The sequence below is a fragment of the Micromys minutus genome, assembly GCF_963924665.1.
Source record: "Micromys minutus genome assembly, chromosome: 11".
Taxonomy (NCBI): Eukaryota; Metazoa; Chordata; class Mammalia; order Rodentia; family Muridae; genus Micromys; species Micromys minutus.
The window spans coordinates 58,891,413-59,032,509 of NC_137980.1; the positions used below are offsets into that span (position 1 = coordinate 58,891,413).

At 50.9% G+C, this 141,097-nt stretch overlaps 4 protein-coding genes and 1 long non-coding RNA gene across 19 annotated transcripts in view; 3 read left to right on the forward strand and 2 right to left on the reverse strand.

The window, feature by feature from the left end:
* The first annotated feature begins 9,140 nt into the window (after positions 1-9,140).
* Positions 9,141-24,247, forward strand: ARFGAP1 (ARF GTPase activating protein 1). 2 transcript variants are annotated; one of them, XM_080925443.1, is made up of 14 exons: positions 9,141-9,239; positions 9,503-9,708; positions 12,459-12,522; positions 12,971-13,080; positions 13,371-13,542; positions 13,946-14,046; positions 14,609-14,695; positions 15,166-15,262; positions 17,284-17,340; positions 18,778-18,810; positions 20,623-20,679; positions 21,084-21,143; positions 21,781-21,857; positions 22,825-24,247. In XM_080925443.1, the coding sequence occupies exons 3-14, from the start codon at positions 12,463-12,465 to the stop codon at positions 23,156-23,158; spliced, it is 1,245 nt and encodes a 414-aa protein (XP_080781569.1). In that variant the 5' UTR covers positions 9,141-9,239; positions 9,503-9,708; positions 12,459-12,462; the 3' UTR covers positions 23,159-24,247. The 2 variants fall into 2 exon arrangements, with proteins under 2 accessions (XP_080781569.1, XP_080781570.1); XM_080925444.1 differs by lacking the exon at positions 12,971-13,080.
* A 2,653-nt stretch (positions 24,248-26,900) lies between these two features.
* Positions 26,901-57,865, forward strand: COL20A1 (collagen type XX alpha 1 chain; the record flags this gene model as incomplete). The annotated part of the gene is made up of 38 exons (XM_080925590.1): positions 26,901-27,040; positions 28,170-28,264; positions 30,477-30,587; positions 33,125-33,268; positions 33,701-33,871; positions 34,104-34,229; positions 34,970-35,128; positions 35,616-35,735; positions 36,192-36,356; positions 37,059-37,211; positions 37,408-37,577; positions 37,979-38,108; positions 39,071-39,216; positions 39,299-39,422; positions 39,818-39,954; positions 40,467-40,596; positions 40,809-40,951; positions 41,145-41,277; positions 41,631-41,779; positions 41,901-42,030; positions 42,975-43,013; positions 44,173-44,311; positions 47,344-47,486; positions 47,774-47,883; positions 48,185-48,343; positions 48,415-48,492; positions 49,336-49,422; positions 50,213-50,266; positions 53,662-53,757; positions 53,832-53,885; positions 53,980-54,033; positions 54,453-54,506; positions 55,380-55,451; positions 56,024-56,059; positions 56,140-56,206; positions 56,281-56,448; positions 56,814-56,891; positions 57,779-57,865. The coding sequence occupies 37 exons, from the start codon at positions 26,901-26,903 to the stop codon at positions 56,885-56,887; spliced, it is 4,260 nt and encodes a 1,419-aa protein (XP_080781716.1). The 3' UTR covers positions 56,888-56,891; positions 57,779-57,865.
* Positions 57,866-63,308: 5,443 nt separating this feature from the next.
* Positions 63,309-77,813, reverse strand: CHRNA4 (cholinergic receptor nicotinic alpha 4 subunit). Its single transcript, XM_080925442.1, has 5 exons — positions 77,767-77,813; positions 74,446-74,490; positions 74,260-74,369; positions 68,545-69,919; positions 63,309-65,529 (listed from the first exon to the last, which is right to left on the reverse strand). Exons 2-5 carry the CDS (start codon positions 74,473-74,475, stop codon positions 65,404-65,406), a joined length of 1,641 nt encoding a protein of 546 aa, XP_080781568.1. The 5' UTR covers positions 74,476-74,490; positions 77,767-77,813; the 3' UTR covers positions 63,309-65,403.
* Positions 77,814-111,156: 33,343 nt separating this feature from the next.
* On the forward strand, positions 111,157-115,314 carry LOC308427321. The gene is made up of 3 exons (XR_013975249.1): positions 111,157-111,242; positions 112,696-112,888; positions 115,187-115,314. It is a non-coding gene; the product is annotated as an uncharacterized lncRNA (long non-coding RNA).
* A 962-nt stretch (positions 115,315-116,276) lies between these two features.
* KCNQ2 (potassium voltage-gated channel subfamily Q member 2) overlaps positions 116,277-141,097 on the reverse strand; it is a gene marked incomplete at both ends in the record, with an annotated part of 57,275 nt that continues 32,454 nt past the window's right edge. For 2 of the 14 annotated variants that reach the window (XM_080925437.1, XM_080925435.1), the window contains 6 exons: positions 120,959-121,681; positions 122,182-122,305; positions 126,667-126,798; positions 127,285-127,393; positions 130,356-130,579; positions 138,770-138,799. In XM_080925437.1, coding sequence (XP_080781563.1) covers positions 120,959-121,681; positions 122,182-122,305; positions 126,667-126,798; positions 127,285-127,393; positions 130,356-130,579; positions 138,770-138,799 — 1,342 coding nt within the window. Of the gene's footprint in view, positions 116,322-120,958; positions 121,694-122,181; positions 122,306-124,956; positions 125,065-126,476; positions 126,799-127,284; positions 127,415-130,355; positions 130,580-134,213; positions 134,268-138,769; positions 138,800-141,097 lie in introns of those variants that run through there. The other 12 variants (XM_080925428.1, XM_080925427.1, XM_080925425.1 and 9 more) reach the window with 12 other exon arrangements.

Consider the following 141,097-nt stretch of genomic DNA (forward strand, 5'->3'; position numbering starts at 1 on the left):
TTAAAGCGGCGATGTCAGGGCTTTCTGGCAGCATAGAGCGGCGCAGGGCTGAACAGTGGCCACAGGACAGACTTGCTCTGTCAACGAGTCTGTCCCAGAATGCTCATAAAAGAATAAGTAGCAACTGTGTCTACCCCAAATAACTCTCGGCCTGGCTTCTGTCTTTGCTCCGAATCCTCTGGTGGGACATACACCTCTGCACTGCGGATATCAAACTTTTTTCCTGTGGAGGTTCAGAGGTACCCAATGAACGAGGTCTCCAAGACTCCTCATCTTCTAGAACCCCCGACCTAGACCAGAGCTCTATGTGAACTCTTATGTCCGTATTGAGAGCGAGGACTCAGGAGCAGGAGAAATGATGGGCTCACCAGTACCTCACCTGTCTGAAAGGCCTGGATCCAGATCTGCTCGGTAACAGGACTAGGCACTCTGAAGGGGTGTCCTGTCCACAACAGTCTACAGAAAAGCCTGCTTCACAGAGGCTTGGAATGGGGTTGAGGTAGGTTGTAGAGGAGCCTCATATCCAGGCAAGAATGGACACCATGGTCAGAGGGAAGCACAGGTCCTAGTGAATAAGGATAAAAAGCCTGTGGTGGGGGGGCAGGAAGCCGCTGCTAGCAGCAGAAGGAGGTCTCCAGGAGGACAGTTCACTGTGGGAGGAGGGAGAGGGAGGCAGGAGAAGCAGTTCACACCAGGTGGTTTGGCCACAGGCTTCTGGGGAAATGGAGTCTAGGTAGCTTTGCCCTTGACTTGAGTAGCTCAGGAACAGAGAACCAAAACCAGCATCGCCCAGCTTCCTTCCTCTGTGTGACAACCTCATGCGCTGAGAACCCCTTCACCACTGGCTTCTTGGTGGAGACTAATCTGTGACTTCCTGTGGCTACTTAACTCCGGAATCACTTGCAGTATAAATTTTGTGAGTTGCCAAATTTTTCTTAACCCATTTTGGTGGACACTCGCGAACAGCACTGGCAAGGTCCAACCAGGCCAGCCCAACTAATAGACAACCAGGTCAAAGCCTTCAGCCTTGAGAAGGAAACCCACCAAGATCCCAAATCCAAGCTTGTGCAAGTGCAGGTCTCAGACCCTGTAAATAAAGCTCAGAGAGAAGTGGGGGGGGGGGGGTCTGGCTGATGAGAAGGAAGAAATCAAGCAGACAAGAGGGTGGAGCTCCCAATCACTCCCTGCCCACTCAGAGCAGGCTTGGTGGGAACTGGGGCCCAGAAAAGGGCTTAGTACTACCTACCAAGGATAGAGACTGAACAGATGTTCCTTGAATGGGGCAGAGGTAGAGAGTCGAATGGGGTGTTTAGAAGTCCTAACCATCAGAGCAAGCTGTGGAGTGGTGGCAGAACTTCTTAGGCAGGTATTCATGAAAAGTCACTCAGTAAAAAAGACCAATGGTGTATGTTATGTGGACAAGATTGCTTGGCATGTGGGGCTGAATAATTTCCTCAGGTGGGGCCCTCCTGGGAAGATGAGGATGAGCATTAGTGATGCCTTAACTTCAACAGAGAAATGACACTCTTCTAGTCATGGAGAACCTGCATCTCATACCTTCAACCAGCTGGGTGCCCAGCCTGTGTTCTTCCCAGTTTTCTTGGTAGACAGCAGACATTTTGTTTTGTTTTGGTGCCTGCAAGTCCTTGAGTCTTGACTATAGCCTGTCTGAGGTTCTTTAGAGCTCACTCTCCGAGATGAGAGGGGTGTTCCTATTTATAGGAGAGCAGACATAGCAGTGGTCTCATGACACACACCATGGATCAGGAGTGACTAGGACCCTAGGTCTTTCCTCAGCTGTTTAGTCTATCTATGGGAACTTGCCTTTCTGTATCCAGAGTCATATCAAGTTTCTGGGTCACCCCAACTTCTTGACCTGGAGCTCAGCTTGTCTGGGTACATGGAAGGGCAGGTAGAACCTAGACACCAGATATCCACGCATCTCATCCACTTCACTTGTGTGTGTGACTTTATGTTCAACCCAGGCACATGCTGTCTCATCTCCCTCCAGATCCCCTTCCACTCCCTGTGTCAAGCTCCATCTTTTCAGACCAGCATCTACAGTTTCTTTTATTGTGTCTGCCTTTCTTATAGATAGTAAACAATCTTTCTCAAGGAACACTGCCACCTATTCTAAAACTGATGATGTATTTACAGCTGTACTCCAGGTGGGTATGTCAAGTTAGATGTAATTATGACCTGGTCAAACATATAATGAGTTTATAATCGTTCATGGAATGGCTGTATCACATTAGGTGTACTTATCAACTGGCTATTATTTCATTTGGAAACTAAGCATAGTATAAGGAGATACCATTGTGTGTCAGGTTGACAAGGAGTGGTCTTTTGATGGCTATTCTTGGTTGTCAACTTGACTACATCTGGAGTGAACTAAACCCCAAGCAGCTGGGCATATCTGTTAAATTTTTTTTCTTAATCATTTGACGTGGGAAGACCCATTCTTAACCCAGATCTTTGGAGGTGAGAAGATCCATGGTTTATGTGGGCCCACACCTTCTGCCAGCAGCCTGTGTAAAGGACCCAGAAGAAAGACTCCCCACCACCCCTTGATTGTCCTCATTCTCACTGACTGCTGTGCCCAGAGATCTGGTTGCAGTCCAGTTGTTGGCATTGTCTTTATTACTAAAGCATCACCTGACTCAATGTTGGACAAGAAGGGTTCTCCATCATCTCTGATTGGTTAATGAGGAATCGACTAGCCTACAGCTGGGGAGGAGAGTTGAAGCAGGACTTTCGGTCACAGTGAGGGGTCCCAGGTGGAGAGAGGAGAAAGGAAAGTCATGATGAGAGGGTCGCCATGAAGACATAGATGGAGCAGGGACAACTAGTGCGAGATCAAGATGGCAGGTTATGAGCACGTGGCTGGGTAGTAGGTAGCATAGTGGGATGGATGAGTGTCCAGCTTAGTGCTTGGAGCTTATTAATAGATACACAATAGGTCTTCACGCCATTATTTGGGTATAAGAGAGGGGTAGAAAAGCTCTGTTCCTTTAGACAACCCCATGTCTTTACTGGCACAGAGAGTCTATTTCTTTGGGATTCTGGTTTATACCGAAGAGCAGGCTGAGGAGTCCGCCTCCTATACCGAACAACTACAGGATTCTTGAACTTTCCATCAGTATGCAGCCAGTATTGGACTAGCTACCAATCCTGTAAGCCACTCCAATTAACACACACACACATGCACACACACACACACATGCACACACACACACACACACACACACACACACACACACACACACACTTGTCCATTCTGATCCTCCAGACACTTGTTCTTAACCTGTAGGTCCAGACATTCTGCATATCAGATATTTACACTGCAATTCATAACAGTAACAAAGCTACAGTTATAAAGTAGCAACAAAATGATTTTGTGGTTGGGGCTCACCATGACATGGGGAACTGTATTAAAGGGTTGTAGCATTAGGAAGGTTGAGAACTGCCACCCTAGAGTCTGGGGAATCCTGAATAACACAGCTGGAGTAAGGTGGGCTGGCCTTGCTGGAGACCAGCTTCTTATCCAGTGTTCTTGATCCTCAGAGCCGGTAGCCTGATTCTCATTTCAGACTTGGAAACTGAGGGAGAAACTGAGAGGAGAAGGAGGAGGAGAAGTTGGCTGTGACTAAGCCTGATAAGCTGAATCCTGCAATGCACATTTGCTCTCACAGAATCTCGCACATTGCTGAGTGGTGAGCAGTAGGCCTGGGTCTCCATGGGTCCCAGGGCAGAGAGAGAGAGAGAGAGAGAGAGAGAGAGAGAGAGACAGACAGACAGACAGACAGACAGACAGACAGACAGAGAGACAGAGAGAGACAGAGAGAGAGAGAGAGAGACAGACACAGAGAGAGACAGACAGAGAGACAGACAGAGAGAGAGAGACAGAGAGAGAGAGACAGAGAGAGACAGAGAGAGAGAGACACAGAGAGACAGAGACAGACAGAGAGAGAGAGAGAGAGAGAGAGAGAGAGAGAGAGAGAGAGAGAATCTCAAACACAAGTACTGAGGCCACACCAGCCAGTGATGGCGATTCCAAGAATAAATACAGATGCTAGACCAGAGCAGGGTGAGCCAGGAGAGGCCAGTCACTTCTGATAGTTTGCTAGGGTGTCAGGCAGCGTGACCAGCTACAGAGGCGTGAAGCCTGGTACTCATCTCCCCCACATTGAAACACACTCTCCTGGAATGAAGAGAAAAACACACGCAACTTTTCGGGCCCAGGCAGCTAAGAATGTTTACAGGTTCACAAGGCACTGTGAACAATGCCAACAGCTGGATGTATCTGCAAGCTGTGCAGTGAACTCTCAGGAGTCATCCTGCTGAAGTGGCTTTTTCAGTGATGTAGCTGCATTTGAATCACCCTCGTCCTGTAGGCAACCCCTTATTTGTGCTTCTGTAAGCAATCCCGATAAACTCACTTGTTTATTAAGCTAGACTCATGGAATAGTTTATTTGGCCTATAGTTGGTGCTTTATTGGTGGTTAATATATGCTTGTCCCTGTATCTTTAGGAAAATTCAATTTCTGGTTTCTAGTAGAAGGGCCCATGCCTGGAGTCTAACAGTATGAGGGAGGAGACTCTTCTCAGTGGCTACATACCTGGGTTTCTGAGACTCTCTCAATAGGAGCCCAAGGCAATGGATCAGACCAGGATGTCTTGGGACCTCATCTTTAGCATCAGGAACTCATGGATCAAAGAGTCCAGTAAAGCAGAGGTAGGCGGGGCTGATGTTTTTCTCACAAGCTTTCAAGCATTAGTTTCATTAAACAAACTGGAAAAACTCAAAAGAGATCAAAAGCCAGCTGCAAGCCCCATTGGCTTTCTCTGCCCCCTCCTGAGGACGGCAGCTGCTCTCTGTCAGTGTATCCTATGTACGCTCCCTGCCCCCCCCCAACTCTCTGTTTCTCTGTTACTCTCTCCCATGATGGAGCCCATAACATGATTCTTAAATGTCAACAAGAAACAAATGTCTGAGACCAACTGCATGAACTGTTTATAAAGAACGGAAACTCACTCTTCACAGCTCAGAAAGCTGGAAGTCCAAGATTTAGCTTCGCCAGATTTGGCATCTGGTGTGGGCACTATGCTTCCAAGCTGGCCCTTTGTTGAAACCTTGCCTGGGGACAGGGAGGGAGGGGTGTCTTTCAACCTAGAGCCCTTTTATAGGAATGTTATCCCATTTCTCAGGTCAACGCCTTCCAATTCATCCAACTCTCTATAACCACAGCTGAAGAGCTCTTGCCCTGAAGTTTCAGGCCTGGAGGGGACCCCATCATTAAATCATAGCCGGGAGTACCCAAAAAGACGTAGAACTGATCCCTTCAGCAAACTCAGCTTCACGGTCACAGTGTAGGAGTTTCTCACTGCGGGCCGTACTTTACTTTTGCTGGACAGTCTTCCAGGCCCTGTTTTATCTCCCTGTGTGGGGTACCCCACTCTGGGAAGTCCCCACCCAGGCAGCAACCATCCTGGCCCCTCCTACTACCCAAGGGCCAGAGGTCACACCAAAGCAGCCTTCCTTATCTGGGTGGACCTGGGCCAGCTCACATTCTTCTCTCCTGATTCAGGAAGGATCCGGAGGTAGGAGGCAGAAGAAACAAAACAGGAAAGCAAAGTCTTCAGTGGGGTGGACAACGGCTAATGCCTGCTACCTAGACTCCGCTTTATTAAAAAAAAAGAAAAAAGTAAAATCTTCACTGGGAGGTAGCACAGCTCTGCTTAGCACACAGCAAAGAGAAAGGAAGTGTGACAGGAAGGGAAACTGCACTAGGTACTGGGAAGAATCTGGATTTCTAGGGGTGTAGGGAGTTTCTCGGAGAAAGAAGGGGTGATGCAGTAGGCACACTGTCAGCTGGAGCCTCAAGTGACTCAACCCTGCTCACCAGTGGAGAAGTGGGTGCTCCTACAGGCCTGCTCTCTGGAGAGACGTGCTATGTGCCATGGGCACCCAGAAGGCCCATAGTGAATACACTATAGAGGACAGAGGGTGGGCACTGGGTTTCCAACTCACCACAAGGGCTGACCGTGGCCCACAAAGGCCTTGTGTTTTCTGTACTGCCTGTTTCAGGGTGTTAGCCATACGGTTGCTCACAATTGCGGATAGTAAATAACAGGTCCAGTAGTGAGGGCTCAGGGTCACCCACCATTTTGTTTTGTTGAACTCTGAATTCTTCAGAAGGCCTCATGCCAGAGGGCTTAGCTCTGACCTTTGACTGGAAGGGCCCCCAGCTCAGGCCAAGCAAGCTGCTTCCTATGGCCTCTTGTCACCAGGAACTTCTTTATCACTGTACTCCAATTGTTACACAAGGCTAGGGTGTTGGTTACTTGAACCTGGCCAGTCTTCCTGCATCAGCTCTTTACATCCCAACCCTGGTTGGCCTCTAGTCCTTCAGAGGCAGTATTTTCCTCCACAAACCTTCAGATTGGAAGAAGGGGTTGTTTCCTATGAAACCCCAAGTGGACTGACCTGCCCCCTGGAGGCCAGTCAGGGAAGCACGCTTACTGAACGCTGGTGAGAAACCGCACAGGTCAAGGGAGCTGAGAGCTGTGGAGAATGTTTTTAGGGTGAGTTTAACACTCAAGGGCTTTCACATCTGAGCAGTGGAGCTTCCTGGAGCAGTTTGTTAGTCAGGGTTACTACTGTTGTGATCACCAGAGTGACCAAAACAACCTGGGAAAGAAAGAGTTTGTTTATCTTATGCTTCCACATCAGGAGAAAAACAGGACAGGAACCTGGAGGCAGGAGCTGATGCAGAAGCCATGGAGGAGTGCTGCTTAGTAGCCTGTTCCCAGTAGTTTGCTCAGCCTGCTTCTTACAGAACTTAGGACCACCACCCAGGGCGGTACCACCCACAATGAGCTTGGTCCTTCCACACCAGTCCCTAATTAAAACATTCTACAGGCTTGCTTGACTTGCAGTCAGATCTAGAGCAGTGGTTCTCAGTCTGTGGGTCGAGACTCCTTTGAGGGTTGCCTATCAGATATGTGCATTAGGATTCATAACAGTAGCAAAATTAGTTAAAAAGTGCATAAAGTAATTTTATGGATGGGGCGTCACCACAACATGAGGAACTGTATTAAAGGGCCACATCGTCACAAAGGTTTAGAACCACGGCTCTAGAGGGCTTTTTACAATTGAGGTTCCCTTCTTTCAGGCAACTCTAGCTTATGTCAAGTTGACATAAAGTAAGCAAACACAAGCAGAAGAGATGTCTTGATCAAGGTGAGTATAGGCTGAGGACCACAACCTACACTGGCCAAGGTACTTCTGGACCTCTAGGTCGGGTCTACTTGCTCTTACCTGCCAAGCAGCATTTCAGCCAGCCTGACCTGAAGGCCACGGGTGGGAGAAGCCCAGAGCGGCATCTGTTCTTCTGTCTGCCGCAGAACCCCGACTTGTCAGTCCCATGCCCTAGGTTGTGTCTTTGGTAGCTGTGCAATGTACACATAGCATGACCTGTTTCCCAGAGTGATCCCGAAGAGGCACCTGCTCTAAGCACAAGCCATAACTATACACAGATGAAGTGTGGTGAACCAGAGACCTTCACAAGCTCACATGTGCAAAATGTACTTCAACACACCTAGCTTCTGTAGCTGTTTCCTCCCATGCTACCCTCACCTGGAGCCACGGAGCCCTCTAGACCATGCTGGGCCACATTGAAGACCTGAACCTTGACTACTTTTCTGCCATTTAAGTTGTAGTGTCATCTGAGCATGACATGACCATCACCACTGAGAACCACGGTTGCCCTCAGCCAGAGCAAAATAAGCAAAGCAGCCCAAGGATGGCCGGGTCTGTGGTTAATGGTGGTGAGGCCATTAACATATCCTCGGAATAGAAGTGGAATCACGAGGCCCTTACCTGAGGTTCCAGCCATCATTTCCTCATGCCCTGGGCTGTACGTGGCTGTGTGTTTAAGTATATAGTAGGTGGAAGGTTGGGCCATCATATCTGGCTTAAATTTTGTTCTTTTGGTTGTTGATGCAGGATTTCTCTGTATAGCCCAGGCTGTCCTGGAACTCACTCTGTAGATCAGGCTGGCCTGGAAGTCAGAGTCAGCCTTCCCAGTGCTGTGATTAAGACATTTAGTGAGCTTCCTGTCCTCTGTATTTGGCCATCATGTTATTGTGCAGAGGGCAGATAGGAGTTCTGGAACATCCTGGTATACATAAGAGCCTTTCTCACAAAAACTGAAATGCCATGTTATGGTGCAAGGTGGGGTGTCTATAATTCCAGAACTCAGGAGGCTGAAGCGAGTTCCAGGCTAAATTTAGGCTACAGTGTGAACGTCTGTCTCAAATAACAAAATCAGGCTGTGGATAAGGATTTAAGGCTACATTTTTTTGTTTCTTTATTCATACAAAGCTCTAAACCTGTGACAGAAACTCCAACAGTGGATGGAGAAAGGGACCCACGGTCCCTGAGGTGACGGTCCCAACCGTATGAATTTGACAAAATGCCTCACAAAATGTATGTTTCGATGCCGGAAGGAGTAATTTGACCTCAATAAAACACTGCCTTTTGGCCAACTTTAAAGTCAAACGAGCCGGGCAGAGATGGCACACGTTTTTAGGTCCACTCGGAGACAGAAGCAGGCGATCTAAGAGTTCGAGGCCAGCTTGGTCACGGCGCGAGCTCCAGGACAGCCAGGGCTACAGAGAGAAACCTGGTCTTGGGGGGCGGGGCGGATCAAACAAACAAAAATGTCAAAAGGCTGATAAGGAAGGAATTAGTGGCACAGAGAGGCCCAAAGTGAACACAAAACTAAAAACGGCCGGCAAGTAACTCCGTTGATTTGCTGAGAACTGCTGGCCCAAGTCTATTTTAAAGCACGGGTTTGAGTTGAGAGAAGCCACGGGAAGCTCCTTGCTCCCGTCCGGGCTTGATCGGGACCGTGGATTTCCCAGAATCCCGGCTAGAGCGAGCGCAGCCCGGATCCTTGAGATCCGCGGGTGCCCGGATCCATCTGCGCTGCCCTGCCGCATCGCCCACGCTGAGGCACCCCTGCAAACCTGGCGCGAAGCCGAAGGCGTAGACAGACCGGAAAAGAAGCCGCGCCTCGGACTCGCGCACAGAGGCGGAAGTACCGCCTCGTGGGCCTCCCATGAGTCCTTGCAAAGCGCGACGTAGCCGGAAGCTGCTGGCGGCTGGTGGGGGGGATCTGAGCGCCTAGTCCAGCTTGGCACCTCGGCCGGACCTGACCTCCTGGGGGCAGCAGGTGAGTTCGCGGCCAGGACACCGGACACCCGAGGACCCTCGGTTCCTTACCTTTCCGGTTCTCAGATTACCCGGTTCCTGCCCCTGTTACCTTGATTCTGCGGCTCCTAGGCCCCTGGTCCCCCAATACCGCGACTGTCCGAGACCCCAGTCTTCAAGCCCTGACTGAGTCCCCGGTTCCTCCCGCTTCCCCTACCTCCCATGCCCCGGGTTCTCCAGTCCTTCGACCGGTGACGTTCTTGTTCTCCGGACCCCAAACTCCAGGATCCCAGTGTGCGGCCGTCCAGACCCCCCCGCCCCCGGCCTGTAAGCCTTGCCGCCCTTCAGCCTAGCGGTTGCGTGGATCTACGTGGTCCCTCAGCGCTCTGTTCCTGAGCACTCTTGGACGCAGACAGGTTCTGCACAGCCCGTTTGGCCGGGAAAGGGCCTCTGCCCTTCACTTCGAAAGAAGATTCTGTCCAGAGGTGCTGGTAAGCCAGGCTTTCTAGTCTTAGCTTGTTTGATCTTTCCCTTCTTGGCTTTTGAAGTGAGTCCTCTGCTGAAGGAGGAAAACCAAGACAACCCAACAACAGACCTCACAGGACCAAGCTTCTAAACTTTTTCTCCACTTGTACATGGGTATAGAAGACTAATGCTGTTTGCCCTCTTAAAGCACTCACAAGGCAGACGTAATATACTCTGTTTCGGGTTTCTTTTTCTGCTGTGTTAATGTTTATAGCATTGGAGCCCTAACTATGGTCCTGGACAAGGTGATGGATTATATCATCTGTTCTTCAGAGTGAGGAAGCATAACATAGCTACAGGTTCTTTGTGTTCTCTGGATGGTTGTCACCCATACTGTAGCCTTAGGGCTAAGCTGTGTTCCCAGGTGTCCCCTTTGACCTCAGGTGTTCATCATGTCCTAGTTTAAGAACCAGATGTTCTCTAGTGTGACATGTAGCTTAGTAAAGTTTGAAAATATCTTTATTTGCTTCATTATTTACTAGTGGGTCTGCTTAAAGGAAGAGTATTTTGTCGTTTTTTATTTCGGCTCCTAAGAATTCTTAAAGGTGGGTGAGATGGATTACCAGGAGGGGTGCTTGCCACAAAGTCTAGACTACCGGAGTTTGATCCTGGAACTCACTTGGTGGAAGGAGATAGCAAGCACCTACCTTCTAGGCTTCTAGGCATGCACTTGTGAGACCACCCAAGAAAGTTTTGCTTTGTTTTGTTTTAAAAAGAATTCCTGAGGCCTTTTTGGAGCCATATTTAGGCTGGTGAAATTGAGGAGATTCTTGTTTTCATGTTATTAAGCAACACTTAAGATAACTGATTTCTCTCCAGTATCCAAAAGTTTGCCACACAGGAAGAGTTTCTTAAATCCAAACCAAGTTAGGCATGGTGGCACCACCTTTAATCCCAGCACTTGGGAGGCAGAGACTGGCAGATCTCTGTGAGTTCAAGGCCAACCTGTTTTGCATAGTGAGTTTCAGGACATCTAAAGCTATGTGGAGAGACGCTGTCTGGAGCCAGATGACCTTGCTTCGCACATTTAGTCCAGTAGCTGAGACTTGATTTCACTCAGAGATCCAGAGTAGCCTTAGGAGATGCTGACTTCTCACCTTTGAGGACAGGCAGCCATGGTGCTTCAGACACTGGGACCAGTACGGAAACATGCCATGGATCTTACTTACGGCCATTCACATAGCAGCTAGCGAAGACTCCAGAGAGCTTTGGAACTCAGCTCTAGCGGAGTCTCCCCAAATGCTCTGAGCTGTCTGGGGGTATGCTGAGTGTATGCCCCGGGTGCTAACTTCTGCCCGAATGAGTCACGTCAGTGCCAGAGTCCTACATGCAGAAATCTGCATTTGTGTGTTCACAGTTGTAGGATGCCATTCTAACACGTGATCTATGCAGTAAAAAGAAGGTAGAATGAACTAGGATTTACTTTCAAACAGCTACAGAAAAAAATACTTAACATCAGACCGATGGGGAAGTCATGCTAAAACAGAGAGAGTTTAAGGTGTAGGAGGATTGGTGGGCTGGGAGTCAAGATCCTTTACAGAACGCCATATTTCTGCAGACTTAGGTTTAAAATGAAATACAGGATATAGGTCAGAGGTGTTTTGTTTTGACTTTTATGTGAACCTCCTATTAATGCTCTGCCTACCTCATGAGTAGAGAATGGCCACCTTCAGTCTAACAGCAAGTGAAGTAGCGAGGTGCTAACACGGAAAACCTGCAGCTTCTGTCAAACCGAGTACTAATCTGTTTGTGTGTGTGTCACCCCATGAATTAGAGGACGCAGCATGGACCCATTGGAAAGACCATACCTGACTGGTGGGCTCGAGGCCCAGGTCCTGCACCCAGTTCCCTCAGTGCTGATGTGTGCAATGCCACTGGGATTAGTTTATGTCCAGCTGTGGTTGGCACAGTCCTTTCCTTTGGGCTGTCCTGAATTATTTTACTTTTTTAGTCCTAAATTAAATGGACCACCAGGTAAAAGTCAAACATCGTTGAAACTGTCAGATATAGAGCAATGATTAGGGTCTAGGGAGATACTTCTGTGTATGCACGAAGATCTGAGTTTAAATCTTTGTACCTACATAAAAGCCAGACATGACTACACATGTCTATGACCTCAGCTTTGGGAAATGGAGATAGGAAACAACATTGCTGTCCTCAGCGGTGGCCCCGGCAAGTGATCTGCGTTTATTATATCCTTTTCTGCATTATTTCAGTTTTGCCTGCTCGATGTCCTCATAGAGACCGATTTACAGACTCTTAACACCATTGCCAGGGATACTTCCTTTCCCCTTGCTGCAGCCTGAGGACTTTCTACTTCCTACCCCAGCTTGGAGAGCTGGTTTGAGGCAGTTAAGTGCAGAGTACCCTCTTCCATCGGGGCACTGCTCTTTCAGGGGAAACAGACTGAGCAGCCAGTCTTCATTAGTTTTATAAGGCTACTCCTTTGACAGAGTATTTTATCACTTATTCTTCCTGGTGGCACATCGTGGCTGAACTTGTACTTTGTGTCATTCCTGAATATATAACTGCTTGTTGTGCCCCAAGGTGTCCCTCCTCACCGAGAAGAGCCTCTTTGGTAAATGGCTCCTGTACTGTGCAAGGCTACCACTGTCTGGCAGATCTTAGGGAAGTCAACATTACACAATGTTATTGCACGGCTAGTTCACTTTCTTGCATAGTAACCCATCGTCAGGGTTTGTTTTCCTCCTTGCAGTACCATGGCCAGCCCAAGAACCAGAAAAGTTCTTAAGGAAGTCCGGGCACAGGACGAGAATAATGTGAGTATGAGCCTTTGGGCTGATGAGTGTCTTGGTGTCGCATGCAGCTGTGTCTGTGTGTCCCTCCTTGGAGAGGCTGGTCATGGCCTAGGGGAGCAGCTAGTAGTTCCTGGTGCTCACTAGTGCGGCTTGGGGCGTGGGATTTCTGTAACACCGCTCAGGCTGTGCTGAGGATGTTTGGTCTCCTTTCTGAATATGTTTCTCATCAGAGGTTCTTGATCTTCATGCCAGTTTCTGGGCAGCTACTGCCACCACCTGTGTTGTCCGAATCCACATCCTTTGACCAACTTGAGCAGCCTTATTAAGCTTATGGGTACTCACCCTTTAGTCTGTGCACATGTGACCCGCTCCTCTTCTGCATCCTTTTGGGACATCTATTGGGTCTTTAGGGTCCTTATCCTACTCTGAGCTGCCTGGTGAGTTGCGTGTGCTTCCCACTCCTTTTCAGGTTTGCTTTGAGTGTGGTGCATTCAATCCTCAGTGGGTCAGCGTGACTTATGGCATCTGGATCTGCCTGGAATGCTCTGGGAGACACCGTGGGCTTGGGGTGCATCTCAGGTCAGTGTGCTGCCACTTGGCTCCAGCACATCCTGCATCTATCCTGTGTGTCTGCTGCCCAAGCTGCTGTCTGACAGGATATTAGGGGGATGTTCTCCACCGTTAGGTGGTCCTCACTCCACTCACTGGCCATGATTACCAGCTGTTGTCCAGCTTGCCTCTATGAAGCTGCTTCTGGCCTTTGCCTTGATACAGGAGGCACCCGTATCTAGCTCAGGATGTGATCTTGGGTTGGGAGACTAGTCGGGTCCTCTCGTGCTTGGTCATCAGATCAGACTTCTGGTTTCTAGCTTTGTGCGCTCTGTTACAATGGACAAATGGAAGGACATTGAGCTGGAGAAGATGAAAGTGGGTGGGAATGCCAAGTTCCGAGAGTTCCTGGAGGCACAGGATGACTATGAACCTAGCTGGTCACTGCAGGACAAGTATAGCAGCAGAGCTGCAGCGCTCTTCAGGGATAAGGTAAGGGCCAACCTGGCTGGCTTCACACAGATGAGCACATGGCACACCGTGCTGGTGGCCAGATGTTGTTTCATTGGCTTTGGGAGGCAGGTTTCTCTTCTCACTTTGAACATCTATGGAGGCCATGCACTGTCCAAGAACAGGCCAGGACAAGTGAACCCTGTTATCCCTGTGGCAGGCTCTGATCCAAGGAGGAGAGGAACAGTGACCATAGTGCCTTAGGATGGAGTAGCTGCAGACCCTCTGAGGGGGTCAGATGAATGAGTCCTTGTGCATTTGAAGTTGGAGCCACGGTTCATTGACACTCTCATTGACATGGGAGCCCTGGTTCATGGCTTGGTGGTATTGGCTTATAGCGTTGAGTGGGTGGTACATCTCTTCATGTCCTGTCTCATCTTGTTAGGTGGCTACTTTGGCAGAAGGTAAAGAATGGTCTCTGGAGTCATCGCCTGCACAGAACTGGACCCCACCTCAGCCCAAGACACTGCAGTTCACTGCTCACCGGTAGCTCCTCTGGCCTGCTGGTCAGACCTCAGCTTCACCCTCACGTTAGTGGTAGCTTAGGAACCCCTTAGAAACCTCAGTTCCTCCACTTGTAGAAACAGCTCTAATTGTGAGCTAGTCCCAGAAGTCGGAGAGAGAAGTAGCTGTTTACATTTCTGAAACTGTATAAACTAGAAGTAAAAATGTACCCCAAATAAGAAGTAGCATCTTGCCCTGTTGTGCAGTAGGGTCCCTTCCTCTTCCTGTAGGTGTGTCACACGACCCTGTCCGAGGACAGTGCCTGTGGGGTTGTGGGTTATGCTTTTGCCTTATGTGGTCACTTTTGTCTGCGCTGTTGGTCACACCACTGATGACAGCGCCAGTGCATTTCCCAGTTTTGAGCCTTGCCTGCCATTTCTGGCAGGACCAGGGTTTACTGTCCACTCTTAGATTGATACAGAGAGCCACTGGACTTCAGCTGGTACCTGTTTTACCCCAAATATGATATATAAAATGTCCTTTTCACAGACTGTGTGGTTAATTTGATGCTTTGAAGTTACTGACCTTTAATCTTCTACTTCAGACCCTCTGGCCAGCCACAGAATGTAACTGCCTCTGGTGACAAGGCTTTTGAAGATTGGCTGAATGATGACCTGGGTTCCTATCAGGGGTAAGGCCTCTCAAGCCATAGATAGCAGAAGGCAGTTGGGAGCATCTGTGACAGGCCTGCCTGCAGGAGTTTACTCCACTGGGTTGGGGCTTTTCTTTAGGGTAAGCTGGGCTCACTCCTGTATGTTTTCACAGCATGTGTAATCTGGGGTCCACTGTGGCAAGCCCCGAGATTGCCTAGGTTTGAGTGGAAGTTTTGAATGTGGAGGAAATTCAGTATTAAAAATGATGCATTTTCTTGCTGGACTCTACCTAGCTTGTAAATGATGCGTGATGTTTTCAGTAACCCCACTTACCCGGGGCTACAGGTCTTATTGTGGAACCTCATAACATGTGGTAGAAAGTATCTGAACAGCTCCTGTGCCCATTGTCCAGAATGCAGGGCGTCCTGTGAGAGGGAGGGGTATCTCCTAATGACCACGGTCTCACTGTTGATGAGTGGCTCTGGCTGATGTCTGTGTCTATCTTCAGTGCTCAGGAGAATCGCTACGTGGGGTTTGGGAACACAGTGCCACCTCAGAAGAGGGAAGACGACTTTCTAAACAGCGCCATGTCATCCCTTTACTCGGTAAGAAGGCCTAGAACCTGCAAAGTGCCTGCTGCTGCAGACATAGCCAAGGGGGTTGGTTGTCCAATGCCTAGATATGGGCAGTGTGGGTAGTTGGGGGCTTTTGATCTGATTAAAGACCTTTTCTTGTTTACCTTCTTTTAAAAAATGGCCCTTTGTTCATATCCCAAAGGTATTCAGCCACTTATTCTGGCCATAAAACATGCACATCCATTTTACCAAGGTAGATTTCCTCAAAGAACTAAAGGTTTTCTGTGGAGCCTGTCTTCCTCTTATATCCATGGTACATCCTGAGTCCAGCAGAAGGCTGAACCAGCCTTCTAGCCTGTGTTGGGTAGACTGACTCTGAAAGTGAGGCCCTGAGCAGAGGTTGCCCAAAGTTTTTGGCATTCTCCTGGGGTGGGGGCCACCTAGGCTTGCTTTTCCAAGAAAACTAATGTTTAAGCTACTTTTGTTTGTCTCGGTGTTGTATTGTGTCGTAATCATAAATGCAAACACCCTGGAGGACTGGCAGGGGTTGCTGTTAAGTGGGCTGAATGCTGAAAGGGAAAGGAGAAAGAGATTGTGGGACACACCATTATTAGTCCCAGCACTCGGGAGGTGGAGGCAGGGGGATCTCCTAAGTTCAAGACTGACCAGGTCTACAGAGCAAGTTCTGTGACAGCTAGCTACCCAGAGAAACTGTCTCTAAAAACAAAGACAACGACAAACCTAATAAAAGCAAGGAAAGGCTTTTTATACTGATCTTCCACATAAGTGTGTAAGTGGGATAGATGCTGTGAAGGGGAAGAATGCCAGCGGCTGCTTTGCTGCTGCACATGCGCACTGCAGTCTAGACGGACGGGCACAGATGGAACACTGACATTGCCCTTTTCTTTGTGTCATGGATGTTTATTCCGTTAGGAATGAATTTTTTTTACCTTTTTCTTTGTTTGTTTTTTGAGACATTCTTGTCTGTGGCTCTGTGAACTCATGTGTAGACCGGACTGATCTCGGATTTGCAGTTCGATGCTTCATCTTCCTTATTGGGGTTTCAAGCATGAGCCACTGTGCCTGGTTCAAGATTGTTTTAAAACTGAAGTTGAGTATTGTAGTGCGTACCTGTAGCCCTGGCTCTGGCTCTGGCTCTGGGGAAGCTGAAGTAAGTAGACAAATTGCAGTGAGCTGAAGGCAGGCTGGGTTACCTAGTGAGGACCTATCTGAAAAACCGAAGATTTGCTTAAGCTGTCCTCTTTGTCCCCGAGGAGCGTCACCGTGGTCCGACCATGGCAGACACAGTCACTCCTCTCCTGCTTTCACATGGCTTGTCTTTAGGGCAGAAAAGCAGAATTTTATTATAAAGTCTGTTGCTGTTATATAGTTCTTTTTCTTCTTCTTCTTTGTGGCAACTCATTTTATAGACCAGACTGTCCTCAAACTCAGAGATCAATCTGCCTCTGCCTCCCAAGGAGTGCTCCACGTAGGGCCCTGTAGAGTTTTATTTAAAGCCCCTCCTCATCATTTGGCATCTTATTCCCTGTCTTTTGCTAATCACCCTTTTTCAGGAAGGCCCCTGAATATAGATGTCTCCTGAAGTGTAGTGGTTCCTCTGTGCTATCCTGAGGGCCAGAGGAGCAGGCCAGCTTTGGTTTAAATGGGATGTATTTACATTGGGGGGTATTGGTGAGTAGACAACTGAACCTAGAGGAAACCCTGTAACCTCTGCCCACCATGGTCTGCTCCTTTGGAAGGAGGAAGGAAAGATGTGGGCACAAGCTCAGCCAACTCCCTTTTAGGACTGCCCAAGAGGCCTGGTAGCCATCCTGTGCTGTGGTTGTTGTTTGAGTTCTTCCTCTTGGGAAGGACTGTGTTGTATGCTGCAGCTGGCAAGGGGAATGTGGATACGTAGCACTTGGTTGCTTTTCACTGATGACAAGAACTGTGGAGGTATTGGAGGTGCCATCTGTGGAGCTGTGCTGAAGTGTGGAGACTGGCACTCACAGGGTCTAGAAAAGCCTCATCATTTCCTGCTGTTTTCTCAGGGCTGGAGCAGTTTTACCACTGGGGCAAGCAAGTTTGCATCTGCAGCAAAGGAGGGTGTAAGTAACTGTGGGATGCATGCTGTCCACTACGGGCCTACGGCTCTGGGAGAAGGGTCCTGGGGTCCTTGAGGCAGACAAGCATGGGCCTTGTCCACTGCAGGGTGCCCCAAGAACCCTTACTGTAGCAGAAGGTGTTGGGTTTTTGTGTGTGTCAGACAAACTGCTTCAGAGCTGACTTGATTTCACGTGGGTGAATAGCCTTTGCGTCTTGAAATAGTCTAGTTCCTCTCGCTCACCCTACTTTAAAGTGAGAGGAGAATTTGAGGATTCTAGTTTGTAGTGGTAAGTATTAAAAAATGCACGTCGATCTGTTCCAGGGCACCATTGCCACGCTACCTGCAGCTACTGTCTGTTCCTGGTGGTCTCTCCAACCCCAAGGCTAGCCGCCCTCTCCCGGCTGGCTCTCTGCCTTGAAATTTGCTCACATTCCCAGCAACCCGGTAAAAATCAAGACTCTAGAGGCTTGTAACTCATCAGTCAGATTTATATCAGTAAATTCCCACTCCACAAAATGTCCATACAATAAACTCAGATCCAATTGATATGATATATTCTGCCCACCTAGATAAGACAAGTTGTCCTATAATCGTCCCTTATAAGGTAGTCATATCTACCTGTGGCTATTTAAAGCCACATGGAGATGGATCATCTTCTTCCTTCTCCATCTTAACTTCTACCCTCTCGGCTTCTCTACTCCTTTCCAAAACTCTGTCTCCACTGTACTTTTTCACTGCTTGATCACAGGCCTTGCCTTAACTGTGCCTGCCCTCACCTTAATACCAACCGCATTAGTTGGGATAGACCATGCTCTATAGGGAGCATGTCTGGCTCTGGCTCTGGCACTGAACGACCTAGCAAGCACTGATAGAAACCAGGTGTGTAGACTTGGGGCCTGGGGTTGGGCTGTGTGGCCGTGGTACAAAGAGGAACAGGGGTAGAGGTAAGTTGGTCCACTGGTCCAGAGGACACAAACAGTGCCTATAGCCATCCAGACAAGCTAGAAGCCTTGTGTCTACCTTCTTTGCCCATTTACTGTGCAGCAGTTACCGGCTGCTGACAAGGTATTTTCCCTCATCTCTAGAAAGGCTGGTGCTAGGGGAGATCTGGATACCTTCCAGCTTGGGCATCTTTAGACAGGCCTACCTTTTCATAAGTTAGCTACTATGATGCTCATATATTGGACCAGTAGGGGCAGGAGTGGCTGCTGGGCTCAAATGTGTCTTAGCCTCACCAGTTTGTGGGCTTGTTACAGTATCTGTTAAGCCAGACCTCCCACAGCAACCTGGTCCCTTAGACCTGCTGTCAGGTTGGTGCTGACTTCCTGGGTGCTTGCCAGAAGTTCTGGAACTAACTCCACCTGGGCCCCATAGAGACAAAGCCTATGGTCAGGGTCAAGACATTTGACTTCAAAGTGCTGCTTTGTTTTCCTTTTAGGCTACAAAATTTGGATCTCAAGCAAGTCAAAAGGTAAAGTGGAGAAGCTTTTACTCTCTTAGTCTTGCCAGGTGGTGATGGTGCACACCTTTAATCCCAGCACTCCAGAGGCAGAGGTAGGCAGATCTCTTGAATTCAAGGCTAGTTTGGTCTACAGAGCTAGTTCCAGGACAGCCAGGACTACACAGAGAAACCCTGTCTTATAAAGCCAAAAAGAAAGGAAGAAAAAACAAAACCAAAAAGCAGACCCCAGCAACTTCAGTCATATCATGTGCAGTGTCTGGAAGCACCCTGGGCTAGGTGCTCAGGGTCTAAGGTTGTAGTCCTGAAGAAGGTCCTCTTCTGTCCTCATAGTGTGCTCACTTCAGGGCTTCCTCAGCCCTGTCTACCGTAGCCACTGATAGACATGAAGCCACAGTACCACAGCTGCCTCATATGGGAAGGGTAGTCTAGACCATGGCTCTCAGCCTTGGCTCTTCACCTGGACAGGTGTCACCACATCTTCACTTGGCAGCTTGGCTCCTGTGGCCGTCACTTACACAGTCTTCAGCTTGGCAGTTTACTTTTCTTCCAAGCTGAATATAATAGTTGCCAGGCTTTGAGCTCTGGTCTCCATGGTGAGGTCGGCAGGATTTTAGGTCCTGTGGCCTGTAGCACTCTATTCCTGTACATTTCTGCCTCCCAGGCCTCTTCAGCACTAGTCACCCACCTTGGAGAAATCTTCCTGGCTTTGCCTCAGTTTCTGAGTTCAGGTTCCTCAGGCTTATCATGGAGTCTGGGCTGTGATGAGTTGGAACAGGGAGATAATGATGCCAGGACCCAGACTGGTGGGGGTCTGCTGCAGTAATAAAAGTAGCCCAGGTTCAAGAACTACACCATGAGACCCTTTTTATTAGAAAAGAAAGAGAAAGAGAAAAGGCTAAGGTGAGGGTGTGTTCTCAGCCACTTCTGGGCATTGCTAATGCAACTCCCACACCTGCTCTTTCTCTGTAACTGCCTTCGTGCCTACTGGGTCAAGTTTTGGGGTTACAAGCAGCAGTCAGAGCCGGTAAAACCCTGTTCGTGCTGGTGCATGCTGCCCTGTGTCTGTTGAGCATGTGCGTTGCTCCTGGCTGTATCTTTCTGCTTGGGTCACCTGTGTGCTGCTCTCACATCTTCTTGGCCTGTTGGTGCTGGAAGCTCATCTTCCCCAAGATCCACAGCCCAGGTGTTTCCTGGGCAATGTCATCTGGGCCCAGTGAGCTCTGGAGAAAAAGACTGTAATTCAGTTTTTATTTCATGGCTTAAGTATCCCAAACCAAAGAGCAGCTGGAATTATGCCCTGTTGGAAAGGAGCCTTCCTATGCTGGTGAATTATCTCCCTTCAAGCCTTTTACTTGGACTTGCCTTGAGGTGAAGGTCTGGGCAAGTGACATTTCTAGGTTGGCTCAAAGCTTCTTGGCCCTTAACATGGAGGAACCAGGAGAGGCTGTACCCCTTCTGCTCTTTGTCTTCCCCAGCCTTTCCTCCATCTCTCCATCCAGCCACCCATACACACTCTTCTCCATGTAAGAATCAGTGCCTACTGCAGGAAATGGGTGAAGAGTTGTCTGCAGTTAGACCTCTGTCCATCTGTCCATCCTTCTGACTGTGGACAAGAGCCAGAGCTGCTTCCAGCATTGTGAGGGAGCTCCTTTCATATCGACTCCTCCATTCTGGTCGCTTCTGTGACGCTGCTTCCCACGCAGATCCAAATCCACCACCTCCCTTTCTGTTGAAAGCTTGTGCTGTGCTCTGCTTGCTGTGCTTACTGACCAGCAGCCGATGCTGCTGTATGCAGAGCTCACACAGCATCTCCTCCCACAGGCTTCGGAGTTGGGCCATAGCCTGAATGAGAATGTTCTCAAGCCTGCACAGGAGAAGGTATGGGTGCGTTTGTGTCCCACTGAGGCTCTTTACTTACCTGGGAAATGGGTATGTTGGGGATCAGCAAAATCTTGCCTCTAATTTTCTCTGGTCCACGTAGCCTTGGGCTCCTTTTTTTAGTCTTCCTGGTCAGTTCCCAAAGATATCCCAAGGGCACCTCTTTCCTTCTTTCTTCGGTGGACCAGGCCACAGGCCCTGGTGCTGATTATCTGCAGAAGTGCATCAGTAGTCCCCAACCTTCCTCGCAGCACGAGTGGGCAGCAGTTGGCTTCTCCAGAGGACACAGGGTCTTTTGGGTTGATGGAACTGAAACCAGATGGGCTCTTGGTAGAACTTGGGGAGCAGGTCTTTGTGCACTCTGGACTTTCAGTCTTCCTAATGATGCCCTTTAAACCGCACAGGTGAAAGAGGGAAGGATTTTTGATGATGTGTCCAGTGGGGTCTCTCAGTTGGCATCCAAGGTAGGGCTACCCTGCTGACTGCAGCACAGCCAAAGCCAGTCTCCATATTCCAGGTACGGAGCCCTCCGGGGTCATAGGCCAGCTGAGGCAGTGACCTCTGATTTCTGAGGGCTTGAGGAATATGGAGACAGCTTGGTTGATGGGGACTTGCCAGCCACTAACCTGTGTTTCTTTTCTGTCTTGCTGTCATTGGCCTGTTCCTTGGTAAGTGCCATTGTCAGCTTTTGCTGGTCCTGTGATCTCAGGCCTAGTGGGATGGGGCGGGGTCATCACATTTCACAACACAATGGCATTAGAGGATGTCTCCTGAAGACTTCTACTACATTGTAGTAAAGACATGTCCCAAGTGTCTTGTGACGTCAGGAAGACCATGCCTTTTGCTGTGTATGTGGCATTGCCCCAGCCATCACAGAAACTGCTTCTGCAGAGAAGGCAGAGAGATGCTCACAGCAAACTAAGCAGCCGTCAGCTACTGTTGCTTTAGCACTGCTGCTGTGTTACTATGTACAAGCATGCATGTCTGTATGTGACACTCCAGGTTTTGTCTTAGCAGGGCAGAATCCATTTGTGTTGGTGTTTTAGAGCCTGAGGTGCTGTGTAGAGTGGGGCCCCAACTTGGTTTCATGTCTACTTCCAGGTCCAGGGAGTTGGCAGTAAGGGTTGGCGTGATGTCACTACTTTCTTTTCTGGGAAAGCCGAAGACACTTCAGACAGGTAATCCGTGTCCTCACCCCAGGCCCTGGGTCCCGTGGGCCCCCTGAGAGAAAACTGGTGGCCTGGCCCATCACCCTCTCTACCCAGTGCTGTACACAGTTCTTTACTAGAGGCACAGTGACTGCCCTCTCACCCCCACCACCAGTGCCCCCGGATCGTGGACAGAAGGCTGCATCATCTTTCCCAGTTTTAGTGATGGATGGGAATGAGGGATCGAGAGACAGTCCCTTCCAAAGTTCCATGTCTCAGTGTTAGGAAAAGGATAAAGAGAGTGGGGGTGAGGGGGAGTGGATATGGCCCATGGAGATGTGGGGGGGCCCATGCTGGGAATCCCTCCCCCTGAGGGACCAGCCACACGACAGTATAGTACAGAATAGTTTATTCAGGTCATGGGGGAGTTAAGAGGGTAGTAGAGGCAGAGAAAGATAGAGAAGAGACGAATAGAGGAGTAGAAGAGTAAAGGCATGAGCATGTGGAGATGGGGTGGGGAGGGAAAGTGAAAAGGGGTAAGGGGAGGGAGCAAGAGAAGCAAGAGAGAGAGGAGGGAGCAAGCAGCCCCTTTTATAGTGTCAGGTAACTGGGGCGGAGCCTACCTGGCTGTTGTCAGGTAACTGAGGGGTGGGGTTTACAGAATCCCAACACTCAGCACCAGGTTGGAGCCTTGCCAAGCCAAGTCAGCTCTCTCAAAGAAAAAGGTCACTCACCTGTTAGGGTACTCTGAGTCTACAAGGGTGGCTAGGAAGCACTTGGAAAGGCAGCAACCTCTTCCTAGCCAGGAAGAAAGCATAGAGTTGTTACAGGCATTAGCCACACCTTGGTCAAATATAGGCTGAGCTTGTAAAGCAGTGAATGGGTCTTGTTCTAGAGAGCCTCTGAGACTTGAGCAGATTGGGCAGCTTGAGGGATATAGGAAGCACAAAGTATCTTTCTGTGACAACTATTGAGATTTTGTCTCTCTCTGTAATAGACCCTTAGAGGGCCACAGCTACCAGAACAGCAGCGGGGACAACTCTCAGAACAGCGCCATAGACCAGAGCTTCTGGGAGACCTTCGGAAGTACTGAGCCCCCCAAGGCCAAGTCCCCAAGCAGTGACAGCTGGACCTGTGCAGATGCCTCAACGGGGAGGAGGAGCTCGGACAGCTGGGATGTTTGGGGCTCAGGTTCTGCATCCAACAACAAGAACAGCAATAGCGATGGCTGGGAAAGCTGGGAGGGAGCCAGTGGGGAGGGCAGGGCAAAGGCCACCAAGAAAGCAGCCCCATCTGCAGTCGATGAGGGCTGGGACAACCAGAACTGGTAGGAGCCTTGCTGCACCCTGACCCGGCCCTGCCGGAGGCTGCTGTGTTTGCACTTTACCCTTATTCCTCCTTCATTTGACCTCAGTGTGAAGACAGTGGCTCAGGCAGGACTTGAGTTGGTGCTGCCTGCCTGCTGTAGGGTGGCTTTCTCTTAGACCTCAGGGGACATGTCATCCACTTGCCTCTTGGGTCCTCTGAGCAGCCTTCCTGGACTCTGGGTTCTTGGGACCCAGGCACTGTCTCTACAGCCCTAGCACAGCCTGGGACTGCAGCCCTGTGCAATGTCAGCCAAGCCAGACATCTGTTTTCGTTGAAATGTCTTTTTAAACTTGAAAGGTCTGCTAGTTCTTTCTTCTTGAAGAAAGTGCCTGGAACCTTAAAGCTGGAAACGAAATGACAAAAGCAATACTGGAGCTCACACTGCCACCAACACCCTCACCTAAGTCCACAGCCTGTGTCCTGTGCTGTGAAACTCAGTTTGTGACCCTCTGCCTTTCCTGCATCAGCCTGTCCAGTCCTCAGTTAAATGGGACAAACTCTCCACAGATGGCCACACAAAGCAAAGCAGACTGGGCTTTGGCCCTCCTTGGACACCTGATTTGAACTCGGCCAACCCTGGACAGCTCAGAAAGGAGAGTAAAGGGGCTGGGAGTGTTCTCAGCATCCCTGCCACTCCCACCTGGTACAAGGGAGCCTGAGCATGGAGGGGCTGAAGGGCCAACTGCCATTGCCAGGGTCAGGCATCTTAATGGGGAACCTCCACTCAGGCAGAGCACCTGCTAGTGTTTGCCATGTATTGTGTCTATGACAGCCAGGCCGTCTCCCAGTCCGCTCAGGCTGTTCAGAGCACACTTGGTCATCTCTTCCTCAGCATGCAGCTGTCCTTCCAGATGACCCCACTTCCCACCCTGTGGACTTTGTGGAGCACTGCAGTTGAGACCCATGTGCTATCAGTGGTTGATGTGACAGCCGTTCCCTCCCAGGATCCCATGACTGCTGTGTGCTGTGGCTGGAGAGACCAGCTGGGGTCTCTGTCTCCTTAAACCCACTCCTGTCCAACCCTCAGTTTGACCAGCAGTGCATGACGTGAAGTTCTGTGGTTTGTGTGTCTCATGTTTGCTCCTGTTTTCTGGTGTTGAGCTGTCTGGGCCCTAAGGTTCCAGGGCTTGCCCCACAATTTGGGTTCATGGTTCTCGGCAGAACCGATAGGCCTTAGGTTTGGGGAGTTCTTCCGGGTTTTGTCCTCAAGTGGACATGAAACTCCTTGGTAGTCGGGTAACAGGACATCTCACAAGACTAGGAGATACCCAGGTCTTGTGCCAGATAGAGCAACCACAGGCAGATGAGATCAGAGGTCAGAGACTTGGGGTGAGAAGCCATGGGGCTGTTGAGCACACCAAGTCAGGAGTCTGAACATGGAGGAAGGACCCTCACTGAAGCTGGCACATCCCCAGAATGAAGGAGTCCTTGATTTGGTGGACATAGGGTGATATAAGGGGCATGGGGTCTGTTGGTTCTGGTCTAGGAAGTTGCCCGCCTCAGGTCATCTGGGAGTGGCAAATGGCCCTAGCTACATACAGTTTCTTGTGGTTCTGTGTTGAGTAATACAGAGACTGCATGTTTTGAGGCTTGTTTTAACATAGTCCAGAGTCCTCTATACCACTTCTCTAATCCCTCAAAGAACAGGGTGAGTAAAGCCCAGGGCACGGTACTACGTAGGGCCTTTGGCTGCTTCTTGGAGCCTGTGTGTAAGGAATCTGCCAGACTATATTCTATAAACCCTAGAGAGCCCTTCCCTTGGGTATTGTAAGCAAACATGTGGCAGGTACTGCTTGGGCTTCAGGGGGTCCTGGTTAGACCTTAAGTTAGAAAATCTGAGCCTAGGTGACCAGCCCTGACTGTGGTTAGGCACGTAGCTAGGAAAGTGGGAAAGGAAAAGGTAGTAGTATCTTTGGCTCTCTGCTTGTGGCTTGGGTGAACAACCTTTCCTGGGCCATGTTAGTGGCCTGGGTAATGGTCTCCAGGGACCCCATGTCCTTGGAGCAAGTGGTGGCTTTGGCTGGAGATGGCTTGTGGGAAAGTATGGAGCCTCTTGTGTGTGGCCTGCAGAGGTGTCTGTCTAAGGGCCAGGAGTTGTGCTGATACTTCATGCTGCCTGGAAATGCCCTGGGAGCCCTTGGTCCTGCTTCCCCTGTACTTAGCAGTGGCAGGGTTTACTGGGAGCAGGCCCATGCCCACACTACTCCCAGCTGGCATACTCTACACTGCTTACCTTCCTGGCCACTCCAGCCTGCATGGATTAGGCAAGCTCTGTCTCCCACCAAGTGTCATAGGTGGAGTTCGTCCTCGTTTGGCTGAAATTGATCTGGGCCCCTAGTCAGCTGTTGGGAGTGTGGGTTTTAGCATCAAGGGATTCTGGGTCACCAAGGAAGAATATCAGTCTCTCGAGTCAGGTTTCGCTCCAGACTTCCTGCCCCAGACAGCCAGACCAGGGGAAACTTTGGGTCAGCCCTGCTCCTTTGAAACCATTAAGACAGTATTCTGAGTGTCTGTTCCATGTGATCACATCTGCTACTTGTATTGTTACTCCCATGTTAATAGTCCCTACTGTCAGGCTGTGGTCCAGGAGGAAGGTGAGCAGGCTCCGGGGCACTCGATTCTGGTTTAGTTTTGCAGGGGTCATGGCATGGATCTCAGAGCGTGGGGGTGGGTGTATACATGCCATTGCTTTGTACAGGAGAAGCAGGACTGATGGGCTGGTAAAAGGGCTAACAGCGTTTCTAGGCAGCATGAGGTCTATCCAAGGATCACAGTGTAGAATGGAGCTCAGAGCTGTGCATGAATGCATATAGGTATTTCAAGGTTCCTGTGAGCAACAGCCACAGATGTGTGTACCCAAAGATTACCAGGACAACCTTTATCTGATCACGGGAGACAGATCGTGTAGGGACTGTGACCCTAGATCCCACATTGTGGGTTGGAACCCATGTGTAGTCAAAAACCAAACTCAGGCTGCACTGAACCCATGGGAACCCTAGAGTGGCTAGGTCATGGACCATATTATCCCTGGCCTAATCTGCTGAGCCACCTTACCAAGAGGTACAGGGTGAGACCATGGAAATTTCTAGGTGGATCAGGAGAGCTTCACTGAGAGCAGAGCTTTCCAAACCTGTGCAGGCTGGAGTGGCTCGGGAAGGTGTGAGTAGTGTGGGTATGGGCCTGCTCCTAGTTCAAGGACAAACAAGGTCACAGACACCATCCCCAACCCTTAGTGATTCGTAGTCTAAATTGTCCTTCCCCCAAATAGGGTGGTCAGAGGCTCCCAATGCTCAGCACCCAGGACTACACACACTGGCCTTTATTCTCAAGAAGCCTCTGGGACCTCCTCTGTGGGACAGACTTACAGTCTCTGCCCCTGGTGGGATCCTCAGTACAGTGTGAAATGGGTTCTTTGTGCTGGGACCACCATCTCATTTTTATAAACAAGCCCCAAGCAGCAGCAGATGGAAGGGAGGGGGAAAGATTTAAGGGCGGGCCTAGTGGTGACATCAGGGAGGGAGCCTTCTCTAGGCTTCAGACGTGTCACAGCCAGACCAAGAAGCTTTGGAAAGTGAAGAGCACTATCCTTGGAGCAGGAGGTTAGTGACTCTTATGGTCCTGGGGCTGGGAGCATGAGGGGGCTACTAGAGAGTCTACAGGGGAAGGGTTAGGAGAAGTGCTAAGACCCCCACAACAAGGGACCAAATGCAGCCTGGAGAACTGAGCATCTTCTCCGGGTCCTGTGAGGGCTTCAGAGGACACTTGGAACTGAGGATATTCAAAAAGGGCTCGTGGGCAGCAGAGGGAAGCTTATGTTCATCAGCCGTGACCGCCCTGGCCATGAGGTAGGGAGAGGTCTGGCTTTAGAATGGCAGAGCCATTCTGTGGCACTTCATAGGCAGATGGGGCAGTGAGCCATAGCACTGACAGCTTAGTGTAAATTCCCTGGATGGATGCATACATGCACTCGAGAGCGGTGCTTCTCCATCTTCCTAATGCTGTGGCCCTTTAAAAAGTTCCTCATGTTACGGTGACCCTCAATCATCAAGTTATTTTTGCTGCTACTTCATAACTATAATTTTGCTACTATTATAAGTCATAATGTAAATATCTGTTTTCCAATAATATTTGCTAATCCCTGTGAAAGAGTCATTCCATGCCTCCCCCAACACACACAAAGGAGTCACGCCTCATAGGTTAACTGCTGTTGTAGGGTATATCGGCCTGCAGCCTTCCTACTGGTCTGGGCTCAGTTCACAGAGAGCTGGCTTCTCTACAGGGGTAACCTTGAGTGCACAGGAAATGCAGGTGCTTTGTTCACTGGGTTGGGGATCTGGGCTCCTCAGGCTCACAAGTTCCAGACTGGGTCATGCCTATGTTCCCTCCTCCAAAATACCACCCCTGGGTGGTGGACTCCACCCCATTGGCCTCTCAAGCATCCCCTAACTTCTGAGAGGATTTAAAGGTTCCCTGATACTTTTCATCCCCACTGTGCCTGCTTCTGTTCTAGTCAGAATTTGGTCTCACATGTCCCTTTTTCTCGAGGGCAAGTCACCCAGTGTGATAACCTTGAATCTATCCAGACCAATCCCAGACACCATGTAGGGCTGCTGGGACTTCCGAAGTCTTGCTACTCTGGTGATCCCCACTGTGTCTTTGTGGGGATGGGTAGATGTGCTGGCCTGGACCCTGTTTGGGGAGAACTAGCTCGCTGCAGAGGGAGCAGGAAGAACATAATGAGGTTGTGCTCCTAAGGGTCCTTTGTTCAGTGGGACACCTCAGCATGGCTTCGGTGCTGGTCTTTGATCCTCAGTTTTCATCAACATCTCCATAAGCCATAGGGCTCTGGGCATCAGACTTGTCTGTAGGGACATCCTGCTGGTCCATGGGAATTCATGAAGAACTAGCTTTCTGGTCAGGGAGGGGGCAGACGGTTCTGTAAATGGTGAAGGGCTTTGACCTCTCCTCCCACAGGCTGCTCAGTATGAGCCTCCAAGGCTCCTACCCCTGCTTCTGCCTCTGGATGTTCTTGGGCACCACCTTGGCACTGGCACTGGGGCAGGGACAAGGTAAGGAGGCAATGACCCCACTGCCTGTAGGAGGAACTCTGCTACAAGCCTTTGACTTGCCACAACAGGCATTTTCCTGTAGAGTAAATGCCAACAGGCAAGCTGGTAGGACAGAGGAGAGAGCACTCTCAGCTTTTGCCTTGACCTTGTGGTCTTTCAGCCTTGCTTAGGGAGGCTTTTTTTTTTTTTTTTTTTGGTCTGAGTTATTTTATGATTACTGGCGTACTCCAGATTTGATCCAGTATCTATGCTGTGCTTAGTTATTCTGTAAACTTCAGTGTGGTCTCAGACACCACATGCATGGTTTAATAGAGATCAATATTCCTGCCTCCTCCCTCCCAAGAAGAAGAAGCCTTCCTACACTCTTGGGTGGGTGGTGCATCTCTCTTCTCTGAACGTGTCTTAGGACACTAGTTTCCATCTGGTCCCTTCCTATTTGGCTATTCCAGGCTCCCACAGGGAACACCTTCCCTAGTATTTTCTATGACCTCCAAGAGATGTGCACAGGACTTGGGGAGGGTCTGTATTGCACACTCCTTCCGGTAGAGCTGCTGGCTCAGGTGGGTCCCTGGAAGACGTGTTTCTGTGTCCCCACTCATGGCTACATCTAGCTCCCAGGAGCAGTATGTATGTTCCTCATGACACCTGATTGGTTTGAACCTGTTTCTGAGATGACACCAATCTCTTCCTGCCACTACTACCCACGGCACTGTCGGTGGTTCTAACTCAGGTTTGCCTGGAGCCCCACAGACTTCCTTTCCCAGCATGCCCAGGGAGGTGGCTGCCCCATGGCCAAGTCCCTCAGCTCCCTTTGTTCCAACAGAGGAACCCCAAGGTGGGGCTTGTAGGCTGCGCTTTCAGTTAGAAGGAAGGCTTTGCTGTATGAACAGCTTAGAGTGATTCTGCAAGGCCCACAAATGCTGTTCCTGCAGTTCAGGTCTCAGCATGACTGGGGTGGGTGGGGCCTCAGAGACCAGCTGTGGGAGGTGCAGCTGAGGTTAGGGAGGGGAACGCGGACTGTCTCTGAGCCGGGAGTGCTAAAACCCCCTAACACCGAGAGAAAAGAAACAAAAAGCTCTTTATGGGCAAGAGTGGGGATCCATGCTCACAGCTGGCCTGTCAGAACCCCCGCCTCATCCTGACACATTCCTGCCTTTCAGTAGGTCACGGTCAGAGCAGCCAAGCCCATCCCAAAAGAGTTCATTCTGAATGGGTCATTGTGTCTGTCCCAGGCACCCTCAGTCTTTGCCTATCTCTCTGTGCCCCAGCACATGGTGGGGACACTAGAAGAGGCCTCTGTCCCCATTTTCCAAAATTAGCTGTCTGTAGCAGAGTCCGGAAGCTTCCTGGGAGGTCAGCACAGGCCCTAAGGTTCTCCCTCCTTCATAACAGGATTACCCTGTCTTTATTTCTTTTTCCTTTTGCTGTGGCAAATGCTGACAAAAGCAACTTATGGGGAAAAGGGTTATTTTAGTTCATGGGTCAGGGTGCAGCCAGTCACACTGCATCCACCATCAGAAAGCACTATTTCAGTTTCTTATAGCCCCTGCCAAGGGAATAGCCCCATCTGCAATTAAAATATGTCTCTCCACATTGTTATCGTCAGCTAACGAAATCAAGATAATCCTCCATGGACATCTCCAGAGTCTGATGTCCCAGGTGACCTTAGATCCACTAAATGACAGTGCTCGTCACCACACTGCCATTCCTAGTTTGAGAGCTGAGGCTTGGTGTGCATCCCACACATACCCACGTGTAGGCACAGGTCTGCACAGACACAGCATGTGCACATAAGCATACAGCCATCAACCATAGCTCCAGCTGAGGTCCTAAAATCTGCCCACAGGGGATACATCCACCTAGCTTTGTGTGTATGGGGGGGTGTGTTTTGTGCACAAGAGTGTGCATGCAAGGCCAAAGACAGCTGCCACGGCCCTGAGCTTTACCTCTGCACCTCTGGTCATCACAGGGCGAACACTGCCCTCCTGGGTGCTGGTGTGGTCCTCCTTTGCAATGGTGGAACTAGACTCCCTCCTCCTGCAACTACCAGTGTGGTCTCATCATGGAAGATCACAAGGATGTGGGATCCTTATGAGGCCACAGACTCTAAAGACAACTAGGGGGCTCTTAGGGAACTAAGAGCTTCTGGAGGTAGTCAGTTGGTCACTGGTAAGTCTGCCTTACACCCCAATTTCCAATCCTCTTGTTACAGTAAGTAGCCGTCTGAGGCTGGCAGTACTGCCTGAGGACCAGCTGCAGATGAAGTGGAGGGAAACAGAGGAAAGTGGCCTTGGCTACTTGGTGCAGGTGACACCTATGGCAGGTATGGAGGGCTGTCTCCCTACTAGGCTTCTCTCTTTCTTCTGTTAGGGCTGTTGGAATTGGGTCTAGGGTCTCAAGAAAATGACCACACAATCCATAGTTTGTTATTCTGGATTTTGGCAAAGCTCAAAGTCTTCCTTCTGCAGAATGGTGTGTGGGTAAGCTTAAGCAAGTAAGTGGGTACACCTAGTCAGAGGTCCCAGTGTGGTTTTGTTCCTAATGAAAAAGGTCTTGTACTTCACTCTGAGTGATCAGATCAGGTCTCAGATTTTTCTTGTCCAACTTAAAGCAACATAGTTGATGAGCCAGGTGCAACTTTTGAGAACAGGATGTAACCTTGAGCACAGACTTAGATCTTAGAAGGTGCAGAAGGTGTAGACAGGGACTCCCCATCCCACCTCATATGCCTTAAAAAAAAAAAAAAAAAAAAGCAACTTTCTTTAAAGATGGAATCTCCTTTGTCTCATTAACACTTTGATATAAAAGATATCACATTTCATTTCCATCTTCTTCAGGCCCGAGTCTTTCCACTTGAATAAGGTTGTGGGAATGAGTTCACACAGTCAGTACAATTCACTGAGCCTGCTCCAGCCAGCTGCTCCCCGCACCATCTTTAGCAGAGCTGTTTCTATCGGTTCTGAGTTCCTTTCCACAGTCACACAGAGCAGATGCAGTTGGAGAGGCCTCTGTGTTCTCCTGTACCCAGAAGGTGCCAGGAATAGCCTGGAATAGCATGCGGTGAGCATGGAGAAGGGAGAGTGCCCGAACCCCAGCCAGCCCTCCATCAGGGACAGGGCCATGATGACAAGCCAGGTGTGACAGGTTACACTTATATTTCAGTATTTCAGGGGCTGAGGCAAGAGGATCCCCTGTTCAAGGCCAACCTGAGCTACATAAATGCTGTGTTTATTTTTTCTGTTGCTTAGAGGAAGACTAATAGCTTTAGCTCCAAAAGTGAAGAAACAGTTTAGTAGGTTGAGGACTTAGCTCAGTGGTAGCATTTGTCCAGCATGTGTGGAGCCCTGGTATTGAAAGAGGAAAGGGAAAAAAAAAAAAAAACCTAAGAATTTAAGCATCCATATTATGTTACATAGAACAGAAAAAGCAAATTCAGGTGAACTAGAAGGAAAAGAATAAATTATAAAAACAAAAAGAACATAAAGCAAAGTGAATCCATAAAGCTAAAAGTTATAAAACACTAACGTAATAGAAAGGGGGACATTGACCAGAGCATTCTCTTTAGTCAGTGTGACAGTCTGTCCTTTTAAAATATTGTCTTCCCTTTCTTCTTCCTTATAATTGAGATACAGCCTCACTATGTAGCTCAGGCTAGACTTGAACTCAGTAATTCTCCTGCCTCAGCCCGTTGCATGCTTAGACTTCAGGCCTGTGCCGCCACACCCAGCTTGAGTCCACCTTCTGCTGCTAAAACAAAACAAATGAAGTTTGCTGGCCTGTGGCTCCCTGCCTGGCCACTGCAGGTCTGGATCTGCCCGCTGTGGGAAAACAGTGTTGTGTTCCTCCCGCGTGGACTCATTCTTACTCCCTGTTGTTTGAGACATGGCTGTGCAAGTACGTCCATAAGTCTAGGTGTCTCTCCTAGATCCATTACAAGGTCATTTCTGACACCACCCCACCCACCCCCAGATAGAACAGGGTTCCTTTGGAATCACATGGTTTTCACTTTGTTCTGTTCTGAGACAGGGTTTCCTTGTATATCCCTGGGCAGCCTGGAGGTTGCTTTGTTGACAAGCCTTGAACTCACAGCCTCTGCCTCTGCCTCTGCCTCCCTCTGCCTCTGCCTCTGCCTCTGCCCCTGCCCCTGCCCCTGCCCCTGCCCCTGCCTCTGCCTCTGCCTCGAGAGACGGACTGAGAGGACGGACTTCCAGGCCTGGCTGTGATTGCTTTTAGTGCTGGAATCCGTCCCTATCTTAGAAGACAGCATTCCAAAGAAGGAAAGGTGGCCGTTCTCCCGCAAACACAGGTTCTTTCAAAGAGGAGACCTCTTTCAGCTGCCAGAGATTCTTTCCCATCTGACATCCATCCTGTTCTCTTCCCTGAACTCAACAGGGATTGGTTTGGATGATTTCTTTTACTATGTACATAATCCATGTGTAATTCACATACCCATATGCACACACATTCATGTACATGTATACCCATATAGCACAAGGACACATAACTCACATATACACACACATGCATTTTGTGTATGTGCATGCAGATCATATATGTAGTGCACATACACCTACCCACATGTACATGTACACATGAATACTACCTGAGGATATATATACACATGGAGCACACATATTCATATACTCCATGTGTACATATGTATGCAAACATACACAACACACACATACAAACATCCACCCACATTCACATATGCATACTCCACATAGTACATATGAAGTGGTACATGCACAAACATGCACAGCACACATACACGTTAAAATGGATACACACCAACCTGCATGTATGCACTCACATGTACAGTAAATTTGGAAGTCTCAACAACTCTCCACCCTCACCTAGGGGACTTGGAACAGGAGCTGATACTGACCACCAAGACCCCCAAGGCCACTGTGGGTGGCCTGAGCCCTTCCAAGAGCTACACCTTGCAGATCTTCAAGCTCACTGACTCTGAGCCGGTCCTGCTGGCACAAAGGGAGTTTGTAAGTAAGTCCTCCTGCACCCAGGCAGTAAGTCCTCCTGCACCCAGGCAGTAAGTCCTCCTGCACCCAGACAGTAAGTCCTCCTGCACCCAGGCAGTAAGTCCTCCTGCACCCAGGCAGTAAGTCCTCCTGCACCCAGGCAGTAAGTCCTCCTGCACCCAGGCAGTAAGTCCTCCTGCACCCAGGCAGTAAGTGCTCCTGCACCCAGGCAGGGGTGATTTGGTTGGAAGGTCTTTGGCTGTGCCCTGAAGCAGTTTGCCTGTGAAGTACTTGGGTCTTTTTTCCCCTGTTCCTGACATTGCTGCTCATCTCCCATGAGTCTGAGAGTTCTCCTTCCAGGAAGAGCTCAAACCCCTAAGCTCCAAGTCCCTGCTCCTACACGCGGGGGGGGGGGGGGGGGGGGCTGGTGTCCTGACAGTCCCTCTTCTCTCTTCAGTTGAGGATCTGAAAAGCCAGTCTTTAGATAGAGGCAGCCGGAGGCTGGCAGGAGCCACTCTGGAGCCTACCTCCTTCCCTCTGAGGAGCCCAGACTCTGAGAAAACATCTGAGCCCAGCATTGCCTTCACCTCAAGCAGGGACCTGCCCACTCTTGGTGGGTCAGAGTGGGGTAAGAGTAAATCCTGGGGGTTAGGGGAGCCCTGTGAAGCTTCCCACGTCTCTTGTCATATGGCCAGAAGTTCTTATTTGTATTTGACCACATGTTCTAGTTTTAATTTAGGATTACCTGTTATGTTCCTGGACTCACTAATCTTACGTACAGGGGCAAGGTGGTCTTTGCTCTAGAACCCTAGCTTAGGGCATGGTGCATGGTAGCATTGTGACCCCTCCCCCTCCTCCAGGAGTGGCCAGTAAGGATCAGAGGAAACTCAAACAAGGCCTTGTAGTACAAGACTCTGCTCAGCCAACCATTGACCTGGAGAGGCAGAGCCACACCGCAGCCTCTGTGGGAAAGCAAGGGAAGCTAGGTAAGCTCTATCCTGTGGAGTCAAATGGGGTGAGATGTCCTCATCTGTCTCCCATCACATAAGGACATCCAGCAGCACAGAGCCATGGGAAGGTTTCTGTCCTCAGACTTGGGTATTACTCCCTCATGTCCAGACCCTGTGCCCTGCTCTGTTGCTATGGATAAGGTCTTCTGGTACACTGCTACCCCTCCTCCAGAGTCTTACAGGCAGGCCTGGGCCTCCCCTTTAGACTGAGGATAAGAAGCCACAGAGGAATCACATGGCTGTGTTCAATTTTTGAGGTCTGTAAGGTGCCATCTTTGTCAAATTATCAGGGGCCCCAGGTAGGAGTATTTTATCTACAAAGAACTCTAAGGAGATGGGATGTCCTGAGGCCACAGAAGTTTCTGGTTGCTACTTTCCCCATCTGATCTTCCTGTCAGTTTGCCCAGGTTGGATTGTCTGTGATGCTGACAGTCCCAGCCATACCAGGTGACCAGGGACTAAATTGTCAGGTTCAGACATAGTACTGCCAAGGGCTCTTTAGTGACCCCTAGAACTGAGGCTGTAGTCAGCCCTCTGTGAAGGAATTTAGAGGAACTGAAACCCCAAACTAAGATACATGAGGGTTTTTCTAAGCCTGGTGAGACACAAGGTCCTTGGAAATGCTGACCCCACAATATCCCAGGGAAGAGTATGTTGAGGGCTCCAGTCAGTTCTCCAATACTTGAGGTGTCCTCACTCCTTACTACCTGCTTCAGATGACCCCCAGTTCCAGTGCAAACCCCCAACACCCGCTGATATAATCTTCCTGGTGGACGGGTCCTGGAGCATTGGCCACAACCACTTCCAGCAGGTGAAAGACTTCCTGGCCAGCATCATCTCACACTTTGCAATAGGACCAGATAAAGTCCAAGTAGGTGGGTACTGTCCTTTGCCCTGCCCTTGTGTGTGTGGCCAGTGGGAGGTGGGGGGGATTGGACTTCTTGAGTCCTCACTAGCAGAAGGGTGGCCCTCAGAAAAGAATAGTGACTGCTTCAGCCTCTCGAGGTCCCTCAACCGCCAAGAGAGTTAAGAAACCTGGCTGATGGAAGCCTACTTGATCTGGGTCAAGTCATGACTCACTTCCTCTGTGAGTCAGGGCTGTTGTTATGGTCTGCAGGAATGGCTAGCTCCCAATGAGTCCCTCTGGTGATATCTCTGTGCAAGCCCTGGGCCCTGAAAACATGTCATTTTCTGGGAGTGGGACTCCCAGATGCCATACCCAGGGCAGGCAATTCTGTGGATCTGGTTTTCAAAACTGAGCCTGAGGAGACAGTAGCACAACACTCGCCCAGCATGCTTGCTGTCCTACCTCTACCCCCACGATGCAAAAACCTCAACCGAGCAACCAAAGTCCACCCCTAGGCCTGACTCAGTACAGCGGAGACCCCCAGACCGAGTGGGACCTGAACTCCTTCCACACCAAGGAGCAAGTACTAGCAGCAGTACACCACCTCCACTACAAGGGAGGAAACACGTTCACAGGTATGTCCTGGGCCTTGAGGGCCTTTAGCTATCCTAAAGCCTCTTGCTAACCCTTTTCTGACCCTTCTGTCCCCGAACATTTGTGTGAGCCCACCCCACACTTTACAGGTGAAAATCAACCACCACCACCCACCCCAACCTTTGGCAAAAGTGTGGAACTTCAGGCACCTTGTTGAGAGCAAGGGTCTGTACTGATCGTAGGTAGCTTCTCTCTCGGTCCTACTTAGCTGGACTGTCAGCCTCACAGGTGGCTTAGGCAGGGTCTTGCTGGGCTACAGGTACTCTCCCCAGGGGGAGCCATCCCTGATCCCAAGTGCCTTTAGCCTGGCAGAGCAAGACAGATGAAAAGTGAACAGAGAGTCCTGGGATCAAGTGCCAGGGCCACCTGTGGTTGAGAGGGCATCTGAGGAGAAGGTCCTAGTGACTGCCTATCACTTTGTCCCTCATATTCCCAAGGCCTTGCCCTAACCCACGTGCTGGGGCAGAACCTGAAGCCAGCAGCCGGTGTCCGTCCAGAGGCAGCCAAAGTGTTGATTCTGGTGACAGATGGCAAATCTCAGGATGATGTGCGCACAGCTGCCGGAATCCTTAAGGATCAGGACATCGATGTTTTTGTTGTGGGTAAGCCCAAGCAGTGCCTGAGCCCTGGGTTGGGATGCCCATGGCTGGGGTGGGCTCTGGGTGACAGGCATATCTACGCTTTGACTTGACCATCTCTGCTAAAACCTTGGGTACATTATAAGTGTTGACCTGCAGCTTCCACGCCCACGGGGCCTAGAGAGTGAGTCCTGCTCCACAGAGGTGCATCTGCAAAAATCTGTCCCTGCCTCCCCTGCTGTGACCATCCCTAATTCCCTGCCACTCTCCAACTCACACTGCAAGTAACCTTCAAACTGGTCCCCTGCCTGGCAGCTGCCATTGTGCCTGACAGCACTTCCCCTTCCTCATTTGCTCCTCAAGCGAGGACTGTTCCAAGTGGTCTCCAGGGCATCAACCACATTTACTGCACTGTTTGATGGGAAGGAAACTCTAAGTGTAGGGGCTTGTTCTAGGAGCTCCACTCTCCCAGGAGGCCCTCACCCCATGAGTGGGTACCTGACACCAGCATCCACATAGCCTGGCCTGCTTCCCAGAGCCCCCAGAGCTAAGCACACTGGCCTCCCTGGCCCATTCCTATGCTCCACTGAGACCCTGTGGAATCTAGGACATATGGCTTCAGTTTGTGCCCTAACCCCCGACGCTGGGAACTCGGGTAGGTCTCTCCCTCGTGGTCTTGTCTGTAAGTAGAACAAGAGTCTGAGGGTGGCTTGTTGATCCCCAAAGGTGTGAAGAATGTCGATGAGACTGAGCTGAAGCTCCTGGCATCCCAGCCGCTGGACATCACTGTCCACAACGTGCTGGACTTCCCTCAGCTGGCCACCTTAGCTCCTCTGCTCAGCCGTCTCATCTGCCAAAAAATTCAGGGCAGAGGCCCAGGTAAGGATGCAGCACCATGACAGTGGAACAGGAGGATTTCATGGCACAGAAGGGGAGTGTAGCCTAAACCAGAGGGATTCCTCCTTGTGTATGTTAGGGGTTGGGGGGTATGGGATCTTCCTGTCCCTCCTGTATATGGCCACCAGGGGGAGTATGTGGATGTGCTTGCTTGGTCCCTGATTATCTTTCCTCACAGTCAAACCAGCAGCAGGAGCTCGGGTCCTGGACCCCCTCCCCATGCCCACCAGACTGATCCTGACCCACGTCACCTCATCCAGTATCCACTTGTCTTGGACTCCGGCCTTATACTCACCCCTCAAGTATCTAATTGTATGGCAGCCTTCTAGGGGTGGTGCCCCCAAGGAGGTAAGAGGGGTCCCCTGGTTCAGCCTCTGCTAAGACCATCCTTGGGAGTTGGGGCAGCTGACAGGACTCAGCATGGTTTGGGTGGGTTCTGCTGATGAGGGTGAACACTGGAGGGCCTTCAGGTGAATGAGTCCACATGAGAGCAGAGATCCAGGGTGCTGCTGGGAGTGGGTGGGTACACAGATGCACCCCATCTTGACAGACCACGTTGAAATGTGGGGTTCCGGGCTGTGACTGCAGATACCAGATTGGTATTGAGGACACACTGATAAAGCGGATGGTTTGATAGTGTAACATGTCCCCATGGTCCTGGTGCTGCTCCATGTGGGGACCCAAGCTCCCAGGATGGTGGTATCATGTTTCCCAAGTGTACACCCTGTTGATGGAGTTGTCCTGCTCAGGTGGTGGTGGAGGGGCCTGTCTCATCCATGGAGCTTGGAAACCTGACCTCCAACACAGAATACTTGATCTCTGTGCTTCCTGTCTATGAGAGTGGGGTTGGCAAGAGCCTGCAAGGCCGGGCAACCACAGGTAAAACGGTGACTTTTGTGTAGTTCTGCCCTTTGGGGATAGTACCAGCAGGGCAGCTCTTGGTCTAAAGTGTTTCCCACTAGCCACAAGAGGCTAGGGATCAAGTCTCTCTGACCCTGGTGTCCTCTTTTGAACATGGCGGCAGCACACCAGGGCTCAATACCACTGCTGCTATGACGTCCTAAGGCTCCCATACCATCTGGTGACAGCATGTGGTCGAGGCCACTGGCTCACAGCTCCTGCTGGACCTACAATAAGTTCTGATTAACAGCTCTACCAAGACGAGGCTCATGCGCCCATGCTCACCCACTTACAGGGGACAACAGATAACCATTAGTGTATTCAGGGCTTTGCCAGTTATGGTAGCACACACCTTTCATCCCAGCATTAGAGGGGCAAGTGAGTCTGTGAGTTCAAGGCCAGCTTTGTCTACACAGTGAATTCCTGGACAACCAGGGTTAGATAGAGGAAATCATGTCTCAAAAGACAGAAACCTAAACAAACAAGCAGAAAGCAGTATAGTAAAAGATATTTGCACCAAGATCGTATTCATTCCCCAGAGGAAGCAGGACATTTCATTGACCTCCACCCAGTCCTTGCAACCTCAGCTCTGCTCTGTGCCTCTGGATCTGCCTCTTCCAGTCACTCACAGAGGCACCCTCATAAAGTATGTGAGGTTTTGAACTGTGAACCTGGATACTACATCCCTCACCTCCTCTGTAGCAAATTGCCTTAGGCCAGTGGGGTGATCTGGCTCCCCCAGAATTGTTAGCCCACTGACATTTGAGACACACGTGACCTAGAATTCTGAACTCTGATTGGCAGCTGCCTACCTGGCCTTCTGTATAACCCTCCCTACTCAAAGTCTTGCCACTGGAAAAAGGGCTCTGTTGTTCATGTATATGAGCTCTGTATGTGTCACAATTCCCCTGAGGTTCTCCCAATGATCATCCTGTCCTCAGCACCCCTGCCTCCACCTCGGCCACTGATCCTAGCTGCAGCGACACCCAGGACTCTCCACCTCACCTGGCAGCCCTCTGCTGGGGCCACTCAATACTTGGTGCGGTACTGGCTAGCTGCCTCCACTGGGGCGGAGCAAAGGAGAGAGGTGAGAAGCAGGGAGAGAGAGATGGGGTGGGGCAGATGGTGGGCTCAGTGCAGAGAGTACTGTGTTGCCATGTCCCTGCCAGGTGCCTGTCAGACAGCCTGAGGTACTGCTGGATGGTCTGGAGCCTGGCCAGGACTACGAGGTTTCAGTGCAGAGCCTTCGGGGACCAGAGGCCAGCGAGGCCCAGAGCATCCGGGCCAGGACCAGTGAGTGTCTGTTCACACGGTCCAGTGTTCTCAGTCTTCCTAATGCTGTGACCCACTGACACAATTCTCATATTGTGGTGACCCCCAACCATAAAATTATTCTTGTCACTTCTCCATAACTGTGATTTCGCTACTGTTAGGAATTGTAATGTAAATATCTGTGGTTTGGATGGTTTTAGGCAAACCCTATGAAAAGATCATTCAATTCCCAAAGGGTGTGGGACCCCCAGGTTGAGAACCTCTGACGGAGCAGTTAACCTGTTCTTTAGCTTGGTCTAGGGTGGGAGATCACAGGTAACCACAGACGACCCATATCTCCTTAGGCCTAGGGCTTCCCACCCTTTCCTCAGTCCCAAGGGTAAAGATGGCAGCTCCTGAGGCCTTGTGCCTTGCAGCTGTCCCCGGGCCCCCAAGACACCTGAGTTTCTCAGATGTGCGCTACAACTCAACCTGCGTGTCCTGGGAAGCCCAGAGGCCCATGCGCCTGGTCAAGGTCAGCTACGTCTCTAGAGATGGCAGCCACTCTGGGCAGGTAAGAGCAGGGGCCCAAAAGTGTCACGGTCTTCCTGGAGGACCCAGAATCCTAGGTAGATGCAGCATCCACACAGGCACGGGGAGCCTAGCAACCTTAGGCTCTCACCCCACATATTCTTCTTCCTTCTTGCTATTTAACCTCCTTGTGCACAGCCTTTGAGATGGTTCGAGACACAGTGTCGATGGTGTCCCAGCCCTCCAAGGGCTCTGTCTGATGGGAATTGGGGGAAGACTTGAAGCAAAGACACGAACACATACCGTGCATGTGCACACATACATGTGTAGTGATTTCATGCTGAGGCTGTGGCCACACCTGATTTAGAGGCAGAATGTTTTGTGGGATTAAAAGATGAGACAGCAGTCTCTACTCATGGGCCATGCTGGGAATGCATGGTAGACAGCAGTTTTTCCATTTTAGGAGTCACAGGCTAGTCCTGGCTGTAGGTCCTGAGCTCGGGTCCCCACTCTGAGCTCAGGTTCCAGATAGGTCTGCCCGTATCCCTCCCACAGGTTCAGGTTCCTGGGAACGTTACCTCAGCCACTCTGGGCCCACTTTCTTCCTCTACCATATACACCGTCCGAGTCACTTGTTTTTACCTCGGGGGTGGTTCCTCTGTGCTGACCGGCCATGTGACCACACGTGAGTCTGTGAAGTCAAAGCTGGGATGCAGCTGAACTGTGTCCCTATGTCCTGCTGAAGGGCCTATGTTGGGTGTCTGTTCTGTCTGTACTAGGCCAGGTAGGGACAAGTGTCTGGACAAGGGGCCAGGGACATTCTTCCATGTGGCTGGCCTTTGAAAACAACCGCTAAGGCCAGCACTCTATTTTCCATTTATACACCCTGTCTTCCAGGGAAAGCTCCTAGCCCTAGCCAGCTGTCTGTGATGGAGCTCCCGGGAGACGCAGTAAAGCTGTCATGGCAGGCCACTGCCTTGTCTGGTGTACTTGTTTATCAGATCAAGTGGATGCCCTTGGGAGAGGGAAAGGCCCATGAGGTAAGGACATGAGGGCAGGCAACCTTTCAGAGAAATTCCTGTGGCCCTAGATCCCAAGGCCAAGTGAGGCTTAGGCTCTGTGCCCACCCCAGTCCTGTATCTTGAGAATTGTCTGCCCATAGCCTATGAGTCTGTCTCTTGGAGGTGAGGTTTCCTATGACCCAGGTGGACCCCTGCACCCACCTTTCTCTAGATCTCTGTCCCAGGGACCCTTGGCACAGCCATCCTTCCTGACCTGATGAAGCATGTGGAATATGAGATCACCATCCTTGCCTACTACCGGGACGGCACTCGCAGCGATCCTGTGTCCCTTCGTTACACCCCCTGTAGGTGGTCTGTTCTCCATTCAGATGGTCTTGGGACAGGAGCAGGACAGAGGGGACCAGGCCTTCCTTGATCCACATGCCTGTGACCTCATACTCTCAAACCCCGAGACTCTGGGCTGGAGCATTGGATCTGAGCCCACAAGGGGAATAAATCTTGGGGTGGCTGAGGTCCAAGTTCCCCAGCATGGGTCACACAACCTCTATGTAAGACCTCTATGTTGAGTATTGGGAACTCAACAGGAGCACTGTGTAGAGTTGGCGGGTGAGAGTGTAAGACGCTGATTGGCCTTTTGGCCATGGGGACCTCTATTCTGGAAAGCATTGAATTCCATATTGCCTGTGCCACTGGATAGCTGCAGCAAGCAGGAGCCCCCCGGCCAGCCTGGTCTTATCCTCGGAGACCCCCAACAGCCTGCAGGTCAGCTGGACACCACCAAATGGCCATGTCCTCCATTACCGGCTCAACTACGCACTGGCCTCGGGCTCTGGACCAGAGAAATCGGTGAGTCCATATGGGTGTCAGCCAGGGAGGGTAGCAGCTTCTTTGTGGAGTGGAAGATGGACAGCCTTTAAAGGAGAAGGAAGTCTAAGAGGAGAGGCTCAGAGGCCTCCTCCCCCCACAGATCTCTGTACCAGGCACCAGCAGCCATGTTGTACTTCGTGATCTGATGTCTGCCACCAAGTACAGAGTCCTGGTCTCAGCTGTCTATGGAGCAGGGGAGAGCATGGCAGTGTCTGCCACATACCGCACAGGTTAGCGGGCACCGATGCTGCAGCCATTTCAAATACCGAGCCAAAGCCAGACTCAAGGTCCAGTTAGGTGCAAGACCTCGTCAGACTTCAGAACTGGCCAGATAGCCAGTGAGATCCCAGAGCTAGTGAGACCTCATAGCCAGTGAGGAGGCACCAGAGCCATTGTGGCCTCACAGAATGTAGAGAGGCTGTGGATAGCAAGGTGCCCAAAGCAAATAGAGCAAGCCGGATCAGAGTGACTGGGAAATGTCTAGAGACTATGGAAAGTTCTTCCCAGAAGAGACCTGCCCTTGATGCCACAGGACACAAGCAGCTAGGTCTCAGGTGGCCTGGAACCCTCCAACCCACAAGGCCAAGCTCAGCTGTGAGCAGTCACCTGGGAGCCACGGCTGCTCAGGGCATAGGACCTTCCTTCAGAGGCTGTGAAGCCAACTACCTCAGCTGCAGTGTCCCCCTCCCTCTTTAGGGTCACCCACTTACAATCCACATGCCTATGATGATCAGTCTTTCATTGCTCAGTGGATGACCACTATACCTGGAGCCAAGACTGTGACGTCATCTGCCTTGTACTGGCCACAGGGTCAGCCTGTACTCCCACCTCCAGCCCTATGCTGTTTCCAGTCATCTCCCTGACCCTACCATCTGGTGCCTGGTGTTCATTGGAGCCCATAATGAGTTTAGGCAGAGTCCCCGCTGGAGTCTTGGTTTTGGCCTGAGGTGTACAGGGTAATCAGAGGCATCCGCTTACTCAGTATGATCCCAGGATGGCAGTGAGGAATGGAGACTGCAGGGGTGGCGTGACAAAGGGAGGCAAGGAGAGCAGACGCCTACTTGGGCATAGGTCCACTTGTGCTCACCAGAGGCCTGGCATTGCCCATGAAGTGGTCCTTCTGGTGGTTGGGCTAGCTTTGATGTGACTCACCAGACCCTCCATGTCCCCTCAGCAGCCTGCCCAGCCCTGCACCCGAACAGTTCCCTCTCAGGTAGGTCCTGCCTGTTTGTGCCAGCTCTGTTCTGTTGTTTGCTTGCTCTGAGTTTCTTGACTTTTCTGAGGTTGGGGCAGGGTCATGGGGCATCCAGGATCAACTACAGGGTACTGGGTAAGGCCTGTACCTTCTCAGATGGCCCACAAGGCTGTCAGGGAATTTTTTTTTCCTGCTTCACTGTGGGGGAACTGAGGGTTTCTAAAGTTAGCGTCCTCGTGTGGAGGGTAGAGACAGAGCTATCCAGGCACAGTCAGGCCCTAGGTGACTCTTTGTTGCCAGGCACCCGGGGTGCTCATGAGTACTATGCAAGAGGGTGGAAAACAGATGCCTAGCACGAGGCACGACAGGGGATTCTGTCCAGCAAGGGGATGCCTTAAACATACAGGGTAGGTAGACAGGCCTTGTAGTATGAAGGCTATACCTCACCCACATTCAATAAGAGAGCCTGCCTCGGGCTGCCACCGCCCTGAAGCTGGCAGGGACTGGTAGACAGGGTTGCTTCCTTGAAATAGGCCTCAGAAGGGCAGACCCTCTCTACACCTAGTGGTACAGTTAAACACCAGATACTTACGTGATTCCACTCTCTTATTTGTGCCAAGTAATGCTACAAAAGGAGCTGGCATTTAGAGGGACCCATCATGACATGGATCGTGGGCTTATGAATCCAGTGGCTCATAAGCCAGCCTCAGCCTTTACCTGGGGTCTTCAGGCTACAGAGGCTTTTGTGCTGGTCCGAGGGAAATTCAGCAAGGGCTTTCTTAAAGAGAACAAACTTGGAGCTGGATTGGGGCAGAGTGTGGCAGGTATGTGTCAGAGTCTCTACTATGCCCCGTGTCTGGCTTTCCAAGCTGAAACATTTGGATGAGCAATTTTCCTGGTGTCAGAACTGAGATTGAGGAAGGGGAACGGTTTTGCCTGGGGCAGATGTCAGCCTGGCTAGAAAGGGGCTAGATTCTTCTTTGGAGGGCAAGGCAGTGCTGGGCCCATGGCCAACCTTCAGGACCCTGCTCCAGCCTCTTGCTGTTCTGGTGATCCCAACTCAAGCGCTCTTCTCAGGCCCGCTCTTCTAAAGCCTGCTGCCCATCTCCAGGTAGACTCCGCTCCTGTCCCTCCCTCTTTCCTGATTGCTCCTGGTCACCATTCCCTGTTCTACCAGGGTTTGATCTGATGGTGGCCTTTGGCCTCGTGGCAAAGGAGTACGCTTCTATTCGAGGGGTGGCCATGGAGCCCTCAGCCTTCGGTGTGGCCCCAACCTTCACTCTCTTCAAGGATGCTCAACTGGTGCGGCGGGTCAGGTGCGAGGGGCCAAGGGACATGGGGGAGAGAGAGGGGGCTGTGCAAACTTGGGTGGGAAGAGTTGGTATGGGGCATGCCACATACTGTGTGCCAGAACTGACTAGCTTCTGACAACATGTCAGCAGGCCGTAGACTGGCTTCAACTCCCTGTATTCCAGAAATTCTCATTTGACAGATTAATAAAGTCTTGTGTGTGGAATTAGGCTCCGTGCCCAGCATGACTTGAAGCCATGCATGAGTCTTTTTCCTATGTGGCCCAGAGATCTTTCACATTTCACAAAATTCTGCATGGAGGCCATGGTACTGTTCTATGTGGTTGTGTATAGACTCTGTATCCTGACTGAAAAAAATCTGTCGCCACCCCAGGTTTGTAAGAAGTGGGTGCTTTGCAAGAAGCCCCGAGAAGACCCACGAAGCTGGTAGTATCTAGTAGGCACCCATACCTTCTTGTCCCATTTTTAGCCTGAACTTCGGTGCACATGGTATGACTGAGCATCAGGGTCACGTCCCAAATCTAAAAGAACTGAGGCCTGGGCACGTAACAAAAATATAAACAAGCCTCACAGATGTAAAAGTGCTGACCTTCACACCACTACCTCATGCTCACTACTATGAGCAAGAAAGGGGATCATGAGTGGACTGAACATGGCCCACAGCAGTTTGGGGCCCAGAGGCAGGCAGCAAGCTGGGGAATCTAGCCCCGTTTGATGCCCCTCCATGAGAACAGCTAGAAACTTCAGGCAGGTGCACGCAGAAGTTTCCTGGTCAAGCAAGAGAGAAGCTTGGGGAAAGCCCCTCCTATACGCTCTTCTGAGGCCCACACAGCTTACTGTCTTCTCTATAGATGCGTAACTTAGTTAATGGTTAGATAAGGGTAAGCATAGCTGTCCCTCCCAACATTTTCATCTTATTACTTTGAAAGCAAAGTCTTTTTTCTTCCCGTCTTATGAACGGCATGGCTGACAGTCCTTGATGAGTCCACACTGCAGCTCTTTATGTCCTTCCTTCCCTGAACTTACCAGTTCAGTGACTTTTCCCCTTCAGCATCCCCGACTGTTCCTAGCCTGAGGTGCATGCAAACCTCTCTGTCCTCAGAGCCTAGCCCCATCTCTCACTCAGAATTCAGTGGTCCTATTGAATGACTTCATTTCTTGCCTCCGGCGAATGGAGCACAGTGACCACAAAGTCTGATTTCATTTCCTTTGTACCCAGGCATGGACTTGCCACATCATCTGGTACTTCTGACGTTTGCTTTCTCAAGGAGCCTCCATTCTCTTTCCCAGAGTGCTTATACCAATTTACCCTCCCAACACTGTGCAAGGCTCTCCCCACTCCACCAAGGCCTCCCTGTGCAAGGTGGCATCTCAACATGGTTTGACACTTTCTCGGTGGCAGTGATATTGAGAAGTTTTCCATCCGTGTGACCTACTTTCCTGTGGGAAATGTCCTTTGAGGCTGGCGTGGCTATTGATTGGCACATGTACCTGGTGCTTGACTTTGCCATCTAGTCCTCATGTGTCCCTGGTCCTCATGTCAAGCTTGGCATACATGACTGTCCCTCATCTTAATGACTATCTCTTGGATTCCTTCACCAGCCTCTTCTTTCCTTCCTTGTCTTTGCCACAAATGCCCCTCCTTCCCACTCTGCCACACTTTGGTGCTCTTGTGAGAGTTTCCAACTTGGGTAGGCTTAAAATGACATTTACCCCTTCCTTATAAGCTCCACAGGAACCAATGAATTTAACTGGGCTCGCTCACAGAGTGTGGGTGAGGCTACTTACAGGACCCTAAAGCAACTCAGTCAGAAGCCTTTACCCAGCGCAAATGGTGACTGCCACATAGTCACATAAATGAATTTCCCCTTCAGTTAACTTCTCCCAACCTATACACTAGACACCCAAGGCAACATGCAGTTAGGGCAGAAGTGCATACAAATGACTGTACGGGAGGGAGTGCCAAAATCTCAGGCAAGACTCCAGTGATCCCACACCCTCCAGTCACATGGGTTCTTGTTAGAAGGGGTTAGCTGATCTGATGAAGATGGCAGCTGTTTTGTTTGGAGGGCCATGTTCTACAACATGCCTCTTCATTGATGGTGGGGAGGTTCCAGCACAGAGCAGGTGATTCCATTCTTCAAGTCCAAGATCTAGTCTGGTGGCTCAACTGGACTCATGAGGCAAAGCCACCTACCTGGAGGGCCAGCAGTTTGGTGGTCTTGTTTCTGCTCCCTCGTCTCCCCCACTGTCTCTGTCTCTACTCTTACCACGAAGCTACCCACATTCTCAGTAGTGATTTGCCTTCATTGATCCTCTCCTCAAATGAGTGACTTTTCCTGTAGCTCTCTGTCTATTTGCCTTTCTGGGCTTTAGGAGAGTGCAGGGCAGGTGACCAATTTCCTCAGAGTACCCACTTAACACAAGTGGCCCCCATCATGACAGCTGCTGCAAAAGAAGATTCCGTAGTGGGATGGAGTGCTGCCCTAGGAAGGATCATGTGATCATCGTGGTCCTTGTGCCCAGAGAACTGTGGAGTTGTTCTGTGCTCGGTAGCACCTCAAACCCTAGAACTCGGGAGGCTGAGAAAGGATCACCATGACTCTAATGCTAGCTACGTAGTGAGTTCCTGTCCACAGAGTAGAGACTCACATCTGAGCTGGTACTTTTCTAGTTCTTGGCTCTTATCCAGAGAGCAGATGAAAGGCCAACAGTGAGGCCGCAGACTGATAAGAATAATTTTATTCATGACTCAAGACTCTGGATCAGCATGGCCTGGATCCCTCTCCCCTGCCTAGTCCGATACCTCAGCACATGAACTCAGTGGGAGCGGGCCTTGCACAGGGATCTCCTTGTAGTCTTAGCCTGGCTTCCAGGAGCAGAGGTTCTGTTAATCCAGGAGCCTTAGCACTTCTTGTTAAACACTGACAGTTTTGGGTAGGTGGGGGTGCTCTGCTACACTTCCATGTTCCTTATGGAGAAACAAGAGGATCTCTGCCCAGTCCCCTGAAATCTGTTCCAACCCCTTGTCTCTCCAGTGACATCTACCCAGCAACCCTGCCACCAGAACACACCATTGTCTTCCTCGTGCGCCTACTCCCTGAGACACCCCGGGAAGCCTTTGCACTGTGGCAGATGATGGCTGAAGACTTCCAGCCCATCCTCGGGGTTCTGCTGGACGGTGACTGTGGACCCCATATCACCCTTGGCAGTAGGGAGGGATGGGGGCTGCTGCTTACTTTCTTAACCTCATGGAACATGAGTCCAAGGATACCAACCCCCAGACCAAGATGTGGGTCTCCCCAGGCAGCTAGGCATGGGTGCCCACCATCCACGAGAACAGACACCCCGGGTATCGCCATGGCTTTGCACTGTGGAGAGGCCCCACTTGGCCTTGGGTAGGGCCTTTGATCTGTCACTGCTGCCCTCTTCCAACCAGTCTCATCTGCTCTGTATCCTTCCTGACAGCTGGCAGAAAGTCTCTGACTTACTTCAACCATGATTCCAGGGCAGCCCTGCAGGAGGTCACCTTTGACCTGCAGGATGCAAAGAAGATTTTCTTCGGAAGCTTCCATAAGGTCCTGGGAACAGTCTGAGCCCTGACCCTCTGGCCTATCCCTCCCTGCATGTGGTTGTCTCCTCCAAGAGTCAAACATTGATCTGTCTGTGGCCTTTGACTCTGTTCTGATTGTCTACCCTTAATTTGGGCCAGAGAGCAAACTCTTCTTTTTGGGAAGCTCCCACAGCAGCTTTCTCTGGGAAACTAAGGCCCCAGTAGGTTCTAGATTAGAGAAAGGAGTTGACCCCACACCTATGCGTTGGCCCTTTAATCTGTCTTGATGTGATCTGGGGATGGGAGACTTACTATGGTTTCTTCAGGTACATATAGCTGTAGGCCACTCTAAGGTCAGACTTTACGTGGACTGTCGGAAGGTGGCTGAGCGGCCCATTGGGGATGTTGGCAACCCACCCATAGCTGGTTTCATCACACTAGGGAGGCTAGCCAAGGGCAGAGGACCACGGAGCAGCTCAGCCACAGTGAGTCGGGGCCTTGTCTCACGGGATGGGTGGGCTCTGCCTGTGGGGCCTGACCCTCCCCTGCTTCACAGTTCCAGCTCCAGATGTTGCAAATCGTGTGTAGTGATACCTGGGCAGACAAGGACAGGTGCTGCGAGCTTCCTGCATTGGTAGGTGGCAAAAAGGCCTTAGACACTGTCTCTTGGCCCCGAGAGAGTGCCACTAAGGCTCTGTGATACAGAGGCTGGGGAAGATAGCCTGTCTAGATCCACTGTGCTGAGAGAGATGAAGGTACTTTCTGACTGAGGTATCCAGGGGTCTGAATAGAAAAGGCATTGTGGGGAAGGCCAAGAAACTTCATCTGCAGCTACTGTAGCTACCATGGACTGGAACATCCGATTTCTGTCAGTGACACATATGTGTCAGAAGTCCCTGGTCAGCCCGAGAGAGAAGCTTCTCTATAGGTCCTTCTCTATAGGTGCTTCTCTATAGGCACTTCTCTATAGGCCTTTCTTTATAGGCCTTTATCTATAGGCTCTTATCTATAGGCCCTTTTCTATGGGCCCTTCTCTATAGGTGCTTCTCTATAGGCCTTTATCTATAGGTTCTTATCTATAGGTCCTTCTCTATAGGCCTTTCTCTATGGGTTCTTCTCTATAGGCCCAAGTGGAGGCTCATTCAGGGAAGCTGTGGGACCATCCTAGGCCTTTTGTGGACTTGGGAGCTTTCCTCACTAGTCCCCTGGGAACCCATACTGAGCTTGGATATGCTAGAAGCCTAGGAGGAGAGTGAGGAAAAAAGGAGATACCATCATGCCCTGGGGTTTGTGTGGGTGTCTAGGAAGAGCACCCGAGCCTGCTGCATACACAGGACTGGGCAGCCCTCACTCTGACCTCCCCTACCTATGGTGATGACTCTAGAGGTCTTCTGGAGTCAGGTGTCCTATGAACATGCTGAGTCTTAAATGAGATCCAGTGAGTGGTTCACTAAGCAAATTATTTCTTTTCTTCCAGAGGGATGGAGAGACGTGCCCGGCCTTCCCTTCAGTCTGTGCCCACTCATCTGAGACCCCTGGGCCACCGGGGCCTCAAGGCCCTCCGGTGAGTCCGACATCTTCTCCTCTGGGGGGCACCAGCGAGTTCGGAGTGGCCTATCTATGCCCCTCACCTCAGCCTCCAGGAAACCAGACCCCCCAGCAGCCCTCTGCAGGCATGTTATACAGAGAACAGGCCTCCTTAGGTTTCCTCCATGGGTATCTGGCCCACCATCCCAGTGTAGCCAGCCCCTCTGCATAGTGGCTGAGATTTTTTTCTCTTACATGTACCCTCCATCTGTGGGCAGATGTCGGCCTTTCTCTGCCAGGAAATCAAGAGTTTCCCCAATGCTCCTGACAGAACACATCCAGCTTGTCTCTAGGACTGGACTGGAGGTGGCTGGTGAACTATCATGTGGCAGGCAGCTATGAAGAGCTACTGGAAAGGAGTTGGCCAGCACCATAAACCTTGGGCAGGTCATGGCATCCTTAGAGGATGTTCATACCTCTTCTTGCCCCCTCTCTCTGCAAGCCCAAGGCTCTTGGGCCAGTTTTGCAGCAGGGTGGCAATGCTTCCGGAGTCAGTGGTCACAGGACATGTGTCAAGATGGTGGTCCACAGGCATCATTGTATTTAGGCCCAGGGTGTGGCCTCAGATCTGCTTTACTCCACTGGATGCCCAGCCATGAAAAAGAGGGCAGTAAGGACATCTTCAGCCTTAGAGAATCAGTTTCCTCCCAGCAACACTGATCGGAGTTTACAGCTGGAGGCGCTGATGATCAGAGGGAGCTTGAATGTGACTGAGGGTTCCAGGGTTACGGTGGAGCTGGTACTCAGTCCCGTCTATATTTTTACAGGGTCTCCCTGGAAAGAATGGCACACCAGGACAGCAGGGACACCCAGGGCCCAAGGTGGGTTTTGTGGCGTACAGGAACCACGCGCCTGATCTGGCCTGCAGTGGAAGGACCCTGCACATTCAGAGCACAGAGAAGGGCTCCCTGCTGTAGAAAAGCAGGGATCTGTCATCACAGGGAAACCAGGGGTCGTTTTGTGCTCCCCTATTGCCTGCTAGCGTTTAGTGGATATTTGCTCTTCACCCACTCGCATAGGCAGGATCACCACATGGCGCAAGTGGGGAAACTGAGGCTTGGGAGGGCCAGTGGGTGTGTCCAGGCTGTCCAACTCCTCAATTCACTGTTCAATCCCTTTTGTAGACACTCACTAATTCCTCCATCCACAACACACTGGAGACCGAGTTTCAGAGTGTCTTCAGACATGATTAGCCTCTGAGTTTGTGCCATCTATGGGATCTATGGGCATGTTGGAGAGAGGGTCTGACTTTGTAGAAGTCTGTGGGTATGTCAGGGTACAAATGACTTTTTTTTTTTTTTTTGAGATGTAAAGTTAATATCTGTACTGTGGTGGCACAAAATTCCCCAAAATGACTCATTAAAGTTAATCTTGAGTAAAATGAGTCTATACGGGGTTACTCAGAGAGAAATATAGATAGCACCTTGCCCCTCCTGAATCTGGGGGACACTGCTGAGTATTAAAGCAGCCGAGATAACCACGGGTTCAGGGTGTGTGTCGCACAGACAAAATCAGGCAGACTCTGGGAAAGTCACGTTTGTGTTTGCTCCACTCTGACTTCTATCAGAGACTGTGCTGGTCTTAGCAAATACCATCTGACGGGGAAAGGACGCCATTTTCCACGGCAGTCTGACAGATAAAACAGCCGAATGCCAGTCTGCTGCGGGATGATTTGCTTCTGGCCGAGAGTGGGACTGAACTCATTACCTAGAGCAGGGTCTGGCTCCATGAGGTCTGAGGGTGTGTTGGGATGAGGGTCTCAGTCTGAGGCATGCGAAGCTGAAGGCAGTGTACTTTGGTAGCGGTGCCATTCCCACGGTGGCCTGCAAGGTGCCACCCTTGCCTGGTTCTAGATTGGCACACCACAATGCCATGCACACAGAGTACAGAATGTGCAAGCAGTGGCAGCTTCTGGTACGTTCCCTCCTGGGCCTCGGCCTTCACCTCCCTCTTAACCCTCTAGAGGGTTTGTAAAACTGCACCCCTACACCCTGTCCTACCCTAACCCTGGCACAGTGCCTCTTGGGAAGGACTGTGCGTCTCTGGGCAGAGCTGGCTGAGGTCTTTGTAATATGGGCATGCGTATAATCGTCAGCCTTCCATGAGCACAATTGAGTGCTCAGCCCCTCTAAAGACACTGCAGTGTTCCCGTCTGAACACTTTCTGAAGAGTTCCAGCACCCTCAGGGATGGGGTCCTGTGTCCTTATGTGGACATTACCAGATGTCTCCTTTGGAAGCTGAACAATGTGCACCGGCTCTCCCAGGGTGAGCCAGCTGAGCTCCGGCCCACTCCTGGATAACTGGTGGGGGAAATGGACCTAACTGTGGTTTTTCATTTTTCTTTGGTTGGCTTGTTTGGGAGAGGGTCTCACTGCGCTGCCTGTACTAGCCTGGGATTTACTATACTGTCTTGGGTACCTTTCAGAAGCTTCCAAAATTTTCTTGTCAGAAATGTGTCCTCCAGCTCCCTACTGTGGGATGTATTAGTTGGGGGTTAGCTGTGTTGCTGAAGTGACGTGTGACTCCCTTGCTATTAGTTGTGTGCCTCTGGCCCTTGTTTGTGACAGGTTTCCATGTGGATTTTAAAGGTAGTTTTTGTCTAGTCTACATCTGGGTTGTGAGTTTTGTAGGGTATTCTAAAAGACCTCCCCAGGTGGAAAGACAGCAGCAGGTGACGTTGCTTGCCACCAGGCCTGACCACAGGAGTGTGTCAGGACCCAAGCGATCAAAGGACAGACCTGACACTCAAGTCGTCCTCTGGCCTCCACACATGTCCACAAACACCAAACAAGCAAGTTAAAAAACAATTGAAATGTAAAAGGCTCCCCCTGGTCTGAGAGTATAAAGTGGGCATCCTCTGGCTTCTCTGGGCCTTTCAGGCCTGCACGTGTTAGTTCATCCTCAGATCACTGACGTGAGGTGGAAAAGCCATCTCTAACCCTGAGAACCCAGCCCCAGTCCATCCCCTGCAGCAGTCAGCACCACCTTCATCCAGCCATGCCTCCAAACACACTTAACTCTCCCCACTGGCTTGTATGCCGGACTATGTGCCCACCCTGGCCAAACTGTGCCTGTCCACTGGGCAGTTCCAACCATCATGACTGCAGATCCAACCCACAGCAGGTTGAGTGTACGCACGTGCACGACAGAGGACTGCTCTATTCTCTCTGCCCACCTTTATGTGAGGTCCAGGGATTGAACCTAAGTCACCAGGCTAGTGTAGTAAATACCGTTAACCCACTGAGCAATCTCGGCAGCCCAGTCTGGTTCTCCTTGCTTATTCACTTTGGGCTGTAGAACTCACTTGCCCGTTTAGACTGGGAAATACAGTTGTTTGTATTGGGATCAAGTTCAGGTTATAGCTGTGTTCAGAAAGAAGTGGTACTGAGGGGTGTTCTTGCATCCAGCTTTCTTATTTCTTCGTTAGCTGATTCCGGCACCTAACCAGACACTCATCTTCATGTGGCAACAAAACCCCTTTAATCTTAGTTCATTTGAAATTTGGGAAAACAAATCAGACAGACATTAAATAAACGTACCATTTGTTCAGTGATTATGGACACGATCAGGCAATTTTCTTCCTGAAGCTACTTGCTATTAATCTTGCTGGTTCCCCACGTGCTCAGTACCCTCGCATCATTAGTGCGCCAGCCTGATGGGCCTCATCACTGTTTAGTATGTGGTGGTGTTCTGCATGCTAGTATTTTATTTATAGCTGTGCATTAATAAGTCTGAGCAGTCTGCAGTATGATGTTTGGAGCATTGATTTACTTAATTAAAAAAAAAAAAAAAGCTTGGAAGTGTTTCCCCTAATCTCAGTTTAAACATCTGGTGTTACCCATCCCTTAGACCTTGTGAGAACCGAGGTTGGTGTTTGGGGTTTCAGAGGTTAAGGAGATACAGCTTTCCTCCCCATGTATCAGCCCACTAAATTCCTCTTGGTGATTTCTGTGCACATTTCCTCTCTAAGCCCCTTTGGAACCAGAGAAGAATGGGAGAACTGGAATTGGGTAGAGAAATTAGCTCCAAAGCCTGGATCCATTTTGGCTTGTTTATGGCTCTGGATTTGTGACCAGGGGCTGATTATTCCCTACAGATAAGGTCCCATCAGGATCCACTCAGGGTAGGCATAAGGTGTCAGTCAGAGTGCCGAGGGCAGGGTTGACTAGGAAGGGGCAGAGGGTGTGCCTTCTCAATCCCTCCTTGTGTCTTCAGGGAGAGCCGGGCCCACCTGGACAAACAGGACCCGAAGGGCCCGGAGGTCAGCAGGGGTCACCAGGGACCCAGGGCCGTGCAGTCCAGGGACCCATGGTAGGTGCTGCTCTGCACATATCTTCTTCTCTCTTGCCTTTCTTCCCTGCCTCTCAGTTCATCTTCCCTTCCAGGGGCCACCAGGAGCTAAAGGAGAGAAGGGGGATCACGGACTCCCAGGCTTGCAGGTAATGTGGCCATGGCAGGGCAAGGACATAGGCAGGACCCTCCTTTGCCTATGACATTGGCTCTACCTGGTGGACTATCTCTGTTTCCTCACAGGGCCTTTCTGGCCAACAAGGCATCCCTGGGAAAACTGGTCTACAGGGACCAAAGGTATTGGCTCCAGGCCCAGTGGGTGGTGAGTGGGAAAGAGCGGGCCCAGGTAGAGTCTTGGAGACAGAAACTACAGGGAACGAGGAATTGGAGAGGCTTCCTTCTCTACCTGAGACTCCATCTTACTCCCCAAGGCCTGGCTAGGAAGAGAGCTATCTCAGCTCATACTGAGGGTAAATTCTGTCACCCCCAGGTGGGTTGAAGGGGGGCAGCTACTCTAATCAGAGCTGGGGCAAGTAGCTGTACATCTCACCTAACCAGAGTAGGTTACCTTCTTGGGATAGTACTGGCCTGGATCCAAAAGGCATCAAGTTTGTAGAAGAGAATGCCAAAGAGGAGAGTCTGTCAGGGGATGTTGGGGTGCTCACTGTGGGCTGACATAAACCCCTATTTCAATTTCCCCCTCCTCTGCTCATTAGGGAATGAGAGGACTGGAGGGACCTGCCGGCCTACCTGGACCACCTGGCCCCAGGGTAGGCTCTGACCAGAATCCCCAAAGCTCCCTGGAACTGGGAAGATAGTTTGGGAGGAAGGCACTGATCATCTCCTGCCAGACCACTGCAGAGGAGGGAACTGTTACCACTGCAGCCCTCCTCAGGGCTCTGCTGGGCATCTGCTGTCTGTGCACTGGAACATACCTACTTTGTCCCAGAAAAGACCCTTGCTCCTGGAACAGGTTCCTATGGAAAGGAGTCTTTGTGCAGGCCCAATCATATCGGCACCCTAACTCTACAGTGAAGGGGTGCCAGGGCTCCCAACTGGGCCTCTTAGGTGTCTAGACTCTCTGGCAGCTGGGGCATCAAAAGCAGCCTATGACCTGCAGGAAGCCTGGGGTTTGCTCACCTTGCAAAGACTTTTCCCTCTATCCCAGAGGGTCTTCACTGTGAGCTCTGTAACCAGTGAACTTTTGAGAGGGTGCCTCAGGCCAGCAGCTGAGAGTCGTCAGGATATGCTTCAAGGACAACACTCTGGGTCTGGGTGAATTCCACTGTTTCTGCCAGAGTACCCAGAGCCTAGCAGGGAGCATTTCAGTGCGGGGTGAGGGGCGGATAGTCTACCCTGGACTAAGGGGTGTAATGCTTGTCCTGAGTACTGAGCACAGATAGATAGGACGTTGTCCCGGGTGCTGGGGAGGGTCTGGAAGGGTTGCTGTGGGTGCTGGATGAAGATTAATGGTCTTCTATAGACACTGGTTTGGGAACAGGACTTGGAGCATGTTAGGGAGGAGGGCAAGGCCTGCAAGCAGCTAGAATTAACTTTCCTGGGCAATGGAGCTACAGATATCAAGCCAGGACAGGGAAATAGACTCCTTGGGGGCTCAAACTCTGATATCTGCATTTTTGCAGGGGTTCCAGGGCTTGGCAGGGGCCAGGGGCATCAATGGGGAGCAAGGACCCCCAGGAGCTGTGGGTCCTACAGTAAGTACCCTGTCACACACACCTCCAGCAAAGCAGTCAAGCAACCTGTACAGGCTCAGGTTGAAGATCTGCCTGTTCAGAGCTTCCTGCGGCTTCCCTGGGGCACAGATTTGGAAGGAGGCAGCAGCTGACTCATGCGGATCCAGCTCCCTGGAAGTCACCTTAATCTTTAGTCAAGAGGAGTGGAGCTTCAGCAGCTTAGAGCCCCTGAAGTGGGCCTTCTAGTGTGGGCATATCGGAGGGAGAATCAGGATGATGTGGCTTTCTTGGCTCAGCCTGCCTCTGGGCCAAGGAAGGATCTGTTCTCTAGACAGTGTTTCAGCTGTTTGGGAGCTCTGCCCATATTTCCCAGCACAAAATGCACAGCTTTGTAGATCATTCCCAGCTCCCCTTGGGACTGTCTCTGCTGTGGGCATCCAGCTTCACTTGCTCATCCTGGGCTGGCGCTGAGGGCACACATGTCTGGGGCTTTGGCACCACATCAGCCCAGAGGAGTTAAGTCCGCCACATGTTGCCATTCCTGCAGCTCCTGTCTCTATGCTAACAGCTTTCCCCTTTACCTCCTGCTACAGGGTCTACCAGGGTCCAAAGGTGAACGAGGAGAGAAGGTGGGTGAGGCCTATAATCTGGAGATTGGGACTCCCTTGTGGCACCTGTCATGAGTCCCCAAATCATGTCCTCCTCCTAGGGAGAGCCACAGTCCCTTGCCACCATCTTCCAGCTGGTGAGCCAGGCCTGCGAGTCAGCCATACGGAGTGAGTGAAACCCACCCCTCCCGGCCTCATTCTTATTGGAGAGGCTGGGCCCCATCTCATGTCTCCTTCCCCAGCACACGTTCTGAAGCTAAATTCCTTCCTCCACGAAAATGCCCGTCCCCCGATGCCCTTCATGGCAGAGACAGCCAGGCTAAGCAGACCCAGATCTATAGATCCTGCATTACACAATGAGGCTCTACTTCCTGGAGACTGGGGACATATCCTTCACCCTGAGGACAAAGGTATCATGTCCTGCTCTTAGAAGGGATTCTAGTAGTGGACAGTGGCTGGTTCCATGCACACACATGGGTATGTGTGTGGAAGTGTGTGTGTGTGTGTGTGTGCATGTGCATGTTTCCTCTTTATCAACCCCTTTACACCAAAGATGTCTTAATGAACACCTCATTTAGAAGTTGCAAAGTCCCTACTCTGGCTGCTGAACCCACACAAGGTCCTTGCTTGGGGCTCTTGAGTGCTTAGCCTTCAGCCCAGGGTTGAGCCTCGTGCTCATTCCAAGAGGACCCAGCCTTCCTCTGACAGACAGGCCAGAGAACAAGAAGCCGAAGCTGCTACATCCCCAGTCCTGGAATGTCCCCTTTCCTCTCAGGTGAGCCTGTGGCTATCAGCCACATAAGCAACCCCAGACTTCAGGAGGTGCAGACCCCGGAACCCCTGGAGTGAACAGGTGAATTTCTGTCATTGTGCCAGCAAGAACCAGGGATAGAAGGAGGGGAAGCTGGAGGGGAGGGAACTGCATGGGCCCAACAGTGAGAGAGTGGGAGATGGTGCTGCCCTTGAGAGTGGGGTGGAGCTGGTGTGTGTGCAGTTGGTTGTCCTGCAAGTGTGAGGAGCTTGAGCTGCAGGAGTGTGGGTGCTCACGGATCTTAGAGGAGCCTTCCAATGGGAGAGGGTGCTTACAGAGACTGGACCTCAGGTATGCATTGCAGTGAACACCTGGCAGGTGAGAGCGCCCGAGGTCTGCGACAGCACTCCGGAGGTTCTGAGGGCAGGTCGTAGTCTTGATAGTAGGAAGACAGGGTGCAGCACCAGATGACCTCTTCCCGTTCTCAGGATGTGCTGAGCAAGCTTCCCATGTGCAAATCTGCCTGAGGAGGTGTTTCTAGGTGCAAGCATGGGCTAGGGTACAATGAACACAGGTAGGGTGTGAGTACAGATAAATTCAGGTGAGCTCTGTGAACACAAGCGCAGGTGAGCGAGCACAGGTAAACACAGGTGGGTGCATCAGCATTGTCCTCACGTAGATGATGGAGCTGGAGGCAGGTGGAAGCAGACATAGCAGGCACAGGGGCTCAGGGGTGTGCAGGACAGAAAGTGAGTGGCAGGAGTGAGGGGCCCCCTATGGACAAGCCAGAGCCCTGTGTGAGTACAGCCCTGTCCCTGCCCCAGAGACCAGAGAACTCAAGGTTCTGCCCTGTTTCCCCACAACAAAAGCTGGGGTGTGGAGACCTCAGCTTCTTTCACTTTGGGGAAGCCTGAGCTCAGTGTGCGAGGAGGCTGGGCCACGGTCTCCTAGACTGCAGTCAGGCTGTGTCTGCCCTTCTCTCTTGCCAGGACCTTCCCTCTGTCACTTCAAACCGCCCTGTCCTTCCCTGGCTGTGTGCTGGAGGGGCAGAGATGGAAACCCACAGGAAGACCCTGAAGTGGCAGGAGTCGGAAGGGAGGAGGGTGGCGTTCCTCCTCAAGCCCTTTCTTTGTAGCATTTCCAGGTTCATATAAACTTCTGCTTGTTCCTCAGCCTGTGTGAGGTGTCTGATCACTGCTGGGAGCTGCCGCCCATGGCTCACCCTACCTCCTTCTCTCTTAAAACTCTCCAGGATTCTTGGGCCTCCTCAAAGCCCAGACTCCTCCTTCCTTTGGACCTCACCAAGACTCAGCTAGGATACTATGCTGGTGTTCTCACCCTTCACCCAAGGCAGCAGATGACCACCTGGTCATTCACTGCATGTCCCTGCTCATCTTTACCCCACTAAGGCACAAACCTGGGCACAACTTTCATTTCTAAGGGGTCCTTGTCATTCCAAGGGTGGAATCCAGACCTGTCCATTGTAGAGCACAGCATAGTCTGCTATGGCTACCCCTGGCCTTTGCATGTGCTGCCATGTCTTCTGGACTCTTCCCAGGGTTTCTGATGGTGTCTCTTACACAGACCAGTGCCCTCACTTCAACCCTTCTGTCTCTTTCAGTCCCTTTTTGCTTCTGTCCTGGCCCATCCCATCCCCAGTCCAAGGAGTCCGATCACCTCCACTTCCCTCAGCCTCTGTGCTTGGCTCTCAGCATGGGGGGCCAAGACCTGGCATCTTTGGCTCCTTGTCTTCAGCGTCTCAGAGCAAGGTTGTCCCCTGACAGCATCTCAGCCCTGGATCTGCCCCCATGCTCAGAGACGTCATGTGAATCTTCCTGCCTTACCTTCCTTGTCTGTGGCAGACAAGGGTCTTGGAATGGCATGAATTCGTGACACCTGCATTCCCAGTCCTGGCCCAGCTATTTCCTTTTTCAGCAAATATTAAGTAACTGGCGTATTACTCCATCTGTGTAGCTAATCACAGAAAGTCCAGAAGCAAAGAAGAAACCCACATCACTGGGGGGAATGGTAAAAGTCTGGACAAGGAACAAGTGATGTTTGACACTGACTAAAGGAACAGTCTACCACATCTCAATGTGTATAGGTACATGTGTGTGCACATGTGGACACACAGGTACACATGTGTATATTAATGCCTGTATATAACATGTCTGTCTCTGTACATACATGTCTCTATGAGCATGTCTGTGAACACATTGTATGTACTAGTGCACACATGCAAGCAACCCTGTGCATGTGATTGCATGCGTGCATATCTGTGTGTACATGTGTCACTGCATATATTCATATGTTTGCACAGTTGTGCAGCAGTGATCCTCAGGAAGCTGTGATAAGACAATGAATAGTTTCCTTCTGGACCTGTGCACGCACACATGCATTCTAAATCACATATACGCATACACATAGATGTATATTCACAGTCCAACCATGAGCAGCATTGTTATGTAGGCTTCAGGCATGCAAAGAAAAGGGAACATCCAAGGCAAACACACAGACAAATGAACCGTCTGTATCAGATGAGGAGGAATTTGTGTTTTCTTTGGTCTATTAATTTTTAAAACTTACAATGCGCCACGGAGGCAGGGAAGGTTATTAATAACACAAAGCCCAAAATAACAGGAATAGATGAAGGGAGGCCAGCTTGTGTGGAAAAGAAACTGGAAAACAAAGTCAGCAGGAGACAGAACACTGTGGAAGCCGTCAGCAAGCTGCAGGATCAGAGGAGAGCAGTGCCCATGAGCCTGAGTCAGGAGAGATGTAGGGAACTTGTTGACAGCAGCCTCGTGGTGAGGCCTAGAGGAGAGAGGCAGTAATAAATGGAGCACTGGTGTCCTGAGGTAACGAGGCTTTGAAGACCGGGACATCGGAGACAGATCTCAGACTGATAGCAGAGCCATGAGATTCAATAGGTGGGTTGTCAAATACGTCCTTAGTGTCACGTGTGGTAAAGACAGTGGGAACACTCATTAAGAAACCCTTGCTGGGAGAACCTACAGCCCAAACTACCAGACAAAAGTATCTGAGGCAGCAGTCGGGGGGCAGAGGGGAAACACACACCTTATATCCAGGATGAGGGCAAAGGATATTATAAGGACTTCCAGGTATTCATGGAGACCTCTACAAAGGACTGGGGACATTGTGAGCAGAGTGACGGTCACCTCCTCTGCCTCAGACAGTCCTACAGCAGTGGTCTAAAACAAGACATTCTAGACTATTCTAATGAATGAGTGCCAAAGGCGGCGGGGTGTCCCGTTCTCGGGAGGCGGAGGCACGGTGAAGTTTCCAATCAATACCAAAAGCTTTGTTTTACAAGTGTTTGCCATAAGCAAGGAGCAGCTTCCAGAACAGAACCAAAAGAGCAAGTGTCCAGAGTGGCTGATTAGATCAGGCTTTTCCCTGTGGAGGGTTTAGACCATATTAAACAATAAATCTCCTCATGTGGCAGAAATTGCTGTAAATATGTTTCACTAATGGAAAGACATACCCTCTAAATTCCTCTGAAGCACAGACAGGACGATCTAGTTGACTCTTTACTAGTCAGGGAAATAGACTGCTAACCTAGCTGTGAATTTCTTCTCACTTGTTTTCCAGCCGTGCGCATGGTCTGTCATGGCTACTGTCCCATGTACATTTGAAAAGAATAGGCAAGCTTTCTGCTGTTTTAGAGAAGGTTCTAGAAATGCTAGCCAGGCCAGTAAACAATGGTGTTCAAGTCATCTCTAGCCTTGTATATTTTCCCAATAGAAATATGTAGACAACATTTTAAAAATTACTATAATTAGTGTGTGTGTGTGTGTGTGTGTGTGTGTGTGTGTGTGTGGTGATGGTCTGTATGTGTGTGGTGATGCTGTGTTTGTAGGGGTGATGGTGTGTGTATGTATATGGTGGTGATGGTGTGTGTGTATGTATGTGTATGTATGGTGTGTGTGTATGTGTTGATGATGTGTGTGTGGTGTGTGTGTATATCTATGGTGATGGTGTGTGTTGTGATAGTGTGTGTGTGTGTGGTGTTTGTGTGTGGTGGTGATGGTATGTGTATATGCATGGTATGGTGTGTGTATGTGTGTGTGGTGTGTGTGTGTATGTGTGTGTGATATGTGTGTGTTGATGGTGTGTGTGGTGTGTGATGTGTGTGTGTGTGTATGTGGTATGTGTGTGTATGTGGTGTGTGTGTGTGGTGGTGATGGTTGTGTGTGTGTGTTGATGGTGTGTGTTGTAATGGTGTGTGTGTGTGGTGTTTGTGTGTGGTGGTGATGGTATGTGTATATGTATGGTATGGCGTGTGTGTGTGTGTATGTGTGTGGTATGTATGTGTGTGTGATGTGTGTGTTGGTGTGTGTGGTGTGTGGTGTGTGTGTGTGTTGATGGTGTGTGTGTGTGTGTATGTTGGTGTGTGTGTATGTTGATGGTGTGTGTGTGTGTGTGTGTGTGTGTGGTGTGTATTTGTGTGTGGTTTGTGAGGGTAGGAAGCTGATGTCTATCTTCCCGACTGATATTTCTGAGACATGGTTACTCACTGAACTTGGAGCGCACCAGTTTGGCTAGAATGACTAGCCAGCAAGCCCTGGGGACCTGCTTGTCTGAGAAGAAAATGTTTAAGGCGTTATAGTAGCCACCATTCTCAGCTTTCTATGGGTGCTGGGGAGCCGGACACGGGCCGTTACGGTTACACAACCAACAACTTACCCACTGAGCTGCCTCCAAGCCCTGAGTATGATTTTGTTGTTAGGAGTGGTTTGACTCAGAATGTAGTTGAGGGTGGCCTTGAACACTCCATTCTCCTGCCTCTCCCTCCCAGTGTTAGGATGAAAAGCCAGTCTGCACACCATAGCCCTCCACAGCAGCATTTCTCATACAGTGACAACTGGGACAACCCACGTGTCCATCCCAAAGGAAATGGTTGAATAAACGATGTGGTAGCCACGCAATAAATGCACATCACAGCCCTGTGCTTGTCATCAGGGTGAACAGATGAATCCCGGGCAGGCTGAGGAAAGCCAGGCACAGCCTGCAGTATGGAACCCATGTAAGCCAGATGCAGGAGTGGATACAGTGGAAAATGACGGCTTCTGGGTACTGGTGACACAGGCGATTACAGTGAGAAAAAAGTGTATGTAGGCGTGCTGACCGCCTGCGTCTTCTATCTGTACGGCGCCCATGAGGCCGGCGAATAGCAAGAAATGTCAGGCAGGATTAAAGTAATGGAAGCTCCTACCTGCAAACAGCAAGTGTAAACAGCATATCCGAGTGGAGAGGGCTTCAAATCCTCTAAGTCCCAGTACACACTCCTGATAATTCTACCCTTCCTCTTGGTACTGTGTCCTGAGCTTCCAGCTGCGGGTCAGCAGCAAATGGATCTGGGGAGTTGCAACTGGCATTTTTCTACAGATCAAAGTAGAAGAGACTGGGATAAAGCAGCAGGAGGCAGGAATGTCCTCATGTAGCTGAGAAAACAAACAGTGCGCACAATGTATATACCAGAGATCCTCCGACTTTTCCCCAAAGGCTGGGACAATCCCAGGACCAGCCAGTGGCCTTTGTGCCAACACACCTTAATTTGTAGGGGTGACAGGAAACCCGGAGCATAAAGCAATGGACTCAGGTGTTTTTAGTGGGAAAGCACCAGAGCCCAAGAGCTACTGCCACAGAGGTCACTTCCTGCCTGTGTGGGATGGACCCCAGGACTCAGACTGTAGCTTACCAGGGAGACAAGGGACTCCCTGGGAGGTTGATGGCTCCACAGGATGGGTGTCAGTTGCAGTTACCAAGATGTCATGCCAGGCCTGGGACTAGGGGACACCAGGTCCATCAGTTGGTGGAGAGGATGTGAGGGAACGAGGTGACCCCACCCTCACGGAGGTTTCTGTGAAGAGCTCAGGGTACACAGAGGAGATAGTATGTGATAGTCTGGACACCTCCTCAGGCTCTGGGCTACAAAAGAGCCTCTAGTTGTCTCGTGGCTGGCTCTGGTGTAAGTTTTGTAAGGAATATTGTAGATGGCCCATCAGCCACGAAGGTGGGTAGGCTCCAAGCAAGCTGAGTAGTAGATATTGGCCAGCTGTGGAAACAGCAGTCTTGAGTCTGTTAGGCCCCCAACATGTCAAGACACCATAGCATACAGAAAGCAAAGAAACATTATTAACACAAAGAGAAATGGCAGCACAAGCCCACAGAGATGAACACGGGTGCGTGACAGCGCCTGGAAATGAAGACAGGGCCACATGCTGATGGGGAAACACCATGACTCGGTTTATTCAGACAGGAACAACGAAGGACCAACAAGTACACGCCAGCAACGAGCCTATTGCACACAACACTGCAGATGAGCCTTGGTCACACAAGCGAAAGAAGCCAGACATTGCAGAGTCCAATATGGGATCAGACATAATGACTAGCTGAACTGGTCTTTGAGTTGATGCTGTCCAGGGGCTGGGGCAGAATGGGTGGGCTGGGAGCTTGGGGGAGATAAAGTCTACACACCAGAGAGGCTGGGGCCACCTAGTCTCTGTTCATTAAAGCTCACAGGTTCAAAGGCCTCAGATCAAGCATACCCCCCGAATTGAACTTCATCTTGACCCTCTAGCAACATTGGAAGCAGGCAGACAAAAGGCCGGCTGAGTGGGAATGGGGAGAATACAGTGCTTTATTTTCCTTTTCTGGTTTCTGGGTATGTGCCTGTCAGGAGCATCGCAGCCATTGGGTTTTCCTGACCCTGAAGAGAACAGCACAGTCCTGTTCCGTGTCGTGGCCTTGCCCTGATTTCTACTGCTGTCTGCATTTCTTGTGGTTGGAGCCATGTATGGACCATGATGGTAGGAATACACATCTGTCGGATGTTACTTGCTGCCTTCATCACTGGGGCTTGTGTTCCCCTTGGCTCCCAGGTTCTGGCACAAATTTCCCCACTGGGATTATCTTGCAGCATCCTGAGATTCCAGTATAGGGGGCTAGTCAGTCAGTGGAGGGCAGATTGAAACCTGGCAGATGGGATCCTTGATGCCCTTAGGACTCTAGGGAATACCTGGACCATCCAGGGTTCAGAGCCCAGGCCTCTGCATCCCCTTCCTGTGTACAGGAATGTGCTGGAGCTTCCACATGAGGTTCCTTTCCCACTAGCACCCCAGATGCCCAGCAGCTCTGTGTTTAAAGGCAGATTTCCTGGCAGACGGTCAGGTAAAGACAATGTTGGTCCTTCGGCATACCTCCTCCCTGACATCTTCCTTCAGCTGGGATGGGCAAGTCATACCATGGAGGTGAAGGCTATACCTACTGGAGGCTTGGTGCGTTCATTAATTTCTCTTTTCATTTCTGCAGTCCCCAGAACCATCCAAACAGGGCCCTCAGCTTTAGGGCCTAGGACAACTTGGCTGAGGGTGCAGGGCCCAGCTCTGGGAAACCTACCTGGCTGGTGGAGACAGCGGAGGGGCAACTGGGACCATGACACAGGGTGATTTCTTGGGCGCCTCCTATGTCCTGCCCTTCACCCAGTGAAATCTCACAGAGGTGGGTACAGCATGTTCTTTCTCCCATCCCACCACTGGAGATTCTCCAGGTTGCCTGGTGCCATTTTGGGAAGGGGAAGAGGAGCCCCTCGGGTCTTCCCTACAACCTAAGTGCAAGGCAGACTTGGTGAGGCACCCCTAACTCTTGGCCGATGGCCCTCAAACAATGAGTCGGGGGCCTGTTTTGCTTAGAAGTCTCTTGGCAGTTCACCCTATTCCACAACATTACTCCTGCTGGTCTAGAGAAACACGCTCAGGGGAGCTGTGGCCATACCACAGGACTGTGATGAGAAGTCTTACCTTCATTCTTCTAATCCCAGAGAGGCAGAAGTACACAGAGATATCAAGGAAGATCCTTGAGGGGATGTACAGCCCATGCCCTGGACATAATTTGACTCCACCGCAACCCTGAGACTCCAGTGCTCTTGCCTTTCTGGGGGTTTCTGAGCCCTAGGAAATGCTCACCATAGAGCCCTGTGACCCCGAGGAAGCAGGTTTCCACGGGTGCTTCAGTCTTCCTGTGAGGGTCTGAGCTACTTCTCCTGTGAGTGGGACCTATTCACATAGCTCACTGTTCTTAGCCCAACCTAAACGAAATAAAAACCTTCCCCGGGCCCACAACTGACACCTATGAGTCAGAGGGCAGCCCAGCCTGGAGGCTTAAGGGGACCAAATTACCGGGGAGGGAGAGGGGGTGGCCAGCAAGGCATGGTGGAAGTTTCCTGGGTCTTATGAAGCCCACAGCATGAGAGGCTCTGGTTTCTGAAGGGGATGAACTTTTGTGGTCTCAAAAGACAACTGAGATCAACACCAGATCATTCTCTGTGCCACAGATGGGTGTGTGCTGTCCGATAGCCAGGGAGTGACTGTCACTTGCTCTGGAGAAACTTTAATGGGGACTCGGCCTGCAACTCTATCAGCCCTCAACTCGCTCCGACCAGACCTGTGGCCTGACTAGAACCAGGGCCAACTTCCAGCTCCCAAGAAGCAGCTTCTCTCTCCAAGGTGCCTCACGGCCAGTTTGGAAGATGTGGGTGACCGACGCGCCGCGTGGCCCTACAGAGACCTGGGAGCTGGGCGCTGCTATGTTCCTAGATCATACCAGCCAGCCAAGGAGGCAAGAAGAGCCCCACAGTGCCCAGAAGGCAGACAATGATGAACATCCAGAGGAAGATTCGGTCAATGACCATGGCCACGTATTTCCAGTCCTCCTTCACCTGCAAACACAGACATGGGTTACTCTAGCTCTCAGGTTCCATGGACTGACAGAGAACCTTCAGGAACCTGGCACCATGAGCCACAGTTTCTGTGTTTCCCGTCAGATACACATCTACATACAGATGTGGTAAGACAGAGCCTGGTTAGAGAACCTGCTGGATTCAGAGCAGCTGCTGCAGGGTAGAACAGAGGGAGGTACCAATATGGGGTGGACCCATATGGGTAGAACCTATATCTAAGGCTGCATGTGTGGGGTCTTTGAATTCAGACTCATTTGAATGCTTTCTGGTAGTCCTCACTGCCACAGAAGACTGGGGTTTATGCTGTACACTAGCTGGTCTTACCTGCTTAGCAGGCCTGCCTAAACTCAAAATGTAACTCATTGGGTGTACTTTGGACAGACACAGGGCCCATGACTTTAGGATGAAGCTTGTCTTATGTTTTCTGAAGCCAGCAGCACCATGGAGGCCGGGTCTAACTTCTCACAGTACAGATGTCAGAGTGGATCCCAGGGGCTGGAGAGGTGGCTCAGTGGTTAAGAGCACTGGCTGCTCTTCAAGAGATCCTGGGTTCAATTCCCAACTCCCACATGATGGCTCACAACCACCCATAACTACAGCTTCAGGGGATTTAACACACTCTTCTAGCTTCCACTGGCAGCAGGCATGCATGTGGTGTGCAGACATACATGTAATCAAAACATCTATACACATAGCATAACATTAAGAAAAAGTGGATCTCAGAGAAATGTCAGCCATGTGTCCAAGCCCAGAGAGTAAGGGGCAGAACATGCTGTGTAACGGATTGATCACTAAGGCCATCCCAAAAGTAAGGGCCAAGTGCACAACTTCCCCCTGGTCTGGTCCTGATGATGCACGCCCACTTCTTACACGGGCACTATGGCTGGCCTGAGCGGGCACTGGTGTGGAGGCCATGATGCCAGGAGATGTTCCACGGAGGGAGGCGGGTCAGAGACAGAGGGTAAACATGGCAACAAGCACATAAAGAACGATGTATGTGTCCATCATCTGTGGCCATCCAATCAATTCTCATTGGACTGTGTTATATAGCACATGGTGACAATGACGTTCCAATGACTACTGGCTCTGTCCACAGGTCCCTCTGGATCTCACACAGTGTGGACTCTAGCTTCTGCCAGGGGCTGATTCGAGGTAGCCACTTCCTCAAGCAGTGCTCAGAAGCAAAGACTCTGGAGACTAATGCCTGGGTCTAACTAAGCCTGAGAGTTAGCACTGTGTGCAAGGCAGTTTCTGCAGGCAGCTGTCCTTGTACTCCAAGCAGGGTGGCTGTCACACACTGTCTTGATCCTTCCTCTTCACTGTTCTGTGAGCACATTGTTTGTCTAGAAGGGCCTGTGATAACCCTGAAGCTTGATCAGAGCTGCCCCAGGGATGGGGCATGAGGGGGTTCCTGAGCCAGTCTTTGTGAGCAGCAGGGAGTGAGATGTGGTAAGCAGAACTCAGTCCAGCTGAGGAATGCTTGGACTGGCTGCCCCAGCTGCAAGGGCTTCTACCCTGAGTTTTCAAAGGAATCATAGGTGTCCTGTTGGTTTAAGCCAAAAGTTAAGTGGCCGTGTTCACTTAGAAAACTTCAGGATGAATAGATCTCTGCTAAATAAAATGCCCCTCCAGGGCTCCTCAGAGCAAATGGCTGTTTGGTGTTCCTCTCCCCTCCCTGTGCCTGGGATGAAACTGTACCTTCGAAGATGAAACACCACTGCCATGGACCAAAGCCCTGCTGTCCTGTCCCTGTTAAGTCAGAGAGCTTCTCAGGGCCAGACCAGGTCAGGCAGCTGCAGCAGGCCAGCAGAGAGGGAGGTCAGAAGCCCAGCCATGGGACTATGCTGGAGATGCACTGGATTCAGAGATTTCAATTAAACGTGTCATATGCTTCCTCCCTCAGCGGCCTCACGTCAGTGCGGGGCGCTCTCCCTCCACCCCAGAGCTGCAGCAAGACAGCCCCAGAACCAAACTTTCTCTGCAGACAGGTCTCTGAGGTCCAGAATGTTCCAGAGACCTCCAGAATAGCTTCCCAAGTTCCAGGGACTCAACAGGGGTGACTCTGGGAGCTGAGACCCACTCCTGGGATTTGGAACATCAGCCTCCTTTCTTTCTGTGGCTTAGCAGCTCCAAGAGACAAGCCACTAATGTCTGGGAGTGTACAACAGGCAAACCCCAGGTTGGGTAGGAAGATGAGCAGAAGCCAGCAAAACCAAGGTCTCAAGGTCTCAGGAGGGACAATGACAAATGCCAGGCCTGGGCAATGTCATGGAAAGAACAGATGCTACAGTCATTTCAGCCTCTTTCTGAGGCTCTGATTCACCTCAAACTGCCCCGTCACAGGCAGACCCAGATTCAGCTAACACCAGGAGTCCTGCATCTCAGCATCATCTGATCCTAGATCCCTGTCCTGGAAACGCTTACTGTGACAGCTAGACAAATGTGAAAGGGAAGATGGTCAGAGGTGGATCTGCTGCCCAGCCTAGCTGTTTACTAAAGCTGTGATATGGGAAAAGTGCATATGGACATTCTTTTTCAGGCCTTGGTAGAGTCAAAGCTTGAAGCATGAAGAAAAAGTGCAGGCTACACCTGTGCTTCTGTCTCCAGGTTCCTGAGGGACTCCCAGTGGGGCAGCATTATGTGTTCACCCCACAACCTTTCAAAAGGAACAATAGGGGGTGGGGGTGGGGGAGGGACAGATTCTGGCAGCTCTACTCTCTTCCCTATGCCTTCTCAACCTTTCTAGGGTTCAAAGAACCATCCTTTACCAGGTGGAAGCCCAGGGGAAAGCTGTTCTTGGGGTTACAGGTCAGCAGCAGCAGCAGCTAAACTGTGCCCTGTTAACCCCAGCGTGAGGGACCTGTAGAGCATTATAGGCAGAGATTACACTATATACCTTCAAGATGTGCAGCTTTAGTCTGAGGCCTTGGTTTCTGGATCATGTGTGGGAAACACAGGGGCACGTCCCATGCACAGCCTTTGGCGAGGACTTACCGAGAAGTCTGTGTCTTCTGCCTTGAGGTGGTCTGCGATGTACTGGACGCCTTCTACTGCCCGCGTCAGGGCTGGTGACAGGGGCAGGTGTTGAGGAGGTGCTTTGGTGCCTGCAGCCTTGAGCACAGTGACTGGGGACACAGGAGATGGTTCCTTGCATGTACATTTGCATGGAGAGGCCTGGTCTGACACCGGGAGCTGGGATGGACGGGCCTTCAGGGAGGCTGGGGAGCCGGTGGGCTTGCTGTCACCCAGGGAGGCGGCTCCATCTTGGGAAACACAGTACTGGATACTCCGAGACCGGCAGCGGATGCCGCCTTCTGCTGCTTCTTGGGAGCTGGACACGTGCTGGACACTCAGGGACCTGGCTTTGATGAGCATTGGGGTCCCACTGCTATTGGGAGGACAGGAACCGGGTGACGGACAGGGACTGGCCTTCTCAACCTCTGATGTCTTCAAGTCAGAGACCTTGTGGGAGGGTGACCTGCACGTAGGCTGGGTCTCGACTGCTGTGTCCATGGGGTTGCAGAATGTCGTCGGGGCAGGTGACAGGCCTTGGTTGCAAATGTCACTCAAGATGCCGGGCTCGCCCTCAGGGTCTGGCCAGAAACGAGGGGCATTGGCCATCTTGTGCATGGACTCGATAAGTCTCCGGCAGTTGTCTTTGACCACAGACGGGCGCTTCATGAAGAGGAGGCGAGGTACAATGTCCAGGAAGACTCTGCGCACCCAGGCTGGCATGGTGTGTGTGCGTGGTGAGCGGTGGTGCACATTGAGCACAAAGACCGTGATGACAATGGAGAGGGTGACAAAGATCATGGTGAAGAGCAGGTACTCGCCGATGAGGGGGATGACCAGCGAGGTGGACGGGATGATCTCCGTGATGAGCAGCAGGAAGACGGTGAGAGAGAGCAGCACGGAGATACACAGTGTGACCTTCTCGCCGCACTCCGAGGGCAGGTAGAAGACCAGCACGGTGAGGCAGGAGATGAGCAGGCACGGGATGATGAGGTTGATGGTGTAGAACAGCGGCAGTCGGCGGATGATGAAGGCGTAGGTGATGTCAGGATAGATCTCAGCACAGCATTCATACTTCCTGGTGTTGTAGGTGCCCACAGCATCCACAATGACCCACTCCCCACTTTCCCAGAAGTCCAGTTGGTCCACACGGCTGTGCATGCTCACCAAGTCAATCTTGGCCTTGTCATAGGTCCAGGATCCAAACTTCATGGTACAGTTCTGCTGGTCGAAGGGAAAGAAGGTGACGTCGATGCTGCAGGAGCTCTTGTAGATGGCCGGGGGCGTCCACTGCACCCGTCCATCATAGAACAGGTGGGCTTTGGTCAGGTGGGTGACTGCGAAGTCACCGTCCGCACTGGCAGGAAGCGAGAGAAATAGCAATGAGGTCTGCCCCTCCATACACCATACCCACTAGCCCCCCAGCCTGACCGACATCTCCACCGGCCACACACAGCGTGCAGGACTGTGTGCGGTGGTGCATGTTCGCTGGGCCGTCACTCACCTGTGTGCTTCAGTTTCTCACCCTTGACTCACATGGTTCAGAGAAGATGGAGATGAATGGCGTCTGTGCCCAGTGAGCAGAGTAAACATTACAGCCCTGTGCTATTATGAGGGTGTGGGGTGGGACCCAAACCACTGGCTTTTCCTGAGCACCCATTACCTCCATGAGTCCGTATCTGTACCTCCATTTAGAGGGGCCTGAGTCACCTCTGTTTATGGAGGCACCGTGGAAATTTTCCTTTGCCTTCCCCTGGTTTCCACCTGAGTGTCTCGTGTACTGAAGGGAGGGGCTGGTGTCTGTCCCCTTCAGTTTAGGAGCTGACAACTGGCCCCTGTAGTGTGCTATGGCTATCTTAGAGGTCCCTGCCGGACCATAGCAAGCTCACTGTGCACAGAGAGAATGGGTCCACAGGGATGGGGCAAGAGGACCCAGAGGCCTGATCCAGGAGGATAGGTACCTGCTGGGACCAGTAGCAGAGGTGTGAGATGAGCAAGATTTCTTCCCCATTGCCCATGAAAAAGATCACACATCAAGCAGCTGCTCACTGGGTTCTGGTTAGTAGATTATCTTGCTGGAAGCCAATTGGCCTCTCTGCCTATCTTATTCACACAGAAGACCCCAGATATGCGAACAGCAATGCATAGATGCTCATGGTGCCTCCCAAGACAAAAACCCTGTCCTGACCCCACACTCGATGGATCAACCCCGACCTGCTGCCACTGGAGACTGAGAAAGCATCTTCCTCTCCACTGTCACCAAGAATTTGGGAGCCACCTCCCTACAGGTCCTGGCAGAGTCTGGATGAGGACTACAGCTGCCTAATTCAGCCTCCAGTGTCTGATTGCTGGCTTCTTGCCTCTTGGGGCATGTTTTTCAGGTTGAGCAGTGGAACGTGGGGCTGCTGTCCTTCAGGCTCCTCCTCTCGAGCAGAGTTCCAGCCCTTGACCTCTGTGCTTCACGAACGGCAATGCTACCTATGCCTCATTTTACTCATTACCGGAACTTGGTGACACTGGGAAGCAGCTCTCATGAAGACTTCCTCGCCCTTCATACCTCCACAACCCTCCCCAGAACTGGTCTTTAGAGCCCAGCCTCTACTCTATTTGCGCTGTGGAACCTGGGCTGCAGTACCACTCTTTAGGCCTTGGTGTCTTCACAGGCCTGGGCTGTTCACTCCAGCCCTAGATTAGCATTCACAGATCATAAGAGAGCAATGCGCTAACGCGTTTGGGCAAACACTGCCAGTGTCAGCTCGGAAAAGCTGACAGGAAACCTGGATTTATAGCTAGTGAGCGCTCTGAAGCCTGATTAAATCCCTCAGTAATGAGACCCGTGTGCATCCCTGGTCTCAACACTCATAAGACAGTGTTGCTTGGTGCCACAGGCTCTAGAACCTTCTGTTCACCCAGCTGCCCGGCTCCCTCTGTCCATTACTTCTCCCACCACCATTCGCAGTGTCCTTCAAGGTTCTCCCTTGACCAGCTTCTCAGGCCTAGACCAGGGCCATGGTGGCCCTTCCTATGTTAGACTGCAGCACCATGCCCAAGTCCAGAAGACTTGAGCCTTTCGTGATCCCAGTGAGTGCCAATCCTGAACCTTCCATCCCATTAACACATCCTAGGCCAGTGCCACCAGTTTTCTCCTGTGTGCTGCATCTGGAAGAATCTGGAACCTTCTCTCTCCACGCGTAAGATAAGGCCTCTGGCTGCACATTGTGCAGAGCACAGCCTGACTTCCACAAAAACCGAGGTTCCCTCCGGGTACACGGGGGTGGATCTTGCAGCACATTTGGGGCCGTGCGGAATCAGGCTCGGTTCTGTTGCCTCCTCTCAGTCCCATTGCTCCAAAAATCAAAGCCTAAACACCCCAGGCACAAATTTAAATTCTCCCACAGCCTGAGTGGGTCCCCTGCTTTGCAAATATTCTGGAGGGCAGGCATGGGAGGCTGCAGCCAGTTGGCAGACAGGAGGCCCTCAGGGCTCACTTGAATCAGCTGTTCCCATCTCCCTGGGCTGCTGTGTCTAGGTTTCCCCTGCTTGAGACACAATGGAGGCTCAGCAGTCATAGCTCAGGTTACTGTGGTCCCACCTGCCTTCACCAGTACCATTCATGATTCTCTGCTCTCCCTGCCCCCCCCAATCTGGCTGTCCCCCTTGTGAGTTTTCCAGAGCACCTAAACCTGAGTGTATGTATTTCCTCTGTTCCCTCTGAGGTTGCTGTTGGGCTTGTGTTCAAAGTCAGGTCCCAAACCTCTGGGGATGGAGTTCTCTAAGGGTGAGAAGTGCAGCCCAGCTCCTTCAAATTCCGGCCCTGCTTCCATCGTGACACTGGCACAAAGCCCCAGTTGTGGAGAAGGTGACAGTAGAGTCCCCAGGGCTTGGTACTCTGCACTACTTCTGGCTGCTTTTTCTTCTCGAAGTGCCAAGGGTAAGGTTCTCAGAATGCCCAAAGGATATTGCTGCCCCAGGGACCACTGGCAGCCCAGCTGTGCACCAGAACAGCAGGTTCCTCCAGTGGGCTGTCAGCATTTCATGGCCAAAGCTCCTGATGCAGGGCGAGGGTCCTCAGTTTCCAGTTCTGCACCTTAGAGTCCCCAGGAAACCAGAGGAAACACAGCATCTGGGTCCTAGAGCCATCCACTGTGATTTAATGGATTCAGTGAGCTAGCCAGTAGTGGGGAGAGGGTGGGTTCCAGGTTCTGTCTACCCCTAATTGGCCCCATCACAGGAGGAAGCATTCCAGAGGCAACTGTTTGCCCTGTACCAGGTGGAGAGCTTCTGGGCTTCCAGGAGAGGGAGCCCCAAGTCAATGACTGGGACCAGTCTAGCAGCTGCTGGTTGCTGCTAGAAATAAATGGCCTTCTTCCCTGCTCCTCCCTGCTCCTCCCTGCTCCTCCCTGCTCCTCCCTGCTCCTCCCTGCTCGCACCAAAGTCCTCTCGACCCTCACAAGCTCCAAGTCCTGTTCAGATAGACCCCAAGTGCTCTTTGCAGCCCCACAAGAAGAGGGGAGTCTGCCCCTTTCACACTGTCCTAGCAGGTAGGAGAGATAAAAAGGCGACCTTAGAGGGGTGGGGACTGCTGAGCTTGTCCTCAGGAGCTTGGGCTGATTATTGGCTCTCCCCCACCCCCCACCTACTCCTCTGCCTAACAAATACCACCCAGGAAATGCTTGTCCTTCCTTGTTTTGGGTCCAACAGGCTGCTCAGAGTAGATTCAGTACTTGATCCCAGGATTTGAGGATAGAACAAGCTGAGTGTGGACCCCAGAAAGGCCCAGTAGCTAGAAGCCCTCCAGGGTTCAAGATTCAGCTGGATTGCTGCAGAAGACAGAGAGCCATTCTGAGGGAAGAGCAGTGATTGTCGACCTTGCCGTTCCCTGACTTGTGCTCATCCTTAAACCCTCATAACACACTCTGGTCCTTCTACAAGCTGAGGCTGTGGCTGGTACTCCGCCCAATTACAGAGGAAGAGAATCCCGGTCATTCTTAATCAAATAGGAGCATTTGTAGGTCAGATGGGCACCCCCAGGGCCTGGAGGGGGCTGTTGGCAGATGGCTGGGACTAGAGGGTAGGCGAGCTTCTGTTTGCTTTGTCTGTAAGCACTGTGGAAGCTGCTGCCCACCCAGACCCTGAGGAAATACAGCATCACCTAAAGAAGACTCAGCTCAAAAGCCAGCTGCTCCTAGCCCAGGGTCTCCTTGTGAGGGTCCCCGGGAAAGACAAATGTGAAGATGCCTACTTCCTGTCTCGTCACTACAAACTGGGTTTGTCTCCATGTGGACTTCAGCTTCCGGGAGCTGAGATGGTGTGTGAGCTGATCTTGAGAACCGGGTTTGCCCACTGGCTCAATGCCCAGTGTTGGATACAGCGTGAAGGCGGGACCAAGAGCGGAGGCGAGGCTTTGTGGAGCAGCCACTTCTCTTGCTCTCTACCTCCGGCATCATTAGTCAACCAAACTGTGACTTGTGCACTGCAGGGGTTAAGGATACCTGCTAGGGATGGGACTTGCAGTCACTGCCAGAGGAGGATGTCTAATCTATTCTCTGCCCTTTGGAGACCTCAGAGCAGGTATTCCTGGGTGCTGATGGCCATACTCAGCCCATTGGATTTCCTTCCCATTTGCTTCTCTTTGTTCCTAGCAGCTTCCTTGTTGGGTGGTCCCTGACCTCACCTGCTGGGGCCCACGTGGCTTACTTGTTGTAGAGGACGATGTCGGGCCTCCAGATGAGTTCAGAGGGGATGCGGATAGAGGTGACATTCTCGTAGTCACTGGGGTCCCAGCGCAGCTTGTAGTCATGCCACTCCTGTGTGGGAGTGGAGAGCCGTGTGTGAGGGGCATGTAGAGCAGAGGGCAGAGATGGGGGTGCCCTCCCCACTCACCTGCTTCACCCACACGTTGGTCGTCATCATCTGGTTCTTCTCATCCTAGGGCAGAAGTGAGAAAGAAGCTTGAGGTCCCCCTCAGCAACAGATACGTTCCAGCCTAGGTCTACTAATCCATAGCTAGCCGTAGGCATAAATAAGCCGTGCCAAACTTTAGGAGGGAAGGGGTGCCTCAGCCCTGTAGGTAACACCGCAACCAGGATGGCAGCCTAAGGGGAGCAAGGGATAAGAGACAAGAACCCTGGAACCTTTCCAGAAAGACATGGGGAATAAAACTCAGTTCCAAATGGACTCCAGGCTCCATGTAGACTGAGTCTTCCCAGAAATCCGACAGCCTTTTCCACCCACGTTGTTCCCTCCCTCTGCAGATGAAATCCATGTGCAGCTATCAAAGCCTCTGGCTAGGAAGATCTTGACAAAACTACCCACCTCCCAGAGCCAAGGTGGATATCATGGGACGTTTCTTATAGTTTCACCTCAAGGTCACCATGTAACAACCAGACAGGTTGAGGAGATCTAGGCCATAGTTTTCTCTGTGTAGTCTCTTACAGCACTGCCCCAATCTACCTACCCACCCCAGGCCTCTATCTCCCCTCTGTGCCATAGGAATGGGCCCTTCTGTTGCATTCTTGGTGGGAAACACCAGGTTGGAGTCCCATGCTGTGAGCAGTCAGTTCCTAAAACAGACAGGACCCTTGCGGAGAGCAAGCCTGGTGCAGGCACGGGGGTCTGTGAGGACAGAGAGGCAGCCATAGCCGTATTTTCTAACCACTCAGTACTCAGGAGGGGCCTGCAAAAGTAAGACCACAGTCTAGGGAACAACACTGACCCTTTCCAGAGAGCCCGAAGGTCTGGTGTGTGCACCTCATACTGGGCAGCTTGCTTCCCAACCTAGACCAACATTTTCTTTCATCAGCCTAAGCATGACAAAATAGCCTTCTCAGAGAACCTAACCAAGGAGATCCCAAGGCATCCAGCAAGAAAAGTGTCTTGCCAAGAATAGCTCCTGCCTCACAAAAGTCATCATAGGCTGGCATGTGTGGGGAGGCTGCACCCCGTGAATTCCCAGCTTCAGGCCTGGGTCCTCTCCAGTGCAATCACTTAGGAAGGTCGCCCAGTTGCCTGACCAAGTCCCCTCCCTGGAAGAGAAGACATTGCAGAGCAGACTATAGGCTGGTTCCCGCGCTGCCTGCATGAGCTGGCTCATCCCTGCCTGAGCTGGTCTGCAGCAACCTCACCCCTTCGTGACCTTGACCCATACCCAAGGAAGCTGGGAATGGAAGATTGTCTGCCTCATCCCATAAAGCCTCCGGGGTCATCAGAACAAATCTGGCTGTGGCACCGTTGGGTCTTCCTTTCCCAGCACATCCCTCCCAGCGTGTGGCCGTCACACTTTGATGCTGTAGACGCATCATGTCATAGAGCAGAACCGCGGAGCACATTTCTCAGGGCTCAGCACTGGGTTAAGAAACCCCTGGGGATTCAGGAGCCTCCTCTGCAGCTGACGCTGGGGTATGAGTTCAAGCAAAGCGCTTACTGGGTGCAGACCGCAAAGAGGGCACAGGCAGGGTGAGCACTGCAGTGGGGCCCCTGGATCCCAGCCCTTGGTGAAAGAAAGCAAAGCACAGGGGACACATTCTACACAAATGTGGCCACAAACCTCCAGCATGTACAATGCTGACCTAGAACCAGCACTCCACCTGGCAGGGTGAAGGGTGAAACTTTGGGACACCCTCAGACCAGGCCCGGCAGCTATCCATATGCATGTGTGTATATGTGACCTCTGCTAGATCAGGGGCAGTGATCATGCCTGGGAGTCAAGTCCCTTACGGAAATTTTGGTGCTGGGTGTGCTTTGGGCCTCAATGTCTCCTGAGCCAGAGAGCGTGAGATTGTGCCTGACAACCTTCAGCAGAGCTGGTGGTGGTCTCCCCTGACAACCTTCAGCAGAGCTGGTGGTGGTCTCCCCTGACAACCTTCAGCAGAGCTGGTGGTGGTCTCCCCTGACAACCTTCAGCAGACCTGGTGGTGGTCTCCCCTGACAACCTTCAGCAGACCTGGTGGTGGTCTCCCCAGATCACTGAGTTGCCACCAACAGTCGCCTGTGCCACACACTACTTTGTAACTGTGTTTGCAAACCTCAGCAAGGTTGAGGGGCCTGTACGTCCTGCACTGTCCTTGATGTCCCCCAGCCAGGGACACTGTAGAAACCATTGGTGGGGGGAGCCCAAATGCTGGGCCCTCCTGAGAATGAAATCTTAGTGGCTGGCTCTGAGTAGAGAGCCAACTGGCAAGGTCTCTGTGTCCAATCCCAACAGCCTGAAGCCCTGGCGCTGTCAAAGGTGGCAGAGTTGCTCTCAGCTCACGTGTCAGGAAAGCACAGGAAATGGCCGAGAATCACCCAACACATTCAATGCCAGCCTTGAGTCAACACTTCCTGTAGCAGGGTGTTGGGTGGGATTTTAGGGCACTGAAGGCTCTGCAGGGACGGGTTTCTCTCCTCCACTTCAGGCTCTGTCCCTGAACCCAGCAAAACCTAGTATGGAGACCCCAAGCTTACGATAGCAGATGGTCTTTGAGGGCTGTCACTGGTAAGACCACAATTTCCAGCATAACTCCACCAGCCAGGAGAGAACCCTTGCTGAGGCCCAGCATGAATGGGGCTGAGCCTTGAGGGATGTGTGAACCAGCCCATGGCTGGATTCCTCCAAGGCTGGTCTCATCCCACATGGAACAGCTGAACCTGGGCAGGAGTGACTGGGTCCTAACAAAGCAACTCAGCCTCACATGAGACCAGCTTCCTATGTATGCGTCCCCGGGCCAGTGTCTCTTGTGCTTCCTCAAGGATTCTTTGGAGGAAGAGCACTGCCTAGCTCACACATGTCCTCCTACAAGTGTTCCTAGACCCTCACTAGGAAAATGAACACATGCAGCTAAACAGGACCTGTCTGCAATTCACCCAAACCACTTTCTACATGGGTTGTACTTGGTGGCCTCTGGGGTCAGCCTAAGATCGATATGCCCTCACCGTACCACAGTGACCACTCGAAGGGTGCCACAACCAAAGTTTCCGAAGCCTAGCTGCTGAGGAGGGAACTGGTCCTCTTATACCCACTTATTTAGGAAGCACGGGCCACGAGCTTCCCTATGAACAGGTCTAGAGCCACAGTGCTCATCTTCCTTTCCCAGTGCTGAGCACCTGCTGAGGCTCAGGATGAGATTCTGCTGGCAACCTTGATTGAACCCAACCCAGCTACATGGAATCTCCTGCAGGGTGACCCCATTGTCCTGTGTAGCACCGGGCCATCCCCATACCTACCACGTCAATGAGCTGAGCAATGGACAAGCCGAAGCGGACAAGGACCACATCTGAGATGTTGGCTACCGGCCGAGACCACTTGTTGTAGCCGGAGAAGAGTCTCTTCAGGAGCCGCTCCTCCGCATGGGCCCGGGTCTCTATGTGGCTGCTAGCTGTGGGGGGAGGCGGGAGGTTTAAGGACAGGTGACCAAGAGGCTGCCCCTGCAGCCCCATGCCATCACAGCCCTTCTGATTCCTCTTACACTTTGTCTTCCATCTCAGGGCCCCTGGGCATGCTGCCTTGTTCCCCTGTGTCCCCACCCCTCTTGTCAAGGAAGCCTTTCCAGGGTCCCCAAGAATGGGTCAGGCCTTCCTGCACTCCACCAGGAAAGCAAGACATGTGACACAGTGAACACTGGATTGATTGTGCAGAGCTCCCCTGCAGACAACCACTTTGGATGGAAGTGCCCAATCTCCAGTGACCGGCAGAGACAAAGGACATGAGTGACAGCAGGGAGGGGGTGGTGGTAGCAGAAGGTGTATGGGGCATTAGGATGGAGGGATGAATGAAAGAGGACCGGGTACCACTTCTCCTGGCTGCAGGAGCTAAAGCCACCGTTCACAGGAGTGGTCCTGCTGCCTGGGCTTCTAATGTACACCCTGACAATGACTGCAGACCCTCAGGACCACCAGCACCCTGTGTTCATAGACGGATACAAGATGCCATGGGTAAGCACCACGCTGCTTCATGAAGAGGGTGGTCCCTCATTCCACCACTCAGCAGCCCATCCGTGTCCTCTCCATCAGCCCCCACATGGCTAGGGGGCCTCCCTGCCTCCATTTGCTGGGCTGCTGCATCAAAAGAGGGGGTTGGGAAGAAAGAGGGGAGCCTCTGCTCTCTGTTGGCTCTTGCTCACCTGAGAGACACAGGAACTCCTCAGGAGGGGACTCTAGCTAGAGTCCCCCATCCCGGTATCCCCAGCCTCCTCCTCCCTCAACCTTCTTCCCTGTATCTTGAACCAGCCAGTAAGGGTTCTGCTCTGTGAGAAGGCCAGGATTAAAGAACAGCGGGGGGGAAACCCCACTGGGGGGTTAGGGTGAAAGGTGTCCACTTAGAGGAAGAGAGGGGAACAGAAAGAATAGGGTGGGAGCTCCAGGGGCAGGGGCAGAACCCTGAAAACAGGGGCAGACTGGGGGCGGTCTGAAGGCGAGATTTGGCAGTATGGTACCTCCTTCCTAGGTGGACTCCACCTCTATCCTAGTTGGAGGTTCTGGTTCCAGCTCGGAAATACAACCAGATCACCCTCCTCCCCCCACCCCCGCCTCCACTCAAACCCCCTCTCCCATCACTTGGAGGTTGATTCCTTCCTCTCTGGCTCAGCTAGCACCGCAGGACATCAGAGCTGTAGTGGGTGGAGGAGTCTCTGTGGCTATCCCGTTGTGCGCACCCGCGGTTTGGCACCGCAGCCCGGAGCCTCCTCTCCCCTAGCCCAGGAGCCCAGGTGCCAGGACCCGGGAGAAAAAGGCCGGTTTCGCGTTTCGAAACTTACCAGGCAAGAGGCCGGTCCCTAAGAGCAGCAGTAGCGGCAGTAGCAGCGGCAGCGGCGGCGCCCCGGGGCCCCCGATCTCCATGGCGCACTGAGCGGGCTCTAGACGAGGGCGGCTCCCGGCTGTGCCGCGCCTCTGCTCCGAGACCCGCGCACACCCAACTTCATGCCCCGTGCCGCGGCCGCTGGTCCCCAAGCCCGGCTCCGCAGCTCGTCCCGCGGGGCGCGGCGGCGGGGCGGGAGCTCGAGGTTGTGGGCTCCGCGGTGGCCCCGCCCGGACCTGCTGCCTCCAGCCGCCGGCGAGAGGGGAGGAGGGGGAGGGACTGAAGGGAGGAGGAAGAGGGTGGGAGGAGGGGGCGGACTGGGCCCCGAGGGTATATGGAGGCCGTGCTTGGCCCCTTGTGGGGGTAAAGTTTCCTTGTTCTCCTGAGGCTCGCGACGTGCCGGGAGGGGCTGGGGACTCCGTGGTCGTTCCAGCAATCTAGGCGCCTTTTGGAAAAGAGCCCCCAACCCTGGTCTCCAGCCCTAACCCAGCCGGCAGCGTGAAGACTGCGGGTGCACATTCAAGGACTGTGCGCGCGAAGAGGGCGCCCTGTTCGGCGCTAGCTAACTCCATCACTTCACCCCTCCTTAGCTTGACTGTTTGCAGTTTGGAAATAACAAGTCTCCTTCCTTAGCCCAACACTGAGGAAAGAACCCATTCCCCATCAGCTCCCGGCTTTCCTCCTGCACCGCAAACCCGAGAATCATCCTGCGACACCCAGGCCCCGCACCACCTTCTAGTGAGAAGAACCTGGTGTCCAGACCTTCGCAGGGACAGCTCGGGGCCAAGGTCCTTCTTTGTCCTTTTTAAGTGTGCAGAATCTTTGCTCCTGCCTTCTCGGTGGACTGTGCTGGCATAAAAGCAGTTCCCCACCCCAGCTTTGTGGGCAGAAAGCTACTGGCCAGAGAGGACAGGTACCTGGAGACAAGCTGCAGGGTGCTAGGGGTGGTCCTGAGGGTTGCCCTTAAGAGGAGATACTCTGGTGTTGTGGATCCTAGCGTGGGTCGGGGGTAGGGGGGACCTCTGAGCAGAAGGTGCTGGGAGAGGTGATGGTTTGTGGGCCTTAGTCACCCAAGAAGGAAGGAACCCTGTCCAACCCCAAAAGCCAGATGTATCCCAACCTTGCCTTGTCCCAGAAACTCTGCACCCGGCTCTGAGCCCCCAGATGGAGACAATCCTGAAGTTGAAGGCAAGAAAGTGCCATCTCTGTCCCTATAGTACATTCCTCTCTGTTCCCAGGCACGGTGGCTCTGAGGCTGATTGTCCCTCTGTCCCTCTAGCCTTCCATGACGAACCCCACTCTCCCACCCCTGCCAACAGTACGGGGCAGTTTTCATGGTCCAGCTTCTGCTCCCATGCCTACCCTCCTCTTTCCCATCTCCTCTGTCTGCCCCTCCAACAGTAGTGTACCTAGCTCTCTTGTCCTCTGGCCCACAGTAAACACATATGTCACACACCTGCTCTGGGACCTTCAGACTCCTCCCAGTCACAGGAGCCATCTGCCTAGACACTGTGAGCAGACTCTACAGTACAGGCTTCCAAAATATTCTCCCCCCTGGGCAGAGCACCTCTGCAGTGGTCATTGTTCCTCCTAGATGCTGGCCCAGACACTGAGGATGTGCTGATATACCAGACTCCCACCGTACGCTCAAAGGCCAATTCTTACCTTACCTATACCTTCCCTAAAATGGGTGCAGAAAGATTTAAGCAACTTGCTCACGATCACACATCCAGTATCGGGATCCTAGAACAGGCTATCGTGCTTCAGAGCAGGCACCCTGACCTCATGTGGAAAACGTTCTTGGGGTACCCACTCCTTTATGCCTGGAGACTTTCCAGGAGCCAAGGAAAAGTCCAGCTTTCTCAGTGGAATTCCACTGTTTCCATGCTCACCACTAGAGCTAATCCCCCCTTTGGAACCCCCACTTAGTTTGTTCTCATCCACCTCTGTCCCCCAAGAGTCAGACCTGTCTCTACACATTTATTAGCCCATCCCTGTCTAAGTGGGTATTCTTAAGCACACTCAGACGAACAAATCAGTTTGTGGCTAAGCACCGCCCATGGGACAGAAAGCAAGCCTGTGTAAGACTTAGCATGGTGGACCCTCGAGGGAAAACTGCAGCTGGACCTGGGTCTACAGCCAACTTGACATGACAGCTCTGCTTCATGTTAGCACAGAACAAGGGATTGCCTTATGCAACAGTGTACCCAAACAACTCCATCCTCTTCTGTAAATACCAGAAGCCAAAAATGGGTGCAGGGTGGTGTGTGCCTGTAATCCCAGTATTCAGAGCCTGAGACTGGAGGATTGCCACAAGTTCAAAGTAAGACTATACAGTGAGTTTGAGGTTAGCCTGGGCCACAGTGTTAGATCCTCTTAAATATATAGAAGTAGCCAACCATGGCCCAGCTCCTCCGGAGTTTCTTCCAGCTACCGTGGAACTCTGATTAGGTGCTGTCGTTCAGACGTGGCTGTGGAGGGAGGCAGGCAGACTAAGGCTTCTCACTGCCTCTGAGTGATATTTACTTCCTAGGTTCAGTGATGAGGGTCGTGACCCCTGCTCCATGGCAAATCAAAACCTCCTTTTGGGTAAAGGTTCTTCTCTTTCTCCATCCTGAATCTAACCCACAGTTTCATCTTTTGGCTGTCTTGAGTTGCTCTGGAGTCAGAGGGTGGGAAGGGAGTGGTGAGCCAGGTGAGCCCTCAGAGGCTTCCAGAAGGAACATAGGATCAGTGTAGACACCATGGTATCCACTTGTACCTGGGGATTGTTTAGTGTACACCCGCTAGCCGAGTCTGTTGGTACAACCTCAGATCTGTGATTTCCTGCAGCCTTTTCCAAACAACTCAGATGTAGGAGCCCCAGACCAAATCTGAATTAGGCCCTAGCTTGTGACTTAGTCAGGAGAAAGTGAAAGTTTTTTGAGGGGCAGCTTAGCTCTGTTGCCTGTTTTTCTTCACAGCTTCTGCAGACAGGCTGGGTACCCAGACTTCCAGGTTGAGCGGTCTAGGATAGTGGCTCACACTAGCAGACAGTCTCTCCTGGGGCAAAAGGCCAGGTGGGGGTCAGCTCCACCCTCAGGGCATTGCTGACACAGCCCTGTGCACCACGTGCACTAGCTCACACACATCTGCCTGGCTGGTTGACTTTCCCTGCGGATTTGCTAATGCAGCAGATTAATCAGTCTCTCTCATTAATTTGTAGGGTCCCTTCTGCCCCACCTGCTGGCTAGAAGCCACTGCTGAGGACCCTGGGAATCCTGGCACTGAGTGAAGCTCTTACTGAGGGCACTAGGCAAGAAAGACCCAGGTTACACGTCTATAAAATACTCTGGGAAGAAGGTTACGGTGACCCCGAGACCAGAGTCTTGTGTCCCTGAGGGTGGGGGAGTGGAGAAAGCCCCTGCAATACCTCCCTCCCTGGCTCTGTTACTTCTTTTCCAGGATCCTGCTGCCCAACTGGACAGGTAGTTCTAAAGATACAGGCCTCTGAGGGGACCGCCCTCCCTCTCTCTGCCCTCTCTACCCTACACCCTGTCCCAAGGACATTTCCATGGTAACCATCTGCTGGTATAAACAGGGATTCATAGAAAGGCTGTGTCCGCTACACCAGGCCTCCATCCCACAAGGATGTGAGTCCAGCGGGGAGGCTCTGGGCTTCACACACTGGCAGGGACGTCAGTGTGGCTGGGCGTGTGCGTTGAATGCAGATGGAGGAAAAGGTGTACAGCAAAGGGAAAAAGACGGGAGGCAGGGACAGATGGAGGGAGGGAAAGGGGAAGAAGAGAGAAAGGGAGAAAAGGAACATCCACCTCCAGGGCCCTGCCCTGTTCTCAACCCCATCCGGGACCGACCGGGCTCATCCAGGCTGAGGGCCCCTCTAAGATGGCTGGGGGTTATGGGCAGTTGGCTACAGAGAGCACCAGGGGGTGGGGATGGAGGGGACTCGAGGCCAGGTCTGCCAGGCAGGACCAGAGACATGAGGGCTCAGAGCACTTCCTCACCAAGAGTGAGCACTTCCACTGCATGAGTACCTAGGGCCCAGCCACACTCCCTGTCCCCCTCTTGCAGAACTCATCCTGACCCTTGGCTGCTCTAGGTGTTAGCCCAGGATATTACCAGTCACCCCAAGTTAAAGTCATGCACTGAAACAGTGGGCAAGCTACAGGACACCTGGTACCACCGTGGCAGCTCTAGGCCCGGTGGGGGGGATCCTTGGCACCCTGGAGTCTGGTATTGGATTAAGGGACCATGTCACCCAGGGTCAGCCGCTGCCCGAATGCTAGCCAGGATCACCTATGGCTGTGGTTAGTATGTGAGAGCCCACTTCCCTTGTTTTAGTAGTCTGGTGATCTCCTTCCTCACCTGACTTCCGCTGGGTGCTCCTCTTTGCCAGCAGGGCATCGATTTGTAAAGCTGGGGCAGTCAGTGCTCTGCCTTCCTCCCACTCCATAACACTCTGAGGAGGGCTCCAGCTCCAGGGAGCACGGTGGTGATGAATGAGAGGCATCACCCTGCTGGCTCTGAGTTTTACTGCTGGCCCAGAGACAGCATCATGGCCGACAGCCAGAGCTGATTTAAAACTGCTCAGTCCCTCCCATGCAGTGACCTCGGGCAAGCCTTTCACTCTCCTGAGCCTTGGTTTCCTCGGCTGTTGAATGAGGTAGGAACGGTCCCTGTGTTATTTATACTATAAGGAGTGTGCTAAGGACCAGGTGTCTGGATTGCCCTTTAACTTCCTGGTGGTTTGGAGCTGGGCTGCAGGGGTCCCTGTGCCAACATTTATGATCTAATCTTCAGAGTCTAGGCATGGGGCAGACTAGGCTACCAAAGGGTATCCCTGTTTACTGGTTTGTGCCTTAGCACTTATGTGCCCAAGGTTCAGGAACATTGGCTCAACCCCCTTCAGGGACCACAACCACACTCAGGCCCCACCCCTTGTAGCCAGAGCCTAAGTCTCTCAATACCTGCTGACTCCCCAGCCCTGCAACACAGCTTGGGTCCTGCAGCTGATGCTGAGACAGGTGGTGGATCTCAGGCTCTTTGTGAAGAATTTTGTTCTGACAGGCTGACAAAGAAGAGCCCTTTGTCCCCACCAGCTGGTTGCCTGCAGAGAATTCCAGCCAGAGTCCCCCAGAAAATGCCTCTGTGAAGGATCGATGCAGCTCCCTACCCTGAGGGACATGACTAGGAGGACAGGAGGGACAAGAGACTGTGGCCACCGCGGCCCTGTAGAGGAGGGTGGGGGAGGGGCAGCCTCCTGAATCACTCTGTACTTGGCAGCTGCAGGGCCAGCCAGGGATTAAGTGACCCTCTGGGGAGAATGCAAGGTCCTTCTGGAAAATTCTCCTTCACCTCCAACTCTCCTTGCTTCTTATTCCTCCAAGCCTAGCCAGGTGAATTCCTGTGGTCCCTCATGGAGCTGATATCCTGAGCTCCCCCCCCCCAGGTCACTGTGTCACCATGTCTAAAGTTGGCCCAACATTCCCCCTTACTGCCCATGTGGGCCAACTCTGGTGACTTCTGTGGTAGAAGTGGCTCCCATCTGGATTTCAACACATGGCCTTGTATGTCTGTATCTCCATGTCATGAGACTTTTGTCTTTTTTAAAAAAGATTTATTTATTATATAGTGCACTGTAGCTGTCTTCAGACACACCAGAAGAGGGCATCGGATCCCATTTCAGATGGTTGTGAGACCACCGTGTGGTTGCTGGGATTTGAACTCAGGACCTCTGGAACAGCAGTCAGTGCTCTTAACCTCTGAGCCATCTCTCCAGCCCCCCTGTGATCTCTCCTAAGAGACAGTATACACATTCTGATGCTGCAGGTCCACGAACTCTGTGGGTGTCTGGATCATTTTGGGCCCCTCCTAGCACAGATGTGGGTAGAAGTCACTACCAGCAGCTGAGAGCAGAACTTTCAAGTATATATATATATATGTTACCCAGACCATATATGGCCCCTGACTTATGAAGTCCCCTGACAGCATCTTCCCTTGGAGGAAAGTCCTCTAGGGATGGAGTTAGGATTGGACTCTCAGAAACTGCCAGTGCTTTATTTAGTGAGAGACTCGGGATCTGCTAAGGGGACAAACTCTGCTTATCTGGGATAGCCAGTGCTCAGCCCTTCCCAGCCATGCTTTTAGCCCTGGGCAGACATATCAGGACCCCAATAACTGGGGTATATGAGTTACAGGAGCCCACGGCAGGAGGCCTAGCCCTCACAGTGTCCCTCCTGGTCACAGATCTTGAACAGAATCTCCTACCTTCCAGATCAGCCTCCCATAGTGAACTGGGGGTGTTCTCGTGGTTAAAGCTTTGAGAACAGATAGGTCAAGGGGAAGACAGCTCTTTAGAGGACAGGAGTCACAGCAAAGTCTCCAGGTCCCTTCTGCACTCTCACCTTCCTGAGATCATTGAGACTTGTCACAGGCTGAGGACCAACCCTGCTCCCAGAAACCATATATCAGGCTGGCCTGGACCATTCAGTCCAGTTTCTTAGGGACCCACATCCCACAAACAACCTGAAAAAGGTAGCACTATGAGTGTTCATGAGGGGTATAATGCCTGCCCAGCTATAGAGATTAAATAAGGGACCGCAGTGGCCACCTGGCTTCTTTGAGGGTCATGAGTATTGGGTCTCTCTGTGACAAGAACCTATTGTGACCCCAGAGTGGGCAGAAAAATAAAGTCTAGGTAGCCCCTGGCCTCTCTACCAAAGCCATGGGACCATTGAGGCCTAGAGGCTGACAGAGATACAGAAAGCACAAATAAAGTCTCTCTGTGTATGTGTGGAGTATGTATATACGAAGTATGTGTACATGGTGTGTATGTACATAGGGTATGTGTTTACATAGGATGTGTGTGTGCATGGGCATGCATATGCAAGGAGTTTATGTGTACATGCATCTATGTGGGGTGGGTGGGGTATTGTGCACTGGGTGTATTTTTATACAGGATTACACGTGTATTGTTTATGTATGTTCATAGGGTGTATGCTCAGAGTTTACATGTGCCATGGCTGTATGTCTACATGAGGTATGTGTGCATGAAGTGGGCATGAATGTGTTTGCATGGGGTAAGCATGTACAGGGTATGAATGCACAACTGCATGTATAGATGTGTGTAAATGCTATGTATGCATGTAGGTATGTGTATACACAGAATTGTGTAGTGTGTGTACATTGAATATATGTTTGCAAAGGGTGTGTATATGTATGCATGGGGTGTATGTATGCATGATGTATGAATGTTCATAGAGTGTATGTTTATGGAGTTTTCATGTGCACATGTGGAGTGTATTTTCATGTGATATGTGTATATAGGGTGTATTGTGTGTGTATGGTGTATGCATAGAATGTGTAAACATTCCCATATGTATGTGGAATAGGCATGTACAGAATATGATTGTGGGTGTATGTGTACATGTGTGTGTATACATGGTGTGTATATACATGAGGTATGTTTATACACAGGGTATGTGTTCATGTTTACATGAGATGTGTATATGCATAGGACAATTGTGCATGGTGTGTATGTATACAGTGTGTGTTTGCACTGTATGTATATGTGTGTGCATAAGGTATGTACATGTACACAGTCTTCAGCTGTGACTCGGTTGCCCTGCTTGCCCTGTGACTGAGCTTACAGCCCAGCCCCTGCCCTGCTCACTTCTACCCTCATTTCCTTGAAGGGGTCCTACAGGAAGGGATAGCCTGTGTGCTCAGCCTCTGCTTCCACAGTTTGCTCTCCCTGGGTCTGAGTAGGGCACTCACACTACCTCCTATCCAGAGGCCTTGAAGACTCGGATCTCTAGGCCCAGAAGATCGATCATTACAAGGAAGACATTTCTCTTGTTAAGCAACTAAGAAAGGGAGCACAGAGTTGGGACTAATTTTCCCACTCCTTTGCCCCTGGGTGTCCTTGGGCATCTCAATATTGGTCACTGGCAACCAAGACTCTTGAGGCTGCTGTGGGCACCCAGCTCAGGCATCTCCTGCCCCATCAGTAAATCAAAAGACTGATAGTGGAGCTACAGGAGGCTCCTGACCACCACTCCAGGTTGTCTCCTCACGAAGTTCCTCTCTCTGGCAGTGCAGGACTCTGCCTCTTCCACCCCTCCCTGTTCTCTGCCATCCTTACCCACTTACATACCTTCCCCCTCACCATCCCCAAGTTCTGTCCTGGCTACAACACAGTGGAGACTTTCAATAAGGGTGTGAGTGGCACCTTGTGGCATTTAGGGATGCCCTGAGGTGCTAGGGGCCTTTTTCTGTTAAGCTGCAGTGAGGGCTTCTAAGACCCGGTGGAGGCAATTGATTCATCCTAATTAGGATGTCCTGGGGGCAGACACACCTCTCACGGATGTAGATATGCGTTCTCCTACAGGGCAGGAGCGACAAAGTTGGACTTGGCCCAGTGAGCACCGGGTGACCGAATCCAGGACTTTTCTCATGGTGAGGGAGACGACCTGTAAGATAAGGGAGTGGGCCTGTCCTAGCAGTAACTCCAGGGACCCAGGTTGACAGGAAGCTGAAGGATGGGGTAGTCCCAAGGAACAAGAAGAAGGCTCTAAACCATTAAGATGCCTCCAAACTAGGTCCCAGATCCATAGACATTGGATCTTACTGACTAGAACCCAGCTGGATGCCCGCTGGTAAGCATGGTCTTGAACCTTCCTAGTTAGCACAGCTGGCTGGAGGCTGGAGGCAGGGGGACACCGAAATATTGTTCTGCCAGCAGGCTTCGGGCAAGACTCCACCTGCTCAGAGTTTCTGAAAGATCTCAACAGAGCTGTCCGAAAGGGGTCATTTACACCTGGGAACACTTTTTTTCCCTTCAATTTCTGGCACATTCCAACATTTGTCTTACCAGATGGATTGTCACCAACATCTGGAATGATGTTATTGTTGTTACTTCTATGCTATCAAAGCCAAGGTCATTGGAGAAGGAAGAGAGACCTGACTCTGACACCAGAGCCCCCACCCTGTCCTGTTTCACACCTTCTGGACATTTCCCAGACTTGGGACACTGGCATCCTGGAAGCATCTTGAATCTCCATTCCTTCCCACAGAAGCCGTGCCCACCTGACAGTGTCTGCACAGGGGAATTCTGCACACACCTTTATTGTCAGAGACACATCAGCAAATAGCTCCTCACATCTCCAATCCAGAAATCCAGAAATGCTTGTGTGGTTTCAAGCATGATCCCAGAGCCAACTCAGTGCCTGTTGGAGCCGGTGCTTACTGGGGGCTCTGAGGCTCATCAATACCCATGACCAAGGGCACACCCACGGCCTTTCTATTTACCTCCAATTAAGCCATGGAAGCTTCCACAGCATCTCCAGCCACTAACTTTGAGCTCCTTTCTTCGGGTGATTCTCTTCTAGCAGATAGGGTGAGCAGCCTCGACTTCCCTTTCTGTTCCTGGGCTGTTTCGGCTCTCTGTCTCTGTGAGGCTCCTAGTACATTCCTGCCCTGTCCTCAGAGAGCCCTGGACCTCGCCCCAACCATGGTGAAGATAATTACCCCGACGTCCATTTGCCGAATTTAAATACGCTTTCTGGGCATTGGAAACATAAATTTGGCTGTGGTATGTTGATGGATCGCCATGTGTTCCCTCCCTCTGGCTGCGCCCCAGCTGGACAGTCAACTTCACCGCAGAAGGCCGGGAGGTTCCTTTTCATTGTGCAGTTAACACCAGTCCAGTTATAGGCATCAAACATCAGTGTACGGAAGGGAAGGGCACCTGGATGTCCCCATGGGCCAGTGCTGGAAAGAAGCACAGCCCTTCCGGTGCTTTTGTATGTCATTAAGGACTGGCTGGCTCCATCTTGAGCAGGAGAGACAAGCAGAAGGTTGGGGAAGTTAGGACTATGCAGACTATGAGAGGCTGTGCCCAACCGGGGAAGTCCCTAGGGCAGCTACTGAGATCTCAGGTAATCATGAATGCCAGCCATCCCGTGGCTCTCTGCTCTCGTTCTTTGGTGAGGACCTTCTCTCCCCAAAGCAGATCTGTGGTTTGAGACCGTCCAGCACAGATCTTCTGTTCATTTAGCCTAACAATGATCTGAGTATCTGCCAGCCCCACCAGAAATATGAATCCAACAGTCCTGTCCCCATCCAGCTCAGAACAGGATGAGTGAGGGGACAGGTAGCTCCGTGATGTCACTGTCCTTGGTCAAAAGGACACCAGTGCTCCAGCCTGTCACCCTGCCCCAAGCTCCTCCCATTCACCTTTCAGTGGAGCCCTTAGCACTGCTGGCTGCTTCACAGGGGGTCCATTGCTGCATCATCCTTACTTGCCCTGACTCAGGCCCGTGACCACACCTCTGAAAGTAAAGAAGGATGGGGTGGGGGTGGGGTAAACAGATGCTTCCGCTAGCATGAGGCTGTTAGGTATTGGGGACAACCTCACTCTCTCTGACCTGATGGAGGAGACAGCTGTGGCTGAGAAGGCTTAGAAGGAGGAACATGGAATTGACTTTTTTTTTTATATTGAAAATCCTGCCCTAAGAAATCAATCTGGCATTCCAGAAGGAGGCCCTGGAGCTGGGTATGAGCTGCCATCCCCAGGTGCCTGACCCCAATCTTCTCAGTGAAGTGGCTCTGACAGGCTTTGCATTCCGAGTACCAGCTTCATACTGGGTTTCAGCCCTGGTCTGCAGCTGGACTATGCCAAACAGTTGGGGGCTATGAGACGGCAGCCATGTTGGGATTCTGTAAACCCCGCCCCTCAGTTACCTGGCAATATCCAGGTATACCCCACCCTACCGTTACCTGACACTACACAAGGGGCTGCTTGCCTCCTCCTCTCTCTTGCTCTTTTATGCTCTTGCTCTTCCCCCTTGGCCCTCCTCTCCTCCTTCCCTGCCTCCCTCTCTCTCCACGTGCTCAGCCTCTATTCCTCTATTTCTCTACTCTCCTCTCTGTCTCTACCACCCTCTTAACTCTCCCATGACCTGAATAAACTCTATTCTGTACTGTACCATCGTGTGGCTGGTCCCTCAGGGGAAGGGATTCCCAATATGGGTCCCCCAGAGTCATCCCCCTTGCCCCCAGGCCTTGCCTCACCTCCATGGGCCATATTCCCCCCCAGCCCCCCCTCCGTACTCTCTTCATCTTTTTCTTAACATTGGTGCTGAAACCCGGGACAGCGTCATCATTTTCCTTTCTATATACACATTATTGGTGCAAGCCCCATCTCCAAGCCTCCTGGTACAGCCCAAGGAGCAGAAACCACACCCGGGGTCCCCACTGCTGCGGCGCTCACTGTGTGCTAGTAGAGTCCAGGGCAAATCTGGGTTCTTGTGTAGGAGGGTCACCTCGAGAGCCAGTTAAGCATGTCTAAAGGGCCAGTTTGGAACCATAATGCCACCAGTTCCTTGCTACTGCCCAAACATATAGCCTTGTCTGGCTCACCACACACAATGGCTTCTTTCTGATCTCTTCGGAAACCTCTCCGGAGGCAACAGTCTGAACAGGTGACAACTGATGGGCAGCCCCCGGGGCCCAGGCCCAACATCCACCAGGCTTTGGTGCCTGAGCAAGTCTCTCTACTTCTTCCAGCCTGTTTCCCAGTCGACGCCCAGTGCTCAGCCATAGAACTAAAAGCCCAGCAGGGCCTGGCCACAGTACACTTGCTTGTCAGAACCGTCCTCAGAGCCGGCCAGAAGCAGTGCCTTCTAGAAGGGTCTGACCTCCTGGGTGGGCTGAAGGGCACTAGAGGGCTGGGCCGAAGCAGCGGTGTTTTGCTTGCGGCAAGGCCTGGAGTTGGGGCTCACAGAATATTCCCTCTCTGCCTTGGCGCCAGTCCGTTTGGCTCTAGTCACTGTATGCTGACCACATCAGAGAGGAGCTGACGGCCCAAGGGAGTTTAAGGCTGAAGCATTGTGCTTTCAAAGCAGGGCACTGTTCAGATAGTATAGCTGATCAATCCTTAGACACCCCCCGCCAGCCTGCCCCATGATGGAGTCTGTATCAATGGGGAAGAGTGTGGGGTGGGAAGGAAGGTGGGTCTGTGAACCCAGGCAGGTGCTCAGCTGTGCCAGCCACTAGCTATGGCAGCTGCTTGCTCATCTCCCCTCCCCAACACCTGTTCTCATCCTAACCAAACTTCTGTTCTAACTAAACCACCTCCATGAAGCTCTTGGAGAGGTAGAGGCTCCTTACGATGCTAATTAAGGTTCCTGCCCCTTATCCCTCACTTAATTAGCAGCAACACCCACTCAGCCCCAGCGGGCTCTCTCTGTCTCCTACAGAGGTTCCTGGAGGCTCCTTCATCTCCCACAGCTCCGGATGTCGGATGTCGGGGTGCGGGTGCGGGGCTCTGCTTGCCAGCCAGGCTGTGACTGTAGCAAAGATGCTTTTCTCAGAACGATTTTAATAGGATTCCTGTGCCTGAGGCTGTGCTTGCTGGATAGAAGATAGGCAAGTGGGAGGAATCACGGGGCTTACGGGGACCCTTCTCCTACCTCCCAAGATACCCATGGTCTCATAGAGGTAACTTTTTTGGCAAGACATAGAACCACATCAGGCCACAGCTGCCGGAGCCTCTAAGATAGAGCACATCTGGTACTCACTCTGGGTCCCATCCCCTGGTCCCTGCCTGGGGCTTCTTCTCCACCAACTAGGTAGCTCCAGGACACAGAAAAGTCACTGTGGGATACGGACCCAGGTGGAGGTGGTAACTTTGTTCTGTTCACAGGATTTGTCTTCAAAGGAAAGTTTGCATGGTAGTTCTATTTATAAAATAGAAAAGTCAAAGCTGCCCTGACACCAGCTGGGAAGTTTGAAACAAACCAAACAGCCCTCACCCTCCACCATCCAGCCCTACATCCCCAGCCCTATATTCTGTCTCTGCATTAGCTCTGCACCCCCAACTCTGCACCCTACCCTATACTAGCCTTACGCCTGTCCAGCCCATACTCCCACCCTGTATTAGCCCACCCGAGTGGACTCCGCTGTTTACCCAAAAGCCAGGGTTCTGGGAAGCAGGTCAGGTTCCATCAGCTCTGGGCTTTGTGATAATTTTGGATAATTTTCTCAGTAATTGGTGGTAATTCAGGTTTTGTGAGCGAGGCACTTCCGGACACTTGATTTTTTTTCCCCTCTTGTATCCATTCATTTAAATTTACTTCAATTTCATGGGTTAAAAATAATATATATATATATTCAGTTTACTTGGGGAAAAAAATATAGGGAACCATTGAGGACTCAGTGTGGTCAGCATCCCTGCTCTGAAAGGAGCCTGAAGAAGGTCAGTATGCTACATGCTTCTTCAGCACCAAGGTGTGCATGCCTGTGGGGTGTGTGTGTGTGTGTGTGTGTGTGTGTGTGCGTGTGTGCTAGAAACAGAGAGAGTCCCAGAGAAGTAGACAGAGACAGAGAGATGTGAGACAGAGAGTCCCAGAGAAACAGAGAGATGAGCTACAAAAGAGACAGGGCATAAAGGTTTGGGGGTCAGGGGACTTCTCCAGGATTCATCGTTCACACAGAGATGCTTTTGGCTTTGCGAGAGCTCCCAAGCCCCGGTGGACTTTCAAAGCCTGGAACCTCTTGCCAGGATCGGCAGGTGTGGGATAAAGATAACCGTCTCTTGGCCCTGGCTGCAGCTCCCACAATACCCAAGAAGGAAGTAGCCAGAAAGAGACCTGGCTGCCATCACCACTGATGGTGCAAATGATGAGGCCCTAGGAGGAACACTGCTGCCGATACTGATGGTGTTGATGTTGTTATGGTGCTGATGATGGTGAACACGGTAAGGATTGTGATCATGGCGATAGTGGAGATGACAGTGATGACGGTGATGGTGGTGATGTCTGTGACAGCGGCAGCAGTATAAGGTGCCTGGGTTCTCATCTGATCTTTCTGTGGACCTTGATGGAGCTGCCTCAGTGACTCCATTCATATCAGAATTCTACAGTCTGGAAAGTGTCTCAGCCTGGAGCCCCTTCAACACTTCAACACCATGACATCACATGAGCTCTTGGGCCCCAGCAGATCCTGCATGAGCAGATTCTAGAAAGAATCAGCACTTGGTCTTCGGGCTCCCACTTTCTAATTTGCACTGATAAGATTGCTAATGGGTGCTGCTGATTGGTCGATGTACCCTACGCCTCACTTACCTGATTGATTATTAATGCTAATGGCAACTATGACTACTTGCTTGTTCCTCTCCAGGACCCCGTGCTAAGGTCAGACGTCTGAGCTTCAGATAGTTTGAATCTGAGGAAAACAACATTGGAGAGTCTCACCGTCAGACCTGGGACCCTTCTTATAAAAAGAGCCACCCAGAACCTTGAACTGGTAGCCCAGCTCAGACCCTCTCTAGCTAGTCTCAGGACTGTTGTAAATGGGACATTTAATACTGTATTTTGTTTCCAACTGCTCTTTGATAGCATGAACAGACAGTGGGATTTATAACCTGTAAGCTTACTCCTTGCTAATTCTAAAAAAAAAAATTTTATTGGATATTCTCTGTATTTACATTTCAAATGTTACCCCCTTTCCCCCCACTGCCACCCCTTCCCCCAATTCTAAGAATTTTTTTAAAGGTTTTCTGGGATGTTCTGTATGAGAAAATAATTTTATTTCTTCCATTACTATTATCTGCATGCTTCTTCTTCTTCTTTTTCATCATCATCATCATCATCTTCTTCTTCTTCTTTTTCATCATCATCATCATCATCTTCTTCTTCTTCTTCTTCTTCTTCTTCTTCTTCTTCTTCTTCTTCTTCTTCTTCTTCTTCTTCTTCTTCTTCTTCTTCTTCTTCTTCTTCTTCTTCCCTTGTTACACTAAATGGGAAAAAAGAAATGATCCAGGAAATGCTCAGCTCATCATTAAGTTATACTCGAGGTCTTTATTGTATGTGGATGCCTCTTACCAGGTCAAAACAGTCCCTTTCATTCCTAGCTTGCTGACAGTTTTGTTTTGTGCTGTTTTTTTTTACCATGCCTGGATGTTGAATTTTGCCAAATACCTTTTTGCTTTCTGTACATAGGCCTATGCTTTCTCTGTTTGTTAGTCTGATGAACCGTACTGATGGATTTTCATATCATTTACTTACTGTTTTATTTATGAGGTAGGTGCGTGTGTGTAGGTGCCCATGGGAACCAGAGAACAGTCTGATCTTCTGGAAGAGCAGCAAATTCTCCTAGCCACTGAGCCATCTCTACAGCCATGATTTTCAGATTGTGAAGCAGCTACATGTCATGTTTCCCCACCAGTCATGATATATTGCTCTTTTTATATACAGCCGGAGTCTGCATGCTAATGACCTTCTTAGGATGTTTGCATCTATGCTGTCATGATTTTGTTGGCTGGAAGGTCCAACACATGGCACCTGCCTCCGGCAAAGACCCCGAGCTTACAACACGTGGGAGAAGAAAGAGAAGCAGCCACGCACAGAAGGGGCTGTGCGTGTAGAGGAGCCTGACTGAGCACAGTCTCGTCACCTCCACCAGAATCATCATCTCTCACGAGTGGGGCAAGCTTCGCCGTGATGGGGATGGAAGAGCAAGCCACATTCAAACTGTGGAACCCCACCTCTGCCATCCCACAGAAAACCTGGTTCAAGGCCACGTGGCTCCAGCCTGGTGTCCTGAGGGGACCGTGTCCAGTGTTCATCCCCCTCCCAGCTCTGTGGCTGCTTCTGCCCTGTTTTGTTTTTGTTTTTGAATGTTAGTTCCAGCTTTGCTCTGGCCCTGTCTGTGCCCCACACTCACTCCTCCATATATACAGTAGTGTTGCAGGTGGGACCTTTGGGAACCAAGTTCCTGAGACTCAAACCTCCTGAGGTGATATCAGGAGCTTTAGCCGGCTCTCCATTTAGTGAAGACATGTTCAAGGTATTGCTGACATCAATTAGCCTGTTATCTGTTGCTTTGATCTTGGGCTACATGGTAACTGATTTATGTGCAATAAATTTGTTGTTTACAAATGACCTGACCCAAGACATATTTCATCATAGTTTCTTAAGTGAGCTGAGACCCTGTGTTCCCAAGAACTAAAATATGGGACGCCCAGATTCCACATCTGAGTCTTCCTTACCACCTCTGTGATGTATGTAAGCTTAACCGTGGCATTTCTTGTGTGTGGGAGGACTAAGTAAATAAATGCTTGACACATCACCTAACATTTAAAGGTATTGAGCAAACGCTAGTTGCTGCATTTGTGACTTGTGCTCATGCTGGGGGTACTTACTAGTCGGCAAGTATGAAGTCATGGGCCTAGCAAGGGGTCTCTTGGGAGTTGCATGCACCAAGCTGAGCCATTCTGTCTCCTTGGAGAGAAAGGTGCCAAGGCAGAGAGATTTCTGATTGCTGGGATGGCTCAGAGCCAAACTCTAGAATTCAGCTTCTCTATGCAGGGGATCTGCTAAGGCTGCCTGCCTTCCCGGCAAAGCACAAGAGCCTCATTGGCTGCCCGAGGAAGGATGCTTTAGGTCTACCCGGCTGCACCAGGGAGGCACATTCAGCCCGGGAAGACAGAAAGCAGATGGTGTGATGGGTAAGCAGAGTTTTCCTGGTGATGGCATTGGACTGGGTCACAGATCATCCAGGGTTGGAACTAGCACCAGAGCAAGCCCGAGCCACACTTTAACCATGGTGAGAAAATGATGGGTCGATCATTCAAAGCTTCTGTAGAGAGGGGGACCCTTCAACTCCAGCTGCGCTGCACCCAACCATGCCTATGCCCAGCAAAGTCCACCATGCCCCTCACATGGTCTGGGACCCTCTTCCTAGCAGCAGGAACTACAGCCAAAACTTTAGCTTTGTGTCTGAGACTTCACTGTGTCTAGGGCCAAAGAGGAGAAAGAGATGAAGGTCTGGTGGGGAGGGGATGTCCCTCATTCCGGTCTGTGTGGATCCTCCCTGTGACTTAGGGGATGGCTTCAGAAATTGGACCTCTGGGATCCCCTCGAGGGGAGCTCTGTGGGATATGGCCTTTACTTCAGGAGATGAGAGGCCAGCAGAAGCGTCCCCTTTACATGAATGACACCACACGTCCTTTGAAACAAGCCCAATTGCCAACAAGATTAGGCCTTTATGCATGCCCAGGCAGAGTAAGACTCCATCTGAGCTGTGGTCTTTCTGGGGAGCAATGGGCACAATCAGGCTTTGGCTTCTATCCCGGAAGCCCACCAGGTCATTTGTGCCCAAGGGTCAGCAGCAGAGGCAAAATGGAAGGCCTTCAGGCCCCAGTGATGAGGAAATGCAAGCTTTCAGGGGTAGCGAGAAGCTAGCTGAGTATCTCCTGGAGAAGGCGTGATCGGAATTCCTTGAGATCAAGGTCAGTAGATTTCAGCTCCCAGGCAAGCTGACCACATGGCACTGTCTGTACAGGTCCTCCTGATGAGGACCTCTCTCCAGTACCACAGGGAACCCATCATGGTCCCATTGTGCCTCTGCTTGAATGTACTCCTTGATAACCCCCAGCTCTGACCATGCAAAAGACAGGAGTAGGGAGAGCTTATCCCAGAGAAAAGAGAAGCAAGAGGCTACATCCTACATTTTGCACCCTCTTCAGGCCTTTCCCTCACACCCACCTGTTCCCTGAAGTCTAAGTGCAACGGTGCAGCTGCTGAAGAGACAGGACTGACTGGGGCCAAGGTCGGGAAGGAGGAGGGGACATAACACTCTTCTTCTGGGGGTCTGCTAAAAGACTCCAGACGATTTCTGATGTTCTGGGTCCCTATATCTGGCCACTGGGGGACACCACTCCCCACTGAACTGTTTTCTATGTGGGTTGAACTGTACAAGACTTTGCCTGGGGAAATACAATCTGGTTCAGAGCAAAAGGATATACATCCCTTTGGGACCTGGCATCCGAGAGCCTTGAGAGATGGAGACTCGTAGTCCCTCCGTACAAGGTGGTGCAGATGGAATCACCCTGCTTCTTTCCAGAGCCCGGAGAGCTCAGCCAGACCCAGGTTTCTGAGCAGGAGCATCCACAGGTCACATATAAGCAGCCAGCGGTTCTGTCTCTGCCACCCAAGCCAGATGAAAGGACTGAAAGTTTGTGCTCCCCCCCATCCCCTGCCCTGTCTGATGGTGGTTTTGCTAAGCACACTGGTAGCTTTCTGTGGATACACAACATGGCGGCCTCTGTCTGAGGTTTGCAAGCATTCAGGAGCTTCCTACTTGTCCAGGATGTGTCCTCTACCCCACCTCCGCCTTGCCCTACTCTGCTTGGAAGACTCATTTTTCTTTTAATGCCTCTTCTCCAGACCCTCCGGGACCCATCCCCCACAACAAGTAGCCCACGTGTTTCCATAGTAACCTGCATGTGTTCCCAGACACAATTCTTCAGACAGTGAGCTCTTTGAAGGTAACACCATGACTTGAATTCCTCATGACACTTCAAGGGTGGGGGCAATGTGACCTTGAACCAATAAATCGGGCCAGCAGGTACCTTTCATGTACATTCTTGCCCTATACCACCTTTGTCATTCCCTCAAGCACACCCTAAGCAAGATTAACATCGTTTAACATGTAAATGGTCAGGCAAACTATCTGGGGGGGGGGCACTCCCATTCAGATAAAAGGAACAAGGGTGCAGGATACATGTGACAGTCAAGTCTGGTGTCTCAGTGAGAGCCCCACGGGTAGGTAGCTTTAGCAGAGGATTCTCTGGCAATTGGGGCTCCCTTAGCAGAACCGCTCAGACAATCCCCCGTTCAGGCACTGAGCAGCCCAAATTGGGCTGGAACACTCTTGGAGGCTGAGATTACGAGATTACAGGTACTTCATTCCCTCCACCTCAAACCTGTCCATGGAGCTAGAGGGCCAGGCACATTCACTGTCTCCCCACTGGCCCCAGCCTGGGGAGGCTAGGGACAGGTAGGTGGGGGGGTCTTTCTCATTGCTGCTGACCTCTCTGCACAGCTAGTTTACTGTCTGGTGGGCTCCCATCCTCACAGCAAGGCATCCAGGCTTTCTGTCGATATCTGGGGCATCCCGAGTTAGCACCGGGTGAGCAAATGTAGACAAAGGGTCAGCTGTCAGACTCGGGCTATTACAGGCCCAGCTGAGGCCTAGCCCTGTGGCTTAAATCATGTCACGCATCCCAAAAGCAACAACAGGGAGAGGCTCCTTTGTGGGCATCTGGCTGTCCCTTCCTCCAGGGCAAGTGAATAACATGTGTCAGTTCACTCATACCAGACTCCCCATTTCAATTTCTGGTAGTAAAACCATTATTTCTGATGCAAATTTCTCGGCTCAGATAAATCACCGGAGCTTACCCACCAGGGAATAAAGTGCAGGCCATCTGTGTTTCTGTCTCCTCGAGACTGCCCAAGGACTCTACTCACTTCTCACCCATTGCTCCTGTTCCCAGCCGTGCCAGATGACACTTAGCAAAGAGTCCCAGAGACGCTGATGTGTCGCAGGCTCTGCCACACCTTCATTCACCATGAGCACTCAAGTCTGGGGTTCTGACATAGAGTTGAGGCCAGAAGGGGTTAGGACAAAGAGTTTCTCATAAGCCTGCTATTCCCCGGATAGGGATAGCTACTAGGCACAGTCAAACCACAGCTCCTTCAGTTTTCAGTCTCTCTCCCACCATGCACTGGGTCCTTGTTCCTCCCTACCTATACCACCTGTGCTTGGGACCAGACCCAGTATCCCAGCTGGTTTTGTGTCAACTTGACACAAGCTGGAGTTATCACAGAGAAAGGAGCCTCAGTTGGGGAAATGCCTCCATGAGATCCAGCTGTAAGGCATTTTCTCAACTAGTAATCAAGGGGGGAGGGCCCAGCCCATTGTGGGTGGAGCCATCCCTGGCCCCACCCATTGTGGGTGGTGCCATCCCTGTGCTGGTAGACCTGGGTTCTATAAGAAAGCGGGCTGAGCAAGCCTTGTGAAAGCAAGTCGGTAAGTGACATCCCTCCATGGATTCTGCATCAACTCCTGCTTCCTGACCTGCTTGGGTTCCAGTCCTGACTTCTTTTGGTGATGAACAGCAGTATGGAAGTGTAAGCTGAATAAACCCTTTCCTCCCCAACTTGCTTCTTGGTCATGATGTTTGTGCAGGAATAGAGACCCTGACTAAGACACTCAGGCATACTCTGCACCCTCACAATGGTCTGTTCATAGCTGATCAATTACAGTTTTTCTGATGCAGGGGTAGGCACCTGCTTGGTCTAGCTACAGTTAAAAGGCCAGCCAGCAACCATGCCTGAGTTGGTTGTAAGGCCACAACTTGTCCCCAGGCCCTGCTCCTACATGGCAACAGTCCCAGGGGTGATATGGACTGGAGTCATGATGGGAGACCCTTGTGTAGAGGGAGTCAAAGGTGACCAGACTGGCTACCCCATGGGAAGGATCCCCAGGCATTCTGGGCCCAAGATGTTGCCCCCAAAACACCCTACAAGACTCCTTTAGACAACACCTGCCCGTCACCAGGGGAGCTCTCTTCATTTCCCAAATTATACCTCACCCAAAGTAAGATGAACTTACAAGGGGACTGGCGACTGAGGGCTGGTGGCTAGCTGAATGGAAGAATGTAACCCTAAGTCCAAGCGTCTGTCCTCATCCTCTCCTAACCTTCCCGTCAGCTAAGAGAAGAGGGGGCTTAGAAGCCTTTTTCCACTGATGACCCAGGCGATACTTTCTACCAATCCCACATCCCTCCTCCCGTTAGTTCCAGGTTGTGTTGATATTTCCAGTCATATTAGGACCTGGGGCAAAAGGGCCCTAAGTGAATTCAGTGGTGTTTGCCTTCTCTGACCTAGAGGCTGCTTCTGGATGTACAGCCTTTTCCAAGGGGTAACTGTGGCAGAGGCTTCTGGGGAAACAGTTTCTCCAAGGGAGCTAAAAGCCCTGAGACCCAGGATATCCTATGCAGATCCAGATACACTGTTTAATCTGGTCATTGTCTGCTTGAGAAGGTGCCAGGTTCATGTTGTGAAATGGATGCTAACACAAGTCTGTCCTCTACAAAGGTGCCCTGGCAGATAACCCAAGCAGGTAGGATGCTAACCCTACATCAAGTGCACCAGAGCCCACAGGTAGGTGTGACTGCAGTGCCACCTGCTGGACATATGTGGAAGTGCTGGGTAGTGGACTTGTAAATGGTTGAAGAAGATGCTGGGATCGTCTTGTTGGCTTGGTTATCAATTCTAATCTCACCATCCAACCTTGGCCACAGTTCTCTCCTCTCATACATAGATGTAATAACACCTGGACATTCCCTTTGAAGGGAAGATAGTATGCGGCGAGAATCGAGACGATTCCTATCTGTGTCCTCTTGGTCAGTGGAGGTACTGGCCAAGCTGCCAGTGGCCTTGAAGATCCCTCAGTTTCCAAAGTCTATTCTGGAGGCTCTTATATCCCATGTCAGTCGGACCCCAGGCTGCATCCTGCTGTCACTAGGCCCGGTCTCTCCCATAGGTAGGTCTCTTCCATCCCTGACTTCCTTCCCTTAGGGAAGAACCTAGCCGTTTCCTGGTGTGAGGCTTACAACCAAAGGCTCTTCTTCCCCAGACTCCTCCCCACACTGAATCTACTGAGAGCTGGTTGGACACAGGAAGAACCCATGCTAGACTCTGCTAGGCTCTTCCTGCCTTGACCAGTCTTGGGTTCCACGTCACCGTCCAGTCAACCATGGGCCCATCTGACTTGCTGAAATGCCCTCTCAGCTGAATGATTAAAGCAGAAAATATTTTATCAGATTTCCTCTTGCTGTCTGAAGAATAGGACGTTTGAATTCATGTCCTTAAATTGCCACAGGGCCCCTTTAGACTCAGTCTTGGAGAGTTTGGTTGGGGTGCTGATCACAAACCCAGGAGACTGTGTCTTGTGAAGTTCCCTCTTGGCCACTTGGGATCAATGCCTGTCCTTCACAGGCAGGTTACCGTTACCATTTCTGCTCCACTTCTACTTACTCTCTTGTTCCCTAAGTCTCAACACATTTACTGCTTTGTTGCTTGTTTAATTTCAAAACGAATGCACAATGCTTGTAACTGTCTCAAGAGTTACACATGCAATCAGAACAAGGAGGGCCTTGCACATGTCTTCAACTATCAAGCCAGTATTAACATTACCAAAGATTCCTGTGGCCACATACATCAACCCTTACCTTCTACTTCTGGAGTCAAAGAGCTGGGTGCTTGGAATTCTGGAATACAGAAGAAACTCAGGGATTGAGGGTAAGAGCACCTTCTGTGCTGCCCCACATAGGACTCCATTAGCTCTTAGTGGACTGGTCAGGATTCACCATCTCTTCAGGACACAGCTGTGGAGGCCAAACCCTGGGGTAGCCAGGGCTCCCTGGGCCTCAGGGTTTACAAGCCTCTAAAGCTCTAGGAGGCTCTGGCAAGTATAGAAAGGTAGATGCCTGACTCTGGAGAAGCAGGTGAACTTACACCTGAAGGCTTGCCCTCAGGAAGAGAGGGCACCACATGGGTAGAGAAACCTCAGTGGCCTTCACCAATATCATGCAGGATTTACTATTGGCAAAGATAGGAGCTCCAAAAAGCCTGTCATCTGTCACACCAACCCCCCTGCTCCCCAGAGCTGGACCTGTGTGAGAAAGGGTCAGTATAGAGGAATACGCAGCACATTGTGAGCCCAGGACATCACCATGAGTGAAGCAAGCTGAGGTTGTTCTTCACCTGAACAGCGGACAGTGTAGGAAGGAGTAGCTCTGAGTCGTGGGGGCCCAAGCAGAAGAGAACAGTTTGCCCAAGACACATACATGTGCAAGATGCCTGATTCCTTTCAAGTTCCTTTCTGGTGCCCCCAACCTCGTGAGCAGAGCTGGGAGCCTGCAGAAACTGGTATGGCTAGTGAACAGAGGAGATGGGGTCAGAGCCTCAGAGATTTATGAGTTTCTGGCTCCCCCACAGAGATTTGCTCTGCAGTATTTGAGGAAAGGACCAATCAGGAGGAGGAATCAGGCTGTACACGGGCCCATACTAGGACTGAAGGAAAGCCTCGTAACAGACACCAGGCAGAGCGCCCAACAGCAGAAGACACCGGAGCCAGGATAATCGCTGATCTGTGGCTGATGAACAATCTTAACGCCAAGATTCAAACCTCTAAGTATTCCAAGTAACAGCATCACCCATAGCAAGCGCCAAAACCACAGCCAGGCAAAAATATTCCTACCAAAGGAAACCACTGTGGATTTTTAGGTATTCAGAGAAATAAAGTAAATGAACTAAAAAGAAAAAAAAAAAAAAACCCAAAACCAAACTGAAACAAAACAAAAAACAAAAACAAAACAATTGGAACTGACTGAAACTTGCATTCACACTGGATTTGTCAGGCAAGGCAAGGGTATTTATAAGTTATTGTAGCTATATTTAACTTTTTGGATAAGTTAAATAGAGATGAAAACATACAGAAAAGATCCAGATGTTTCTGGAGAATGAGGTAGAAGGCAGACTCTTGGCCAGAAAAGAAGCAATTAATAATGAAACATCGAAGAGAATTTTAAAGAAATGAAAGAAGCACCAGTGGTCTATAAGACAATGCAAGTGTGCAAAGTGGCCTAATACACTTGTAATTATAGTGCCTATTTTTAAAAAGACAAGAAAGAATACCTGAAAAAATATGACCAACTGGACTAGAGAGATGGCTCAGCAGTTGCAAGCTCCGGCTGCTCTTCCAGAGGACTTCAGTCCCTAGCATCCCTATGCGTGCCTCATAACTGTCTGTAACTGCAGCCCCAGGGATCCTGTTCTCCTCTCTGGAATCCATGAGAACTGAACGCGTGAGCAGGGAACACATGTGGTGCACATACATGCACTGAAGGCAGCACCCAGATGCATAAAAGTTTAAAAAGTCAAGAATTGAATTTAGCAGTTCTTAGGTTTTCAATACTCTAAATTCAATACATTCCATGCAAAAGGCGTGTGCATGTGTGTGTGTGTGTGTGTGTGACTCAACAGGCTATACAGACACATCACAATTAAACTCACAGTCTACGGCAAAGAGAAAAATCTAGCAGAAGTCAATGAAATCAGTCAATAAAGCGGCCTGTGCTTGGGAAAGACAAGGTTAAAAAACGAAGACTAAAGAACGAGAGATTTTTGCACTGGAGACGAGGCTCAGCCATTAAGAGCACTTGCTAGTGTTTGGTTCCTAGTACCCACGCTAAACAGCTCACAACCACATGTATCTCCAGTTCTAGGGGTATCCAATGCCTCTGTTCTTTACGGACACCTGCAGTCACATGCGCATATCCGTACACACACACACACACACACAAACAAACACACACACACACACACACACACACACACACACACACACACACTATTAAAATAACAAAAATAAATTTAAAAAAAGAATGCCCAGAGAGATGACTCCATAGTTGCTCTTACAGGGGACTCAGGTTTGCTTCCCAGAACCTACATGTCATCTCACAACCCTCTATAACTCCACTTCCAAAGAGTCCAATACAGTTTTATGGCCTTTGCCAGTACTGCACACATATGGCACACTGACATACATGGAATCAAAATGTCCACACATAAAGAATAAAAATTTAAAAAATCGAAAGAATAGCAGGTTCCTTATCTTTTCTAACAATATTGTCATTTTGGAAAATGAATGCATCTTTCTGTTGGTCAGACTTCAGTTTCTTCCAACAGTGTTTTGTGCTGTGCAAGCCCTACATGTCCTTGGTTAGATGCATTATTAGTGGTTTTATACAACTCACTGTGTAGACCAGGCTGGTCTCGGACTCAGAGCTCTGCTTGCCTCTGCTCCCTTGAGATTTCTGGGATTAGAGGTCTGTGCCACAGCCAGGTCTAAGGTGATCAGATTTCTAAACAGAAGCAATGTAACAAGAAGACCTGGGGACAACATAGTTACATATAAAAGGGGAAAAGTCTACCTAGAATTATATACCTAGACAAAGCATCCTTCAAAATCAAAGCCTAGGCTGAGTTTCTTTCTTTTTTTTAAAAAAAGATGTATTTATTTATATTATTTAATACTATATATATATATATATATACATATATATATATATATATATATATATATATATATATTATACACTGTACCTGTCTTCAGACACACCAGAAGAGGGCATCAGATCTCATTACAGATGGTTGTGAGCCACCACGTGGTTGCTGGGATTTGAACTCAGGACCTTTGGAAGAACAGTCAGTGCTCTTAACCATTGAGCCATCTCTCCGGCCTGAGGCTGAGTTTCAACATGCTAGAGAATTCTGAAATCAGCACTCTAACCTCCATAGGGAAACCAAAACTACACAGACGGTTAACTTCTCTTGACTCCGAGAGATGTCAGGAGAGCCTGCAGTAGCACCAGGGCTAGGGGTGAGTAATTAGAAACTCAATACACAATCCTAGGTTCAGTATGACCCTAAACATGCAAACTGAGTATGGGCTAGTCTCACTGTTAAACTGCTTGGGACTGAAGAATGTTATACCTAACTACTAAGGAACAACTTTCCTAAGCTTGGCACAAAGCTTGGACAGCCTTTTCTTAATGGGACTTCCTCTTCTCTGCCTGATCTGGGGAACCAGACATCCCCCCCTGTCCCTTTCATGCAAATGAGGTATCTCTAGGACCATAAAGCCCCAGCCAATGAAACTTTACCCTAAGAAGAGCCCCTTCCCACTCTCCAAGGTTCATATCTATAGCCCTTGATTAACCCAGAATAAAGTATACACATGCAAGCTGTTTTGTTGAATACAGTCTAAGAGAGCTAACACTAACATCCTTGGAGAACATTTTTCCCCTACGCCCCCAACACCTGGCCCCTCTAAACCCCAACCCCAATTCTTCACACCCCCAACCCCTGAGTATTCACTGCCATCCTGCTGACCAGTTCCTGCTGACCCATCCATTCTGGACTTTGCTTCATTCTTTTCTGCCCAGTGTATAGCAGTACCTGGACACCCCGAGGGAAGAAGCAGAAAATGGAACCACCAAAGGTTTAGAGTATTTTACACTTTTTACAGACACTGGGTGCTTATAGGAGAGATGAGGGACATTCTGAGGACCAGTGCCATTCGTTGACAAAGGGCACAAAATCCTCCCAGCTCCATCTACCCTGCAGTTGGAATCTCCTTCTCAGGGAACACTGAAGAGGATATTGCCACAGAACAGGAAAGAAGAGAGGTCCTGAAGGAAAGGCAGAGAGTGCTCAGCCAACACATAGCTGAAGGTCCTTAAGGAAAGTCAGCATCGGGGAAAGCATCCCCAGACCTCAAGTTCCTGCCTAAGACAGGGTTTACTAAACACATGTCATAGTTACAGCGTTACCACATGACTCCAACAAGGGCTGGACCGAAATCACAGCACACAGAGAAAAGAAAAGACACAAACTGAGGGAGAGGTATTAAGACCACCTCTAATGTAAAGCTGTGTACCCTGAATAAGAAGCAACCAACAACAAACTGCCTCAAGCCAGCTGGCTCCTGATTGGTCTCAGACCTTCCCACCACCACCAAAAGGGAAGCTACTCATGGCTGAGTGCGCGGACACCCTCTCAGTGTTTGCTGTCCTCCACTGGGGACCCTTTCCAACCAGGAGCATAGTGAACAGAGAGAACACTCCCAGGAAGCAAAGCGACAATCAAAAGCGAAGTGTTTGGGACGAGACAGATGCTGGGACTGCCAACGGAGAGCCTAAAATAGCTGTAAGTGATCTGTGTAGACAGAAGACAGCATTCAAGACACTAAGAGTTATTCCAGCAGAGAAGGAGCCTGTGAGGAAGTAAGACTCAGATGGAAATACAACAACTCAGACAAAAAAAAGTGCCTTCGATGCTCAGCAGATTCACATGGTCAGAGAAAGTCAGAAAAAGCTAAGACAGGCCAAGGGCAGGCTTTAAACGGGAGCACAGTCACATAAATGGAAACTAGGAGGGCCATCTAGGGGAGCGGCAGCCATATTGCTTCGAAGTTAACAATAGACGGCAAAACAACAGAGCCAAAAGTCCAAGAACATTGGGACAAACACCAAAAGAACTGTGCCCGAGACCATCCACCTCAAAATTCTGAAAATCCAGTCTCGGTTGGAGCTGCCAAACCTGATGATCTCACTTCAGTCTTCAGAACCCACATGCCGGAAAGAGAGAACCAACTCCTACAAGGTGTCCTCTGATCTTCACTCATGTTCTATGACATCCGTAAAGACACATACACATACATGCACATACATTTAGATACCACACATGTGTACACACATGTATTTACACGTGATACATACACACAAGCACATACACACATACATGCACATACATACACACACATATATACATATAGATGCCACACAAATGTACAGGTATGTACTTACACATATACACATGAATACACACATGAACTATGTAAACATAAGAACATACACAGGCACATATCATACACATGTTCACATACACACACATACATAGATGCATATACACATTTAGATAATGCACATACAGACGGCAGAGAATCAAGAGTGTAAAAAACACTGAACTTGGAACAAGAACCCAGTGCAGTGAAGCCTTTGCTGAGAAACAAAGCATCTGCCCAGAATTCAATAGCCAGCAAAATTACCCTTTATTAAGAAGAAAATCCCTCTCAGGCCAACAAAAGCAAGGACTTTATCACCTCAGGTCTTCCCCCCAGACACACTGGGGGACTCTTCTGGCAGCAGGAAATACCGGCCATAGCAGTAAGACCTTGGGTTCACGCAAACAAACCAGAAGTGATAGAAATCAGTGATTCTAAAATAAAATTTATTTTTTCTTACTTCTATTTGCTTTTAACAGATACTCCATTTACCCAAAGTGAAACCAGAAGGAACACATTTCGTGTTGTTGACACGGAAATGAGACGACAGCCACACAAAGGCCTAAAGGAAGTGGAGGAGAAGCTGAGGGGTCACGAACAGCTTCAGCCTGGCAAACGGGGAGGAGGGGACTTCTGTGGGCATTGTCCCTGGGAGTGTTGTCTTGGTTGCTGAGTGATGTAGGAGGTCCCAGCCCACTGTGAGCAGTGCCCTTCCGAGCCTGAGCTATATAAAAAATGTAGCTGAGGGCTGGAGAGATGGCTCAGTGGTTAGAGCACTGACTGCTCTTCCAGAGGTCCTGAGTTCAAATCCCAGAAACCATATGTTGGCTCACAAGCATTCTGGTCTGTCTGAAGACCGTGACAGTGTACTCACACACATAAATAAGTCGTTAAAAATGTAACTGAAAAAAAGAATCCTAAATATTACTATTCCAGACTTCAGTATTATAAAGCTAAAATTAAAAAGCTCTGTCCAGCTAGGGAAACAATCATTCAAGTTAAGGAGAAGGCTAAAGAATGGGGGAGAATCTTTGACAAAAAATTAGTATCCAGAATATACAAAGAAATTAAAAATAAAAAACAATGGCCCATTCAAAAAAAATCATCACAAGTGTGCCCAGATGCTTGGGTTTTAGTTGGTTCCAGGTGTCCTCAAGTTGACAACCAAGATTAGCCATCACAGTAACAACAACAACAACAACAACAACAACAACAAAACCCACCAAATCAAAAACCAAAACAAAACCCCAAAAACGAATGAAAGAAAAAGCCTTCAGCTTGAATGAGTGTATGTGTGTGGAGGAAACAGCTTGGGAGGCGTTGAAGGGAGAACGGGGAAGATTATATAATTCTGTTTCAATTAGACAGGTATTTAAATTTTAAATTGAAATAAAAATAACTTATCACCTTCACAAAGAAAAGAAAACGTCGCTGAACATGGGCCAGGAAGCAGTGTTCCCCCACGGGTTCCCCTGTGGTTCCTACCTCCACGCTCCTGCCCTGGCCTCCCTCCCTGGAAACCAAATAAACCCCTCTGTCCCCAGATGGTTTTCCGTCGTCAGTGTTCTCTCACAGCAATGGAGAGCAAACTAGAATGTGAGGTTATTTTCTACCAGATGAGAGAAGTGGGGGAGGAAGTGAAGCCAAACGGAAGAATAGCAAACGCAGCCGATAGAGATGGTAAGGCTGAGCTCACCAGTGTCCGCTGTCCCTGCGCGTGAACACACAGCGTGCTGCACAGCAACTGAACAAGCACCTGATACGGCTCTACCCTGAGAGATCCCACCACATGCCTCCCAGGAGCACCCCCTAAGTTCAGCACGGCAAACTGCATCCTGGGCCCTGAAACAGCCTACGGTAAGTTGAAAAGGAGCAGAATTCACACGAACTGTGGTCCCAGAATAACATACACACACATATAAACACACACACACACACACACACACACATATATATATATATTTACACATCATATGAATATACATATGCACATTCACATACACATACATATCAACATACACATATAAACACACACATACATATACATCAATCCATTCCCATACACATATGCATCATATACATACACACTACACATCATACACATCATATACACATACACATACACATACATATACATATGCATTCAATTAAGCTAGCTGAACTCGTGGCCCCACAAGAAGCCACAGAAGGAAAGCTTGAGAAACCCTAGTAAATCATTACAACTGAAGTGAGCTGCACACACAGACAGTGAGGGAGTCAGGAAATGTGGTCTGAGAGGGAAAAACACACATCCTGCATATAACAGTATAGCTCAATATGCAAACTGAGCTCTCACTGAAAGAGACCAAAAGGAAGAGAAAAATTAAACCTAAAAAGAAGGAGGTCGAAGCAAAGATTAGAGCAGAAAGCAATAGAAAAATTGGCAATAGAAAAACAACTATCAATCAAATTAAACACTTGTGGGGGCAGGTCTGGCTGGGCCTAGGACCCAGAATGGCTCACCTAATGCCCTAGCATAGAGGGTGGGATGGTGGGTACTGACCGTGTTCCAGTACCAGGGAAGGGAATTAGAGTCAGTCCTACTAGAAGGGAGCTGATGGGGGAAGGACATATATGGGGAAAGAGGTGAACTCAGAGTTTACCAGAAAAAGGAGACATTAACAGCAAGTGGGGGCTATGGGAAGGGAAGGGAGCTGGGGGCAAGTTCTCCGTGTCCACCAGGTTCCTCTGGGGGATAGCAGTGGGCAGGTGTGAGCTGTCCATCCTGCGGTGCCACAAAGGACTGTCTGCCAGCAGCAGCAAAGAAGTTAGTAGGGATCCATTCCAACACAAATGTAAGACCCACGTGTGAGAGAAAAATAGCAGCTCTGAATGTCAAGCATAGCCCCAGATGCAGCTGCCTGGCTCTGAGCAGGACTGAGAGCGCCGTCTACAGCTCCCCGTGAGAGCCTCTGTGGGCTGAGAGACTCCAGGGTGTGGTAAGTGAGATTTGGGGCACCTTATATCTGACAACCCCACCAGTGAGAGGGATGTCTACTTGATCTGAGAAGGGCAGAAAGCCAGAGGGCCTTCCATTGGAGCAGGGCTCCAATACCAACACTGCACAAGCCTAAAGTGGATGACAGTTTCCAACCGGACAAGGTAACATCAGATCTAAGGCTGCTCAACCCTGTCTTCACTGTTAGGTCAGAGAGTCTATCACAAGGAAAAGATGTATTGAATCAAACCCTCTACATGGAACCCAGTGGCCTTCTAAGGGCTCTTGGCCTCCTTCCTATCCGAATGATAACGGAGAGTCAGAACAATGACACATGAAATCAGTAGACAGGCCAAGCCACACAGGCCCACTGACAAAAGTCCCAAGGCCATCGGCTGGTCACACATTGGGCAGAAAATGCCAGGCAGCAGCTAAAGCCAGTTCAGTCATTGCCAGGGAGTGACGCAGCAGATGCTTTATCGATGCCCCGGCCACAGTCAGCCTAGACAGCTCGTCTCTCTCTCTCTCTCTCTCTCTCTCTCTCTCTCTCTCTCTCTCTCTCTCTCTCTCTCTCTCTCCAACTTCGTGTATGTGGTGCTGAGAACTGAACCTGGAACTTTGGTTTTCCATTTCACCTTGTAACAGCAGATGCAGCTGTAACTGGGAAGGGATTATTGAGGACTCAGAGGTGTCCAGAATCTCCCTAGCAACCAACCCTGAATGCCAGGATCTGAGCCCACTTACAGGGACAGGATCACGGGAAGAGGCCATTTGAGAGAAGACAAGAGCAACCACGCTTGAGAGAGGTTACCTCTGGGAGCACAGTGCTTGAAAAGCCTGCAGTGCATGCTTGGAGAAGGCAGCACGATTTGAGGTCAGTTTGCAGGAAAGAGGACATTGTGAGTGAGGACAGAAAGAAGAAGCTGGGTCTGGACCCCTCCCTAAGGGGAAGATGGGAACCCAGCCAGGTGGGCGGGCAGCCAGATAATGCCAGAAGGAAATGACATAGAACTTGGTGTAGATGGTCAGCACCAACCTGTACCAGCAAATCCGGGTTGAAGTGGCGTCTGCATGCAAAGTCCACAGGGGCACTGTTGACCTGGGGTGCCCAGGATTTGTTCCTGAGGAAGCCCATTCAGTATCTTAGGCAGCCTGCTGCTCTCTCTTGCACAGGGTGCACATACCTGACACAGCTACTTAAGGCCAAAGAGGGCTTCCCTCAGGGGACTTCAGGAGTCCTGATGGCTCTTGTCTAGGACATTATCGTCCCAATGCCTGACTTCAGTTTCCGAGGCCCTGAATGGACAGATTCGTGCTTCGGGCCCCCTTGTTCTATGTACTTTGTGAGTCATATGTGCTGGCGTCATGGGAGGGCACGGAATCAGAGATGGGTACAGAGATAACAGCTCTGGCTGAGGTTCAAGCTGATAGGGGGATATGGACAGGAGTGTGTGTGTTTTCAGGCACTTACGGAACACCAGGAGATAATTTTAAAAGCAACAACAACAAAAGCCTCTTAGGTCCTAGGGAGCAAAACCCCTAAGATTCCCTCAGCTCTGTCCTCTCTCCATCTCGGATCTACTTAAGAAGCTGGAGCCAAATCCTGAGGATAGCAAGAGAGAACGCCCCAGAAAAGGCTCTGTAACTCCCCGATGTGAGATCCCCATGGTAAGTGTGGCAACAGACCCCTGGGGTAAATTTGCCTCCCCTGAGCACTGGACATTTGTTGGCTCAGGCCCACATTGATTCCAAGGATCCAAGTTTAAGTCCCACATCATCCAGGATCTGCCATACTTCAAGACCTTCCGCAGTCTACTACAATTACATAGCTGGAGACTCCCAGGCCTGCCTCTGGCTCCTGCGCTCCAACTGACGGGTGTGGCTACCCAAGCCTTGTCAGCCTGGTTGAGAAAGGCAGGAGTGGGCAGCTGTGCTCTGTCTGACCTCCTGAGAGGCAAGTTCCGGGAGACAGGATTTGTCTGTTCAGAGCACTTTGGGATCTTATGTGACTGGTGGTAGGCGTCTTCTGGTCAGCACTGCCACCTGGTGGCCTTTCTGGGCATTGCCTCAACTCCAACATTCAAAGTCATCCAGGATATTTATTCCTGCAATTGGCCTGTCCCATAGTAGCCCTAGGAAATCATTCTCCAGCTGTCTCTAGACAGGTGACTCCCAGTGTCCCTCACAGCCTCTGGAGGGACATTTCCTTCCCTGTACACTGGCAGTTATAAACACTGTATTACATCCCTTCTGGCCTGCAACACACCCTGGGTCCTTCAAACCCCACTTAGCCTCCGTGAATGTGCCTTCTCATGAGGGACCCCTCCTTCCAAGGTGATAGGCAAGTACCTAGGGGTCTCAGTGAGTTTGGGGGTCATAGTTTATTTTGCATAGATGTTTGCTTTGTGTACAAAGGTTCACAAACACCCGTATGTCCCTGCAGACCTGGGGATATTGGTGTGACCACTGAAAGGCCGTCTGAGGCAGTTGTCCACTCAACTCTAGATGAGGTCTCTCTGCTAAACTTGACCATGGACAGGAGACAGGAGGGAGGTGCGGTGTCAGGAGAAAATCAGTGGTAGCGGAAATAGACTTGGTGGCTATATATGGGTTGAGGGACAGGAAATGCCCTAGGCAGAGACAGTGTAAAGATGTGATGGTTTCTCCTCCAAAGCCAGATGCTTAGGGCCTTGGATGTCCCTCTGTACCTACACACTGCTCATAAACGTCCACGCTCACTGCTTCCCTAAGAAGAGCATCTCTTGATGTCACCTGACCACGGGAGCCCTTATATAACACAGGCCCAGGCTCAGTCTATGTGATGGCTCTTCCCAGTTGTCAACCTGATTACCTCTGGAATGAGCTACCGTGCACTGTTGGAGGGCTCACCTGTGATCCAGATCATGAGGCTGGGAGACAGGTTTCTGACCTGGATCTTGACATGGAGATACTGAGGCGTAGTGGCCGTGAAAAGCTCAGGCCCAGGCAAGGTGTCGCACACCTTTAATCCCAGGAGTCTGAGGCAGAGATCTCTGAGTTCGAGGTCAGCCTGGGACAGAGCGAGTTCCAGATTCAGGCATGGCGGTGCACAGCTTTGATCTGACCACACCTTCTGCTGCAGGCCTGTATAAGGGACACTGGGAGATGAAGACTCGCTCTTCTTCACAGTTTGCGCTGACTCACCAGCACCTCTGTTGGAACCCCATCTACAGAAGACCAGCTGAAACAACCAGCCTCGTGGGACTGAGCAGCTGCTAGATTCTTGGACTTCCCACCCACAGCTGCCCATTGTTGGGTTAGTTGGACTACGGACTGTAAGTCATCACAATAAATTTCCTTAATACAGAGAGACTCCATATGTTCTGTGACTCTGAAAAACCCTAAGACAGTCTAGGTGTCTGTTTCTTATTCTTTACCACTGCCAAGCCACCAAACCCTAAATGGTCTTTAGCTATCTAAGGGGCCTGTAAGGTAACAGGGTGTGACTACCTAGTGAGGTTGAGGATGGAGGATACTCCCAGAGTGCCCACAGCACGACCATCTTAGTAGGAACTTTGCAGAATGCACGTGCCTACTACCTACAAGGACAGGTAGACCACTGAAAGCCTGGACAGGGGCGCCATGGCTGGAACAGGTTGCAGAGATCCTGGGGCAGGTGTGGCTATGCTTGAGGAAACCAGAGTTCGGTCTGTGGTCACTGCTGACCAGACAATATCTAACCCAGCCATGTGGCTCTGATGTATGAGTCCCCATTCTCTTAATAATGGCCTTCTTCTGACCAGGTACGGGGCATCCAGTAGGAAGATTCCATTTCCCATTCCTCTGGATGCAATGAAAATGTACTGGCCTTTACTACAGTGGTCATGTTAAGGCAGGTGGTGCTCTGAAGGAGGACGTCAAACAAAGAAAAGGAACGAGACAGCAGATCCTCATATCCTGGGGTGGGCTTCTCTGTCCATCACAGCCAACTCCTAGCTTCTAGTCTAATTCCACAGACACCTCTAGGCTCAGAAGAATGAGGCAGGTACCACTGAGATCAAGGTAACCGTGGCCAGAAAGAGGAGCACAGGACACTGGCTATCCCCATAAAGGTGAAAGCCAATTGAGTGGGACCACTTAACTGTTCCCAAACTCAGAGTGATCATCATGGCTCAAAAACAGGCTGCACCAGCACCCACCCAGTAGGCCACACAATATATGCTAGGAATACATGGCCTCCATAGACTTTTGGGAGATGTCCTGGGCCCCTCCTGAATACTATGTTGCAAAGCAGAAGTAGGAAGTCTTGTCTATATGCACCAACAGCTCTGGCATCTGTCTAGGGACAGCCACTGCCTGCAGGAGCTACCAAGCCAAGTCCAGCTGCTCTTCCTGCTCAGCTGCCCCCAGAAGCCTAGAGAGAGCCTGTGGGGTGACAACTCCAGATGTCAGGAGAACAAAACCCCAAACTTACAGGCCAGAACCATAGGCAGGCTCTACCCACCTTCAGGCAGTGAACAGATTGGGAGAGTACCCCTGTACCTCCCCCTTACATCAGGGTAACCAGAGGATAGGCAACCAGGGTTCAGGGCAGGAGCCAGAGGAGGGGTGGGGTGTCAAAGTAGATGACCAGGTAGGCACTCACGAACAGTAGCCAGGATGACATCAGAGCTTAGGCCGTGTGCAAGCAACCAGTCAAATTGATCAGGAAGTCACTCTGAAAACCAGCCCACTGTTGAAGTGTATGGGGATGGCTTGTCCCAAACCAGAAGCACCTGTGGATTATAGATTGTCCTGAAGCTGTTGTATTTTAATGTTAATTCCACTTCCCCAAGAAGGGCTGCCTAGTCACATGACTCCAACTGAACCTTCCCATTTTACTTAGTAAAATAAAGAAAAGCCAGTGACTGGGCGGGGCGAGGGAAGTAGAGAGGGCCCCCCCCCCAGAGCTCCAGAGAGGTCAGAGTACAGAGGATGAAGGTCATTATGGCAGCATGGAGTTTCCCAAGGATCAGTTGGACCCAGGTGATATTGACTGATGTTAAATAGCTGTGAACATTAAGGATTTTATTGGTCTAGCATCTTATATGAAGGGCAGTTTGTATCTTCGTCTATTTGATGTAATCTTGTTGTGTAGAGGGTTTGTGGATTGAGAGTTGAACATATAAACCTGTATGAAAAGCTATCAGGCTGTAGAGTTGTGCTTGTGTGGGATTTTGGGGTACAGAAATACCCCAGGACATAGGCAGAGAACAGGCAGTAGTAAACAGCCAAGGGAAGGGAGTTGCATGAAAGAGTTGGCTGTGGTGGCTCAGACCAGGCTTCAGAGGTGTGTGCGGCTCCGTTTCAGGGTTGGGCCTGAGGATTGAGACCTCAGGGCTGGTAAAGAGATAAATCAACTATAATTTTTTATATACTGCAACACCTGATGACTGAGCTCACTGGGGGTGAAAGCTTGTGCTGAGTTAGACTGGTTTCAGACCAGATGTCTGGCATTTCACAACCTCAAGTTTGTGGCTATTTGAAGGTGTCTCTTGACTGTCTCAGGAGAATGAGGAGGGTACACCTGTGTCCTCCCCTTTGGGTATCAGACCATTGAAACAATGGACCCCTGACATTGGAATTTCCTCCAGGATGCTGCGTGAAGGAAAAACCTGAAGCCTGGTACCAACCAGAGGAGGAAATTGATCTCATGTATCATAACAACTTACCAAACCGTCTTGCAGGAGAGGCTGGAGCTGACAGAATGGTGGGCGGGACCACACTTTGACCAAAACTGCTTGGTCACACACACCTCTTGCCCCCTATTTAAACCTAGGCCTAATGGAAAGACACTGAAAAGGATTTTGGCATACGGTGTAGATTTCTGTATCTTCCCTATGTGGTCACACTGAATAAATCTTTTTCTGCTTCTATCCCTTCCTGACTGGTTAACCTACTGTGGATGAGTGGCTGAGCCTAGGTTGTTGAGACTTAAAGGACCCAACCTTTGCTTTGACTCTAACAACTCTGATAACAGCTCCAGGAAAACATAACACATCCAGAGGCTAGGACGTGAGAGTCCCCATGTCAAAGTGCTGGGTAGTTGTGCCCCCCGACCCCAGCCAGGTCCCCAGCAGCCAGGGGACACGTGCAAATGAAGAGACCAGGCAGTCCAGGTTGAATCACTGTGTTTTACTAAGTGCCCAGTTCCACTGGGCATCTGAACTTAGCCCTGTGGCAGCAAAACTTCCCAGAACCATCTGCATGCATCCGAGCTGCAGGATTCTGCCCCAAAGTTCCCCGCGAGCAGCACCGGCCCGCCCACACAGCACAAATGCCATCCTGTTCATGTTGAGTAAGTTAGCGTCTCAGCTAGTCCGTTAGAAAACGAGTTCATTCCCTGGGCGTCTATCCCTAGAAGACAGCGCCGTGAGCAGATGGTGGCACGCTGGCCCAAAGGAGAAGGCCAGTCGCTGTGGCCCGTACAAAATGGTTAGGGTGCACATCAGTATGAAGGCATTATGAAATATTCTTTGGAGCATGAACAAAAGTGCAAAGACAGCCAAAGGCAACAGCGCAGATGAGGAAGCTGCAGCCGCAGCTGCGGCTGGGGGACAGGACTGCAATGGGCGGGTGTGGCCTGGAAGCGCAGGGTGCGCTGCACTGCATATGGAGCCATCCTAGGAGGACAGATGACATCGAGGGGGGGATCACAGTTTTGAGCCCCTCCATGTGGGACTACTAGTGGCAGCTCATCATGTCCCCACTCCTCTCCAGTAGCAGAACCTGGAGGTGGAGTCCAGTGTCTGTATCAGGCAGAGACAGGGGTGACCTTGGTGAATTCCCCTCAGCATACATTAAGGCAACAAGTCTGTAAGAACCAGTCCCAGCTGGATGTGCGGTATTAGCGATGTGCACTCCTGCCTGAGAGTCCCAGCAAAACGGCCTGGGGACTATCCCTTCTCTGACAGAGGGTTAGATACCAGGGGAACTTCAGGATGGGTCACGGGATTGACCCAGCATCCTTTGTCAGCCAGGGCACCAAGGCCAGCATCAAAGGCAGAGCTCTGAACAAACGTAAAACCCAGGAACCTCTGGATGTTTGGTGGGCCTTCTTCCTAGCATGCAACCCCTTTTCTCTACCCCATTGAATGGTGTCTCCCAACACATGCTGGAGGCATGCCCCCTCATGGACGGGCAAGATTCAGCAAACTGTGACCCAGATTTGTTCACTTCCAGGGACACTGGGCCCCCTAGGCCCCAGTGCATGTGTTGAACACGCGTGAGGATTCCTCAGAAGGAAGAGGCACCTGGGTCTCCTCTAGACATCTTCATATCCATCTTAATGTCTTAAAGTCTTGTCTTCTTAGTTCAGCTGGGGCACAGTAGGAGCCTAGGACAGCCAGACAGACTTGCCTGCAGACTTTCCTACACCCTGGGAGGTCTCAGGGGAGAGGCCTGACCTCTATGCTCCAGGGCAGCAGATGCCACATCTTCAGCGGTTCCCTGTATAGATTACCTGGACTTCAGCGGTACCCTGTATAGATTACCTAGACTTCAGCGGTTCCCTGTATAGATTACCTACTCTCAACTTCAACCTACCCTGTTGGGATACAAGATTCGCCAGACACCTCTGAGGCCCCAAACAGTGGGCCCCACTATTCAATGTTTTTCATGTTTATTCTAAGAGGGTGTGGCCTCAGGGAAAGGCCGAAGATGTTGGTGTGTGAGCCATGGGCAAGTGCGTTAGCCTCTACTCTGAGCACTGCTTACAGCTGGAAGACTCACACTGCCGTGTGTTGGAACAGCATCCCTGTCCCAGGTTCTTAGCTTGGGGGACACGTCTGAAGACATCTCTGAGCTCAACTCTTTCTACAAAAAGCAAGGGTGTTCTTCACAGTGCCCCTGATATAGGATAAACCCAGTAGGGGAGGCAGAAGGCAGGGTGGCCCCCTCTTCCACATTCTGAATCTGGAGTCACCAGCTTGAGGGGAGGAAGAACCTTAAGCCAGCGAATTAAAGGTGGAAGGTGGTCCTGGATGTCTATCTCCTATGCGAGGATCTGAGGAGAGTCTCCTCCAGGAGGCCCCTGGAGTGTCTACTCATTCCCCAGCTTCTAAATGGGGATTTCCAGCGAGGCCCCTAAATGTCAAAGCATAACCAAGAGCTTACGACCTCAATGGACACTTGATCTGCCAAGACCACAGGCAAGACAGCAGATGGACCCTCACCCCAGGTATTCAGGCCCTGTTGGACATGAGGCCACAATAGAAAGGGGCAGAAAATTAAGCCAGAAAACACCAGTCACGGCGTGGCATGGTGCGGCAGGCATGTATACAGGAGGGTACTGGGATATGGCCAGTACCAAACTTAACCCAAGGCAAAGACTGATCAGGACCTCAGTAGGAACTAGAACTGCCTTCACCCTGACCCAGCCACAGCCTCCTGGCACCTGCAGACAGTCACCACTTAGTCCAGGGAGAGGGCAGTGTGGGAATTCAGTGGTCACCAGGTGAACTCTGCCACTCTTGCTCAGAAGTTCTAGATAACCAGGGCTCCCACCTCAGTCAGCGTTCAGCATGTTATAGCATTCACTATTCATTCCTGTGCACCCTGTCCAGGCAGCTTCCATCAGGAAGAGCCAAAGAGAAAAGTGTGTGTGTGTGTGTATACATTATACATACAGGTTATCATACACATGTTCATATATGTGAATATTCAGGTATAAAAGTGGGTATCTGCTGTATGTGCAAATGTGGGATAGGATGTAGCCTTTAAGCCTGTAGGTTCATATGTGTGTTCATGTGTGTGTGTACCTGTTATGTGTGATCTGACAAACTATGTGTGATCTTGCACGTGCAAGTGTATAACAAGGAATATATGTTTGAAAGTACACCTGTTGTGTGTATACTTGTGTCTCTGCATTTATACTTATGTGTGCATATGAAAATGTGGTAAGCTCATGTGTACCCTCATGCATGTACATGTGTGTCTAGTGTATGGGCATGTGCTGGTGGGCATGAGAGGGACGGTGTTGGGACAAATGTTTTCTGAGGAAATTTTTGCCATGGAGCAGCTGCTGGCTTTCTGTCATACTTGGTCACATGTGGACCCGAGAAAGTACAGATTTCTTGTAGGAGCTGTGGCCTCCACCCTGTCCTGCTTCTCTGCGGGTGGGGATGCCAAGGCAGTGGATATTTGAGCCTGGATCTGGGTCCTCTAAGAAAGGGCTGTCATCTCTCCCGTCAGAGCTTCTGGGTCACCCTCTGAGACACACTCCCTTCCCCTGTGTAGCCAACACTGCAGGCCTGACCAGTGTTCCTCATTGCAGAGGACTTCTGATAAATTCTGTGTGTCCAGGGTTTCTGGGAAGGGGATGTGTCTTCATCCCACAAAACTCCAGTTCAGGGTAAGACAGGCTCTTGTAGCCATGGCAACCCTGGGGACAGGATCTGAGGTCATGTATGAGGTCACTGTATGGAACATGTAGGACAGATGCAAACCTCTCTCCAACACCCCCTGAAGCTGAGAGAGCTCCGACCTGCCCGTGTAGGGGAGGAGTGCTCTGGCTGTTGCTCTGTCCAGGCAGATATGTTTGTCCCTCTGCTCTAGACTATTCCTCTCCAGACACAGAGAGGGAGGCGTGCAGACCCAGGCTCAACTCACCAAGAGAAGGCTTGTGAAGGTATAACTATTCCAAATCACCTGCCATCCCCACATAGAAAGACATCTCTCACACCAAGAAATTCCTGACTGAAACACTGCCTTAGAGAACCAATGTGCACGTATTGGAACAAACACAGGCAGGCTCCCAACGAGGATCCTAGCAGAGGCACCCAGAGGTGAGGTCCTAGTAGCCCTGACAGGGAGGCCATAGGTTACAGCAGACAACAGACAGACACAGCTCTCCAAATACCCAAGTCCCTGACAGACACGATTCAAGCTCTCCTCGGGGGTGGAGTACCTCCTTCTGACCATAGCCCCGACCCCACACTGCCTCTACCCCTAACAGAACACGCTTTTCAAAAGGGTAGAAGAATGATATAGAGTATTTGCTCTCAGTGACCAGGAAAGCTGAGGGCAAGTGGGGTTGAGACCCCTACCCCAAAATGTTACTATTTAATGACAGGCACCTCTGGGCCAGGTATTATGGGGCTACAACTGAGGGCTCTATTCTACCATGTCTCCCTCTAAAGTTGGCTGCTAGATGGTCCAAGATGCCCACTCATAGGATGGGCAGAGATTATTCCTCACCAGAGTAGAGGACAAAGTGTTTCCCCATTCCTCAAACACCCAGGGGTCACAGATCGGGGACCTGTTCGTGGATAAATGACTGGATGCCCAACTTCCGTGGGAAGGATCCTTGACCAGGCTCAAAGGCCACGCTCTCCTGCAGAAAGAGCTGGCAGTTTGAAGACTTCATGTCACTAGCCCTGCTTCTGTAGAGCCAAGCGGGCAGCAGGCAAGGAGGTGCCCTGGCTAAGGCCAACACTCGTCTGCTTATCTGGTGGTTCTCTTGAAGTGCTGGCCACAGCCTGGAGGCCAGCGCCACACCAAGAAAGAGCAGAGGCCATGAAGTATCAACTCATTCCTCCTGGGCTACAGGAGACAGCTAGAACCTGCTGAAGAAACCCCTTCAGAAGAGGCTGTGATCTGAGTCTTCCCCTAAGAGGTGGAAGTCAGGAGAGTCTAAGGATCGATTCTAAGTTCCAAATTGGTCCCTAAGGCCTCACCCCTTCCTTGGCTCCAGGAAAAGGGTCCTGACCTAAGGATGGCTCCCATAACCTGGAGGAGGGAGGAAGATGTTGGCAGCTCTCTAGCTAGGTTACCCAGGGATGGGGGGGCATTACCCAATCACACGCAAACAGTGGGCCTGGTAATGTTTTACTGGGGCAGTCAGGGATGGAGGGATAAGCAGTCAAGTGTGAGAGTGGGCGATTTTCAGTGACTTACTATACCCCTGAGCTTCCAGCCTAAACTGAGAGACCCACGGGCCTCAGGACTGGCTATCAGCTGCTGACAGGCCTGTCTCACCACAACCTCCGGTGGACTTGCTCCCAGCTACACCCCCACTCACAGGCGCTAACCATTATGCTGTCCCTCCTCACTCACAGGGCAACATGTCCCCCAAGAAGACTAGGCAGGGCTAGCTTTGCTGCCATAGGTAGCTTCCAGGGCCTCCAGGGCCCAGTCTCAACCTCCCTCTCCTGGTTGGAAAAGAGCTTCTATAAAGTGTTACTGTATGTGCTAAGGAGCCCTGCCTCATCTCCGCTCCCCATGAACCCTGAGAGCGAGAGCCCACGAACATCCTCACAACCCACACTACTCTACGTCACTCCGTCACTTTAGGAAAGGCCCTGGAACTCGAGCTCTAAAACCGAACAAGAGTGGGTGTGGTGTGGGGCCAGCAGCCCAACCCAGGCTCACTTCCTGGGACCTGCCCAAGCCACATCTCCAAAGGGGCCTTCACCAGTGGCAGAGCGTGGGGGTGGCCCACATGGTGTGCAGAGGTCTGAGTCTGTGTCAGACTCCCCCTCTGCAATGTAGGGCCTGACCTTGGCACATGGCGCCACGGCTGCGTAACAGCTGCCTAGGGCATCCAGGTTTTCCTTGGACTGGGAGATACTGAAGCCGCTGAAGGAGCGCTCCAGCTCCTCGTGGTCCACCGAAGGGATGGAGATGGATGTGTCGCTATCTCGCAGGGCAGCCTCAGAGGGCCTGCAGGCTGGGGTGCCCTCCAGCCTCAAGAACTCTGTACTGGCTCTGTTGCCCCCGCCGTAGGCAGACAGTGACCGCTCGTGTGCAGGGGGTGGCGGGATGCGTACCAGTGAGCCATGGTCTCCCACAGGGGAGGTGCCGTGGCGCTGGTGGCTCTGTTGCCATGAGGTGGATGGAGGACACTGGGCAGGGGGTATGGATGGGGGCGCGGCGTAGTTCCTCTGGCCCGTAGAGCTGGTGGAGCGGACGATCTTAATGATACAGCCATGCTTGTCTGCATGGTCACGGCTGTCCTCCGGGCTGTGGTAGGGTGGTGCCGGCTCAGGCTCCTTGGCCCCAAAGTAGGCCTCTGTCTCTGCTGGTGGTATGCTCATTCTCTGTGTATAGATGCTCACCAGGAAGTCTAGCTTCTTCTCCATGGACAAGACCTGCAAGAATGGCAGCTGCTGGGCTGGGCTTTTGAGAAGACCCAGGAGCTGTCCTTCTACCCAAGACTCCGACAGCTCTAACCCTGAGCTTACTGGTCAGTGTGCCTGAGCTCATGCCGGCTCCTAGAAAGGTCTCCTGTGGTGACTCCTAAGGATCCATGTCCAGGAGAGTGGGGACAGACATTAGGCAAGGAAAAGAGAGAAGTGTCAGGGGGTGGGGTGGGGAGTAGACCACTTACGACTTCTGGCAAGTTCCGCAGTGGTTGCCCCTGCTAACGGACCCTCAAATACAAATCATGATCAACAGTTACCCCTCTAGGCATTTCTAATCTCCAGATACTGACTCCGAGGAGGTGAGCTGCGGGATCGTAGGGTTTCACAGGGAATCAGGCACAGCACGGCCGCCCCTGCTGCATCAACCCTTTGCCCGGGTACCACAGGCTAACAAAATGAGACCGAGAGACAGCAGAGTCTTTGTTCCCCTCCCAAGCCTCTCCCACCTGTTTCTCCACCTTCCCAAGTCGTCCCATCATGCTGGGGTCTTCGGGCAGCTCCGTCTCAGCCGGGCCTTTGGTACGGTCCTTGTCGGTTATCGTTGGGCCCCGCCCCACAATCTGGTCCACTCTAGCAGGAATAGAGACCCAGCCCCCAGGTATGAGTTTGAGAGGGTGTGACCAGGCCCCTGCCCCTTCTTCCTGGGCTAACCCACAGCTCCCCAGATCTGAGCTCCAAGCCCTGCCGACCGGGGGGCAGTAGGTGCCAGGCAGATGGACATCGGTGCCTCGTGATCTCAGGCCACCTCCTGAAACCTTGGGTCCTGTTTCCTATCTGTTCCATTCCCGTGGGATCTGGCACATTAACAAGGAGTAAAGGGAAATGTCTCCCCAGGGTCTACTCCCCGCTCTTCCCTAGAGTGGTCCTACCCTCACCAGTCCTGCTTCATAGCTCTTTCCAGGCCTTGACTGGTCTCACAGCAAACCGAGACCCAGGAGATCAGAGGTGGTTGGTGGGACCAGAGTAGAAGAGGTTGTGTCTTCACCCAAGTACCCCCACTCCCAGACAGCTTTACTCCAACATTAATGTGCCACGGAGTTCCTTGGACCCCGACGGGTATGACAGGGACGACAGAAGCGGGAAGGCAGTGGGAGTATCAGCTCCATGCATCAGGACAAGGGAGAAGGAAACAAAGGCCACATTAGGAGCTGCCAAAGTACAGCCAGGGGAGGGATGAGGGCTGCCAACAGGTCTTTGTGGGATTGAGGTGAGGGGTATTGGCACACAGTGTGATGATGCATGTTACTCGAATGTGGGGCACACTCACACCCATGTGAGTGCGTGTGCGCACTTGTACGTGTTGGACAAGATGAGAAGACCAACTGAGACGATCAGTGAAGATGCCGTAATACCGACAAGAAGGGAAGGATCCGGTTCCATTCTGCCCAGTGTGGTACCAGCAGATCCGTAGCGTGTGATGGGGCCATGATGGGGGCATGTAGTGCTAGGGCTGGGGCTGGCGTCACGAGTGTGAGCCTGCGCTGGGATCTGCAGGCCACTTAAAAATAAAGAGCACCCCAGAGGATGCCTGAGTGAGGGCCCTCCAGCTGAGCGTGTAGCTCACACAGAAAGCATACTCCAGCAGGTACGTGTCAGCAGGCTCCTCTCTACTTCCTACAAACTGGGGTGCCCTGCCTGCTTTTGTGGCAACTCCAGAGAAGGGTTCAGGCTTGATCAGCCAGGGGCAGCCTCTGCGTGCTCCGCTGGGCTCATGCTGGGCTCATGCAAAAGGGGGTGGGAGGGGTGGCAGGAGGGACCTGGCTCCAAGCAGATGTCAGTGGCAATGGTAAGGGAACAGGTTCCCTGATGTCCCAATGTCCACATGGCCCAGGCACAGATGCACAGCCCCTTCACTCCTGCCACATGACGAGCTGTCTGCTTGGTGGGTCTCAGGGTGGGCCTCACGTTGCTTCAAGGTAGCCAGGCAAGAGTCCTCTAAGGATCTTGTACCACCTCCTTCCCCCAGGGTCAGGCATCAGATTTAATCCCCCAGATGCTTCTAACCTCTTGGATTAAGACCTTTCCTGTGTCTGTAGCTGCAACATAGGAGGAGGCTGAGGGGGGTTCTGAGGTGTATGATGCTTTCCCAGCCTGTGGCCTGGGTGACCAGCTGCCATAACTGGCCACAAGACCCAAGGGACTAAATGGAACTCAGTCTTATTGGCAGATAGTGTCATGGGCTACTCAGTTTAGTCATCTGACCAGGAGCTGTTCCCTACCTGGTCCCTCTCTCATGAACTGATACGCTCATCACATTGACCTTTGACTTCACGAGGAACAACCCTGGCCCAAGGAGTGGACAGATGCTCTACCTGACAGTTCCAATTTTCCAAATTCTCTGGCTTCCCAGCCCCTATCCCCACCTGACAGACAGGCAAGTGTCTGTCTGCCTTCCCTGTGCCTGCGCCTGAGAGGTTTACTTTCCCTGGAGAATCAGGCCTGCCAGAGGGAGACAGGGAATCCCATGAGTGGTCCCAGGGTAGCCAGAAGACCTTGAAGCCTGTGTTAACCACGTCAGAGCTGGGTATTGCCATTTGACGGTTTCCTGGCTCCAATCTGCCATCTTTCAATCAACTGAAGGGCAGGGTAAAGTGGGCTTTCTTACCAATGACATCGATGACAGTGGTGGCAACTTGAAATTACACCAGAAATGGCAGAGCCATCATGGTGTTGGAAATACTGCAGGGATTTTTCTCATTTATTCCCGGCCCCTGGCAATGATGGGGATTGAACCTAGGGCCTTATACACATCTGCCATGTTACCCTGAGCTAGGTAAGTACAGACTACTGTTTTACTTCTCAGTGACATCCCCAGGCTTTATAATATTCTTCAGGCAAGTGCATCTGATGTCTAAGGAAGGGGACCAGGGAAGCAACCCCATCCGTTTTGATTTACACAGAGCCGAGGTTGGGACCATGTACATGAGGACCTGAGCTGGTGAGGTCACAGCGCCATACCCACTGAGGTTCTCTGTGTGAGCGGTCTTAGCAGATGTCATGGGGAGATCCATGGAAAGGCAGTCCCTGTAGATGGAGGACTCAAGGCACTGCCTACCAGCCCTGGCAAGGAGGAAGTAGCCTTTTCCCTAACATGCCCTTTAGAAAGAGAGAGAGAGAGAAAACCTTGTGGGAAGAAAAGTGCGAGGTGCTGCCATCATGCGGCCTAGAGCAAAGGGGCTGGCCATTCACAGACAGGGCGGGAGGAGGCAGTGCATCCTAACCTAGGTGAGTATTGGGGTGACTCTCTCGAAGGGGCCGTGGGTCCTTTGGTAGGGTACTTCTTGTGCCGGGGAGTTGAAGGGGGTGGGGGGCCCACAATCATATCTATCCTGGCAGCGTAAACAAGAAGAGAGACACCAGCAAAACACATCATAAACAACTCAGGGCGAGTTGCCGGACATGCACAGAAACAAGGAACTTGACGACAGTGATTCTTCTGAAAAACATACTCAAAACAGAACAGTGGACCCACACTCTGGCCCTCGCATCTGCCAAGCTTTTCCCATGTCCCAAGCACCATTCAGCCTGCCCAATGAACCTTGGGTAGAGGACAGGTTGGCTTGGTGCTGGGAATTAAGTCCCGGAAAGGGACTTCTCAGCTTCAGAGCAACAGGACCCTACATCAGAGGCCAGAAGCACGAACCCTCATTAGTAGTCTGTTTTGTCTGTTTCCCAGACAGAACGAGAAGGAAAGGGGAACTGTGGAGGGGGAGGGGCTGCGGAGCAAAGAGTTGTGGGGATGGAGGGACTGTCACCCACACACACACAGCACATGCTCAGCATCTACTCTGTGGAGGTCGCCTGAGCTAGACTAAATCTCCCTGGCCTTCCCTCACGAGAGCAGCTCATGGTGTAAAAGTCCTGCCCCTGACTGGCCACTGCTGCAACTTTCTGTGACCATTAAGAGTCCCCCAGGCTGTCTCCATTGTCTTTACTCTCTTCCTACCCAAAATCCTTGGTTAGCTTCCAGGCTTTAAAAGCAGGGTGTGTCCCACCTTAGGAAATAGGCTCTCACAGGGCACACATGTGTGAATGATGTCTGAGGTTAAGGGAACATGGGAAGTGGAGGCAGGCTGGAAGAGCGGCAGACATAGGCCGTGCACACACCTGTACACACCTGCAATTAGGGAATACACACTTGAGTATGTTGTGCATCTGAGGATATGTTCAGACAATCATGGACATGGGTCTGTATGTGTACACCTGCACACGTGGAGTGCATGTGTGTGGGTGGACTCTCGGATACATAGTGCATGTACATATAACTTCGAGAGTAAGCTGTTCTCACACACAGATAATCCAGTGGTTGCTTTGACGTGCTTCCTACTCAGAAAGTGAACCCCACCACAAGGGAGCAGAGGGTTGTATCTGGGAGGAGGTTACAGGATCCCCGGTCACTACCTAGCAGGACCCACAGAAGCCCTGTGTTTCCATCTTATCACAAAAACTCTCCTTTATCAGCATGTATGTGCATACCACATACATGCATACACACACACCCACACACATCTGCACATACACAGCACAGCACATGGTGCTCATGCATACGCCCATACATCATATGCCTGTTTGCACACTTTTATGCACACATGCATTCACTTGAGCATACACATGGGTGTATTCAGATGCCCACACCTATACACATTCACACATGTGTGCACATATGTACATGTGGACACAAATACTCACACTTGCCACCACAGTGCAGGTGAGTGGAAGAGAAGGGGGGGCAGAGAAAATACTAGAAACAGACAGTGTGAAAACACAGCAGAAAGCAACAAGAAGCCAACAAGGTGGGAAGAGACCTCCAAAGCTGGAACTGGCCCTGTTCTGCACACCTGTCACCCAGCCCTTGGTGCCCCTTGTGCCATGCCTGGTTTTGTCCCGGAGGGCCCTGTTCATGCCCAGCCTGGACAGGCAGGGGCTCTTGCCTGGACTGCAGGCTCTTGATGCGGGACAGCATATCCAAGTGTCCAGCCGAGTACTGTTCGATGACATCCATCACGTCATATGGGCGCAGGCTCTCTTTGAACTTTCGCTTAGATACCAAGAACCGCATAACACTGTAAGGACGGGTAGATCGTGAGTTCCAGACAGAGGCTATACTGCCAGGGGCCAGTTCCCATAGCATTCTTCCTGTCAACCTCAAAGCAGCTCCACAACCACAGTCCCTGGGAAGTAGTATCCATTCCCAACCGGGCCACCCATTCACCCTGCCCCACCATGGACCACTCAGTGTTCAGGCTCAAGACAAGTTCCATCCTCCTTGGAGTGACTGGTATGGGGCAGTTGTTGATTGTCTGAAAACATGCTCCTGCCCTTGTCCCCCATTTTATCCATACGGTCAGGGGCTCTCAAATCTAGCCAGCTCTACCAGGGCTCCCTGGCCCTCTGGGGACAAGCTGATAGGTACAGAAGCTGGAGTGGGCAGGAGTCCTCCTCTAGACTCCCCGTACTTTCCCAGTAGCTTTGGCCTTTGGTAGTTTTGCAAGACCCAATGTGGTCACTGAACATGGTCCTCTCATGCAGATTGAGCAGAGGTCCCTTACCACACAGCTCTGATGCTGACTTTGAGACCAGGGGTTAGATCTTCAGTCACAAACTCGCAGTTACAGCTCTTGTTGTCCTCCACGATGTCCTCCCCAGGGAGGCTTGCTTCTAGGTGGAAGGGAGCACAGGCTATGAGCAGACAATCATGACAGGTTACAACCCCTAGCAGCTACCCCCGGGGACCCCTTCGATGCCTCTGATGCACTGGAGTCCCCCCTCCCCCCTGCCTCTCTTCAGTCTTCTTTCTCATTGTCTTCTCCAAAAGTACTGTCTGGACAACTTGAGAGTTTAAAAGGATATCTCTGCCAACAGATAAATGGGTAACCACATTGTGGTCACTGTTCAGCCAAGAAATGAAGAAAGCTATGACACTAGACAACATGGATGATCCTTGGGGACACCATGTTCAATGTGGAATGGCCACCATGGACCATGTGAGGCTTGATATCCTGTGACATGCACAGATTGGAGGTAGAGAGAAGTAGGCATGGAGCCCAGTGCTGGTCTAGAGAGAGCTAGGGTGATGCCTAGAGGGGTTTTCCTCCATGATCAGCAGAAGTGGCAAGTAATGAGATTATGAGATACCAGCAAGTGGCGTGTGTTAAGGTGATTTGTCTTACATGACATAGCTCTTGGTGTGACTCTAACCAAGCAAGTGAAAGATCTGTATGACAAGAACTTCAAGACTCTGAAGAAAGAAATAGAAGATCTCAGCATAATGGAACTATCTCTCATGCTCATGGATTGGCAGGATTAATATAGGAAAAAATGGCCATCTTGCCAAAAGCAATCTACAGATTCAATGCAATCCCCATTAAAATTCCAGTTCAATTCTTTATAGAATTAGAAAGAGCAATTTGCAAATGCATTTGGAATAACAAAAGACCCAGATAGCAAAAACTATTCTCAACAATAAAAGAACTTCTGGGGGAATCACCATCCCTAACCTCATTGTATTGAATTACAGAGCAATACTGATTTTAAAAAAAAAACTGTATGGTATTGGTACAGAGAAAAGCAGAGTAGATCAATGGAATAAAATTGACCCACACACCTATGTCATTGATCTTTGACAAAGGAGCTAAAAACATCCAGTGGGAAAAAAGATAGCATTTTCAACAAATGGTGCTGGTTCAATTGGAGGTCAGCATGTAGAAGAATGCAAATCGATCCATTCTTATCACCTTGTGCAAAGCCCAAGTCAAAGTGGATCAAGGATCTCCACAAAAAAAAAAAAAAAACAAAAAAAAAAAAAACAAAAAAAAAAAAACAAACAAACAAAAAAAACAAAACAAAAAACAGATACACTGAAACTAATAGAAGAGAAGGTGGGGAAGAGTCTGGAATACATGGGCACAGGAGAAATTTTTCTGAACAGAACACCAATAGCTTATACTCTAAGATCAACAATTTACAATTGGAACCTCGTAAAATTGCAAAGCTTCTGTAAGGCAAAGGACACTATCATTAGGACAAAATGGCAAACAACAGATTGGAAAAGATCTTTACCAATCCTACATACAATACAAGACTAATATCCAATATATACAAAGAACTCTAGAAGTTAGACTCCAGAGAACCAAATAACCCTATTAAAAATGGGGTACCGAGCTAAACAAAGAATTCTCAACTGAAGAATACAAAATGACCAAGAAGCACCTAAAGAAATGTTCAAAATCCTTAGTCATCAGGGAACTGCAAATCAAAACAACCCTGAGATTCCACCATACACCAGTCAGAATGGCGAAGATCAAAAACTCATATGACAGCAGATGTTGATGAGGATGTGGAGAAAGAGTAACACTTCTCCACTGTTGGTGGGGTTGTAAGCTGGTACAACCATTCTGGAAATCAGTCTGGCAGTTCCTCAGAAAATTGGACATAGTACTACTTGAGGAGCCAGATATATCACTCGAGCATATACCGAAAAGATGCTCCAATATACAACAAGGATACATGCTCCACTATGTTCACAGCAGCCTTATTTGTAATACCCAGAAGCTGGAAAGAACCCAGATGCCCTTCAACAGAGAAATGGATACAGAAAATACATTTACAGAATAGAGTACGACTCAGCTATTAAAAGCAATGACTTCATGAAATTTTTAGACAAATGGGTAGAACTAGAAAATATCATACTGACTGAGGTAACCCAATCACAGAACACACATGGTATGCATTCACTGATAAGTGGATATTAGCCTAAAACCTTGGAATATCCAAGATACAATTCACAGACCACATGAAGCTCAAGAAGAAGGAAGACCAAAGTGTGGATGCTTCAGTTCTTCAGAGAAGGGGGAACAAAATACTCACAGGAGGAAATACAGAGACAAAGTGTGGAGCAGAGACTGAAGGAAAGGCCGTCAGAGACTGCTTCACCTGAGGATCTATTCTATACACCGTCGCCAAACCCAGACACTGTTGCTGATGCCAAGAAGTACATGCTGACAGGAGCCTGACACAGCTGTCTCCTGAGAGGCTCTGCCAGAGCCTGACAAATACAGAGGCGGATGCTCTCAACCAACCATTGGACTGAGAATGGGTTCCTCAGTGGAGGAGTTAGAGAAAGGACTAAAAAAGCTGAAGGGGTTTTCAACCCCACAGGAAGAACAACAATATCAACCAACCAGACCCCTTCCCCAGAGCTCCCAGGGACTAAACCACCAACCAAAGAGTACACATGGAGCGGTTCATGACTCCAGCCTCATAAGTAGCAGAGGATGGCCTTATCAAGCACCAATGGGAGGAGAGACCCTTGGTCCTGTGAAGGCTAGATGCCCCAATGTAGAGGAATGCCAGGACAGGGAGGTGGGAGGAAGTGTGTGAGTGGGTGGGGGAGCACCCTCCTAGAAGCAGGGGGGAGGGGAGATAGGATAGGGGACTTCTGGAGGGGTAACCGGGAAAGAGGATAACATTTGAAGTGTAGATAAAGAAAATATCCAATAAAAGGAAAGAAAAGAAAAAGGAAGTGGGAAGCTCCCTGCTCCAAGAGATTTCCATTTGAGCTGTGTAGCCAAGTACTGATGTCCTTCACCGGCCCTGGGGAAGGTGATGCTGGCTGACCCACCTTCTGAGTTCTGTCTGGATGCAGCACCCTTGATGCGAAAAGCCTGACGTGCACGGCTGCGGTCACCAAAGCTCCAGCTCTTGGGAACCTTGCTTGGGCTGTCATCGAGACTCTGATCCGCACTGGGGGACCGCCGGACCGTCTGAGCCTGGGGAGACCCCTTCCCCTTGGCAGCCATGCCTCGGGGGCTGGAGAAGACACGATCTTTCAAACTGACCTTCTGACTGTTCCCGGGATAACGGACCAGCGGACAGAACGGGCAGACAGACAGACACACAGAAAAACAGCAAGAGAAATCACTCCAGAAATAACAAGTCACGTTTTGTAAGTCTCTTTGCAGCTGGTGCCCGCCCACAAGCCAGGAGGGAAATGCAAGTCCAGAGAGTAACCGACCACACTGGGAACAGGGAGCAGTGGCTGGTGAAGCAAGGGTAGAGGTGAGGAGCCGCACAAGTGTGGCCAGAGCTGGGAAGGCAACGGCGGCGGTGGGACTCCTAAATTATTCAGCTATCACCCCAAGGTGCCAGGGCCCTCTCCACACTGTCCTTCCCGTCTGTTTCCCCAAATGACTCCTAGACACCTGAGACTGGATCTTTCCCCTGGACCGTGATGTGTACGCACAAGCCCTGCTAACAACTTCGCCTGTTAATCAATGCCAACTGTCCCTGGAGAGCCCCAGCCATCAATCTATCTCCTGTCCCAGGACCATCAGAGATCAGGTTTACAACTAAGGCATCTGGGCCCACTTTAACTCCAGTATTTTCTGAGTCCCAGAAACTGTGTGGTCTCTATGTGGGGCTTATAACCAATACTGTCTGGTCTCTGGAGTTCAGACACCTCCTCTAGGATGTTTCTAGGGGAACATCAGGAATGAGGTAATTATGAAGCTAGGCTTTGACTATCACTGGACTGGTTGTCCCAAGCCTTGGTCCCAGATGACGGCTATAGAAATGGAGAGGTGATAGCCAGCCCCTAACAAAAGCTCTTTCTTACTGAGATGCTGTCTCCAAACTAGAAGGTCCTAAGACCTCCTTCAGCCCATGTTTCTTCCTAACCCCAGAGTTCAGTGGTTCACTGTTATCTAGATAGCAGAAGACAGAGGATCCGTGAGTAGCTTTGCTCCAGGACAAGGTGGTACCCACTCTTATTCTGGGGGCAATGTGTCTCTGTCCAGGGTCAGTTATTTTTCCCATTGATGTTTCTGCCATCACTCCAGAGGCAGAAGGCAGGAAGTCTCTTGTGAAGTAAGACTCACTTGTTCAGCCAAATAGGAGCCATAGGACTTCCCAGGGTAGCTTCAGACGTGGCCCATGACAACATCTGGTAGTGCTAAGGGTCACTCCAAGAAAGGTACAATGCTCAGTATTGCTCATCAGTGCCCCAGAGCCGAACTTCACCCAGCCACAGTGTCTGATGATGGGACACCAGCCAGAGAGATATATCCAGCAGCATACAACACAGAGCTGACTATACAGGAAAAGATGGCCACAGTGCTAAGTCCACCCACCTTGGGCTGTAGACGGGACTGGTGGTCCTCCCAAACCCATTTGGACAGTAGGCAACTTGGGAGACCATCTGTCCCTGCTCAGACTCTCTAAAGAAGGGGAAGGAAGAAGAGGAAGCCAAGAGCACAAAACCCACACAGGGAAACTAAGGCAGCTTCAAATTGCCCCATGTCCTGGGAACATGGTATCTGCTAGCCTTGGAAAATAGCCCAGAGTCTAGACTTCTGTGGCCAAGGACACCCAGAATCCACATGACTTTTTGACCCCTTTCTAAATGGAAAGTTCTAGTTGGATCTAAAGAAAATGATATTCATGGGTTTTTGGCTTCTAGATGTTCTTTTCTCCTCCTATGGAAGCCTCAATCACATGAGCTATCGAAGACCCAAGATAATGTGTCTTTCATGGTCCTGGGTAGGCGAGGCAGAAGCTAGACTGCGGAAGCACTCATTTCCCAGGAGCACTCAGAAAGGGAAATGAGTTATCACTATTCAGCCTGATGTTGACCAATCCTGAATCAAGTCACAGAGATTGACTTCCTGATGGGGTCCCAGGACTCATTGTAGCAATAACTTTCGGTCAGTTTACATTTAACTCCGGCTGTCACTCAGAGTGAGGGGCAATGGCTTGTGGTGGCAAGTCAGAGTCTTACTGCCTCCCGACCCCTGGCCTCTGCAAAGGGTTGCAACAAGAAAGACTAAGCAGGTCACCCAAAGTCGGCCACTTTTTCATCCCAGTAGAAATCTCTTCCACAGCCACCAGAAGTTATCAGCCACGCAAACCCAGGCCTGGGCTCTAGCCCTACATAGGACTGTAGCCTGTAGCACATTTATAGCTTCCAGGAAAGAGACCCTACCCTTTGCCTTGGTTCTTCTGTCTCCAACTCTCCACACTGTCCCTTCCTCTGAAGGAGGCTCTGACAGAGAAAGGGACAAAGTGGGTTGCAATCGCCAGGACACAGAATCTCCACACAGTCTTACTAGGGCCTGGATAGAGCTTAAGGGACTCCATCTCACCTCCCAAGCCACCAAGCCAAGATCAAAGCAAGCATTGGGCAGGAAGGTCTCCAGAGCTTCTCCTAAAGCCCCAGCAAGAGAGCCCATGAACAGAACTACCCGATATGTGAGGCATATGACACCAGCCAGAGGTCAGCTCAGGAAGAATCTGGAAAGCAAGCAAACCCCAGCCTTTTGCTTCCTGTTACAATTTCCAGAGTGAAATTCAAAGGAAACCAGTCATTAGATGGTCTTTGCCCTAATCAGTGCATGGGCTCAGCAATGGAGGAAGCCGGCATCCATAGAGAACTGTCCAGCTTGTGCCTGGACCAAGGATGCCCGAGGGACAGTCCACAAGAACACAGAGGGCAGGGCTGACTACGGCTGGGCTCCTGCAGGCCCATCCTTCCTATCCCTTCTGGTCCTCAAGCAGCCTGGCCTTAGCCTCTTAGTCCTAAAGGTTCAACCTGTGGCCAGAAGCACCTGGACAAGCAAGGCAGCTTCAGCCAGGGCCTGAGCAGGCTGCCTCCCAGGGCAGTCCAGATACCCAGCTTCCTGTTTGCAGCTGCAACATTCTCCCCACAAGCACCGGCCTCCAGCGCACAGAGCCAGCAGAGAGGCCCATGGGGTGGAGAGGTGGCCCTCAAGCCCCTCTCCCAGTGGAGAAGGACACGGAGCATGCACAGGTGCAAACGCACAGCATGCTGCTCGGCACAGCTGGACACATGCACATGATGGGAGCTCCCCCATGCGGGGGCCACCACAGCTGCCTGAACATGGCTGGGTTGTTCCACCCAGGAAAGGGACAGGCATGGGAGGGCAACCAGGAGGCAGGGGCTCCAGAGCAAGCAGGACAGATGCCTTCATACATGAACAACAGACAGGGGAACGGAGAGGAAAGGGTGTGGTCAAGGTGCAAAAGGGTTAGGAGGCTTTACAGCATCCTGTTTCCAGTCTTCCCTAAACCAGGCCTGCAAGTCAGAAGGGGTAGACATGGCCTTTGGCTTTTGGGGGCCCCCGAAGAGCCCAGAACACAGCGAGCTGCCTCCCTCAGTGAGGTGCCGGCTAAGGGTCGGTCCTTAATGCCTAGTAGAGGTACCAGAGTGGCCGGCCCCAGAGGAAATATTCCCTGAAGGATATTGGACTCTTTCTACATCAGTAACCCTGGCCAGCCAGCCACCTGCTCTGGCAGGAGGGGGCTCCATCTAGAGTCAGAGGCCAGACGCCCAGCTCTGCCTTGTGTTAAAGCATCAAGGAACTCAGAGCTGGGTGGGCACTGTGCCGGCTCATCCTGAACCTCTAGTAAGCAGGGAGGGCAGGAGCGTGCAGCGTGGTCAGTCCGTGCGAGCATTGCGTGGTACCTAGAGTGTCCGGGGCAGCATCCACACAGGCACCCTCGGCACGGTCTGCCTTTACTGGAAATGAGGAGAGTATAGTTAGTCCTGGGGGCGGGTGACAGGACCGGAACAGAGAGCAGGTAACTGGGGCACCGTGACCACCTAGGGAGTTCAGGCTCACAATCCCCCAGCCGCTGTGTTTGTGTCTGAGCGAGGACAGCAAGAAAGGGGAGTGTGCAAAAGTCTTCTGCTGTCTGGGAAAGAAAATGGTTCTCTCTATTTTTGGAGAAAAAGAATCCCTGTGTTTTTTCCTCCAAAAATATCTTTTCCTTCCAAAGCCAGAGTGTGGGTTCATGTTTTAAGAGATGTATTATTTTTTGCTGTACTCATGCCAACAAAAATAATAATAATAACACATGAACCGAGATGTTGCAGGAGGCCAGATGTGGGTAGAGATAGTCTGGGAGGTGGCCACTGCAAAGCATGCGCCTTTCAGGGAGGGGAAAATGTGCAATTTAGCTTCACAAACCAATTGGCAAGCGGCGAGGTTTTGCCACACCAGCCTGTGATCTGTCAGTGGTAGTCTTTGATTTATTCAAGAGGCAATGGCTGCCCCCCAATTAGAAGGAAGTTTAAGAGAAGAGGCTTGGGGACATGGCCATATTTAGAAGGACTAGTCAAGTACATTCATCTGGGATTCCATGAGTCCCCCTTGTTGCCATGGCCTGGGCTAACAGAGCTCCAAGGGGAAGCCTTAGCAAAATCCCAGAAAACAGTGATCTTTTCCAAGAATCTCCCAGACTCTTGAGTTTTGTTTTGCATTGAAAAATAATGTTTAAGCTTTAAAAAAAAAGAAAGGAAGGAAAAAAGGGAGAGACAGAGAGGAGAGAAAGTGAGCCAGCAGACCTCTGAGGTCAGCCTGGTCTATAGAGGGAGTTTCAGGACAGCCAGGATTAAGCAAAGAAACCCTGTCTTGAAAAGGAAAGAAAGGAAAGAAAAATAGAAAATTACAAAAAACGCTTCCTTTTTGCCCTCCAGGCCTTCCTTCTTCCTGTATAGTTATAATAACATCTTACAAACTTCGTCCCCGAGACACCAACATATAGGACCATCTCAAATCAGAAACAAACAAGCCCTCAGAAGACAGGGCCCAGCAGTCCATTTTCCCATCACACGCTTATTCAAACACAGTCGTTATGTGACTGCACCAGCCTCCCCACTTAGGCACAAAGGACATGCTGCTCTAACTGGCATTAACATAAATTAGAATTGGAACCAAGCTCCAGAGAGGAATCTGCTGACTAGGCAGGCTAGCTCTGAAACTGTTCATGCAGGACTTTGAGTACCCAGAAGACTTCTGCCCAAGCATCCACATGGGCTTGGTGTTCTAGGTAGACAAACAGCTTTGGGCTCCCCAGACACTCTGGAGATGTAGGACAAAGGCTGGATGCTTGCTGCCGACTTACTACAAGGTAGTGTATCTGCAGCTTTCTCCATGACTTGATCCGGGGTTAAATAGCCTGTTAAGCGAGTGAGCCCCTAGCTCCTTGGACCCTGGCCCCCAAGTCCAAAGACAGAGATGGTCCGTTTCCAGCACCTTTGACAAATGTCCCTTTTGTTTCTCAGCTCTATGGCTTCTTAAGAATCCTGGGCCCGAGGCTCAGGTCTGCTGTAGAAACCTTGTCTGATAGTTGTGTTGTCTAGTTTGGTGGCCACTGATCGAACCTGACCACTGAAGCTCAGAAATGCATTCCAGCTGTGTCCATTTTAATGAATGTCGTATGTGGCTTGTCTGAGAAAACATGGCTTCAGAGTCTGATAAGATCTGGGGATGAGAAAGCTGCTCTCCATGGCTTTCCCTGATTGCTGGGTACCAAGGGCCTCCAATTTGGGCTGCTGTGACTATTCCCTCTGATGCCATTTTTCTACCCTATCAGCAAAGTGAAGCTATCCCTTATCTGCAAATACTTAGCCAATCTCAATCACAGGCAGATGCCAACTGAATCACATGAAGATGGCAAGCCCGGTGGAGAACAGATAGGCCCCCAGACACTGGCTAAGGCCAGACAGGGCAGATGGGCACCAAAATACACAGACAAATCCATCTGTGAGGAAGACTAGAGCTGTATGGACAAGAAGGGCAAAGCCAGGGCTAGGGGTTTGCTTTAGGCACAGGGTAGGAGACGGTGAAAAGGATGACAAGCCCACAAAGGACAGTCACAGCAACTGCAGTACAAAAAACATTGGGACAGCATAGGCCTGAGCTCCCACCTGCCCTGGCTTCCCTGACCCAGATGCCCCCAGTGTTTACAGCCTAGTCATGTAGGTGTTCTCAGGAACAAACCACCCCATGCACCTTCGTTACGAGGTACAACACACCAGGAAGATACCTTCAGGTAGCTGAGGAAAGGTCCTGTGTTCACACCACTTACTTGCCCGAAAATATGTCAGCGGGTCCTGCCAGGGAAAGTGTAAGGCTGTGTCCAGAGTCAGAGAGAAACATGGCCACTGAGTCCTGCTAGACTGGCTGAGTCCAAGGATAGAAAGACTCTGGGGAGCCAGGCTTGCCACCCCCAACTTAGTGTTTAGACAAGAGCCCAGGGATAGAGTCACCCCACTATTTGTCTCCTAAGTAACAGCTTCCTTTACACTTCCTATGTTCTTGATGCTAAAGAGGGGGTTTAGCTGCTCTTGGAAGAGACTTAGAGATACTACCCCATCCTCCATTACCTGACCCACTGAAGGAGTGGAGGTCCTCACTGACAGAAACTGCTCCCCACTCCCTCAGCACTCAGCTCTCCTGGTGCCCCAACCTTCCTGAGAATCCCAGTGTCTTGCAAAGGACCTGTGCACCCTTCCCAGGCAAATCTGCTGCCTCAACCGAGCATTTTGGGAGCAGGGTGTCCTGGAAGGACCAGGTTGGTAGATGATAGCCCTCAGGGAAGGGTGTAGAGGTACAGGCAGGCAGGGGCCACTGACACGCGGGGAAGACAGAGGAGTGGCAGAGCAGAGAGCAGGGGGGCCACGGAACATACCGCAGAGCCAGGGGGCTCCCATGGGTCCTCACCTTGAATCCTGCTTTCAGGGTCAGCACCTCATCCCAAAAGACAGAGCAGACGAGAAAGGGGCCCAAGAAGGGCAGTAACAGTGATTAAAGCACTTGGGGGCAGCAAGATTTTCCAGATGGGGGCAGAAGAGGAAGAGAGAAAGAGAGAGAGAAGGCTGAGACGAGACTCGCGCAGAGAATGCTAAAGCTACGGCAACAAGCGCAAAGGAGCTGCTGGAGGCCAGAGCCTCCTGGGTAACTTGTTCCCAGTCAGGGCAGCGTGGAGATGAGACAAGCCTCCAGACCCATCCCCACTGGGATAGTCTCGGTCCACCTGGGGCACAGCCCTGGTGTCCATAACCAAAGGGACTCTCAGTCCCGGGGTCACTGGAAATAGTGCTGAGAGAGGGGCAGACCAGAACAGCCCTGATGGACAGTGAGGACTTGGAGTGCCCTGAGCACAGCAAGGCCAGGTGAGCTAAGCTCTTACGTCCTCCATACGTCAACAACCAAGACTACACTAGACTGTCTGTGTCTTTCCACCTAATTTTCTTAGTGACCATCATGGGTTGTCTGTCACTGATTTGGGAAGCCTTGTCAGTCTTTGCCATTCAGGACACCACCTATAAATTCTCCTTTTGTGGGATGGGAGAGGACAGCGTCATTCTCCGATGGACAGAGAACCAGTTCAACCTAATTCCACCCTCCCTTGTACAAGGGCAGTTTTCAGATATTCCATATAATCCTGGCATTTGGGAGAGCACAAGGTGTCAGGCAAATCTCATTCTGAGACCTATGAGCTATATACACATTGTACCTTGTAGACAGGTCACTTCAGGGAGGGACCCACACTCAGCCTAAAGGCCTTGGATACCCAGGCGAATGCACATTGAACTCAAAATCAGCGAGATGGTCTCTCTTTGCTCATAAATGCTAGGACAAGGTCTGCTTCCCTATTTCTCTACCAAGCAGAGCTGACACTAGATACCCCGCCTAACCAGCCTGAGCAAATGGAGCCTTGGAGGTCAGCAGGGACCAGGAGAGAGAGAGAAAGAGGAGAGAACAGTGAGGTAAGAATGTCCTTGGAGGTGTGAGAGGGGTTAGGGCACCTTAACCTCCTCACTCTGGCTATCAGGTAGCAAGTTCCCTCTTCTGCCAGTATTTTGAATATATTCTCCTCCCCACTAGAGCGATGAGAGGGACCCCTACCTGGGGCTGCAGATTCCCACAACATACCTGCAGGTCACACAGGAACAAGCCTCAGAGTCCCCTGTGGGGCTGCCCATGGGCAGGGTTGGGGAGGATGATTTCCAAGAAGCGCCACTCCCCCCCCAATGCTACTCAAATCTCTGCAAGGAGGCTGTAACTGAGAAGTGACCCCAGGTGTGCCAGGACACACATTCACTTGCTGCACAGAGAAGCACACACGGGCCCCCCACGGTAGCCCTGCCCCATGACACATGGTGTACAGAGAGGGAATGAGGCAAAATGGGTATAGCACACACCAGGGCAGCTGGAGGCAGGAGGAACTGACCTTGGTGATGGTTCTGGCTGTGGCTCCTTCCTTCAAACAGAGGAACAAAGAGTTAGTAACTACCCCCTCTGGCAGCCACTTCCCTTGGCCTCCTCTAGGGTCCCCTTAACCTACTCAGGCCCCTGGCCTCAGACCTGGTACCTATCCTTGGGTCCACAGGTTGGGCTGTATGTAATGGGACCTGGTGTAGAGAACCTTCCTCCTAGGATACCTGTGCTCTTCATGAGGCACTACAAGGCCCAGGAGCAAGGCTGGGAGAAGAAAGGGGCTCCCAAGGGAACTGTGGTCTTCTGTCCCATGGGGCTCCTTTATTGGATATTAATGGATGCTCATTTCAACACAATCATACCAGTGTAATAGTTTCAGAAAGAAAACTCAGCTGAAGAAAAGCCTCTTGACTTAATGGAATTTCCCTCCTTCTGCGCAATTTTTCAGCAGTAGCAGAAATCAGCCAAGAGCTTTGTCACAGTCCATGGTCATACTTGTTTTAAGGCCAGTCGTCATTTCCAGGCTTGCAGAATTGTTTTGGCCATTATCTGCTTTTCTGGGGTTGGTTCTTTCTAGAGGCAATAAGTAGTGGTGGCTGGATCTGAGCTAAGGAAATTGAGGGGTGACTCCCGGTACCCTCAGAAGGGCAGTACCAGGTCAGTCTTTTGTATGATGAGGACTTGTTACTACATTTTCAAAAGACTGTCCAGTTCCCTCCGTGGCCCTCAGAGAGGTCACGTTACCTAGTTTAGGGTCGTCCCCAGAACTGCGTTTCTGTGATCTTTCCAACCAGCCCTTGGGAGCTCAGATAGCTTGAGCAGTCAAGGGCTCCCTTCTACACGCCCTGTCAACCCTAATTGCATCTGGAAGCAGTTAGAAGATTTTCTTTCTTGGCTCTGGAGACCACAAATCCGAAGTCAAGGTGTGGGTAGTCAGTTCTCCAGTGGACCACGGAAATGTCTGCCTCTTCCAGCTTTGGGGGTTCCACATCCTTGGCTAATAGCCCATCTCTCGTGTTTCTCCTTTTGTCTTTCCCATGTGTACATTCTGGCATCCCGTGTCTTCTCTCACGTCTGTGCAGACAGAAGCTGCTAAAGTTCTTGACTTAGAACCTGTACACAGGCCTCTTTCCAAATTAAGGGTCATGTTCACAGACATGTTTTGAGAGCCAGTGCTTGTGTGCCATAGTTGTGTGTGTATCTGAGGTCTGGAATACACCACCCATCCCTAAACTCCTTAAGTCTCAACCCTCCACCTCAACTCTGCCAGAAATCACTTAACTGTCTGTTAAATCCCATAAATGAAGTATACAAGACTCTGTGGTTGTCCTGGGGAAAGCCCTCTCTACACCCGAGTATGAGTCTCATAAAATCATCCACTATCTGGCTGATAAAGAGATCAGCACGTGGTGACAGTTCCCCTCAAAATGGGAAGGTTGACAAAGGATCTCTGGCTACCAAAGTTTGAAACCCGAAAGGCAAATTCTATGTCGAGTCAAGCTTCAGTAGTAAGTGACCCCTGGCTCTGTGAACCTCTGCTGCTCTGAGGGCAGTCCGCATGGCCATAAGCGACTGTTCTAATATCCCTGCTTGTAACAGTCCCCAGTGTTGCCTTCTTCACTTATCCCACTGACCCATGGTAGAATTCACTGGTCAGGAATGAAAAGTGACCCCAGTACCTTCAGGCTGGTAGGCCCAAGTCAGTCTTCTGTATAAGGGTTTATCACTATATTTTCAAAGACTTCCTAGTTCCCTATGTGACTCCCTTACAGAGGAGTTACAGAGTAAGGGCCTAGTTTAGGGTTCTCTGTAGGACCCCAAAGAGGCTCAGGATGAATGGCATTAGTCAGGAGAGTCCTGTGTGCAACCAAGAGGTAGTCCTAGAATGGATCCCACTAAACATGAGCATCCTATTGAGGGCCTGAGGTAGCTGCGGAGTGGGTGTCAGCCTACTCTAGAGGAGTCCTTTCCACCTCTCCTGAATAAGCTTCTCCATTCCTCACTTCCATCAAAATGATTGGCAGCCTACTCTAGAGGAGTCCTTTCCACCACTCATTCCTCACCTCCATCAAGATGATTGGCAGCCTACTCCACTCATTCCTCACCTCCATCAAGATGATTGGCAGCCTACTCTAGAGGAGTCCTTTCCACCACTCATTCCTCACCTCCATCAAGATGATTGGTTGGACCTGAGTCACACACCTACTTTCTGCTCTGTCTGTAGCCAGTGCTCTCTCTGTAGCTGAGTAGCCTCTCCCTGAAGTGCTTCTCCTCAGGCATAGCCCTTTGCTGTCTAGATTAGTTGAGAAAGTCCCCAGATCTCCAAGTTAAAGTTTCTCAT

Excerpts from the sequence above, each read along its gene's own strand:
- ARFGAP1 (XM_080925443.1), top strand. The coding sequence starts at position 12,463 with ATGGCCAGCCCAAGAACCAGAAAAGTTCTTAAGGAAGTCCGGGCACAG. Across the intron at positions 12,523-12,970 it reads GGGCACAGGACGAGAATAAT|GTTTGCTTTGAGTGTGGTGC; the intron begins GTGAGTATGAGC and ends ACTCCTTTTCAG. Across the intron at positions 21,144-21,780 it reads TCTCTCAGTTGGCATCCAAG|GTCCAGGGAGTTGGCAGTAA; the intron begins GTAGGGCTACCC and ends GTCTACTTCCAG.
- CHRNA4 (XM_080925442.1), bottom strand. The coding sequence starts at position 74,475 with ATGATGACGACCAACGTGTGGGTGAAGCAG. Across the intron at positions 69,920-74,259 it reads GACATCGTCCTCTACAACAA|TGCGGACGGTGACTTCGCAG; the intron begins GTAAGCCACGTG and ends GCTTCCTGCCAG. Across the intron at positions 65,530-68,544 it reads CAGAAGACACAGACTTCTCG|GTGAAGGAGGACTGGAAATA; the intron begins GTAAGTCCTCGC and ends CTGTGTTTGCAG.